The sequence below is a fragment of the Melitaea cinxia genome, chromosome 28 (genome assembly GCF_905220565.1).
Source record: "Melitaea cinxia chromosome 28, ilMelCinx1.1, whole genome shotgun sequence".
NCBI lineage: Eukaryota > Metazoa > Arthropoda > Insecta > Lepidoptera > Nymphalidae > Melitaea > Melitaea cinxia.
In genome coordinates this window covers 6,218,468-6,362,646 of record NC_059421.1, presented here as the reverse complement: position 1 = coordinate 6,362,646, position 144,179 = coordinate 6,218,468, and the positions used below count along the sequence as shown (strand labels likewise).

Here is a 144,179-nt window from a genome sequence, read left to right as displayed (position 1 = left end):
CTGGATATTTTTGGAAACTATTTGAAACTAGATTTTAAGATACGTCAAAGTATTACAAAGTGTTTAGTTACAAATAGTTTTTAAGCTACAGAAAAGGCTTAAATAAGTCACACATTTCTTCTTATAAACTTAATATTTCAGACATTTCTGGCAACATAGTGCCTATGAGTATAAAAAAATTTATAAAAAAATGAGTGCTTTAGACCACACGAGTGAAGAAAAACTTGACTAACGTAGCCCTCTCTTTCTATCTTCACTAACTTATATCTCCCTATCAACTTCCTTTCACCTCGCCCCATCACACTTTTAATAATGCTCTCGTCGGGCATTCACCAGCTTACTCCCCAAGTCAAGCGTCCAATAAGAGGTTTAACTTCAAAAATAAACTTTTTTACACTATCAGGTTCGTAGTTACGGCGGATCAGCATCAATCAAGAACGTTGACGAGTCAGACGGCGATCTCGACAAGAAGTATTCGACATCTTACAACACTCTGGCCGAGTACAAGCCGCGTCCGCGCCTTACCGCCAAGTACGCGACATTGTACGCTGACAGCTTGAACAATTACACACCGCCTCAGCCAACTGTTACTAGTACTGGTAGGTATGATTTAGTTTACGAAATAGAACTGCTACATATGTCAGTGACAATACTAAAATTGTGCGTACGTACTCTTCCACTTTTTTCTGAATCGCTGTCAATAAAGAGTACCTGTAACTAGTACTGGTACTGGTACCTGTACTAGTACTGGTAGGTATGATTTTACTTTTCGTCGCGGATATTCTGTATTATTACATACCGTTGTGGGTAGTACTGTTACATTCCGGCACTTTTACCTGAAGTTGAAGTTGAAGTTGAAGGTTGTAGACAATATAGTGGCTTAATTTTATTTTTCGCTGTGTGGCTACGGCAGTAAAAAATAAAGCCACCTCATCTTTTCCCGTGGGTGTCGTAAGAGGCAACTAAGGGATAACACAGTTAAACTACCATCTTGGAACTTATAAATCAGACCGATGGCGGGATAACCATCCAACTGCTGTCTTTGAAATACACAGGCCGAAGACGTAGCCGCGTCTTCGGTGCGACAAAGCCAGCCCTGCGGTCACCAACCCGCCTGCCCAGCGGCACACACATGATGCATATGGGCAACACACATGAGCCCATACCATTTTTGGCGTGCACTTATGAAGGCCTATGTCCAGCAGTGAACTGCGATAGGCTGAAGTGATCATGATGATATTGAATTTTATTTTTAAGGTATATCTTAGCGGTAGTGCCGCTTAGATAATCATTAATACAATAACTATGTGTCGAGTTTTATAGAAGTCACTTACGATTGGGTATATATTCTAGCACCCCAAGTACCTGGTGACCTGACCGGTGGAACAAATCCTGATGTTGTAAATTTCATACAGAAACAAGAGGAGTATATTGAACAACTAGAACGAGAGAGCCAATATTGTAGAGTAAGTGTTTGCATGGAGGTAAACTAATAAAAATAGCCCACTGTTTAGCAAATTTCTCTTCTATTCTCTTCTAAAAAAAGGTTTAGGTGATCTACTACGTTACCCTATTATGTATACGCGTAATACATATGTCTTAGAATTTCTCTACAGACACACAACAAAAACACAATACGTAAATAGAATACATCTTGAGAAATAGGTCGTATTTATAAATCCGATCACCCATCTATTGAAGTAAAATTGTGATGGCTTACTATTAGTGAACTTTGTAATTGTTTTCCGTTTCTTAAACTATGCTCTTTTATTGCATTAGCTACAATAAAAATATAATAGTTGTTTATTTTTTCGTTGTTGATTTAGAACTGGGACATTCTTTGTTAAATTCTTAATCCTTTATCTTTAAATGAAAATTCACAATATGTCTATAATAATATTCTAGGATGAATTAAACAACCTGCTCGGGAAGGTAAAAGAGGTGATATCAGAAAATGAACACTTACACGAGGCTCAGAAGAACAAGCTTATTTCTCGGATGTTCCACAATTATAACGCTGGCTCTGAAACTGATGAACTCGACGATGTGGGAGACAGTACTGGTTTGGATAGTGATGATAAGGTAAATGGAATAATTACGATCAAATATTTACATGCTAATTTATTTGTTTTAGTTTCCCATTTTTCGTTAATTAATCTATAAGCCAAAATTGCTCAGAGATAACAGAAAGAAGAGAGAGAAAAAATTTCGGATGAAATATAGATGAATAAAAAATTTATTTTAGTTTTTCACTCCGAATTTATAAGTTGAAAATATATTTATTTTAGCACGGCAAAGCCTTATTTGTATTATAAACTTACATTTAATAATAACAACATTTTAGATATCGCTATCAAAGACTCGTAGGCCAAAGTCTCGGTCTGTAAAACTCGAAGGACCAAATATCGTCTTCGAGTCTCGTATTGCGGAACTGGAGGCACAACTGACACAAGCTAAAATTGATCTTAAGAAGGTTCAGGTGAGTTGATATTAGATTGTATAATAATGAGTATTTTATTTTGTGGGTCTAAAATCCTATCAGAAATTCTAAACGATTTTTTTTCAGGATGAAAACAACGAAAACAAACGTAAGCTTGCTAACGGTCTTGTAGACTCCACATGTCTTGATGGTTTTAAAAGACAAATTGATAATTTGCAAAGGTATAATTTTTAATTAGTTTTAAAAAGATTAAAGCTATTTTTGTTGATATTTCCTTGATATTGTTTGGAGTTAATGTGAAATGTTATTTTATTTTAGGGATAAGTCAACTTTAGAAGCTCAAATAGCTAAACTGAAACTAAACTTGGAACAGAAGGAAGGAGACATGGATGCTCGTTATAAGAAAGGATCAGATGTTGTCGAACAACAACTCAGAGAAGAGAGAAACAATTTAGAAATAGAAATACGCAGACTTAAGGTTTGATTACTTATATTTAGTGTACTGAGCCTTTAATAAGCAATTTAATTTTCATTACTGTATAACACCCGGTGTTGACAGGTCAAAACGACGGATGCAACAAGGGTTGTAAATAAAAAAAAACCTTGTGCACCAACGGTATAATTTAAAGGTATACAAATTTTACATTCCACCAAATTTAATAAGACTTGTTACATATGGCATAATGTAAGCGCGATGTAAAAGACAGACATCACTATCTATTAATAAATCTTAGAACTAACATTAACTTTAAGCTATAATAATGTAAGCGCGACTAAAAACACCGATAACGCCATCTATTAAAACCTCAGAACTTAAGTTGGAGTTTGTACAATTACAAATTAACTTCAATCGCTTTTGCGAAAAAAAATATTCTGCAAGATTTAAGTTTACTAGAGGTCACCTAGTAGTCGAAATTCAACCATAATCTACTCGTAATCACAGACTTTTACAATAAACAAAAGAGTATATGTACACGTATGTGTGTCAAATACATGGTAGTGTGAATAGTGTTTTTTTATTGATTTTATGTATTTTTTATGCATAATTTTGAAAAAATATTAGCATTCTGCACTCCTACTCTATATAATAAACTTTATGTGTGCGAAATTTCATTCTCCTTCGTCTTAATAAGAGGTACAAAGTTTTTGCTTGACGTGTTAATATATAGATGGACAGAAGCTATATTTTAGTTTTTTACGTAGTATTTTATGTCTTTTTCAAAAATTAATGAGTATTTTCGAAGAAAAAAAACATGTTTTTAACCGACTTCCAAAAAAGGAGGAGGTTTTCAATTCGACTGTATTTTTTTTTTTTTTTTTTTTATGTATGTTACATCAGAACTTTTGACCGTGTGGACCGATTTCGACAAATTTTGTTTTAATCGAAAAGTGGTGTGTGCCAATTGGTCCCATTTAAATTTATTTGAGATCTAACAACTACTTTTCGAGTTATATCTAATAATGCGTTTTTACTTGACGCTTTTTTCGTCGACCTACGTTGTATTATACCGCATAACTTTCTACTGGATGTACCGATTTTGATAATTCTTTTTTTGTTAGAAAGGGGATATTCCTAGTTTGGTACCGTGATAAGGAAACCAGGATCTGATGATGGGATCCTAGAGAAATCGAGGGAAACTCTCGAAAATCCGTAATAACTTTTTACTGGGTGTACCGATTTTGATAATTTTTAATTTAATCGAAAGCTGATGTTTATCATGTGGTCACATATAAATTTTATCGAGACCTAATAAGTACTTTTTGAGTAATCTTTGATAACGCGTAGTTGCTTGACTATTTTATCGTCGATCTACGTTGTATTACTTGTCGATGTAATTGAAGTCGGTTTTTTTTTCGTTTGTGAGCAAACACAATTATTAATTGCGTTTTGGACGTCTAAATTCTACTTTTGTTGCAAACACTTTGATACAGCAAGTACTTTGCTTGTAAAATGCTAACACTTCATCAATAAGATCAATGAAATATGACCTCCTACTCACGACCTTGCATAGGACGCTACGACAAATAATAACGTGCTGACTTTCCATTTATAAGAGTAATGTGAGCAGGACCTAGGTCGTGAGTACACTCGATCACAAGCAATATTATACGACAGTGCATCGAACGGACCTATGAAGCGTGCACTTCCACTCCCTACTGCGTGCAGGAGGAGCTGGGTCTGGAACGCGCCAAGGCGCGGTCGCAGGCGGGCGAGGGCGCGCGGCGCTGCCTGGCGCGCTGCGACCAGCTGCAGCTCGAGCTCGCCGCGCAGCGCGACGGCGCCGCGCGCCTGCAGGTACCGCACCGCCCCCACGGGGAGGACCGCCGCGCGCCTGCAGGTACCGCACCGCCCCCACGGGGAGGACCGCCGCGCGCCTGCAGGTACCGCACCGCCCCCACGGGGAGGACCGCCGCGCGCCTGCAGGTACCGCACCGCCCCCACGGGGAGGACCGCCGCGCGCCTGCAGGTACCGCACCGCCCCCACGGGGAGGACCGCCGCGCGCCTGCAGGTACCGCACCGCCCCCACGGGGAGGACCGCCGCGCGCCTGCAGGTACCGCACCGCCCCCACGGGGAGGACCGCCGCGCGCCTGCAGGTACCGCACCGCCCCCACGGGGAGGACCGCCGCGCGCCTGCAGGTACCGCACCGCCCCCACGGGGAGGACCGCCGCGCGCCTGCAGGTACCGCACCGCCCCCACGGGGAGGACCGCCGCGCGCCTGCAGGTACCGCACCGCCCCCACGGGGAGGACCGCCGCGCGCCTGCAGGTACCGCACCGCCCCCACGGGGAGGACCGCCGCGCGCCTGCAGGTACCGCACCGCCCCCACGGGGAGGACCGCCGCGCGCCTGCAGGTACCGCACCGCCCCCACGGGGAGGACCGCCGCGCGCCTGCAGGTACCGCACCGCCCCCACGGGGAGGACCGCCGCGCGCCTGCAGGTACCGCACCGCCCCCACGGGGAGGACCGCCGCGCGCCTGCAGGTACCGCACCGCCCCCACGGGGAGGACCGCCGCGCGCCTGCAGGTACCGCACCGCCCCCACGGGGAGGACCGCCGCGCGCCTGCAGGTACCGCACCGCCCCCACGGGGAGGACCGCCGCGCGCCTGCAGGTACCGCACCGCCCCCACGGGGAGGACCGCCGCGCGCCTGCAGGTACCGCACCGCCCCCACGGGGAGGACCGCCGCGCGCCTGCAGGTACCGCACCGCCCCCACGGGGAGGACCGCCGCGCGCCTGCAGGTACCGCACCGCCCCCACGGGGAGGACCGCCGCGCGCCTGCAGGTACCGCACCGCCCCCACGGGGAGGACCGCCGCGCGCCTGCAGGTACGGGCGCCGCCGAGCGCACCGCCCGCCACCACGGGGAGGACCGCCGCGCTGCTCCGGTGCGAGCCGGTGGACATATTGTCTACTGTGTCTAACGATCGCTATCAGACCCGCAAGGAGTGCACAGACACTCAGACCACGGCAAACATTTGTATGGCCAATACGAACGTTTGTCATGTGCGGGAATCGAGCCCGCAACCTTCAGCGCAACGGCCACAAACCAGTGCTATGACCGTTACGCCAACGCGTTGTCTATTTCCATAGAGCGATTAAAAAGATATGTGGTAATGAAGAATACTACATGCATTCATACAAGATACGCGCGAAAAATATAACCGTTCTTGGCAGTCAAGTAAGGTTCATCGCTGAAGTGCTAGTAAAAGTGTAGTCATCATTTCAGCTTAATACAGTCCACTGCTGGACACAGGCCTCCACAAGTTCACGCCAAAAATGACGTGAGCTCATGTGTTTTGCCCACAGTCACCACGCTGGGCAGGCGGGTTGGTGACTGGCTTTGTCGCACCGAAGACGCGGCTACCCGTTTTCGGCCTGTGTATCAAAGCCAGCAGTTGGATGGTAATCCCGCCACCGGTCGGCTTTTTAAGTTCCAAGGTGGTAGTGGAACTATGTTATCCCTTAGTCGCCTCTTACGACACCCAAGACAAAAGTGTAGTAAAATAATACAATTCTTACCAAATTGTACTTGGAGTTCCTCTAGGGTCTATTTTAGAACATTTTTTTTTAATTTCACAATTAGAATTGTGTATATAATTTTATTAGTTGTGATTATATTTATATACAAATAAAAAATATTATATTTATAAAAATTATGTTACAATAGTTGGAATTGGAACGTCAGCGCCGTGAAGAAAACGACATAAAGAGAGAGTTGTCAATGAAAAATGCTGCTATTGAAGAATTGAAGATGGAACTCAAAAATAAATCTGGTATGTATTAGAAACATACTATCACTATGTTAAATAATTACTTAGAAAAAGTCTACGTAACAAAAGTGCAAGTACATATACAAATTAACATTTTAATAATACTTACGGTAAATTTATCCACAACATATTTCAGCTTCCCTTCAAGCAGACTTAGCTCAAGCACACGCTGAGAAAGCGTCTCTAGAAGAAGAACTGGCAAGCGCTAGGCTTACTATCGAGAGACAACAGCGCCAGTCCAAACATGAAGTTAATCGTCTTAATTCTGAAGTAAGTTATGCTTTAGTCAAACCGGAATTGAACTTTAAGTATAGTTAAAATTATTATCGTATAATTTCAAAACTTTGGACTATGGTGCTATTGCTGTAGTAATTGCAAGCGAACATAACCGGGTTGATAGGAGTAAGTAATGTTTAGATTTTCAAAAGGAAATCGATTTTACGAAAACGTTAGAATAAGGCAATAAAATATTATAACCATCATCATACATAGTAGAATCTGATACAGATATGCTAAACTACTAAAAAAATTACTGTTAAGTTACTGTGCAATTTTAAAAACATGTGACTATTAAAATAACATGTATTGCTTCTCATTTTAAAGATTCAATCGCTCCGCCATCGTTTGGATAGAGCTGATGCAGACTTGGTACATTCACGCCGCGAGAATTTGCGACTCTCAGAACAGATATCCAATCTTGAAAAAGAGGTAAAATAATACTAACAACGATCAATGTAATAAAAACACTATGACAAATAACTAAATCATGTTTTATCATTATATTGAATTTCCTCAGATTAATATGAAAAATTTGACCCCAATATCTCCAGAGAAAAACAAGAAGGAATTGTCGTCAATGCTGGAGTCCATGGAGAACAAGCATGGTAAGCCAAACTATTATTATTAAATGTTAGATTATCTATGCCTTAAACTCGCCTAACGCTATTAAAGTATTCATTTTGTTAACTTTTTTTTATCTATCTCAACATTTGTTGTCTCACAATTTCTTCATTTCATGGGTAAACTATTGATGTTTTGAAAGACAATAGTTTGTCATCGCCATTAGATTTCAATTCGACACTTCAAAACATTTATATTTTACCCCTTTCTGTATTGCGCTTGTATGAATCATATAGTCGGGAAAGGGCTTCTTTCTTAACTTCAATAGTTTATTCATCAGATTGTTTATAACATCAAGTTTTATATGAAATTATGTGAATAAGTTTAGGATGTCATTTGAATTATATATACAATATTCTTGTACACATTTCCATTTGACTTTTCGAATTTTTTATTTCACTTTATAATTTATAAAGTGCTTAGTGAATAAATTTGGTTCTGCAGCTAAGACCGTGGCTGAGTTGGAGTCCATGATTCATTCACAAAACAGTCTGATGGAGAAACTCACCAGCGAATGTCGTTTGCTTACAGACAAGCTCGACGACGCAAATCGTAGGCACAAGTACGACCTGTTTTCAACTATAATTGCATGATATTAAATTAAAACTTTCTTAATTTCTTAAATGCTTTTAAAATCATTTAATATTTATAATTTGTCGTCATTACCCATTAATTCTAATTCTAAAACCGAACATTGTGTCTAACGCTGCATCGACTAAGCAATGAAATAGAAGTGTACGCGTTGGCTCAATGTGAGGTAGAACTTGATAATATCCTAACGTCGTGCTGTGTTTTTATTGGTAGCAGGCAGAGCGCAGAGTCGCGGCCGTGCAGACGAACCAATCAGAACACAGTGCGACCGTTCAAGATCACGAGATTCGCAACAAGCGAGCCACCGAACCCAGCGCCGCGTAAAAGAGTCCGATTCGTCGAATAATTACCCTGTCATTGTTGGCCCATTAACGACAAATCAGGATCTCTCTAGCGTCCATGGCGAGAAGATATACAATTTACCACTAATGATTCAACAGCCCTTTTTACGGGAGAAAAAGGAGCCTATAAAAGTTGATATCAGTGTCAAGTTGATACCAAAGCCGAGAAAAAAGGAAAGAAAGAGGCGAGAAGTGCAGGTCGAGGAACTAGTTTCTCCTAATAGAAATAATGGTGTTAAAAATTGTATAAGTATGGAAGTCACTGATAATAATGTTAATGTTATAAATAAATCTGTAGAAGTTATTGAGAATACGGATAAAGAAGGTACAAGTAAAAATAATAACATGGAGCAGGAAAGCGTAAAAGAGGAACGAATTGAAACGGATACAGATGATGTTGAACACTTAGTATTAGATGATATTGCTTCCAGTGATGAACATAGTAATGTTGCAAATAACAGTGGTGAAGGAAATATCAATGAAGCTGTTGCCTTAGGAAACAACAACGTTAATGATTTAAAACATGAAACTGCTTCCTCTGAAGCAGTTAATTTACCGGCAGAAACTCAAGAAGTTAATTTAGATACTGTCGAATAGGAGAAATGAATAGACATATTCGTTGTGGTATAAATGTAGTTTGGACCTTTTGTACTTTGTCTGTTATAATAAGCATGCATGCATTCTTATCGCATTTTAAGGAAAAAATACTTTATATATGTTTAGATATTCTGTGTGCAATAGACTCTATTAGTTAGTACCTTAAAATAGTAAATGTTTTTAACATTTGTTAACAATATTTTGTAAACTAGCTATTATGTCTCGTTTGTTACGTTTTAATTCATTATTTGAAGGCATTTCAGTTTTTGTATGCTCACGTTTTCTATTCAGTGTTAAAGTTTTAGATTAAATGGGTAATGACAACAACTATCAATAAATCGCAATAAATCATTATAGCCAAATATTGAGTTGTTTTTAATAATTTAGCTTAAATAGAATTAGACAACAATTGATAATTAAATGAATTGGTTCAGTTTTCTAATATACTGTTATTTTCAGAACTTATCAATTTGTGATTAATATTTACTTGACCTATGGACGTTGTCTAATTTAAAAAACCAACGCATAAAAATAGTCTAAACACTCGTTCACCCGAATCACTCTATTTCAGAATGGAAAAAACACAGCTGCTTTGCAGAAACTCTGAGCTTATGAGAAAACTTAGAAATTTGTGGTCTTCTCATAAGAAATACTGCACGACCACCATAGCACCGTATCGGAGTTACACTCCATTGAGTGGATATCCCAGTAGCTCATCATTTGACTTAGATCGCACTTATTTAACCTCAACGCCTTATACGAATAGAAATAGATTTAGAGGAACTAATGGATTTAGTTATACGGGTACTGCAAACGATGAAATTAATAACCTTAGCAATAATTTTAGCGATCTTTCAATCGACAAAATTATTGATTCTGATGATGAACCTACTAAGGTAAGCAGACAAAAATAATTGAAATGTTTTGGTGATAAAGTATTTGAAAATATTGTTTGTTTCATACGCATGATGTGGCAATCATATTAAATAGTGTTGCACTAAGCTTTTCGTAACAGCATCGCACAACAGTATTTAGTGTTTTTAAAACATTTAATTAATTTATATATTCAATATCATTTCAAAACCAGATTTTTTTAGTTTTAAAACAATATTGTTGAAAAAAAATTTAACTTATGAACTATACAAATAAGTTTATTCATTTATTATATGTTTTGACGTTTTGCTTGTATTTGTTGCACTTAAGCGTGTTGTGTTACCACGAGTGTGTGTGTATTCAGGAAAGAACTGGCAACTTTGCAGCGTCAAGTAGAGCATCTCGGACAATCCCTGCAGTCAGCATACTCGCACCCACCTAGTAATAACCAAGGTATGAACGTATGGTCAAATTATGGTAGCCAAATTGAAAGGTATATGGACAAAAACTCATCTGTATTCTATAGAAACCTTTAATTTAGGTCGTTCGTACCAAACAAGATGTTCGTTCCTTTTTTGGGGTAACTTTCTATTATAATTTATCTTTATACTGATTATTGGATACAAAATCGAAAGATTAAGTCTGTAAATTTTATGAACAATATTTGTTTTTTATTTACATATTTACATACGGTAAATACAATAAACAATAAAGCTAATTTCAGTTTCCTGTCAAAACTTTGTAAATTTAAAAGATAACATCATGCATATTACACTACGTGACTTTTTGTTATTACACAATAACTTTATAAATTAGTATGTACTCGTACTGTGTGTTTGACTCCTAACTACGTTCTTTCAAATTGGGAGTTTTGAAGGTGTAAATAGATCAAAATCCGTCTAAAAAAATCCTAGCCTATTTTTAAATTTAACTTTGTTTAAATTGACGAGTAACTTTGATAGACTCGTTTCACATGATACCTTTCGGGAGCGCGTAAACACAACTATAATAATTTACAATGAAAAAGTACTACAAGAAAAATAATTCGTTTCCATAGGCAGTTGTCTAGTTGCATGCGGCAGTTAGTATTAATAAAATAATTGAAAAATAGCATTGGAAAGCTATGCAGAAATACGTTGCTAGAGTAGCTCGCATATTAAGACAAAGATTAAAATTAAGAAAATACTATGAACTTTTTTTCACATAGAACGTCTATCTATAACACCTACTGAATCCCGTATTTGAAGGAACGCAGTTAGGAGTCAAACACCCTATATAAGAATCCTACGACTTAACATATAGATTGTTTACATTAAAAATGTTCAAACATTTTCAGCACCTTCCTCGCACACAACCGAAGCCAACAGAATATCTCGCTTCCCTCCCGGAGCCGGATCAAACTATACCAGAACTGAGCCCACCGGAGACGCCACGGTCTCAGAAAGCGGTGACGTCAGAAACATTGCTAGAGACTACGAAACAACAGGAAATATAAACATACAAGATCACTCGAACAATGATAATATAAATAACTCGTCAAAGGCACAAACCTCGCCGAAACAAATTATAGTAACTAATGAACAAAATGGTAAACATACGAATGTTGAAAGAAAGATGTCAAAACAAAATTCGCGTGATTCAAATAACCAAGATGAGAAAGTTTTAGGAAAACAATTATCAAAAGAAAACACTCAACCTGAAGATCGTATGGAAAATGATAGAACACAAGCTACATCGCAAATCGAAAGTAATGAAAAGTTTGACACAGATCATAGAGAAAATATTATTTCAGATACAACACAGCCAGTTGAGTATCAAACTGGTAACGATCAGCCAAGACAACAATCAGAAGAATATGCAAATCAAAATTATAGTGATGAAAATTATCCAAATCAAGGACAAAATTACGACCAACCACAATTTGAAAATTACGAACAGTATCCTGAGCAATACACCGATCCTAATGCTCAGCAATATGCTGATCCTAATGCTCAGCAATATGCTGATCCTAATGCTCAGCAATATGCTGATCCTAATATTCAACAATATGCTGATCCTAATGTTCAGCAATATGCTGATCCTAATATTCAGCAATATGCTGATCCTAATGTTCAGCAATACGTTGATCCTAACGTTCAGGAATATACTGATCCAAATGCTCAATACGAAGGCCAATATGAAAATTATACGACAGATGAAAATTACACTGAACAAGTATATGATAACACACAATATAACCAAGAATATGCAACTGAAGCTGAATATCCTGACACGGCTACAGAACAAACAATTGAGACAAATGAGAACACGCCCAAGGAAAATATAATTAGCCAAAGTTAGCATAGTGTTAAATAAATTATTTTACGTGCAATATCTGTTATTTTAGCTTCTATTTAGTTATGGTTTATCAAAGTTTTTGGTTTTAGACCTAAAAAATGTTTAATAGGTGTATTTTAAATAACGCATTTTTTTAGATATCGTTATTTATTTCGTTATATTCACAATAATAATAATACATTTTAGATGGATGATGAAATAAATCTTATCATGTAAAAGGAATAACCGTATAATATGTTTAAAATTAATCTCAGTTCGAATATTTATAGAAGATATTATAGTTGTATCATTAAAAAAAATTTGGAAGATCCAGTAATAAAAATTATAGCCAACAAAAGTTGTATCATTACGTAAAAGTAACACTATAATTAAGGTTAAATTTAAATCCTTTTCCATTCCAATTTAATTCCATTAATTTTAGAAAAAAAGATATTGCTCTTTTTCAGTTTTTTTTTTTTTTTTTTTTTTTTTTTTTTATGAAGAACAAAGGTAATTATAACATTATTATTTAATAACCAACTGTGCATCTTAGCATTTTTCTCGAGTCATGTACAAGGTTCATCACAACATTACTCAGACGGGGTGAATTTTAAATCTTAGAATTTTAAACTCGACAGTGTAAGCCTAGTCTATCTATTTGGGCACATCAGAAAGAAAAACATTTTCTAAAACTAAAACATCAAAAAGTCACGAGAACATTTTACCTCAAAAAGCTAAAATCCTAACTCAATAACCCTCAGAGATCTACTAGTGAAATAGTACAATATGGGAACACAAGGTCACGAAAAAAAGGGCTCTGTACCTTTGACCAGACCCATTTAGAGCTATGTATTTCGATGCGCTGAATTCGAGTTTGAGGTTCGTTTGGTCCCTATACCCCCTAATTTTTAGTAAAATCCAAAAAACCGCTAAAAATGGCTAAACATCTCAAAAAATGCATTTGCATTTCAATGTCCTGATCTCAAGTCTGAAATAGTTTGTCCTGTCAGCTCACTAAATTTATATTTTAAAATTAGATATGCAAACAAAACAATTTCTCGAACTAAACCTTTTTGTTAATAAAATTCTAAGTTTCTTTTGTAATTCGATGCGCTGAACCTGCTCAATTTTTCCTAGGATTGATCTTTTAGTACTGATTTACATATCTTTTTACGATTCTGCATAACACATACACTGTATTTGAATATGATATTATGATATTTTACTTGTTACCTTTATTTAATTTTTACTCTTCTAATTCTGTATATGCAATGTGGAATTGTGAATAAAGTTTTTATCTATCTGTCTAACTATCTGAATCTAAATTTCAAGTTGTACCTAAATGGGTAGAACTTCCAAAACAAATTAACTGCGAAAAATCGCTTCTGATAACTAAAAATCACGAGAAATTGAAATTATGTCAACGTAAATTGTTTTCTTAAACTAGACATACTTGATCTATATCAGGTCAGTACAAGACACCACAAACACTCAGATACGTCCTGATCTGTATTGCCAAACCACTATGCCAAAAGTTATCAAATACCAAAACAAACAACTACAAATAATAATTATGCTAAGACTACACTACGAAATTTTATTGGTTATAAATAATATACAGGTTTTTTTGAAGTAATGCATAATTAAATACATGTGAAATATTGATTAGGCACCCGACAAAAGAACAATAATTAACACATTGTCGATTTAATCAAGATAAATTTACCTTGAAATATGATTTAGGTATATTTTGTCATTCGTAAAGAAAAAGTGATTAAAAATGATTTTTTTGATCATTTTAATCGCATTAAATATGAAAAATTGTATAAATGCAGCGGTAAGTTCTATTTTTTTAAGAAAATTATTCGAATAGTTACATCTAGTATACCATAATTTGCAAATGTCTGTCTGTCTAGTCATGCCTATTAAAGAAAAAGATTGGATCCTATTTTGTCACCAGGCACTGCAGATTAAAGAATTTCTTTAGATTCCCAGCTACCTCACTAATCATCCATCCATCAGCCTTTAGAAGTCCACTGCTGAACGTAGGCCTCCCCCAATGTTCGCCACTCCGTCCGATTCTGTGTCCTCTAAATCCAGAGGCTTCCCGCTGTCCCTTTAGGTTGTCAGTTCTCTACATTAAGTTATAATTAATACTTTTAGGAAACCACGACATATGAAAAAGTTAAGGTGAGTGAGTACATTACTTCTACGTATATAGTTTAGTAATTTCTTTGACACAATTTTTTTTTTATTAATAATGTTTTAATGAAACAACTTTTTTCCAACCATGGTTGCTGTAAAGTATCCGAAACGTCGGGAATCAAATGTTAATAATAAACCGCGATAAAATCCGAAAAAAGTTGTTTCATTAAATGTGTAAAATTCGCGTAAACATTAGAAAACAATAATGTTTTAAATGTGCAATAGAATTAAATATAGTCGCAACGAAAACTGTAATTTATTTTTTATTTTATTTTTAATTTCTATTATTTTATATTAATTAATGATTAACTTAAGCAATAATTATAGATGCAAAAATGAAATATAGATTAATTACATTGAAATAATTGGATGTATAAAATTTATGTTCTCTTTGTACTTTCATAGATATTGTCTTATATATAAAATTCTCGTGTCACAATGTCAGTTACAATACTCCTCCGAAACGGCTGGACCGATTTTTAGGAAATTTCGTGTGAATATCGGGTAGGTCTGAGAATCGGCCAACATCTATTTTTCACACCCCTGAGTTATAAGGAGAGGGGGCATTAAGGGGTTAATAATATATATGGCAAAACAACGTTTGCGGGGTCAGCTAGTTTTATTTATTTTGTACCTTATTTACACAATATAATATATACTCGTATTGAATGTAGGTGTTAACATTTTCACCATCACTATCAATTATAGTTATATACGACATACCGGGATTGTCATTTTGAAACTTCCGGTATTTCGGTGACAACAATGCTGTTGGTTAGACTGCTCGGTCGACACATCATGTGTCAAGTCATGGTGAGTCAACACATCGGGAGACTGAACTAACGGAAAATGACAATCGCGATAGCTCGCTTATAAATAAAATTACAAAAAGTAGGACTATATTTAATGATAATATGTATTTATATTAAAAGTGTATTTTAGGTTCAACCTTTATCAACCCTAGCTTCCATCTCTCCAAGTGTAAGTAAAAAACCTCTGCTATCTATAGGGCTTTCGACTCCTAGCTGCATTACTTCAGATGGGAGGTTCTGTAGGTGTTAGAGATCGCGTTCGGCTTAAAAAAGGGAAACCCTCGAAAATCGTAGTGACGACTAATGCGTTTGTTAATTTTTTTCGTCTACTTACGTTGTATTACTTGTCGATGTAATTGAAGTCGGTTTTTTCGTTTGCGAGCAAACACAATTACTGCATAGCCGTCCAATACTTAGCCACAGAAAACGTCGATAAAGTGAAAAATAAATTTGTTAATTTAAAGTGTCAATTTTGAAGGGAAGGTATTTCTTTTATACATTCGTGAAACTGTTACCCCAACAGAACACTTCATTTGAAGGAACACAGTTACGAGTCGAATACCTACCTATATTTACAACAATGAATCATAGGCCGTAAATCGATTCTTAAGGAGTAAACTCCAAAAACACAGAAAATTATCTTTTAAGTTGAGACTTGTGAGCAGTGAGCTGCTGAATCTATCGCAACCTGCGTCTAGCCATGTAGGTCTGTTTATTATTGAACGAAGTTAATCTTAAGAGTTTAAATCAAGTTCTTCTATTCTTATTTTAACACACGAAAACTAGTAATTTATTAAGCATCTTATATTAGACAAATTTTCTGCTATATGGTTACGGCAGTAAAGAATATCGCCACCTCCTCTCTTCTCGTGGGTATTGTAAGAGACGACTAAAGGATAATACAGTTCTACTACCACCTTGGAACTTCAAATACACAGGCCGAAGATGGGCAGCAGCGTCTTCGGTGCGGCAGAGCCAGCCCTGCGGCCACCAACTCGTCTGCCCAGTGTGATGACTGGGCAAAACACATGAGTTCACGCCATTTGTGGCGTGAATTCGTGGAGGTCTATGTCCAGCAGTAGACTGCGATAGGCTGAAGTGAAGTGATTAGACAAATTAATTAACTAATTATGATACTTAACAAGGATTTCAAATAAAATCCATTTTCTTACAGCTAAAAACTTTAGGAACACTGTCTACAGTATCATCAAGTGTATGTATTATTATTTCTTGGATATTTTTATTTTAGCCATATTTATCGACATGGATATTGAGCGCTGAAATGCTGACAACTTTATACTCATAACTCGGCATGAGAATTTGTGTCTGTATATGAGAGATATTTGAGTAAAAAGTGAAAAATTTATGAGTGTTCATAGGGCTACCAGTAACTAAAAATATTATTTTTAGAATTTTGTCTTTCCGTCTATTTGTTTGTTTACTCATCACGCTAAAACTACTGCATGAAATTGAAGCTGATTTCGCAGTGTTATTCTTAATACGCCGCTTAGAACATGACATATTGAAATTTTACACGTGAATGAAGGCGCGGGCGGCAACTAGCAATCACTTTATGAGTACATTTTTACAGGTCAAACCATTAGCCACCTCATCGTATGCCGCCACAAATGTAAGTCTACTGCTGATTTTAGTTTAGCGCTGAGCGCACGATATATGAACTTCTAGGAAGAGTATCTGAATAACGAGTAGTTGTCAGCGTCAACGGTGGTCGACGCTGGCGGTTCAGCAGTAGTCAGTAGTACGCGTCGAGCGTTGGTACTACGTAGCTCTCAGCGTTGACACCGTTAATGACACCGTAAATAATACATGCATCTCATGCTCCATATAATTTGTATCTACATTCCACGGTGACTAAAACGTCTCGTTCTGACCGTCAGTGCCGACGGTCTGCATGAGCTTAGCAAGCGTAACTCTAAAACGACACAAGTGCTTATAGAGCGTGTTTTCTGACCATCGACACATTCGTATATTCTAATGGAAGCCGAACAAAAGGAGGTGTTCATTAATTAATACATTTTATAAGTATTTCTATTGCTACTCAAACTAAATATCTAATAAGTAGTTGCATATAATTTAAAAATATATGATGGTTACATTTTATAGGCTAAGATTTCAACGACTTCATCACCGGTCATCATAAGTGTGAGTTATTGATAAAATCCCGGTTCCTGTATACAGAAAAGGATTAGTTTTTGTTCATAAAGCATCGAGTTTTTTATTGTACATCACAAATACATTAAAATAAAGCTTAAAGATTATACAATGCGTGGACTTATTGCTAATTAGCCATTTCATCCAGACAACCCAAAAATCAGAATATAATAAGCAAAATGGGTCGCTTTTTTAATTTACGAACCTTGCTTAAGTAAAAATATGAAGATGGGAGCACTTTTCACATGCAAATTTCTTATAATTTTACTTTAGCTAATTTATTAAAACGGTATCAATCATGTATACTTTTTACAGATAAAACCCTTGGCGATCTCGTCAACTATGACCCCAATTGTAAGTAAATTATAATTACTTCAAGTCTCAAAACATATGCATAATCTTTATCCTAAAATTAGCGAAATTAAAAAAAAACCTATAATTTAATTTTACAGCTATCAACAACCACGGACAATATTTTACAATCGAAAAGTCAAGAACGACTACACACGAATAATATAAATTTGATCAGTCTTAAGCCTACAAAACTTCAAGATATAAAAAACCGCGGCTATGACATTGATTATGAAGAACTAGACAAACTGTTTGACAAATTTAAGAAACCAAATTCATACAAATTGTCTAATAAAGAGCTACTTGACAAAATATTTCAAATGATATTAAAGAATAAGCACGTTGATGTAGACTGTGGTAGCTACCACTGTTTGTCAAGTCTACACGAACAAAGGAATAAAAAATCAAAAGAAAAAATTATTCCAAAACCCTATGGTGGATTTTATGAACCCATAACTGGACCGAATGGGCAACGGTATGAAAAACCAAAACAGAATTATATTCCAAAACCCTATGACGGATTTGAAGAACCAATTAATGATGGATTCCTTAATTTTATGATCTGGCCAAAGATTTAATTTTAAAATTTAAAAATGAAAAATTTAATGATAAAAATTATAATTTTGACAACGTAAGATGTTTTGGCTAACATGTACAATATAGGTAGATTTTTTTTATCGGAGGTTAAATTTTTGTTATTTCTGACTCTACCTTAATTCCGGTGCTGCGGTAAGTGTACTCATGCTCCGTACTGCGACTATCACGGTTATTTTCGAACAAATTTACATAAAAACGATCTTTACTGCAAGATAAAAATACGATACGAACTGACCTTTAACGACTAACAAATAGACACTTTTAAACAAAATAACGCGTCAGACATAATATTCTAATAAAATTAGTAACATTGCGTGCTAGAATATAGGTTTAGAAATTCGAAAAATACCCAAAACCGAATCGGAGCACCCCACTGTCCACGTGGTCTTGGTCTGCCCTACCCCTAGAGTGTTTTTTTTAAGCCGGAGGCGCGAAGGGGGGGCAGCCCTCGCCCGCCGTGCTTTCGCACGCAAGGGCGGAAGGGCTGCACTTCCCGCAGCGCCTAAGCTAAGCGTTACTCTAACCTTAAAGCTTCAACCACGATATCTCTGTAACAGCGGGGTTTACACGAAAATAGTTGTCCGGGGTGATGAAAAACCCACACTACCTCCCACACCCCATAAATTTCTCGCCGGGATTGTACAAAATTACCGAATTTTTAATTAAACTTTGTATTTTCTTTATAAGTACGATACATTTTGATTTTATTTTATTTAATGTGGAATCTGTATTTATTATTCATCATCATCATCATCATTGATTATCTATTTTATATAAATTTTATAATTAAATCACATAAATATCTTTGAATATAATAAATAAGACTCCAATTAGTTTTTTTATGTTACACAATGAGTATAGAATATGGTTATTATATAAAGTTCTTCAAATTAATTATAATATTATATTCAGTTTTTAAATTATTATGATTTCGTGACATTGTTTGAATATTATCATCACAAACTCATTGAAATAACCTATAGCGAATTTTTCAACTAATATTCTTTTTTTCTTTTTAAGCGTATTATGTTGCCAATCAGGGTAAAATATTATTTTCTTTTTTAACAAAATATTTAAAAGTTAGGGCTAAGAACTTAATCTAATACTGAGATTTGATTTTTGAATTAACTTACTAATTTTTTTTCAAACACCAAATAAAAACATGGAAAGGGTAATATTTAGTGATTAACATTAATTCTTTATTTTTAGTATGAAATATATATACCCTTGTATTCTAGACAACAATAGAGCCTTGGACTTTTCTAACCAAATTACAATAATATACTTTGGAAGGGTATAGTGTAGAATATAGCATTATACTCTCATAGGTATCTCCATTAATCACGTTATGTTTTAAGCAATTTTTAGACCCCTTCATACCCAAAACCACATGAATTTTTTGGTGCAAAGTTTATATATTCACCACATTCGTTTTATTTTTATTTTTTTCAGTTTCCGTTTGTAACCACGGATCCTTGGAATAAACGTATATGGCATGACTAAAAAAATTAAAAGACACGATATACCTAGCATTTGTATTCAAGCATTTTAATCTTTTGTGAAATTTTACACAACCTGCTAATAGACGCAATTAATTATTTTTCAAATTTTATTAAAAAAACATACAAAGAAATCACAAATATAAACCTGTTGGCTAGAAGTGTTAACGGTACCAATTAGGTAATTCTAGTAAGTATTACTATGCTCTGTGTTTTAATGTTGATCAACAAAATGGTGGCCGCACAAATTAGCTAGTACCTATTAATTAGCCGTTGTATCAAAATATTAAAGACAGAAAAGATAACTTTTTAATACTGAACAAATAGCTACCATTGCATTAGAACACCTTTTTAAAAAGTAATAAAATGCGAACCAAGCATAACCATCAAATAAGCTTACAACTTACTCTTTACTGTGTAATAATTTTATTTAGCGTTTTGCACAGATATAATTCAATATAAAATGTAATGGAAATAAAAAATGCACACATATAGTGTTAGATAATATACATAATTTTATCTTTTGTTTTAATAAAAGGTGTATAAAAAAATAATTAGTTTTATTTTGCGTCGCATTCCATTAAACATTTTTTCGTTAAACTAAGAATAGACGGACCCCCTCCCCTCCTTGTTTAAAATTACGTAAGAATCTAAAGGCAAAACTTAGTATACGTTTGGTTTGTATCAATGTTTATTTTTCAAATTAACAATTTTTTTTTTACTTACAAACGTACTAATAATTTTTATTTTTGGTAGTAATAAACTTTGGTTTTAATTATTCATTTTTACTTACATAAGATTTTCAGTCCAGGGGCTCAAAATCCACTCGGAAATGATGACAATGTTTTGTTACACAGACTTAGAAATACTTGCTTTAGCAAAAAACTGAGCTTGAGCTTTTTTTTTCGCCTAATCTTCATTTAAAAAACTTTTATAATAGGTTTATACCTATACTACTACCTAATGAGTACGAATAACGAGAGTTGTTTACGCAAACAAGTGACGACTAAAACCACAAGCGGGGAGTTCCCGCGGAAGGCGCAGAGGGAGTGGCGTGGGTCCGTTGCCATGGAAATAAACGTTTTGGCTCGCGCGTTTGCTCGCGTTTTTTCAAAGTATAATTTTAAGTTTTGCGTATTTCTGTTATCTTACGTAAGAACTATCGAGACTCCCTCCCTCCCCCTTGTAAGAAAAAAATAGGACATGGTTGGACCCCTTCCCCTACATAAACTTACGTAATAAATGGCACAACAGATCTGCAGCACAGCAGCACTACAGCTCTGCAGCACAGCAGCACTGCAGCACAGCAGCACTGCAGCACAGCAGCATAGCAGCAAATCAGCACAGCAGCACTGTAGCTCTGCAGCTCTGCAGCACAGCAGTACAGCAGAATAGCAGCACTGTAGCACTGCAGCACAGCAGCACTGTAGCACTGCAGCGCAGCAGCACTGCAGCACTGCAGCTCAATAGCACAGTAGCACAGCAGCACTGCGGCTCTGCAGCACGGCAACACAGCAGCACTGCCAGCAGAGCAGCACAGCAGCACCGCATCACTAAAGCACCGCATCACTGCAGCACCGCACCGATTCCGCAATTGTCGCCTGGATTTTGGTCTAAGTAATAAATCTAATAAATATATTTCATACTTGTTTCTCTCAGGATTCATGACGTTTATTGTTGACGCACATGTATTTTTACGCGTTTTCATTAATACTATTTCTTTTATTTCTAAGTCTGCACAAAATTGCTAGTTCTTTCAATACATCGTCTCGAGAGTTTATTGATAAAGAAGATTGGCTTGCAAATATAGTATTCTTACTCTTACAATAACATAAATTTCTTTTAGTTGAAATAAGCAAGCTTTCGTCTCGATTTTTTAATATACTACGCAGTTTCTGGTCAGGTAAAATAATAAACTCTACATCTGAATCGCATTTCTTAAGTACTTTCGCAATTTTAGGTTGATCAGTCCTATAATCACTGGAAGTAGAAGAATTAAATAGTCTTGCTCTCATTATTTCTCGCTTGTGCTCGAGTTAACACACACACGCACTATCTTACTATTCATTTCTTTTAACTCGTCTGATGTTATAATTATCCTAGATAAGGCGTCTGCCACCATATTATCTCTACCACTAACATACTCTACTTTAAAGTCATACTCCTCTGATAAAAGTCTAAACTTTGTCAAACGACTAGATGGATTAGTCATATTAAATAAGTATAACAACGGTTTGTGATCGGTTCGAATAACAAAACTTTTGCCACACAAATAAGGTATAAAATATTTAATCGACCATACAATGGCTAATAGCTCCTTTTCAATTGTCGCATAATTCAATTCAGCTTTATTCAAACCCGGACTCGTGAATGCAGTTACCATTGCATTACTATGCAATGGTAACTGCGTAACGCTACCTATAGAAATTCGTTTTTTTGATGAAAAAATCTGGATAATCCAATACAGGTGGATTAGAAAGTAATTTTTAAGGCGCTCAAATGCGTTGTTACATTCCGGTGTCCATTCGAATTTAACATTTTTTCGACATAATTTATTTAATGGTAAATCTATTTCACTAAAGTTACGAATATATTTACGGTAATAATTACTAAATGCAATAAAGCGCTTGACGTCATCCGCACATTCCAGTGTCGGGTAACGTTCAATTACGCGAATCTTTTCAGGATCCGGTAACATGCCTTATGCATTATTTTAAATTTACTTTTCGTAGTCTGGAAAATACATAAATAGTCATTAGGTTTTTTATTATGTTCGATTAAGTTTCTACCGAATATTATTAAATCGTCCATATAAACAATACATTTTTCATAGTTTAGGCCTGACATTGCTATAGTCATTAATCTACTAAAAGCTGAAGGGCTGATTTATAATCTCATAGGTATATGACACAATCTTTTGGGGTATATGACACAATCATAATTAACGTGTGTAGGTAAATATTTTATTACTTCACATCGCGGTCCGATTGTTAAATTATGATGATAGTAATGCATTGGTAAAGATACCTCATTTTGACCTACTCTTAAAGATAATACATCTGTATTATAATCTATGATACCTTTATTTATTTTTAAAAAATTTTGACCTAATTTACCCTATCCGTTTACATGGACCTATAGCTTTACAAGGTAAATTCCTAAATACGTAGAAATTATGATTAAAATTAAATCCTTCCCATTTTAATGTCAATAGACAAAACCTTCGGATTTTAAACTACCACCTATGCCATTTATACTAAATTCACTTTTATGTAAAGTTACGTTAGTTAAGGCTCCATCCGATACTTGAGGAGCAAAATATTATACCAGAACACCAGTTTGGATTTCGCGCGCACCATGGGATCATAGAACAGATACACCGAGTGGCTTCTACGGTCCGCCAAGCATCGGAACGAAAAGAATACTGTTCTGCTGTATTCCTCGACGTGCAACAAGCTCTCGACCGTGTGTGGCATAAGGGTCTCGAATGCAAAGCAAAACTTTGCTTTCCCAACACTACTTATATGCTCTTAAGATCCTACTTACAGGACCGCATGTTCCAAGTAAAAACAGAAGGTTCAATGTCACCTATTTGTGACATTAAAGCTGGGGTTCCCCAGGGATCTGTACTCGGTCCAGTATTGTATACAGTTTTTACAGCCGACTTACCCACTTCCAGTAACGTCTTAATTGCTACCTACGCAGATGACACGGCAATACTATCTTGCCGTAGGGATCCCTGCATACCATCGGAAAAACTCCAAAGGCACCTAGAAAAGGTTGGATCATGGTTGAGGAAATGGAGAATTAAAGCAAGTGCTGCAAAATCTACCCACGTTACTTTTACATTAAAAAGAGGTCACTGTCCACCAGCGACACTTGATCGAACTGTCCTACCTCAGAATACTACAGTTAAATACCTAGGGATGCACCTTGACAAGAGTATTACCTGGAAGGGCCACATAAAGGCCAAAAGAGATCAGGCATACTTTAAGCTACAAAACCTGTACTGCCTAATTGGAAGACAGTCCTCACTCAGTTTAGAAAACAAACTGTTGATCTATAAATGTATTATAAAACCAGTATGGATGTATGGAATTGAACTATGGGGATCGGCTAGCAACTCCAATATTGAGATTCTTCAACAGTTTCAAAATAAAGCCTTAAAAACTTTAAGTAATAAACTGTAAGTAATTGGTTTATACAAAATAAAGAAATACACAGATACTTGGAAATACCTACAATCAAGGAGGTTGATATTTTCTGTAAAGCGTACAAATATAATTTAGACCGGCACGAAAACCAACTGGCTAGAACTCTGATGGATACCGATAATAGTATATTTCGACTTAAGAGATCAAGACTAGCTTCCTTTTGAAGTTAAATTAATGAGGGACAACACATCGTAGGATGTGCTGATTCCGAAAAGTCCAAGAAAAAGTTCAACAGATTTAATTAAAGCTAAGGGGCTGATTGCAAATAGATGGAAGGTTAAAAAACATCTGTGCTCTTAAAAAAGTATCTAATTAAAATGGCGTCGCAAATGACATGGACATATGGACATGGGATTTGATAAATAAATTACTAACAGAAAACGAAAAACATGGATGCTTGTGGGATCCATACAGTGAAACTTATAAAAATCCTTAGAGATAATGCATATGTAGACATCACAGATTAAGTATTAGTTACTACGTAAGTAGACATTGAAAATGATAAATGTAATTTAATTTTCCACTCCTGTTAAAAAGCACGGAATTTATAGCAAATGTAAGCCAGCCTTATCATCGCAAATCGTGGATCACAATCGCGGATCGCAATCGTGGTCGGTTCGAAGTTCCATTGAGTGTCGTGCGGGGTTTGAACAAAAATTTTACCCTCTTGTTTCGCATTTGTTATTATTATTTGTACTTTTGAAGGTATGAAGGACGTTTTGAATAACGATAGCGCCTGGGGCCGTGAAAATAACGATAGCGCCTGGAGCCGTGAAAATAAAGATAGCGTCTGGGGCCGTGAAAATAATGATAGCGCCTGGGGCTGTGAAAATAACGATAGCGCCTGGGGCCGTGAAAATAACGATAGCGCCTGGGGCCGTGAAAATAACGATGCGCTATTTATAACGATGCGCTATTTATAACGATGCGCTATTTATAACGATGCGCTATTTATAACGATGCGCTATTTATAACGATGCGCTATTTATAACGATGCGCTATTTATAACGATGCGCGATTTATAACGGTGCGCTATTTATAACGATGCGTTATTTAGATGCGCTATTTATAACGATGCGTTATTTAGATGCGCTATTTATAACGATGCGCTATTTATAACGATGCGCTATTTATAACGATGCGTTATTTATAACGATGCGCTATTTATAACGATGCGCTATTTATAACGATAACGCTATTTATAACGATGCGCTATTTATAACGATGCGTTATTTATAACGATGCGTTATTTATAACGATGCGTTATTTATAACGATGCGCTATTTATAACGATGCGCTATTTATAACGATGCGCTATTTATAACGATGCGCGATTTATAACGGTGCGCTATTTATAACGATGCGTTATTTAGATGCGCTATTTATAACGATGCGTTATTTAGATGCGCTATTTATAACGATGCGCTATTTATAACGATGCGCTATTTATAACGATGCGCTATTTATAACGATAACGCTATTTATAACGATGCGCTATTTATAACGATGCGCTATTTATAACGATGCGTTATTTATAACGAAGCGTTATTTATAACGATAGCGCTATTTATAACGATGCGCTATTTATAACGATGCGCTATTTATAACGATGCGCGATTTATAACGGTGCGCTATTTATAACGATGCGTTATTTAGATGCGCTATTTATAACGATGCGCTATTTATAACGATACCGCTATTTATAACGATACCGCTATTTCTAACGATGCGCTATTTATAATGATGCGCTATTTAGATGCGCTATTTATAACGATGCGCGATTTATAACGATGCGCGATGTATAACTATAGCGCTATTTATAACGACGCGCGATTTATAACGATGCGCTATTTATAACGATGCGCTATTTATAACGATGCGCTATTTATAACAATGCGCTATTTATAACGATGCGCTATTTAGATGAGCTATTTATAACGATGCGCAATTTATAATGATGCGCTATTTATAACCTCAAAGCGATGTTTTGCCACCTTCTATTACAAGTGGCAGTGGGCTGGTCATCTGTGTCGCAGGACCGATGGCCGTTGGAGTAGACGGGTCCTAGAGTGGAGACCGCGTCTTGGCAAACGCAGTGTGGGACGTCCTCCGGCCCGTTGGACCGACGATCTACGTAAGATTGCCGGTGTAGGCTGGATGAGGATTGCGGAAGACCGGGATGCTTGGCGCGAACTTGGGGAGGCCTATGTCCAGCAGTGGACTGCGATAGGCTGAAGTGATATTACAAATAATTCCAAATTCTTACTGACACTTTTAAATTTAACAACTGCTTTTATGACACCTACGGGTTTAATTCTCACACCATTATATGCAATGCTGTTCGTTAGACTGCGGTCGACACATCATGTGTCATGTCATGGTGAGTCAACACATCGGGAGACTGAACTGACGAAATTAACAAATTATTAAAATATGTATTTGCAGGCTGGAACGGGGGGTCTTTATCGTTCCACATAAGGCCCGTAGTCGTCGTGAGCGATCACGTCACCGATCGCGGTGTTATAGATGACGTCCGTCACTGCTCGCGATCACATCGCGCACACTGTTTGGCTGGGGACATATATTAATTACATGAGCTATTTTTCAATCAGTTTAGACTCATAGGTGAGATTTAGTGAGATTTGCCTGGAAAATATTTTAAACCAAATTCATTTTTATTATTCGGGAAGATAAGAAACCATTCAGGTATACTATAATTAAACTAAATTAAATAAAATTCAAAGAAAAAAAGATAGAAACCCCACTTTTTTAAATTTTTTACTTAATCCATGGAGACTTGTGTACTTTTTCGTGTAATATTTTATATTTTTTGAAGTTGAGGTGGAATTTTCTATTACCCTCCCCCCTCAGTTTAAAAGGGATTCCCCTCATTCTGAGCTCACGTAATTAATGGATGTCCCCTCGTGTGCGGGGATCGAACCCGCAACCGCCAGCGCAACAGTCCCAAACCAGTGCTGCAACCGTTTCGCGAACGCGTCGTGAAATTAAATATTTATCTTATAATATTTAATTCTGCTATTACAACTCTACTACAAGTGATAACAATATTATGTAGGTGACGCTGGTATTTATGGATACCACATTTGTTTTTGTTTATTTAATGGCTATTGAGGTTGAGTTTTCTTAGGATGTATTAATATTGAAATAAAAACGGTTTAAATTATACCTTTATAACTGTTAGCTATAGCTGGTCTTTGTTAAATTAAAACTATTAGCTATTAAGTTAAAACCTTTACTGGTCTTAAATTATCTGTGATAATCTGTGACTTTATTTTGTCTGACACTAGTTTGACATTAATCTAGGGATGTGCAAATGACAAAAATATATCGAAATATGTCGTATCGATATGTTAAAAGTATATCGATGCTTACTGAGAAAAAAATCTATATTACTATTTAACGACTTTTTATTACAAATTGAAATTAACTAATTAACTAATTATATTCTTTATTGCACTTAAAAAAAAAAACAAGTTAAAATCATATTTACGAAGAAATTTGGCAAGGGCAAACTTATCTCTAGAAGAACTACTACTAACTACAAGAATTGTTCAAATATTTGAACATGAAAAAAATTAGTCACATTTGGCAATTATATTAATTTTATTTGTTGTAAAATACGCATTAAGTATAATCATTACAATTAAGACTTGAGTATTGATATTACAGTGAAGAATTATTATTACAGTTATCATAATTTAAGCAAAAATTATTTTTACAATTAAGTAAAGCTTCTTTTTCAGATAAGCAGCCAAATTAATTGTATTTCCGGATGTCTTGTACTTTTTACCACATACATTAGATGATGCGTGTTCCACACAGCAGACATTTTTAAATAAACAAATATTATTAAATAAAAACATACAAGCTACACCGGATAATGTCACTTGCCACCATTGAACCAAAGAGCCATTACACATACATACAGATGTACTGTCTGTACGTGTACACACACAGGTTTCATAGGTAATCAACACTATTAGTCTACTATGTACTTACCATATTACGTCCATGCTAGGATCAAGTAAGCATACTTCATCCTAGCGTCCATGGTACTCACAAGTACTAAAGAAACTACCCACAGACATGTTTTTTGGTTGAGTTCACAAAGTACAGAGGGATATAGACTCTTCTAATATTAAAACTCGCGAGCTCTGTTTTATATTCATTTACACATTAGAAGGGCAAAAATATTACATGAATGAGTGAAATACTAACTCGTTTAAATATTTAATAAAGTTCTTAAAAAATATTTCAAATTCGATATTCAAAAATAAGTGTCGATAATCGATATTTCGAAATTTAAAAGTATCACCGATATTTATCGATTATTTTTCGAAAAAATATCGATGTTTCAATATCGATATTTATTATTTGTTGCGCTTCCCTAGATTATTCTTTTACATTATTACTATTTACTATGCTCTGTGCATTATTTTTACAACTTGATCTATGTTTTTACAATCATTTCTTTGAATCATTTATCTTATAATATTTATCCTACTCTATGATCATTTACAAAGAGACCAAAGAGTATAATCATTTAGCTTGCGTTAGCTGACGAGTCTGCATCGTCAAGTTGTTCGTGTTTTTTGTTCTTTTAATTTAGTAGTGTTATGTTTCAGTGTTTTGTGATGGTTGGTTGTATTAACAATTTAACTCAGGTAAGTTTCTGTTTTTATAGTTTTTTAATTTAATGTTTAGATAATTTAAAATGCTTTAGACCGGACCTCCCGATTCTCTCAAATACTTTTGGTATATATTATGAAGAATAGGCAAATTTTACTTTACACCTCAATTGTTCAAAAACCTTTTTCTTTAATTCCCCAACCCTCCCTAAGCCAGCACCAACATACATTTCTATCAATATCTAACAATATTTCTATCTCTATAAATCACGTGTCTGTCCTAGTATAATGTTTAAATGTCTAACATATAACATAAATGATTTAACTTAAGTTTGTTCAGTATGTAAATATTAAATCAGAATTTAAAGATCATTAGTGGGGAAGTAATTGATTATTTCATTATTATATTGTAGATTTTAGTTTAACTTTGTTTGTGTTGTTTTAGGTTGAGGTTTGATAAAAGTCTAACCATTTTACCTGTTATCAAAATTTAACCAAGACTGTCATCTTAAATTTCTTTTATTTCTTGAACCTACAAGACATTACTGAAATCAATTTTGCTTCACTTGGAAGACAATCCGTTAAAACAAATTAGTCAAAAAATATACAAATAAACAACCTAAAATGGTTTGCGATAAATGTGAAAAGAAACTTGGTCGTGTCATAACACCAGATCCGTGGAAATCAGGAGCACGGAACACCGTTGAATCTGGTGGCAGAAAAATTGGTGAAAATAAAGCGCTTACAGCTAAGAAGGGAAGATATAACCCATACACATCGAAGTTCCACGAATGCAAGTATGTCTTGAAACTCATTTTATTGTACTAATATTTAGAATAATACTGGTGTAGTGCTTGAATGTTCCAATACACCAGTGTCTGCATGTTCGATTCTTGGTCTGGGTGGATTTGTGTTTGAACAAATAAACTCTTGTAGGTCTCACCAACTTGCCTAGGAAAGCATTTAAAAATTGATCTTGGTTATTATCATGTATACTATAGAAATAAGAATAGGATAGGAATTGTTACTCATAGTTGAAAATATACCTGCCACTCTAAAAGAAATCTGTTGTTATTCTTATTGTTTAGTTAAATTAATAGTTTCCCTTTATATAATCCATATGAAATCACTAGACAACCACTAATAAAATATAAAAAAAAAATCTATTTTTAAATACTAAAAAAAATTGATAACAATGTGTCTGCATACCTGCATACACTATTGTTTGTATAAAAAAAAGGTGTTAACTGTACTATATCCTGTTATTACCTGCACATACTATTGTAAGATATACCTTTGGCAAACTCAAAAATGTATAAACTTTTCACTGTCTACATCAAACCTCATTCTTGTTTGTATATTTGTATACAAAGAATTTTTTGATTTATAAAATGTTCTTAGAACTTTTATTATATCGAAAACATAAAAATGAATGAATTGATCACTTCTCCAATATGTTCCTGAGGGTGGTCTTTTTTTATTTTTGTGAAACCATTGCTTTCAAACAATATGGGATAAACAAAAATTCAGTTATTCTTTTTCAAAGGTATATCTTATCAATAAAAGGTAATAAAAACTTATATTACTGGGCCTTTAGTTTTAGAATATTTTTTTCTTAGAACCTTAACTGTTTACTATTATTACCTCATATTTATAAAGTTACTGCCCACCCAACATACATTATCCTGCTTTGCGAACTGACAAAAGCCTTAAAGTTAAAATAATAATCATTACATTATCTGAAATTTTTTCCAATCTCCTAATTCAATTAAGTTTATGATCTACTATACCGGGTGATTTTGAAAGCGTTTTGGAAACGAAAATTTTGAATTATTTATCAATAACAGAAGCTATATATAACGTTAATTTAAAAATATATGTAATTTTTTTTTCATCAAAGTCGATATTCATATCGTTTACAGACAAAAAGTGAGAACCAGTAGTAGCGCTACACGGTAGGTAAATTCTAAAAATAGAAATACTATACGTTTTAATATTGCGTCACAAAATCGTATTAGCCAATAAAAACAAAGCTACCGCGTTGCGCCGGAGTCGACCAATGACGGCTCACCTGTAATCGTCGGCGTCCCGCGTCCCTGGCTTTCAGTCGGTCAGTAATACCATAGCGGTACATGTGTAAATAAGGTCAAGGACGTTTAAATTATTATTCGCCGGAGTTTGAAGATGTTCTTGAGTACTTCGAGCGCGATCCCCGGCGGAGGACAAGGATGGCAGCAAGAGAATTCGATGTTAGCCAAAACTTCGTATCGAAGATATTACGTACACAAGGATTACATCCGTATCATTTTCGTAAGGCTCACGTAATAAACAACGCACCGGCAAGAATCGCCTTTTGCCAGTGGTTGTTAAATAATACAAACGACAACATACTCTGGACGGACGAGTCACTGTTTACTCAAGTGGGACTATACAATGTGCACAATGAGCATTACTCGGCTCTAATTAACCCCTACTTGATACGAGAAAACCATCACCAGGTTCGTTTCAGTGTGAACGTGTAGGCCGGTATTATTAACGACCAATTAATAGGGCCTATTTTTATTGAAGGTCATCTAACCGGCAACTCGTACTTAGAGATGTTAAGGAGAATAATATCTGAGTTAGTAGACGATGTGCCGTTAGCTTACTCGAGAGGTATGTACTACCAAGACGACGGCCGTCCCGCTCATTACGCGAGTGTAGTGCGTGCGTACCTGGACAATGAGTTTAGTGATAGGTGGATAGGTCGAGGAGGGCCTGTGTCTTGGCCACCTGGAAGTCTGGACTTAACGCCCTTGGATTTTTTCTTGTGGTCGGAAATAAAAAATTATACACGTCAATATGAAAGCTGTGATGATTTAAGCATTGCGATAGTGGACGCTTTTGATGAAGTGATAAGTGATAAAGACACATTAAGAAAATTAAAAGAATTGTATTAAACGTGTACGTTTGTGTATTGAACGCAGCGGACTCCATTTTGAGCAGTTGTTTCGATACAGAGAAGTGTAATTAGTGTAAATAAACTGTTAATAGGTACGTATGTAAGTTAATTATTCTGTAGATAGCTCCGATTTTTTAAATACGCCAGAAATTTATACCTACAGTCCGTTTATAAATTTATTTGTTCTGAAAAGAACAATCGTCGTTAATAATCGAAAAGAAGTTTAAATAAAATAGGTATTTCTGACGGTCCTAAGCCCGTGTAAAGTATGAAGGACAAACGAGTCTATCTACGTAAGTACTCGCTAGCTCGCGCCTATAGGTATACTTTTATCAACCGAAACGCGCACGGACGTGTTTCATTCATATAAAATAATGAATGAATGATCAGTGCCTTACTACTTTCCAAGTCGATCGAGTAAAAATGAATATTAAAATTGAAACTTTTTTTTAATCAACATTACAATTGATTTATCAATTTTTATAGGTACTATAGATGATTCCAAAGTAAAATATTTCGTTTCCAAAACGGTTATAAAATCACCGTGTAGTTCCATTTAATAACGTTACACCCGAACGTGAGATATTTCGATAAAAACATCATCCTGTCATATCCTACTCCTGGGCATAGGCCTGTTTCCCCATATAGGAGAAGGGTCAGAGCTTAATCCACCACGCTGCTAAAAAGCGGGTTGTCAGATATACTTCCTACTTATGAGTAACAATCTCCATCAAGTGTCCACGATAACAACCGAAACCGGCTTAAAGTGCTCTTCGAGGCACAGTGGGGAGACATACAAGGACAGCACAAACAGACTACAGCAAACATCTGTATGGCCAATACAAATGTTGCGCGAAAGCATTGACAAAAACATATATTTATCACATACTTTGGAAATGCAGTTAGTAGATACTGTAAGGTTGTCTACTTTCTCTTATGCACACAATAAATTGAGTTCTCTTCTATAAAAATAGCAGTTATTAAATGTTTTATTTTTCATATTTTAACGAGAGATGTGTTGAGTTTTTTTTTCATAATACCTATTTATTTTTATAATTTTGTTGTTGTCTTAAACTTTTGACTGATAATGTATTTATTTGTACCTGAGAAAGATTACTAATAGCTTATAAATAGTAAAGTAAAATGAATATAATACATATTATGTTACAAATTTTTTTATCACCTTTTTTTTTCAGGATATGTCGCACAAAAGTCCACCAAATGGGTTCACATTACTGCCAAGCCTGTGCCTACAAGAAAGGTATCTGTGCTATGTGCGGTAAGAAAATATTGGACACGGCAAACTATAGACAGTCTTCTACATAGTTGTAAAATATTATAATAATATTATTGATTAAGTTATTCGATAAGTTTAGTGTAAATATTTGTGCAATGTTGCATTGGTTTTTGTACTTATAAGAGTTATAGTATTTGTTTAAATATTACTTTTTCCATATAATTGTTATGTAATGTACGTTCTAGTACAAACTAGTACAATAAATACAGACAAGAGATACTCAAAATTTATTTAATAAACAATTTAATACATTGGAAACTGGATTTAAGTCATTATTATGTAGATGTTATAATTTTTTTTTACAGTAACATACTACATGTTTTATGTGCATCTAGTAAGTAAAACAAAGTTAAATGTAATACAAGAATGTATGACATTTAATTTAAAGTTTTTAATTTTTCAATTACTTTACAGTAGTTTTTAAATTGTTTGCCATTGTTAAAACATTTGTTATATCGACCATATCTCCAGAAGAGAAATTTGGTAGTCATAATGTTTCTATGAAAACAATAATTAATACTTCTGCTTTTCAAAGTTAAATAGAGATTTAAATTTCATAAAATTGTTAAAATTGTTATCTGATTGTAATATGTTAAATACAAATAAGTGTATAATGTGTATATAGTGTACATAATTGTTTTATAAATAAACTTTTTAAAGAATATAAAGTGTTTAAATTTTAAAGAAGACCTCTAATAATTTTAAGCATCTGTAACTCAGTTCTGAGCACATTAATTTAGTTTTACAAAAATAATAATCAGCTATAACGAGTTTTAAATTTTTCATATAATAATTTTAAGTAAAAATAATTTGTAAGTTTTATTACAGCAATTAGCAGTATTTAACGTTAATTTTGTAATGAATTATATATATATATATAACCTACATTTCTACTGGTCGTATAATTTTGTGATAACTATCCTGAAATTATATATTTATTTTTGTTATACTGTTCATATAATTCTTGTTACAAGTTATAAAATATCATTACTATACTATTTTATAAATACTGATTGCATAATCTTGAATAAATATTAAAACGATTATCATGATATTAATTATTACCCACCTTATTAAAATGAAGTAATTGAAAAATATTTTTTATTTCAATTGATAACAAATAACCATGTCGAACATATTTAATTAAAAATTAACTTTGAAATGATTACGATTTGTACAAAAAAGGCTGTTATAATTTTTTCCGTAGTAAGTGGATTTTTTAATGTTTTACATCTACTAAAATACTCGGTCACCAATACCGCATGCCCAGTGTGGTGACTATGGGCAAAACACATGAGTTCACGCCATTTTTGGCGCGAACTTATGGGAGGCCTACATCCAGCAGTGGACTGCGATAGGCTGATGTGATGATGATGATGATGATGACTAAAATACTAGACGAATTTTAAATAAGGTAATTAGTTTATTCCTTATATATATATTTCATATATGCAGGAATCATTTGGAGGAATTTTTCGGGTTTCATAGTCAAATAATATCAAATGGACCCTTTTATTAGCATTAAAATTTTAACTGGGGTAGAGTGTGCCTATGTAGATTGTAAGCAGGAAATAACATGCTTAAAATCTGGAGTTGCTCGACTTCGGTAGTACCTCGGCCTTGCAGAAGATCACAACTAAATAATACTGCTTTGAAGCAGTGTTTGCTCCTGTGGTGACTAAGGTGACCAGAGCTACTGGTGGAGATTTAGAGATAGGGTAGACAACGCGCTTGCGATGCTTCTGTTATTGCTGGCGTCTGTAATAGGCTACAGTAATCGCTAGGTACATTAGGTAAGCTGTACCTACATTTGTTTGTCGACCTAGTCGTATAAAAATTGTTTTATATATGTCGTAGGTAGGTTATAGGTACATAACAGAAATCCAATTAAAATTTTAAAAATGTTCTTGTGGAGACTTATACCTGGCATTTATGCATGAGTTTAAGACGAAATTTTTACAAATGATAGACTGTCTCTTACTTGTCTGATCTCTACAACCCATAAAAAAAAAACAATAGTTACAAGTTAAAGAGCATGCACATTCAGCCTGTAACAACCCACTGCTGGCATTCGTTTCTTTCTCCGTGTTGGAGAAGGATTGGAACTTAATTCACCACGCTGCTCCACTGCGGGTTGGCGGATAAAATGGCAACAAAGAGACCTGTGAAACAAAAAGGAGTAAAATTTAATTAATAGATTGATTCAGCTCGTAACATTTAACTACTGATCATAGGCCTCTTTTCTACGTAGGAGAAGGGTTGGACCTCAATCTTTGACGCTGTTCTACTACGAATTGGCGGATATATTGACTACTATAACTAACGATCGATATCAGGTGTCAGTGATAAGAACCGGGTCAGACAGCTTAACGTACTCACAAGGATGAACACCTAAACCCGAAATAAATATTTCTATAAATAAAAATATTTTATCCGAGCCGCGACGCACGATACTTCACCAGAGCAGTTGCCTTACCTAACCTACCTACTTAGTAATAATAAAAAAATAAACTTAGAATGCTTCTATTGTGATAAATTTTCTTTCTAGTGCTTAAACCTTTGCTCCAGTTTAAAGGTTCCCTACGTGCGGATTGGAGATAACATTATATTATTAAATAAATATAACAACCATGAAATTATTGCTAAAAGTGTGACATCTAATACCCTGGAAGGCTATGACAAAAACTTGGAATTAATAAAGATGGTCATAAAACTTTTAATTAAGAATGTAAGTTAAAATTCAAACACATTTTTATCCGCTTGTGTTTAATTTTTTTCAGGGAAGCTACTGAACTTTTTTGATACAAAATTGTCAATAAAATAGTATCTTACCTGCGTTTATAACAGCAAACTATTTGCTCCAAAAGTTTAAATTTAGTATTTTTTGATGACCGCTCTTGTGTAATGGTGCGTGTGCAATGTCGGCGGCGCATAAACACCGGCGGTCGCGGGTTCGATTCCCGCTCGGAGTGAAATTTTCGTATATATCAATATTTATTTCCGGTCTGGTTGTCTGTCCTTGTGGATCTCCCCACCGTGCACCGGAGATACGATAAGTTTTCCTGTGTAAGGTCACGGCCCCAGTTATGTATACACTTGACAGCGATCTTTACAAATAGTAAGGAATATATCCGCCAACCCGCAGTGGAGCAGCGTGATGGACTAAGCTTCAAACTTTCTCCTACACGGAGAAAGAGGCCTATACCCATCAGTGGGATGTAATACACATGTGTGGGCTGAATCGAGGTATCGTATTTTTTAGAGGACTTACGTATTTTAAATAATAAAAATTATCGTTTTACATTATAATTTCAAACAGCGGAACACAAAACACAACCTAATTAATCCGCCACAATTGAAACCTCAGAATGAAATACAAGACAAAAATATAAAAAATGTCGAAATGGTATTACGTGGAGATTTTGATACAGAAAATGAAAGTAATGATGATAACGGAAATAATGCAAAGAGTTCTGAAGAAATACACGAAGAAAGTACATTTGAACCAGTTAATGACGGTAATAATAAAGCAAAATGGAGATTTACAGGCTGTTACGGTAAGAGAAGTAAGTGCGTAAGAGCTTGTAAAGAGGCGTATGAAGACGCTTGCTACAAAATATATTGTCCTGGGAAGTTAAAGAATAAGCTTAGAAGATTTTGTAAACGAGAATGTATAGCATGGTTTTAGTCAAATTAAATTTTATTGAGTAAATATGTCTTTATCCCTTTATTTATTTGCCTTACACTTAATGATGATGACACAAAAGGATCGATCTACTATCTGGAAACAATGCGTAGGCACAAACGCCCAGAACTCGACAATTTGTAATTCTGTATGGTCTTAAAAAAACATATTTGCTATTTAAGGGGATCACGTGACTGCGCATTAGCCAATTTCTATTAACACTATGTTATCGAGTAGTTTTTTAAATTTCATTTTGTGAGGGTAGTTCGAAAACTTTGAAACGTAATATTTCAAACAAACGAGTTATTGTAATTTCTACAACAAGACAAATAAGACTATTATAATAAGTATTATAGGTAACAAGAATTTTCTAATTAATATTTCGTACTTATTTGTGTGAAAAAGTCAGCTCTGCGGTCACCAACCCGCCTGCCCAGAGTGGTGACTATGGGCAGCACACAAAGAGTTCACGCCATTTTTGGCGTGAACTTGTGGAGGTCTATGTCCAGCTGTAGACTGCAATAGGCTGTAGTGATGATGATGATGATGAAGACTTATTTGTATACATTTAAAATTCTTTATTTAACGAAAGAACATACGTTTCACGTTCGTTCAATGTGGGTTATTCGATTAGTTATAGAGGCTTGTAATCTATACAAATAAATAAAATTGAAGTGTCTGTTTGTAATATTAAAATAACCGCTTTTTACTAAATGCATATAATATAGATTTACATACGGTACATATACAAAAATAACATTTTTTAAAACGTTGACTAATTTCTGAAACAACTGGACCAATTTTGACGGGACTTTTACTGGCAGATAGCTGATGTAGTAGGGAGTAAACTAGGCTACTTTTATTTAAGAAATTTATTTATTTTCTAACTCTGCGAACTGAACAATAACTTTTTTTTGTTAAATTCCACATGGACGAATACAAATATATCCTTTTAATTTTATAAATTTATTATAAATAAAGCAGATAGGTACAGTCAGTACCTTCTGTTGAAAGAAAAATTTCAATTGCTATTTAGGTTGGTGCCTAACTGAAGTAGGTAGGGCACAGCAGGAAATTTCCTGCTCAAAATATGGAGCAGCCCGACTGGAGTAGGACCTCGACCTTACAGAAGATCACAGCTAAATAATACAGTTTTCAAGCAGTGTTGTGTTCTTGTTGAGTAAGGTGACTAGAGCTCGTGTGGGAGATTGGGGATAGCATCGGCAATGCGCTTGCAATGCTTCTGGTATTTGTGAGTTTTTTAAACTGGCAGATATTGCAGTTTATGGGCGCCATTGACCATCTAACTTGTGTCGCATTATCGACTGGGATTAACACTCATAAAATACAAACAATGATTATTAATTATATCACTTTTAAATTGCAATAGGTAATAACACTGTTTCAAAAAGTAAGTTTCACTCTTTAGCGATAAGGTCGACTTTTATAATTATTTGTTGTATATTTTTTTCTTTCCCCATTGTTCCTTATCTTGGTGTACAATAAAGAGTTATTATTATTTCAAAGTAATTAAAAATTAATTACTTTTCACGTTTCACATACAATAATTACAAATATAATTTTAAAAATAAGTAAAAAAATGTATATTAATGGAATTAGAAGTTGTGTTATATTATTAACTACAGTAAGTACGTTTTCTGTAAATCAGTATCTTACAATGGCCGTGTGAGTTTTGAAGGTAGAATTTTTACTGCTTAAGAAATGATACAAGTCTCGTAGTATAAAAATATAGGACGGGAAATCATGAGAAACTGTAACGCTAACCTGTCGTGAGTGTGTCGTTTTAGCGAGCAACGCCTCTTGCGAAAAATATATATATATTTCAATCACTGTATCATACTTAATGAGTAAACTCCAGTCACGTGTCGGCGCTTACGCACGTACTTAATTGCTAGCTTTTTAAATTTTTCATAAAAAATTAAAGTTCTGAAATCTTCAAATCGAAAATAGAAAATATGTGTCATGGGACACCAGGTAGTAACGAAGTTCCTTCGGATAGTATAGAAGCAAGACAATTTGAGAAAAAAATGTTGAATTTTATATATTTTTTCTAGTTCTTGATTTTTTTTAATTCTGTTGATTGGTTTTTAAATAAGTACATAAAAGTTATTAAGTATGGCGAAAGCACCACACTTCTTATCCGATTTTCGAAGGACCAAACACTATTGAGGTTGCAAAGCTTCTTAATTAAACTTCAATTGTTTCCTCGGTTCTTATTTCTTTATTTCTTATTTCTTCCTTGTTCTTGTTTGAGTGCGGCGAATGTTCGTTTGAGAGTGACTGGCTGTTGCTGGGAAACGCGTTATATAGCGTTTCCCACACCCTGGTAACAGCCGCATAACGGGAGATGGCTAGTACTTTTCCCGCGCCTTTGCAACGGGCCAATGGCGGTAGGTCTTGGTCACGCCATTTGCGTTGACCAATCACAGACCTGCTTCTAGGAGAGTGGGCAACATAACGGTACATGTTGGCGACAAGTACCAACCTAATCGGACGGTCAATAACGGTAGATCTTGGCCCCGCCCTTTGCGGAGTACCAATCTAACGGACCCGTTTGATAACGGTACATCTTGGCCCCGCCCTTTGCGGAGCACCAGCCGATCGGACCCGTTTGAGACAAGTACCAACTTCAGCCCGCGTTTGGTAGAAGGGGTGTTTTGCCTCACTTTCTGGCCCGTATGTCTATTTCATACTGTTGCCCTCTCTCTCTCTCTCGTGCCTGTTGCCATCTCCTGTTTTCTCGCATACATTCGTCTTACTCTTACATTATTTTTACAATATGATTACATAGCTTAATGTCTAAGATACAATTTACTTATATCTATGTATCTTACGTACTACTTAATACTTTATTTTATTAGCCTACTTATAACTAACAAAAACAATCAATTGTGACGTAAGCCGTCCGTAACATTCTCCCCCCGGCGTAGACTCTTCGCAGCCTCTCCCCTCAGCAGGACGGCGATCTTCGTTGCAGGTCTCCGGAACACACCTCCCTTGGTTCGCACGTCGGCCGCTCGGACGACGCCGTCTGGTCCCGGATACACTCGTACGATGATCCCCCTGGGCCATGTGTTGCGTGGCAGCGTGCCGTCGACGATCATGACGAGGTCGTTCGGCTGCAGCTGCGGTCCCTCCGTCCTCGATTGCCCTCTTGGTATGAGTGTCGGCAGGTACTCCCTGAGCCATCGTCTCCAGAACTGGTCCGCCATCGCCTGTGATCGCCGCCATGTGCTGCGATCCGCTTCGGTACACGGCCCCGTCCTAGGCAGGCCTGTCGACGACCCCATTAAGAAGTGATTTGGAGTCAAGGCTTCTTCTTCTTCGTAGTCTACTGGAACGTGCGTCAGCGGCCTCGCATTTATGCTGTACTCTGCTTCCGTGAGTAGTGTCTGAAGCACTTCCTCCTTCGGAGATTTCTCCTTCAGCGTTGTACTGAGCGCCGCTTTAACAGAGCGCACCAATCGTTCCCATGCGCCTCCCATGTGTGGCGCCCCCGGTGGTATGAATCGCCATTCTGTCTCATATTGTAGACAGTAGTTCCGGAGCTCGGGGATCCATTTTCGATAACAATCTCGTAGCTCGACATCGGCGCCTCGGAAATTCGTGGCGTTGTCGGAGTAAATAACTCGCGGCCAGCCTCTTCTGGCGGCCATTCGTCGCAACGCCATAATTGCCGAGTCCGTTGATAGAGACGGTACGATCTCTAGGTGCACTGCTCGCGTTGTTAGGCATGTGAACAGTGCACACCATCTCTTCTCGTGCCTCCTTCCAATGGTTACCGTCAAGGGACCGAAGTAGTCCACACCACAGTATGTAAATGCGCGGTGCCCCGGATCAATTCGTCCCGCAGGTAGGTCTCCCTTCGGTGGACGCCTAGGCGTCGCTTTGTACACCCGACAGAACTGACAGCTCTTTGCTATCTTTCTTACTGTCGGTCGCAGGCGAAATATAACGAACCGTTGGCGTAGGTCATTTACTACGCGCTCGTTATTCGCGTGCCCGGCGTTCCGATGTCCGTTGTCTATCAGTAACCTTGTGAAGGAGTGCCCGCCGTCTAATATCACTGGTCGGTTGGAGTGTGTTGTTACCGTTGACGCTCCAATGCGTCCTCTCGCTTTTAAGATGCCGTCTTCTATTTCCGGGTCCAACTTCGTAAGCTTGCTGTTTTTACGAAGCGGCTGTTTTGTTTTTAACCTATTTAACTCATCGCCGAATGACTCCTTTTGAGATTGTCGTATCCACCTCGCTTCGGCGTCTTTCATGTGCGCTACTTGCAACGGGATGTCTCTCTGTTTTTCTTTGAGCCTTTCGATGAATAATCGTACCATGGCCGTGGCTCTTATTAGCCTCTTATACGATGAGAACCGGCTGATATCGGGTAGCGTGACGTCATCGCTAGTACTCCCTTCTGACGTACTGTACACTACTTCGTCGCATCGCTCACCGTCCGGTATCATTGTAGGCCACTCTTCCTCAGGCGTTCTCAAAAACGAAGGTCCATTGAACCAGCGGTCCGTTCTGCTTATCCGTCTGGTTCCAATGCGCGTAGCGTCGTCTGCTACGTTGTCGTCTGTTGATATCCATCGCCAGTCGTCTCTATGTGATAACTCGGCGATTTCAGCAAGCCTGTGTGCCACGAACGGTGTGTACTTCTTGTCTTCGTTTCGGATCCAATGAAGCACCGTTTTGGAGTCGGTCCAGTAAACCATCTTGCTCGGTTTCCATGTATGTTCTTTAACTATTACACTGGCCATTTGAGCTCCAGTAACCGCCGCCTGCAGTTCTAGCCGCGGTATCGTTAACAGCTTTAACGGCGCCACCTTTGCTTTTCCCATGACATGCGCTACTTCTATGGCGCCGTCCCCGTGACGGATCCTCCAGTAGGCTGTCGTCGCAAAGGCTTGTTCACTAGCGTCGTTGAACACGTGCAGCTGTACCTCTGACCCCGGTGCTATCTCCATACTGTAGCATCGCGGCAGAGCCAGGGCGGAGATGTCTTCTAGACCGGTTACCCACTGCTGAAACTCTTCAGCTTCGTCGCTTGGGAGCTCTTCGTCCCATTGCACCTTCTTCAGCCACAGCCTTTGTAGGATTATCTTCCCTACCACGGTGTACTGGCTGATGAGTCCTAGCGGATCGTAGATAGACATGACGGCGCTTAGTGCCTCCCGCTTTGTCGGCACTCTACGTTGAGTTTTGACGGCTTCCGGGACTCTTTTGATGTCCGTATTGAAGCCGACAGTGTCCTCTCTCGGGTTCCATCTGAGCCCGAGAGTCTTCTCCATTTGGTGCGCCGTCAGTCGGACGTCTGAGTTCTTTGACCTCTTAACCTCCGGTATACTCTCGAGCACCTTTGTGCTGTTCGAGTTCCATCCCCGGAGGTTAAAGTTAGCCCTTTCATGTATTCGCATGACGTCCCGTATCGTTTCGACCGCTTTGTTTTCGTCGTCGAAGCTGTCTAAGTAGTCATCCATGTAGTGTTTCTCCTTTATGGCTCGCGCTGGCTCGGGGTACTCGTCTTCAAATTCGGAAGCGTTGTAGTTTCTCACGCTGTGAGCGAGAAACGGTGAACACGACGCTCCGAATATCATTGACGTCATTTTAAATATGCGCGGTTTCTCATTGGGACCGTCTCGCCACAGGAACATCTGTGCCGGTTGATCTTCGGGGCGGATCTTCACTCTTAGGAACATTTCCTCGATGTCCGCCGTGACCGCAATCTTCTTCTCGCGGAACCCGAATAATATACCGGTCAATGATGCTAGCAAATCCGGTCCCTCCAGAAGGCAGTCGTTCAAGCTCACGCCGTCAACTCTGGCCGCTGCGTCGAACACCATCCGTACCCGTTCTGGCTTGTTTATGTTGACGACGGCGAAGTGCGGCAGGTACCACTTGACGCTGCTTCCTTGTTCGCTACCGTCGCATTCCTTTGCGTAGCCCTTACCGATGAGATTCGCGACTTGCTTCCCGTATTCCCTTTTGAATGCGGGCTCTTTGCTCATTTTCTTTTCGAGAGTGCGAAGTCTCTTGAGCGCGTATTCGTAGCTGTCGGGTAGTACTAGGTTGTCGGTTTTCCATGGTAACCCGACCTCGAACTGATCGCCTTTTCGTTTGATCGTCTCCTTTAGGATCCGTTCCGCTCTCTTGTCGTTCTCACTGACTCGAGTTTTGTTCGTTATTCCTAGTGAGTCGACGTCGAAGTGTTTCTCGACGAGCCTTTGCAGCTGCACATCGCTGGCTGGAGTGAACACGTGGAGCACAGATTCTTCTTTCTGCATTATAATCCTTTCGGGCACTGAACCGTGGATCACCCATCCCAGCATGGTTCTCGATGCGGCTGGTTCGTTGTGTTTACCGGTAAGCAGTTGTCTCGACACAATCAGGTGCCAGTTGTCAGCACCGATCAACATCCGAGGCTTGACGTCTTCGTTAACGGTGTGTCTCACGACGCCTCGTAGATGTTTATATCGAGTCAAATTATCCGGTACTCGCTGCCGACACAGCTGCAACCCTTTGACCGTTCTTGCTGTAATCTCATGTTTCACATCCTCGTGTACGCCTTGGATGTGGAACTTTACTGTTGCGCTGCTCACTCGTCGATCTTCATTGATACCTTTAAGCTTGAGCGGCTTCTTCGGACCCCCTTTGACGATCTCGTATGCCAGGTCTTCGTCGATCAACGTTACTGTAGACCCTTCGTCGAGGAGCGCGTCCGTGATGACCTCCCCCCGTAGACCACTTAATTTTACCTTGCAGGTCTTCAGTAACACGGTTCCTGGCATTGACTTCGTTGCGACATTCATTATTGTCGCCGGTGTGCTCTGTTCTGCACACGGTTCTTCCTCTTTAGGAACAACTTCCGCTTTTTTGTGCAAAATGGCGTGGTGTGGCATCTTGCATCCATCGACTCCGCAGGGTTTTGCCTGGCATGTGGCTCTGCTATGTTTCCGCTTCATACATCTAAAGCATAGCCGCTGTTCCTTAGCCCACTTCCACACTTCATTCGTAGTGAGTTTCTTTAGCTGCGGACACAACGGGGTATAGTGACTCGTCGACTTGCATCGGAAACACATGACCGATTGCTCTTCACGCGTAGCTTCACTGGTAGTAAATACCTTTTCTTTAACCACGGTCCTCTTCGTTGTTGGTCGCTCCCTTCTGAGAAACCCTGAAGCGCCGTGTCTACTGGTGTGCGTGAAACGTAGCAGCTTGTCTGCTTCCGCCATCAAGAACTCTGCGAGCACCGTTATCTCGTTGTCACGGGCGATTCTCTCTTCATTCACCGCCGCGTGTTCCGCCCATTTGCTTATTAAATGCGGGCTAAGCTTCTCCATGACGTCCCTTATTAATAGCGGATTCTGGAGATAACCTCTTTTGTCTACACTCTTCATTGTGTAGACGATGTTCTGGAGCTTGACGGCTAACTCGTTCAATTCCCCGCTGGAGCTGCCGACCCTCGGAAGTCTCTTTAGATCTTCCATCGCCTTATCTACGATGTATTCGGGCCGGCCATACTTCATTTCCAGCGTCTTCATAATAAGATCCGGGTGAGTTGCCGTGTATAGCTGAGAGAGCACTATCTCTCTTGCTTCCCCTCGGAGGCTATTTCTTAGTCGGAGAAGATTCTCTGTTGCGCTGAACTTATACAGTCGCGTTGAATCCTCCATAGCCGCCTTGAAGGGAAGCCACTCCATAATGCTACCGTTGAATGGCGGGAGGTCTGACGTCTGTCGCGGCGGCGGTCTGGAATGGATCATCTTCTCTAACACGTTTGCCAGCTGTTCGATCCCTTCCCCTCTTTGTTGCATCCGCTCCTCCCCCCGCACTTCTGTTGCGATGGGAGGTTGTACGTCTGGCTCCTGTGGTTGGTTGGTAGCTTGACTCTTATCGATCCATTCGCAGACTATTTCATTTTCGTCTATGGTCGCCGCTTCATCCGCTTCTATCGCCGAGATGTTCGCTTCTAATCGCCTTTTGATTAGATTTTTCTGTATGTTCAGGCGCCTTTCTTCGAGCTCCGCTAGTTGCTTTTCAGCCTCGTACTCGGCCAATCTAATGCGGGCTATAGCGCTGTTTGTCGAGCGCCGAGAGCGCACAGTAGCTGTAGGCGATGGAGGCCTACAAGACTGTGTCGTCTCTGTCCGCTGTGACGTCGACGGTTGTGCGCTATCTCCTTCTAGCGGGGCGAGGGGCGCCGGGGGTGCCATAGAAATTCGCACTAGCGATTTTTCTATTGCTCTTCCTTGTGATATTGTTTCTACGGCTGTTGATGGTGATCTCGGAGATTCTTCGTGGATCTGTTGAAAGGTGGCAGAATTTGCTTGTAAGGCGCGTTCCGATTCACCGATTCCCGATTCTGATCTGTTCTTGCGGCTTCTTGTGTAATTTGCCATGACACTGATTTTTTCTTTTTTCTGTATCCGACGTTCGAAGGACCAAACACTATTAAGTATGGCGAAAGCACCACACTTCTTATCCGATTTTCGAAGGACCAAACACTATTGAGGTTGCAAAGCTTCTTAATTAAACTTCAATTGTTTCCTCGGTTCTTATTTCTTTATTTCTTATTTCTTCCTTGTTCTTGTTTGAGTGCGGCGAATGTTCGTTTGAGAGTGACTGGCTGTTGCTGGGAAACGCGTTATATAGCGTTTCCCACACCCTGGTAACAGCCGCATAACGGGAGATGGCTAGTACTTTTCCCGCGCCTTTGCAACGGGCCAATGGCGGTAGGTCTTGGTCACGCCATTTGCGTTGACCAATCACAGACCTGCTTCTAGGAGAGTGGGCAACATAACGGTACATGTTGGCGACAAGTACCAACCTAATCGGACGGTCAATAACGGTAGATCTTGGCCCCGCCCTTTGCGGAGTACCAATCTAACGGACCCGTTTGATAACGGTACATCTTGGCCCCGCCCTTTGCGGAGCACCAGCCGATCGGACCCGTTTGAGACAAGTACCAACTTCAGCCCGCGTTTGGTAGAAGGGGTGTTTTGCCTCACTTTCTGGCCCGTATGTCTATTTCATACTGTTGCCCTCTCTCTCTCTCTCGTGCCTGTTGCCATCTCCTGTTTTCTCGCATACATTCGTCTTACTCTTACATTATTTTTACAATATGATTACATAGCTTAATGTCTAAGATACAATTTACTTATATCTATGTATCTTACGTACTACTTAATACTTTATTTTATTAGCCTACTTATAACTAACAAAAACAATCAATTGTGACGTAAGCCGTCCGTAACAAAAGTATTTAGGAAAAGTATTTTAGAAAATAACAAATACCGTAAAACAAAATAAATCGAACAAAATACTAATAATAATATTTTAGTTTTACAAGAGTCATATTATACAGTCGCGTGACTGATATTACGTCACTTCCGTTATATATTTTTCTTACGGTTTTAGTATCACATTTTTTTTAGTTCGGTCGCCCAGCCAAATGTCAAGCCTGCCGTAAGGAACTTCGTTCCAATAGTTTTCTTATTCCGTGAGGGAGGTATTATTCTCTATTGAAACAAAAATCTTTTTTCAGGTCTTTTTAAATGCAGTGGTATCCTTCTATTATGATCCAGAAGCTACAAATGGAAACCATACAAAAATTATGTTCGCTAAAATGTTAAAATCATTAGTAAAATTGAACGAGGAAAGAATAGCGAATTTACATAATCTTTATCAGTTAAATAATTACGATTATGGAAAGGGTTCGTTGAGAAGTTTCTACAATGTTGAAAATTATGATGACTTGATAAACAATATGCGTGTTATTTTAAGCGAATTACGTAACAATGTAAGTATAGGCTAATACTTATAAACTGTAAAATATAAAACACACTTCTATATAAGTGACACAAAGTGACGTGACCAACATTTTGTGTCTTTAAAGCAACAACTTGACCAAGGTTTCTCAAGGTATGGTTCTTAAGGCTGTGACTTTTTATCTCACCATATTATCACTCCCTTGCATTCCCTTTGCATCACATTTATTTGGCCCGATAAACCTTAATGACAATAACATTTATTAGTAGTTGTAGTGTATTAAATGGTTGGCCGTGTGCTGCCGGCAGAGTAGAATAGCACCACCCCCTTTCTTCCCGTGGGGGTCGTAAAAGGCGACCGAGGGATTAACCTGGCTCAAAATTATCAGAAACGACCTCCTGTCATCCATAGAAACACCACACGGTGTGTCGGAGCGTGTTATGGTGTTGCGTCTAAATACCAAGTGCGGTTTTATTACAATCATCTCCGCCTACGCTCCAACGTTGATGGCAACCGATGAAGCCAAAAGTCAGTTCTACGACCAACTTGAATCTGTGATACAGAAAGTAAAACCCCGAGACCGCCTTTACATCTTGGGTGATTTAAATGCTCGCGTCGGCCAAAATCACAGTGCGTGGCCAGAATGTATTGGCACCCATGGCGTTGGTAAGATCAACGAGAACGGGCAACGCTTGCTCGAATTCTCTTCAAGACACTCACTTTGCGTTACCAATACCTACTTCAAGGGAAAGCCATCAAGTAAGGTTTCCTGGAGACATCCACGCTCTGGTCATTGGCATCAACTTGACCTAATACTCACTAGAAAGAGCGACCTGGGCGAAACACTTCACACACGTACCTTTCACAGCGCCGAATGCGAAACAGACCACTCCCTCGTCGTGGCGTGTATTGCCGTCGTAAAAAAAAAGATCCACTCATCCAGGCCGTTCGGTAGAAGACGAATTGCTCTTTAAAATACCAGAGACGATGAGATGGTCCAAAAATATGAGACTTCGGTTCGCAGCGAAACCGCTTCCTGGGATGCTTCTATGTCTGTAGATGAAGAGTGGAGTAAAGTCAAACGACTCCTAACAACAACAGCTTGTGAAGTGTTTGGCCACCAGGATACTAAATCACAGGACTGGTTTATTGACAACATCCAGCAACTTCAACCTCTGCTGGATTCCAAACGTAAGGCAGCTCTAAACTACCGAAAAAACCCCTGTCCGAAATCATCCGATGAGCTTAGAATTGCTAAAGCAAATTTGCAACGTAGTACGCGGCACTTTGTTAATGCTAATGTAAATGCTACCCTAACTTTCTTTTATTATTGTCGAGTTTTTTTAAAAATAAATTTGTATTATTATTTTTGTTTTAATTAGTTTTATTTAGTTTACATTATTTTGACTTTCGTTAAGTGTGTATATCGCCTTATGACGAAATAAATGTTTTTTCGTTTCATTTCAACACACATTAAAATACGGCAGAATTGAGGATCTCTTCCTTCATTGACGTCGAATTATTAACAAAATGAAAATTATACTTGCCATGATTGCGTTAAATTCATCTCATCAATTAATAATATTATTATTCTCAATAATTAAACTCATCAAAAATGAATTGGTAAGGACAACAAATTTTCAGTGGGCCCCGGGCGGCAAAAATCCGCTACGCCATTGCTACTAATGAACCTACAGGAACCTATATAATATTTTGGACATTTAATTTTATCACTTAATGTGAAATACTCTTGTAGAAGTGTTTTTATATTTAATTACGAGTGTAATGGTGTAGTATTCTCTACCAGCTAACATTGGTATGTTTGTTGGTTGATTCTGCGTGAATCATCCTATTGATGGGTATATGTCTCGTTGCGGCTTAAAGTTGGTATGTGCAAGAAAGCAAAATGTGTGTAGGGTGCAGGTATAGAGTAGTATAGACTATTTACAATAGAATAAGAAGAAAAGGTAAGTATAGATACAATAGAAAATTAATATTTTGTATGTGTTTTTAAGTGCAATAAAGAATAAAGATTATAATTATATAGAAGACAACTTTATACTTTAAATCCTCCCTATGGAAAACAACTATTACACAAGCATAATTATGTGGTGTCATATATATACAGTATAGAAGCAAAAAAAAAATGTTGAATTTTATATATATAAAATTCAACATTTTTTTTTCTAGTTCTTGACTTTTTTTTAATTTTGTTGATTCGTTTTTAATTAAGTACATAAAAGTATTTAGGAAATGTAGTATTTTAGAAAATAACAAATAGCGTAAAATAAAATAAATCAAACAAAATAATAATAACAATAATTCAAACTATTAAGTGAAATATGTAATGTGTGTAATGTCTTTATTTATTTTTGTCGACGGTATAAAATAACATAAATAATTTTAAAAAAGCTCACTAGTAATATTTTAGTTTTACAAAGTACAGAGAGATATAGGTGTAACGAGGTTTTCCTAAATCGCATATACAGTCGTGTGACTGATATTACGTCACTTCCGTTATATATTTTTCTTACGGTTTTAGTATCACATTTTTTTCATTTCGGTCGCCCAGTCAAAATGTCAAGCCTGCCGTAAGGAACTTCGTTCCAAAATCTCATAAAAACATGGACAAATGCAGACCAAATTTTCATACCGAGTTATGAGAGGCTATGATCTCAATCTATGAGAATTTTATATTTTATGATGTTTATGAGACTTTTACCATAGGGTTGTATTTCTGTTAAAGATAAATTAGAAGGTACAAAAGTTCAAGGTGCAAAATTAGCATATAGAGAATATATGTATTACTATTAAATCAGAAACGTACAAGTAGGACCACATGAGGTAGTTACTCTACTAACTTTATCTAACACTGCTATACTATAACAACACATGGATATCCGGGGTAACAGTCGATACGAGTATAGAGATATAGGTGTAACGAGGTTTTCCTAAATCTTTGGTTTTATTCGAGAAAATAAAATTATTATTTGAGAAAGCGATAGTTAACTTTGGTCATTCGTCACAATGAAGTCAATTCTTTATTACTTTATCGTCAACATAAAACTGTAATTATAATTTAAAAAATAAAAATCATTATTGAAATGCAGATATAAAACACTCGCACAAAAACAATTATTATTAAAATATGTTTTATTAGTTTCTTACAAATGTCTATCAATAGTTTTATATTTTTGTTTTTCTTTTTATATCTCGATAAATTGTGTTTAGCGAACATACACATTCAACCGAGACATGGTTTAAATATTGAAGAGTCTTTTGATTCAAATGATAGAGTTGTAATTTTCATTATTCCTCCAGTAAGTACGATGTTATTTAAATTAGTAGGTACATTTAATTGAAATACCTCGCCAAAACCTTGAACAGCCCTAGTGGGGAAGTATAAACTAATACTGCTCCTAAGTAGTATTGGTGTTCCTATGGTGAGCGAGATGATAATTTGATTCCCAATCAAGGAACGTCAAAACAAATAAGTCTCCGAATAATAAGACATGAAATTTTAACTTCTAGCGCAGTTAATAGGATATCGAATGCATTTTCTAATGCAATGTAGAAACCTTAGCATTGAATTGTTTATTTGTATTTGAAAACTTATAGTAACCATTATATATTAACCACTAGCTTCTGCCTTCGACTTCGTTCGCGTGGTATAGTTACTTTGGGCTAACGCTAACTTTAACCCGCACTTAGCCTGTTTACGCAGCGCACGCAGCGGAAGCTCTCAAAAGGAAAAAATACCAGATTTTGAAATATTCTTCTTTGGTGCTCCTCTCCTACTGTCCTAGCGTGATGATACATAGCTATAGTCTTCCTCGATAAATGGGCTATCTAACATTGAAAGAATTTTTCAAATAGGACCAGTAGTTCCTGAGATTAGCGCGTTCAAACAAACAAACAAACTCTTCAGCTTAATAATATTAGTATAGATATTAGTTCAAAGTTTTAGCTTTTACTTTTTACAAATCAATTTAACTTTTCAGAATAATCTACGAACGAAGACATTGAGCATAGAACCATTTAATTCGAAAACATTAAAAAAAGAAAAAGATGAATTACCTTTAGCCAATTTAAATTTAAACGACCGTGAAAAGGAACTTCTGAGAAAAAGTTGGAATTATTCATGTAACAGGAAAGCAGCAAAGGTTTGTAGGAGGGCTTGTATCACCACATACAAAACTGTGTGTGACTCACACAAATGTAGCAGCAGTATGAAGAGGAAATTTAAAAGAAAATGCAGATCGAATTGCAATGATCGTTTCAATTCTAATAATAAAAAAGATGACACTGACTCTGAATAGAACAATTACAAAGTTCTATGAATATTAATAAAAGTATTTTAGCATGACATAAATTATTCAAATTTCATCATTAGCAGTTTGTGTTGGTCGTTAATATGTCAGCTGTTACATGGCTTTTATACAAATATTAGAATTCAGATGGATAAAATGGGTATATAATCATAAAAAAATAAAAACAACAAAAAACATTAAAATTTGTCTTTATTATATAATACATCGATAAAATACAATTTGTATAATTGTGATAATAACACATTAATGCGATATACAAAGTAACATTTCATACAATATAATAAAAAACACGATCACATGGATACCAGTATTACATATTAATCATAAAACATTTTATGAATAAAAAAAGTCAAATATGCGACTTTTACAATCTGTATTTAATTTATTGATTTTTCACAATTGATTTTTTAAATTCGTGCATTTATAACCTGTGCTCAATTATTTAATTTGTAGAGTAATAATTGTAATTTAATTATATAATTATTAATCGATGACACAAAACGTGAAGCATCTCAATATTTTTGTATAGTTTTACAGTGTATGTATAAATTAAGTATAACCAGATTTTGAAAATATTTTTTCTATAATTTAATTTTTTTTATAACTTAGATACAGATTGAATACCATACTTCCATTCAACCAACTTATAATAAAATTGTGAAAATTGGAAGACTTTCTACCTTCACATCGGTAAAATAAATTTGTAATTGGTTAATAAATATACTTATTGGAATGTTATTTCCTGTCTTAATAAACGTATTATACCTACATTAAAAATATATATTACACGGTAATACTTCTCGGACGGAACTGTAAGATTGTAATAAAAACTTTTATTATCTTCCATTTTGTTTATCTGTAATTTTATTATTCGAATTGTGACGCGTATTCTAAGTCTAACAATAAGTAAATATATTTTATTTCACAACCGAAAACAATAATTCCACACGTACAAATGAGAAAAATATAAGAAATTTTAAAATTTATAAGGCACATTATTTCGTTTCGTAAGCAAATAATTTATATTTTTTTTTCTGGCACTTACTTTTTTTTATTAAAAAAATCTCAATGACTAAAACTAATTTCATAATATAACTTATATTAACCCCGATGGTGTTGTACCTACTTTATGATCAAAGTTTTCCGAAATTTAACGATAGTACTAAGTTTATAATCTACCCCCGCTTGGACTTCTAGAACTGGTCTTAATGGACGTGATCGATATATTGCCAGAACTACTGCTTAGGGATGGAGGCGGAGAGCGAGGCAAAGAAAAACTCTTATCGGACAAATTCTCTTGACTTAGCGACTTTTGCGTTGCAAATACCGGTATTTTAGACGTAACGAATCCCCCCGAAGGTTTTTTGTCTATCGTTTTAACGGGAATGTTGCTCGGTTTAGCTGAAATAACAGGTTTTTCGCTTGTGACTGGCTGATCACTAGATGATCGAAGCTGCATTTGATCCAGTTGGGATAACCGCCTGTTCTCTAAATCAGTGCTGGTGACGATAGTACCCTTTGGTGATTCGTAAGTAGCTGTGCGGAATTTAATAGTAGTGTTCCTCGGTAGGTCGAAATCTGAGTGTCGTTTCTTTGGTTCGCTTGATTGACTCAATCGTTTTCGTACATCGACTTGTTGCTTCGCTGAATGGTATCGTTCATTCGACATAAAATCGTTTAGTAGATCAATATCCAATTCGTAAGACAGAATCGGTTCTTCAAACTTTTTGACAGCTGGAGGTGCTCTTTGTCTACTTGAAATCTTGTCTTTTGTTTCTGACCTTTCGGTTGTGTTATTTTCATTTCTTGGTGTTGTCACTTGTATTTCCGTTACGTGGTCCTTTTGTGATTCCCTTTCCTTCGGTTCGATGCTTACAGTTTGTTTGGTCGATAACGTTGTGGGGTTTATGGTGTATCTAGTTTTTGTTACTTCTACATGGTCTTGGGTTGCAGTTTTTGTGTCTTCTAAATCTTGAATTACTTTTATACCCATGCGAGATAGTTCTTCAGATGATTTTTGTGCCATAAAGCTTGGATCGTTCTGCAGTTTTGCCATTAACGCTTTCGCATCTTCTTCACTTAAATCTGTCGTATTTAAGATTATAGTTTCTGTTCTAGTGTACGATGGTTCCGTTGATGTAAAATGTAAGTTTGGATTTTGTCGTTTTATATCTTCAAGCACCTTTTCATTAATGTCTCTTACATTGCCTTCTTCTAACTCCAACTCTTTAATGTTTCCTGAACCTTTCATAATACCAAACGTCATTTGTTCAACTTGTAAAGGAGCTTCGACTTTAGAAGTTATATATTGGGATGACACTTTTTCAACATTCTGAGTTATAACTTTATTTCCATATTCGTCTTCAGTTACATTTACAGTAACTGTTTTCTGAACTGGCTCTTGTTTCATGGTTAAAGAAACGTTTGCTGGTTCCATGTATAATGTTCTCGTTTCTTTATCTTCTGTACGAGTCTTTGTGCCTTCAACTAAATCTGGTATCAATCGCAAGCTAGTTTCGCCAATCTCTATCGATTTAGTATAAGAATTAGGTTTGTCTGTCGGTAAATTTTTATCATCAGTCGATATTGTAACAATATTTCCGCTTTGAATTTCCTGCCTGTTCTTAGACTCAGACCAGTCAGTTGTGAATGATTCTTGAGGCTTTTTGTTGTGTTTCAAGCTATTATTGTTTGAACCGACTCTGATATTACTCACAAAATCGTCGTAATCTCGGTTTTTAGGTACAACGGTTGATGTTTTCAGATCGAAGTTAACAATGTCGGGTTGATGCATGGTTGATTTGAAAGAGTCAGTAAGTGCAGGTGTTTCTTTACTCGTTGACGCCTCATATTTTTGTGCGGTTTGATCAACGTGTACATTGAAAATCGGGTTCTTTGCAAGAAGTTTCTTCATCATTTCAGATTTTGGTCTTTCTAAACTATTGACGTATGAACTGCGAGATACTTTCATATCGTCTGGAATGTTTGTGTCATAAGACATTGTCAGTTTTTCTTCATATTTAACCGGCTTGTTATCTGTGACTGTATTTTTTGTAACTGTAGTTGTTGTTACTGACTCTTGACTATTGTCAGCTGAACTAGCATTACTATCATCAGATGTCGATTTAGCGAATTCAGAAACAAGTTTCAAATGAACTTTCATATTTTCATCCATAATTCTACGCGCCAAATGATCAGATGTCTCGTGACCTTCACTCTCTTGAGATAAATCTAAATTGGTTTGAGATTTTCGTACAACAATTTCTTGTGATCCATGTTGACTGGATTCCACTGAGCTGTTTGAACCCTTTACGATTGCATCCTCTAAATTTCCAAATTCCGATGCTTTCTTTAGTCGGTTTCTTTGGAACGTGTTAAGTCCTTCCATCGCGGAAGTTTTGGCGATATTTAAACTGAGTCGAGGCTCTTTTTGTTTTAGAACCACACCTTTATCAGCATCTATCATTTCTGGTAACATGTCTTCGTTACCAGATTCAAAGAACGTTGTTTCAACGACAGACATTGCTTTTCTTTTCTTGGGCGACAACGTACTTTCTTGTATTTCAGCGTCATCTGCAGAGATATCTAAACTCTGAGCCCTTTCTAAAGTACCTGTAGACGGTTTACTAGTTTTAGCTCTTAATTCGAATCTAGAAAGATCACCAAGAGATGCTGCTTTACGCTCATTCTCATCTAAAAGTGAAGTATCATCCGAAGTTGAACGACCAGTGTCGTTTAACGGAGAACTGTGTATAGTAATATCACTGTTGTTTAATTCGATAGTTGTAGAACCTTTATCACTTTTGTCACTATTATTCAAAGATACCACTGAATGAACATCTTGATTTGAGGACAGGTTGGACTTTGAATCTTCAAAAAAGTTGTTAAGAGAATCGCTTTCTCTTTTGAATGGCTTTGAAACGATATCATCGATATCGTCTTGACTAAAGTTAATGGATTCTTCAAGACGTGATTTTGTCTTATTTACTTTTGGTGTAGACGTATTATATGACGTCATCGAATTATTAGATATTATCGAATCGTGCAAGAGACTCGAATGATGCTTCTCATTCTTTAAGAAGTCATGCACGTTTTTCATTTGCTCCAATATGCTATCATCGCTTTTATTTTTTTCCGGTTCAGGAGGCGACGGTGCTTTTCCTTTAGATTTCTTTACGGGTTTTGGAGCTTCTTCTTTTTTGTGTTCAAGTTTCTCTTTTTCTTGCACTAGATCTGCTGAACTTTTCCTGTTACTCCTCGCTGCTTTGGCCGCGTCGAACATATGCTGAGGTAATTCTTGAGGTATTCCATTTTCATCTCTCTTTATTCCACTTGAATTTAGATCACTTCGGTTAAATGATGATGAAACTGAGGATATTTCAGACATTTTGGAAGTTTCATGGCTCGTATTTGTGTCTGATTCGGAAGGTTTTACTCTCGCGTTCGGTATTGGCGGCGCGATTTTTTCTCTCCGTTTAGCGACAACTGGTTTCTTTTGTTCAACTTCATTTTCGTGTTTGATTTGTGTAATCGGTGCTTGTTTTAGCAGTTCTGGCTTATCGGGTTCATCGACTGATTTCTTTTCAGGGACGACTGTACCATTTTCAACACTTTTCTGTTTTAGGACTCCATCATCTGGTACATTGGGCGGGAGAACTCTGATACCAAACTTCATTCCTCTTTTAGGGTCGTATTCTCTTTTTTGAACTTCTGCATGTTCATAGTGTGTGATCCCATTTTCAGGTTGAATTATTTGAATATCGCTTCCAGTTGAATTTCTACTTTTGTTTCTTTCTGGTTTACTTAAACCAGATGGAATATCAGAATGTCGAGCTTTACTTGCAAGTTTCAAATTCTTTTCGTTTTCTCGCTCTAGCGTACTGGGGGGATCCTTTCTCTCTTTCTTACTTCTCTCCAATGATGTAGGAATGATTTTCTCTGTTATTATCTTTTTGATTCCTCCTTTGCTGTGCTTTGTTTCCAGAGTCGAGTTGTTTGAATGGGATGTGTCAGGCGAGTGCGGGGGATGGAGCAGTTTCCCTTCTTTTTCGAGCTGTAAAATAAAAATAATAGTAATTAGATATTATAACATAATTAAAATTGACGTATTGTATACGCTGCAACTATATAAAAAATATTTTATTGTTCAATCATTTAAGACTTTCTTCAATTGAATTTCAAACAATAGCTACATCGCATTCCATGGCGTAGGCGACATGAATGTATTCCAAACATTAAAGCGATGCAGAAACATCATAACTTAAATCTATTGCCAAGGTATAAACAACCTTATTGTTGTCTACCAAGTCTCATAATACAATGAAGTGCCTTGACACAAAATATATTTTAGTACCGAGCTGAGCAGTAAAACCAAATACGATAGATACATAACATAATGACAATTACAAATAATTATGGATCAAACGAGACTGGTGATGAAGTATGATTAATATTATAATTTGTATGGGAAATTATAAGTTGTTTTGAGTTATGCATGCTTTATGTCAGTGAGTCGTCTATTGTTTTATTCATTTTCAACGTGAGTTACTTGAAGCTTGAATACAATTATGTAAGTATGGGAGTGGCGTGGATAGAACTATTTGCAAAAGAGCATTCTGCTTGTTGGATGAAATTGTAAAGCAAATATTTTTTGTACAGTCATCGCCTACGCTGTCTGGTGCGTGTTTTTTAAGGATTTAGTATGCTGGCAATAATTTCAGCTCTAATGTGGCTACTTGTTGTTTTACTATCAATGTAATTGTTTGACAATTTCATATAAAATTTTTTTTTCGATAATTTCTATCAATTTACACACAGCAAGATGTTGCTGTATGATTGTATTGAAAAAGGTGCTTATGTTTTTTTTTTCGTTTTCTAAATGCATAATATATTACTCAGTAGTTTTTTATAAGCTACCTAAGGATTAGATATACTTCTTTGGGTGGGGTAAGATAGAAACACATGAAATATAAACAAAAAATTTGTGAGGGTAGATGAATTATAATAGACGTTGTCACGCAAAAACCAACTTGATCATATGCTTTCTACGTGACATATCATTATTAATAACTGTAGAAGATCAAATGATCATGCGCAAAATTTCTAAGGGTTCATAGCTTCAGCGGGTAAAAAGTCACTGGACATTTAGTTATATAAACCTAAACCAATTCTCACCGTATTAACATCGCCCGTGGAACCTGCCCTCTTCATCAAGGGGTGGTGGACCTTCCACCCCTCCCCGCTGACTCTACCCCCCTCAACGACTTCCAACTCCACCGGGTAAGGAGACGCTAGAGATAATATCGACACAGCGTCCTCTAGCGGTGTACCGGTGAACTCGATCTTGATGCTTTTGATTTTGTCGCCTGGAATTTTTAAAATAATAATATTATTCACATCAATTACAATCTTTGTTCATATATTAAGTCATATTTCACCGCTTGCTAATAAAGTTTATCTAACACTTAAGTTACTCATAGTTGTATCAGCACGAGTTCAAAAAAGCCCCTGTTTCGCCTCAACAAATGAATACATAACAGCTTTTAGACTCACAGACTGCCAATACATGTATGAGACAGACAAAGTGGAATTTGACATCAAAAGAAAAAAAAGTATCAAAAACTATTGTTACATGCTGTTCTATGGGAGATTGTTTTATGACCACTTAGTGATATAGGTTTCTTAACCTCCTTGCTCTTATAACACTGTAAGGCTACTTTTAAAGATTTTAAATTGAATTCGAATATTCAAATGTTTAAACGCTACGAATTAACTTTGAATATGTATTATTATTTCATTTTCTCTTCTCCTTTTTATCCTTATCTCGTGGTTATCATAGCAAATGCAAATAAAATTTATTATAGATTATACAATAAACGCGGTAAATAAGCTTACGGTTCGTCAGATACCAAGAAAATTGCAAGCGCGGTGCCGAATCTAACGCCGTCAATCCCTAGGAGCTCTGGCTACGTTACTAGGTTGAAGTACCTTCCCGATCGGTCTGTTTCAGATTTTAGTAAATATTTCCTGCTGTACCCTACCTCAAATTAAAGTTACGTCACTTATTACAGTGTTACATATTACAGTTACACTTACCAGGCTGCAGTTTAGCGGCAGCGGCTGGACCGCTTCTCAGTACGGAGTGAACACACACACCGTCGCGGGCGCCTCCGCCGCACGTCAGACCTAAACCGGTGAAGTCCCGCGCCCATAACTTTACGCGGCGAATGCGGGCACGCTGAAATTTAAAAAAAAAATTGTTAAGCTTAATATTGTTACGTGTTAGGGTTCGAAGGATTTGGAGAGAAAGACCTGCTGACTCTTTTCAAGACTTTATTCACTAGCACTAGGTCCAACACTAAGCACTAAGTTCAAACACTAAGCACTCACGATGTCCTCAGTCGTAGCCAATGTCGTAGGTTTCGCTAGTATCACTCTTGATCACTAGTTTTCACTCTTGAAGTCGCCTCGAAGATCGCTCGCCTACCTGCGGCTATTTATATCGGCCGACACAAGGTCCAGACCATTCTGGAAAGTTCGCGCATGTACCCGGCTTTCGAGACTATACTTCTATATAGTTCCACAGTAGTACCTCTAACGCCATCTAGTATTGAGTAGAGAGTTTCATGCGGTCTCTGTATTTGCGTGGTTTCAATGGTTGCCGCTAGATGGCGCTAGTTTCTTTGTGTGTCCTTAACACTACTCCCCTCTTAGAGATGCTCGTCCCGAGCATCGTTGTTACTGCCATGGTAACGCGCCAGACGGTCTATGTGTACCACTTTGAATGTCCCTCTTGGTTGCTTTTGAATCCTGTAAGTCACATCATTCAGTCGGTTAACCACTTTGTATGGACCGTCCCACTTGGTCTGCAACTTTGGCGATTTCCCTTTCCGGCGGGTTGGGTTAAGCAGCCATACCAGTGACCCTTCCTTGAAGCCGCTCGTGTTCGATTTCCGGTCGTATCTGGTTTTCATGTTCTCGCTTGACTGTAAACCATTTTCCCGAACCAAGGCGTGTATATAGCGCATTTTTTCCCTTAAATCGCTGACATAGTCTTGTACGGTATTTGGTTCCTCCGGTGACCCTCCAGTCAATAGGTCTACTGGTATTCGTAGTTCTCTACCGTAATTGACGTACGCCGGGGTAGCTTTTATGCTCTCATGCTCGGCGGTTCGGTACGACAGAAGGAAGAGCGGTATATACTTGTCCCAATCTTTTTGTTTGTCGTCTACCAATTTCGCCAAATGCCTCTCAAGGGTCTGGTTAAATCTCTCAACCATTCCATCAGACTGTGGATGGTACGCGGTGGTCCTCGTCTTATGCATGCCCAAAATTCTGCATACTTCCTGGAATACTTGCGATTCGAAGTTCCTGCCCTGATCGGAATGGATTTCTAGAGGCAAGCCAAAGCGACATATCACTTCTTCGACTAACTTAGAAGCGACTGTTGTAGCTTCTTGGTTTGGTATGGCGAACACTTCGGGCCATTTGGTGAAGTAGTCCATGACGACCATAAAATACTTGTTTCCCGATTCCGTTACAGGAAATGGCCCCGCTACGTCAACTGCAATTCGTTCCCACGGTGCACCGACGTTATACAACCGCAGATTTCCACGGCTCCTGGTCTGTGGTCCTTTTACAGCAGCGCAAGTAGTACATTTGCGGCACCAATCCTGTACATCATCTCGACAATGCAACCAGTAGAATCGTTCTCGCACTTTTGTTAACGTCCTCTTGACACCTAGATGACCTCCTGATACGCCATCATGTATTTCACGGAGAACATCTGGTACTCTCGTTCTTGGGACAATTATCTGAAGGTGGAACTCTCTGCCGTTAGTCTTCTCCCATTTCCGGTAGAGTATTCCGTTTTGAAGTATCAGACTGTCCCATTGAGCCCAGTACGCCTTAGTGACAGTGCCAGTGGGTGCAACCTCACTCCAGATTGGTTTTACATCACCCCGTTTCTTCCACGTGAGGATGTGCCGAAGGTCGTCATCTTTTTCTTGAGCTTCCCTCATAGCATCATTCTCCCATATACCCAAAGGACTTGTTCTTGTTAGCTTTAATGTTACTTCATTAGAATCCTGCTTAACACAATGTTTGCAGACTTCCGAACACTGCCTTCGTGAGAGTGCGTCGGCATTCCCATACAACTTTCCGCTGCGGTGTTTCGTCTTGAAGTCATACTCCTGATCCCGGGCAGGAGGCGAAGCCCTTTGCTTCTTCAGCTCCTCTATTTGTTCCTCTATCCTTTTCATCCGTGCTATCTGGGTCTTCTTCTGCGGACAGTTGAGCTGAAGATGGCCCCTCTCGCCACACTTGTAGCACATGACTCCAGAACTTTTCTTCGTAGGAGCCTTAACTACCTTGACTTCCTCAGAAACCTCGCGGATCTTATGCCGTATGTCATGGCGAACAGCCTCGACCTCCAAAGCATGCGCCAATGCTTCCTTTAACGAGGTATGGTGACGAAGCCTCACTGCAGCTCTGACCTCCAGGTCTTTGATTCCGTCGACAAATGCTTGAACAATATTCGTGTCTACCATCTTGGTGTCAGCTCCTGGGTGTGCCTTCCTGACGAGTTTTTCAATTTCCAACGCCCATTGTTGTAGTCCTTCTCCTGAGCGTTGGACTCTGTCACGCAGTTGGGCACGGAACACATGTTCCAGGTGTCGATCCCCGTATCGGGATTCAAGTGCCTTCATCAAGTCTTGGAACCAATTTCCTGTATGTGGCAGTGCTTCCAGAACCGACAAAGCTATCCCTCTGAGCGCAACAGTGAGAGCGGTCAGGCATTGTTCTTCCGTCCATCCGTTGGCAGTAGCAACAGCCTGGAATTGTCGACGATAAGCATTCCACGAAGTAGTGCCGTCGTATGGAGGCACTTTCACTTTTGGTCCTTGTGCCACTACGGTAGTTCCACTAGACATCGCAATTCCCATGGTTTCAAGGCGTACTACTCTCTTCTGTAGTTCTGTGAGGCCGGATTTCACATTTTCAAGATCCAATCCTAACCCGGTAACTCGTTCTTCCACTGCGTCGACATCTTTTCGAAGCTTAGTCACCGCATCACTAACATCTTTTATAGCCCAAAGCGTTTTTTCTTGGAGCTCTTTTTGTTGCTCTTGTAATTCTTGCAATTTGAAACTTGTTTGCTCTTGTAATTCTTGCAATTTGAAACTTGTTTGCTCTTGTAATTCTTGCAAAGCACCACGAATTTCAGCCTTTTGTTGCTCCATTAATTTAATTAAACTTCCTAACTGAAGAGCCACTTGAGAGTCTGTAGAAGCTACGGTGTCGCCGGTGGACGTGGTAAGGTGGGCGGAGCTTGAGACAATGTGGGCGGGGCCTGAGTCTGAGTAGGCGGGGCCTGAGTCCGAGTAGGCGGGGCCTGAGTCCGAGTGGGCGGGGCCTGAGCCCGAGTGGGCGGGCCTGAGCCCGGGTGGGCGGGGCCTGAGCCCGGGTGGGCGGGGCCTGAGCCCGGGTGGGCGGGGCCTGGTGGGCGTGGTCAGTGGGCGGGGCATGATAGGCGGGGTCAGTGGGCGGGGCTTGGTCCACGGTTGGCGGAGCGTGGTCCCCAGTAGGTGTGGCCTCCGCAGCTCGTTGCGCCCTTGTCCTGACGCCCTTGACGTCCTTAAAGTCTTCTCTCGGAGTCAATGGCATCTCCAAATCCCACTTCTGACACCAGTTGTTACGTGTTAGGGTTCGAAGGATTTGGAGAGAAAGACCTGCTGACTCTTTTCAAGACTTTATTCACTAGCACTAGGTCCAACACTAAGCACTAAGTTCAAACACTAAGCACTCACGATGTCCTCAGTCGTAGCCAATGTCGTAGGTTTCGCTGGTATCACTCTTGATCACTAGTTTTCACTCTTGAAGTCGCCTCGAAGATCGCTCGCCTACCTGCGGCTATTTATATCGGCCGACACAAGGCCCAGACCATTCTGGAAAGTTCGCGCATGTACCCGGCTTTCGAGACTATACTTCTATATAGTTACATAGTAGTACCTCTAACGCCATCTAGTATTGAGTAGAGAGTTTCATGCGGTCTCTGTATTTGCGTGGTTTCAATGGTTGCCGCTAGATGGCGCTAGTTTCTTTGTGTGTCCTTAACAATATGTACTTAATGTAGTATTAAAATCTGTGGGATTTTGATTTCAACCTGTAACATCCTACTGCTGGTCATAGGCCTCTTAACACTATATCGCTATCCGGGACCGACAGCTTTTCGTGCTCTTCGAAGCACGGTAGAGCAACCCACAATAGACATACAGGAGAGAAATATTTGTACAAACAAAAATATAGTTAATAAAAGATCAGAAGTGTTTGTTGATTAACGCACTTGCGGTCTAGTATCAATGGGAGATATCAACTATTTTTTTAACACAAACTTACGCGGGACATACAAGGGACTATTAGGCGCGGTTGTCATTTGTAAACTCCCGATGGATGGTCACGAGCAACATTTCAAAATTACAATCGCGGAAAGTCATACAAGTCAATAATTCATAGTATCCGTGAAATATTAAAAACTTATATTGTTTTTATAAATATAAATAAATAAATAAACATAAATATCATATAACATACACACACTGTCGTCTGTTCCTATGGTAAGCAACTTAATGCTTATGTTACAGGTAACAGCCGACTGTTATAAAGATTTTTGTTTGATAAACATACATAGAAATAATACATATAAAAATACAAATATTATATTATACCCAGACTCAGGCGGGAATCGAACCCGCAACCCTCAGAATAGAAAGCAGGGCTACTACAAACTGCGCCAACGTGCTAGTATAAGGACTAGTTCGAACAGAAGTACTATACCTAGACCTTAGTACTTAGTTAATGGTATGTACTAATGTAGGATTTGTGGTTTGATGTAATGCCTCTCGCTTATCTGTACAAATGCAATAACGTAGTATATGCGTCGTAGACTATGAAATCATGTTTAAAATATTCGGTAAATGATCCTAGCTGTGGCCAATGATATCATAGATTTACCCTCTATTAGAGGTCACAGAGTTTTCAGATCCGCTGATATTTCTAAGAATACTTAGTATTAGTAACATCATTCGTCATTTTTATATTTTATTATGATAACTTTTATATAATTTTAATATGATACTAATAAGTTGTAAATAGAATACATTCTTATTAAAATGTAATGCTAATAGCTCAATACAACATACATGTACTATACACACTATTACATACATACATACACAAATATTACATACATACAGATCAAGTGGTTATAAAAAAGTAGTAAGTAATAAATATTTTTGTTAAAACTTGATGAGCAATACGCTCATACGTCAAGGCAACACATACTTTTTAACCGAGTTCCAAAAAAGGAGGTTCTCAATTCGATTGTTTTTTTTTTGTTATATGTATGTTAGCTCAGAGCTTTTGACTGGGTGGACCGATTTCATTTTTTTTGAAGGTGGCGCGAGTCATGTGGTCCCATTTAAATTTAATTGTGATCTAGCAAGTACTTTTCGAGTTATATCTAACAATGCGTATTTACTCGACTACTTTTTCGTCGAACTACGTTGTATCATCCGCATAACTTTTCATTCGGTGTACTGATTTTGATGATTCTTATTTTACGCGAAAACTGATGCTTGTAATGTGGTCCCATTTAAACTTGATCGAGGTTTGAAGACTACTTTTTGAGTAATTTTGATAACGCGTATTTACGTGATTATTTTTTCGTATCCCTACTAATTCTTGACGATATAATTGAAGTGGGTGTTTTCCTTTGCGAGCAAACACAATTATACTATGCGCATATTCTACTTGTAAACAAAGTCTATACCTAATATTAAAAAATATTTTCTTCATACTACATTGCTTGGAATACAAAAATATTTACAAAGATATATTGACATAAGCAATAAACTTGCTCGTAAATGTCAGCAGAACAATTTCGTAATAAGTACAAAAAGGTGACGTTTCTAATAATAGGATTTTTTATTTATTTAATGCTTCATACCCACCTAATTTTTTAATATTTTTTAACCTATTGCTTTGGAAAAATAGTAAGGCTTTAATTTACACAGCCCAATTACTTTATACATAATCAAACAAATAAAAAAAATTGCATCATTATTATCTTTTAAACAAACAGTCCTCGTTCCCATTAACGATACATAGATAAATGATTTCATTTGTTTATCATTAAAATTTCCTACGAGATAACTACGAAGGTATGACATCATCACATAAAACCTCCTTGCTTAACTACATCCGTGTGAACTAAGCTTTTAATCCTCGGTTAATATTTGAGGTTCTTTTTTACTCTATAGATAATATATAAAAAAGAGTCTAGACTTATAGGAATAAAATAGATAAAATTATGTCTCAATATTTTAGTGTTGTTAAAAATAGTCAAATTATAATATTTTTTTACTCGATTACGACGCAGGAGGGTTATGATATTGATTGGTATTTATGTCAATCTTATTTATTATCATATTATTACTAGCTGGTACCCGCGACTTCGTCTGCGTAGGATTAGTAAGTACCTCGAGTAGCTTATTATCTTCTAAATATCTATCTTATACCAAAATTCATCAAAATTGGTTCTGCGATATAAAAACCAATTTGTTTCTACCCAATGTGCACATATACTATCAATTTTTATTGTATTTATGGTTCATTGTTTTGGCGATAGATATATGCTGTTGCGGACTTTTTTGTAGGACTAATTAAGAAAAACACTTCTCTTATACATTATATACGTGTAAACTCCACCGTTTTTGCAGCGTACGCCAGAATAGCTCGCAGATGGCAGATTTTTTTCCGACTTACTTGACAATTGTCGTTATATTGTAGACAGTTTATACACTATCTTTAAAAAGTATAGCTTATGTGTTATTCTAATGTATAAGCTATATTATTGTAAACTTTCATTTAAATCCATTCGCTAGTTTTTGCGTGAAAGAGGTCAAATATTCATACATCCATATATCTATACATCCATACATACTTTTGCGTTTACAATATTAGTAGGATTAACTTACAACTTCTACAATGTATATTGTAATTTGACAAATATAACGTTGGATGTGTCTTGATCGTCCGGTGGATGCGACGTCACATTAAATTGAATACAGCGAACTCTAGAGGACACGTAGTCTTGAACTTAAAAATACAACTAAATTTAGATAATTATACCCATTCTTAGAAAAGAAGTATAACGTTATTGGAAAGGTATCTTGAGCCTTGGTCTTGTCCAGTTGTAGGCTTTGTGATGTCACATTTAAAGACTTGACTAAATTAATTATTGATTGTCAGGTTTTTAAAAAGAGGACTTCGATTCTTACTACGATTCTTTTTCTCTTCTGAATCTATATTCCAAATTAGCGGTAGCTTCATATAAAACATAATCAACACAACAACACAGAATTACCTATCATTCTGTTTGACGAGTTTCAATTGTAAATTTATTTATTTATATTGACATTAAGAAACATATTTTAAATAAATAAATAAATAATAATAAGACGATAAATATTATAGTTTATATTATCTTGTAGCTTTGTACTAATTTGTCTATTCTTAATTTCTGCAAAACCTAATTGACTTATGAATATAAATCAACTTTAACAAATCGATCAATAAAACTAACGAGGTAAATTTTGTATTATAATATGAGATTAGAGAGAACTAGCCGAAGACGGGCAGCAGCGTCTTCGGTGCAACAAAGTCAGCCTGCGGTCACCAATTCGTCTGCCCAGCGTGGTGACTATGGGCAAAACACATGGGTTCACTTTATTTTCAGCGTGAACTTGTGGAGGCCTATGTCCAGCAGTGGACTGTATAGGCTGTAATGAAGTCGAAGTATGCGGTTTCACTCAGGAGTCGATATTTATATGATTGTTATGGTATTTTTGTTGTTATTGGTATGTGTGAACAAATCTCTTTCTTGTTTGGCACCTTAGTTGCATGAAAAACATTTATTGAGGGCAAATATTCATCATTACATAGTATAAAACAAAATCGCTTCCTGCTGTCTGTATGTTTAGATCTTTAAAATTACGCAACGGATTTTGATGCGGTTTTCTTTAGTAAATAATGTGATTCCAGAGGAAGGTTTATATGTATAATACACGCATAATATAGTAGAGGAACATTGATAGTTTTTACAACCATGCGAAGCCGGGGCGGGTCGCTAGTATAAACTAATGAGTTTTGATTGATTGATGATGTCATAATAATGGGCCCTTCTTCTTCTTCTTTAGGGTTAATGGTTTTCAATAGTGCCAAATGAGCACAGATGATTTCGCCAATGTCACGTAGAAAATAATGGGTCCTACTAGTTTAGCATTTACATCATTATACCAAACCAATTGACCCAGCGAATTTTGTACTGCCATATTTTTTTTTCGTAAATATCGTTTTTTTGGAACGAAGTTTCTTACGGCAGGCTTGACATTTGGCTGGGCGACCGAACTGAAAAAAATGTGATACTAAAACCGTAAGAAAAATATATAAGGGAAGTGACGAACTTATACGAATATCAGTCACACGACTGTATAATATGACGTTTGTAAAACTAAAATATTACTAGTAAACTTTTTTTAAATTATTTATGTAATTTTATACTGTCGACAAAAATTAATATAAATAAAGCCAAATGATTTTTTATTTCTCTTAATAGTTTGAATTATTATTATTATTATTGTGTTTGATTTATTTTATTTTACGGTATTTGTTATTTTCTAAAATACTAAATTTCCTAAATACTTTTATGTACTTAATTAAAAACCAATCAACAAAATTAAAAAAAGTCAAGAACTAGAAAATATATATAAAATTCAACATTTTTTTTTCAAATTGTGTTGCTTCTATACTATCCGAAGGAACTTCGTTCCTACCTGATCTCCCATGATACCACATAATTTCTTTTTTTAATTTTCTGTTATAGAAACTTGTGCAAAAATCAACTCCAAAAAAATATCCAATTCAATGTCAAAAATACATTTCGGTACATACAATTCATTTTTATCTAGGTATATACATATTTTGTACACCTGACCGAAATAACAATTTCAATCTATTGTTTCGTGTATAAGGAAAACGAGCCATTGCGATCATGAAATGCGATTAACAAAGTCTAGATGGTGAAAATTTGGCATCGATCCCAGATTTAGTGTCCATTAAAGACTAACTTAGGTCTACTTATTGTTATATGCTCATATACAAGTAATTCCAGGCTTAAAATATAAAGTACTAATGCTGTCTTATTGCTACTCTATCATCCCACTTCTATTTCATTTAAGAATTTATTCTGTTTTTTTAATGATCTAATGATGAAAGTTATTTTTAAAGCGTAACTGCAGAGTTTCTCGGATTCTTTTCTGCAGAACCTACATCCTGTATTGGTGGTAGCTTTACTTTATTAACTTACTAATTAATTACAATTGTATTTGTTTCCAACGAAAAAAAAACGACTTGATTACATACACTAGTAATACAACGAGACGAAAAAGTTCTTAAGTAAATCGCCATTATTAGAAATAACTCAAAAAGCACTCGTCAGATCTCAATCAAATTTGAATGGGATCACATGACAAGTACCAGCTTTCGATTTAATAAAAAAAAAAAAAAACATAGAAATCGGTCCATCCAGTCAAAAGTTCTGAGGTGACAAAACAGTGATTGAAAGTGAAACAGTATGAATATAGTAAAAAATACAGTTGAATTGGAGAGCCTCCTCCTGTTTTGAAGTCGGTTAAAAAACAAATATAATTTTAATTTGTAAAATGAAAATTCAAGAAAGTTTTTGAAGCCTATTTGAACAAAGCAATTTTTTATTTGGCCTATGCAACTCCGTTACAGATTAGTGTATGAAGTAACGTTAGAAAAATGTATTAATTGATAAGTCTATTCATAGAATAAAATTGTAACCCCTTGATGTTTTTACATAGATATAGGAAAACAAGTTTTGGGTGATTTTATGAATAATGTACACACATATTAAGAAAATCAAATAAATTAACAAACCTGACTATTGAAATGTTTTAATCATTTTCGTAAATGATTGCTGGTCGACGAATGATTTTGCTAAACGTCAAAGAATTTCAGAGCAAATCGTGTACATGACGTGTACAAATTTATCGAAATGGGTATGAGACGAGCACGTTTATGAGCTGGGTTTGATATCATTTTTTATTTCAAAAGTATTTAATAAGCACTATTGCCTTTGATTTTGCGTGGAAGTTTTTTGGTTAATATATAAATTGGTCAAGAGAAACATCACAAAAATTGATTCACGAACTTCATTCAAGCTCCTTATAAAACTCGGTTGAGTAACGAATTATTACTAATCTATTCAAACAGTTATATTATTTGTAATAATCGTAAGAAGTAAGGTGAGTTGTTATATATATAGTTTCTTTTTTATAATTAAAAATAAATAAATATATATATAAATATATACTTATATGCGATTGACAACCCTAAAGTACTATTTTAATGTAGAATCATGCATTTACATTCACTTGAATTACACAATATCCCGCCATAATTCCGTCGACTAGACTCTACAAAAACTGGTATGTGATCAACATGCCAACGCAACACGTAGCGAATCGATCTCGAAGCATTCGAGACTGATGGCAACATTGACAGGCGAATTATTATAGATTAATATAAATAGTTATTTGCCTTCTTTTGTAGTCTCCATTTTATGTGATATTGGCGAAATTATCTGTGCTCATTTGGTGCCTTTGGAAGCCAAAAAGTTGAAGTCAATTTACTTTTAACATTTTGTTAACTAGTGGTCGCTCAGTGGTCGAAATTCAACCATAATTAAAAATATAAATTAAAAAAAAACCTAATAAATAATGAAAATAAAGAACCTTTTTTTAAATTTTGAATGTGACTACAGACTTTAACAATCAACAAAAGAGTATAATATGCATGTGTGTGTCAAATACACGGTAGTGTGTGTAATGTTTCTTTTGTTGATTTTATGCATAATTTAAAAAAAATCTATTTCTCTATATAAACTAAGTATACGCATACTCCTCCGTGAACGCAATTTTCGTAAAAAGGGGTACAAAGTTTTTGCTTCACGTATTAATATATAGAGATATTAGCCGAAGAGATTGTTTGTTTGCTTAAACGCACTAATTTAAGAAACTACTAGATCAAATTGAAAAATTCTTTTTGTGTTGGATAGCCCATTTATCGAAGAAGGATATATATATATATATATATATATATAGTTTAATATTTTATAGCGCGGGTGAAACCGCGGGGCACAGCCAATTAAATTACTAAAAATGTAACGTTATTATTTTTTAAGATAAATAATTAAAAAAATTATTCATATTTATGCCTTAATATAAAATATATAAAATAGTGTTTTTATTGACTTCTTATATCATAAATGCGAAAGTTTGTAAAGAATGGGTAGCTTATGGTAATATTTAGTCACTATTAATGAACCGAATACAGAAAAAGGAGGATGTCCTCTATTCGACCGGGTTTTTCTCAGTGAGATCTCAAGAGTTCCTTTTGAGTTATCCCTTTATTATTATTATTTGTCAATATAAAATGAATTTGTTTTTATTATTAACTGATAACAAATAGCCCTGCGGTCACCAACCCGCCTGCCCCGCATGGTGACCATGGGCAAAACACACGAGTTTGCGCCATTTTTGGCGCTAACTTGTGGAGGCCTATGTCCAGCAGTAGACTGCCATAGGCTGAGCTGATAACAAACAATTATGTCATAATTTTTTATTATTTAATTACGATGAAACTTGGTTTGTAAAGACTACAAGAATTAGAATACTACACAGAATATTTAGAAACTAATTCTGAATTGGGAAATAAAGCATACGAGTAATTACATGTCTTACACACAATTTTTTTGTAAATAATTTAAAAAAGTACAAACGTATACCTATTTGAAATTAAATTTAATGATTGTATAGAAATAGCATTTTTTCTATACACATGTTATAGAAACAAAAAGCGTTGTACTTCGACTGTCCAAGCAGTTGCTTGCACAGAAATGTAATTTACTCGTTCGAAGTACTTTTTACCAATTTACTCGAGAATGTCCTTTTTGTATACGCTCGGTTTAATGGATTTTAATAAACTATGTGGCGTTATTCTCAAAGAGATATTGTATTACTATTTGTCCCTAGGAGTCAGGTTTTTTTTTTTAATCAAAGGACTGGTTCTTAGAGCTGGAAAATAGTTTTCAAGAAAAAGTTTTTAGTCAACTGAAGAAAAATTAGTTATTCTAATAAGTATTTGCTTGTAACACGGAAGCTTGGTAACAAGGACATGATGACTAAAATGGTGCTATTATATCATTTTTAATAGTTAATAGTACTAAGTAGAATAACCGTAATCGTCATAACTAATTACTATTATTTATATTTCTAAAATTTGCACAAATAATACTATTTAGAATTAATTTACAATAATTTTAAATATAGGTCGCTCACCAAATACGGTCGCAAATAAAGGATAAATGTTGGTTCTTTGCTTGACGTGATGTAAAATGACAAGGGAGAGGAAAAGAATGTGACATTCGTAGTTCTTTTTTTAAATTATTTACATAACTTTGAAGTTCTTAAATTTTTTTAAGGCGTTGGAAAGTCCTTCTCACATAAGCCTATTTATTAGAATAGTATATTTATTTACGAATGATTGATTATTTATATATTCATAGGTCTCTTTCTCCATGTGGAAGAAAGGCCAGAGCTTAATCCACCACGGTGTTTCCCTGTGGGTAGGCGAATAACAATTTGTGTTTTACTAACCTGTAAATATGAATCATCTTTGCTTTGTTCTGGTTTTGTAAATTCAGCGTGCAGGGCGTGATTCTTCCCGCCCAGAGGCAGGGTTGGTGCCTCATGCTGCCAGTTCTTCTCTTCTTGTCTGAACCCTGGGTTGTCGAAGGCGAACTCATCTTTGACCGACTCTGGGTCAGTTGAGAAGACTAGATGCTTGCCTGTGGACAAAGTTAAGTTATATATTAATTTTTTTATTATTTAATGTTTGGTAAAGTGATTGCAGGTTTGTATTCAAGTTAATGAAGATTATTGAGTAACAGTATTACAACTAGTTCAAAACCGGTAAACTGATAATATCTAATATTATCAATAGAATAACACTCATTTTGTAAGCCATAAGTAAACAATCCAAAATAAAAATAATAATGAGGTTGTTGTAGTCATTGGGTTAACATAACTTACTTCAACAATTATTTAATAGTATAATGAATGCTTAAATCCGCATTACCACCATGCCATGTTTGAAATAATGTCTGTGGGATAGGTTCTCATAATTTATTCATATATATGTAGATACTAGCGTCATATATTACAGAAATGTTATCGTTAGATTACTTATCTTTAACTTAAATTAAATCAAACATTTATTTGTTTTAAATCAGCTTTAAAGGCACTTTTTAATCGTCATTTTACAAAAGATATAGAATTGTTATAAATATACTTTAATCTATAAAAGAAACGTTTACTTTTTAGAAGGAAACTTCGGACTGGAGGGTTACAATTCTTCCTTCTCTTGTTACGTTTACAACTGTTTATTACAGAACTTACGAGTGTAACAAGTATTGGAACGTGGATGAAACCGCTACTTTAAGTAATCTAAATAACGTGCAAGACATATTTTTATAAAGCTAGGCCGGGAAAAAAGAGTACGACTTATTGATGGTAAGCGATTAACGTAACTTATAGACGCCTGCAACACTACAAGCATAGTAAGCGCATGGCCGACCCCGAAAAAAAAATCCAATTTGTTGCAGCCGTTTGGAAGATAACTTGCTGCACGTACATACACTAGCGATTCATCATTATATAGATTCATTGAATACCGTTCTAAGTTATTTAATTAACCAAACGCGATGTTACGTAAAAGTGACAAACATGCGCATGTCAACATGTTATTCGACGTGAAATATTTGGATGCTTGCGTTAGAAATCGTCAGCTATTTCCGTTAGTGCATGTTAGGTGGCTAGAGCTCGTAAATGTGTCAGCTGTATGATATGCAAACTCTGTTTTAAACTTTAAGGTGTTTAATTTTACGAATTAAAATAGAGGTTTTATTATGTGATGCGTCTAAAAAATCTTTTGACGTAATCGAATAATTTAAGCGCCAAAAGTTTGAAGTATTTTTATTGACTGCAGATAAGAAAAAACGTTTTAATTTTTTTTAAACACTTTTTTTTATATATATCACATAATTGTTAAAAAAATTTGAAAGAAATTAAAATATTTTTTCTATTATATAACCTTAGTACAGTTTTTTATTATACTATCTAATATATGTAAATAAGAATAAATCGCAATCGGATACTTTTTTCTTTGTTTGACTGGATTTTTACAAATGAAAATTAAGAGCATATGTCAGTACGAAGATCGTCATTTTAGCTTATTTTCATTCCACGCGAACATGATTTGTACCATAACTATCTACTACATAATATTTCAAAAAAAAAAAAAAAATTGATATTCATTAAAATACATTAAAGAAGGAATATATAATTACAAAAAATTCGACTTAATTTTAAGGTACATTATTCCACTATCACTGCAAAGGCAAGTAAGGTAGTAAGGTACATATATTATTTAGCTTAATACCAAGAATACAACAGGTTCTATTTTATATTAAACGCCTATCTTTTGCCTAGCATATTACAATAGAAGGCAAGCCTTAAAGCGTGAATTTAGTGAAAGCTGATCGATTAACGTATTACGATATGACGGTAATTAAATATATATTGTAAATGAAAAAAATATTTATTTTTTAACTCAGTAGTTAAAAGAAAGTTTTAATTGAGTTTTATTACGGTGAAGCGATTTTTTTTTATCATGTTGTTTTATGTTTAAGTTTCGAATATGACGGTTACTTTTTACTTTTTTGATGTTTTCTTTTTAATATTACATTTTAGAAAAATCATAGGCTTAAATTTAATTAATAAATAATTACGCAAGAAGGTTGGAACATTTATGATCTGATATTCTATATAACTGCCACGTTTTCACTTCTAGTTAACTTTTTCGTTTCCTTTATATTTTTTGCGTAAGGTAATCTCATAATTTTACTTAAACGACTTTAGTCAATCTCAAATCAATGTTATTCAATTACATATAAATAAATAGTTTATCTTTTACATTACTTATTATTTTGTTGGTAGTTAAATTAGTAGTCAAATTTTTCAAAGCTGTTGAAACCAGTTTGAACTAGAATCAATAATTTTTTTTTTATTTATTTTAGAAAAAATACATGGGATGTCTAATCATAAATAGTTTTTTCATTAAAAACTTTTTAAGCCGACTCTTGCAACGAGGCCTAGTTTTCACTAAGTGAAAAGATTAGGCCTCATTCACACGGTGCTATTGACAATGAGCACTGATTGCGTTCGTGTTATGTTGTTATTTTGTAATTATATAGTAGGAAATTATAACTACCCGCTTTAATGAACGGGAAACTATTTCTATTACTTCGTGGTAGAAATATCTAAATATTTTAACGGTATTGTCTTGTATGACTTTCGCGTGATACTAGAAAATAATGTAAAAAACATTTCTTTTTTTTTTAATAAACAAAAATATTTATTTAATACTTTTGATTAATTCTACTCAATAAGTTTACTTAAAAATAACTATGTTATATCGTTTACGGCATTGTCTTTTGGTAAATGGTTTATATGTACAAAAAATTCAATAGTAAAGTTCTAATTAAAAGATAAAAACCAGGTAGGAACGAAGTTCCTTCGGATAGTATAGAATCAACATAATTTGAAAAAAAAAATGTTGAATTTTATACATATTTTCTAGTTCTTGATTTTTTTTTAATTTTGTTGATTGGTTTTTAATTAAGTACATAAAAGTATTTAGGAAATTTAGTATTTTAGAAAATAAATACCGTAAAATAAAATAAATCAAACAAAATAATAATAATAATAATTCAAACTATTAAGTGAAATAAGAAAACATAATTGTCTGTATTTATTTTTGTCGATAGTATAAAATTACATAAATAATTTAAAAAAAAAGTTCACTACACTAGTATTTTAGTTTTACAAACGTCATATCGCACCTTTAATAAAACAAAGATGTAACTCAAAATTTGTGGATTTGGAGATTTTACAAGAAAACCCGTCTTCGTCGCGTAAAGAATAGGTAGACTTCGACTCCGGCGTTTTAACTATAAGATACAGAGAGATACGCGACTGTTGCTCTCTTTTCTATGAACTGGAACTGACAAATCAGTTCTTATAAAGTGGCGTGATTCAGAGATGCACCGGCAGTGAGCGGAGATTAAAGTGCTGCCGTTTTGAGTAACATCAAATAATTCGATATTAGATTAAAAGGGATTTAAAATAAAAAGATGATTTTTGTTATACTTCATTCTCTCAGAAAACGTATTTGATAATGATGTGTAACATTTGGATTTACTTCGGTTTTGTTTTAAAAATTGATAAATTTTACAAAGTTAACGCCTAACACTTCAGTTTTATATTGAAATATATGCCTTAGTTGTTGGAGTAATTGGTTAAGTATCACTTTATTGTAATAAATAAGGCTATTTATAAAAGTCTCTTTTGTTTACTTCTTTTTATTATTTAGAATGACGAAAGATAAGTAAAAACTTTCAACATTAATTCCCATTTCGTGTAAAAGTTAAGAATAACTTGTAACTGTTGTGCTTATTTGTATAGGTTTTGAAAACGGAGTCGTCTTAGAGCTCACAATTTTTGTTAAGTTTCAGCGTATCGAGCGTAAAAGTTATAAGATAAACATAATAGTGTATCATTACAACCTATACAGTCCACTGCTGGACATAGGCCTCCATAAGCTTTCCCCAAAAATAGCGTGAACTTATGTGTTTTGCCCATAGTCACCACGCTGGGCAGGCGGGTTGGTGACCGCAGGGCTGGCTTTGTCGCTCCGAAGACGCTGCTGCCCGTCTTCGGCCTGTGTATTTCAAAGCCAGCAGTTGGATGGTTATCCCGCCACCGGTCGGCTTTTTAAGTAATATAATAATAGTGTAATAAGTTATAATTTTTTTTCATCTGATTACTGTAATAAATGTGAAAGTTTATGAGGATGACGTATGGATGGATGATTGTTACTCTTTTATGGCAAAACGACTGAATAGATCATTGTCATTCAACAATCCCGCTACTTTGACGTTAAATCATTATGATTATTATTCACCCTTAAAATATACTACAGTATTATCAATTATTGTTATTTTAGACTAAAGAAGTTATGCAGGTTGAAGAGGAAAATCAACAAAATACATATATCTCCAGAGGCCAAAAATGTAACTGCAGAGCTGACCAAAATGATGACACCGACTCAATATTTTACTGTCACTTATGAGTTGACGAGAAAAATGACACCTAAATAATACTAGCCATTTACAGTCCTCTAGTTCGTCTTCAAGATCATCTTAATCTAGTTCCGATTCATCTAGCTCATCATCGTCAAGCTCTTCTAGCTCATCTTTATCCAGTTTTTCAAGCTCCAATAGTTCAATGCCTACCCAAAACCCTGCCCCACAAAACATTACAACGGATTGTGAAGAAAAGACGTCTTACACCAATTCACCACAAAATACTGAGCAAAATATGAGCAAATTCAGCTGAGAGAGCGACGAAATTACAATAGTGTGGCCAGTTACAATATTTCTCCAGTATAATACACAGATCTAAGTGACGTCGACCTGAGTGACGACGATGCACTGTATTAGTATAGATTTTAATACGTTGTTTAATAAGCCTGTCAACAGAAGAAATTTTATGTTTGAAAATCAAAGTTCTTCTGACTCTGACTGCAATAATAAACCAAATATTTGTCAGTCAGTTCAGCCTATTGCAATGCACTGCTGGACATAGGCCTCCCCAAGTTCGCGCTAGACATCCCGGTTTTCCGCAATCCTCATCCAGCTTACACCGGCAATCTTAGGTAGATCGTCGGTCCAACGGGCCAGAGGACGTCACACACTGTGTTTGCCAAGACGCGATCTCTTCTCCAGGACGCGTCTGCTCCAACAGCCACCGGTCCTGCGCCACAGATGACCAGCCCACTGCCACTTCAACTTGCTAATTCTGTGGGCTATATCGGTTACTTTCGTTCTCTCGCGGTAGTCTCGTTTCTAATCCTATCTTTGAGGGAAACCCCAAGCATGGCCAGTTCCATTGCACGTTGAGGGACTTTATATTTGTGGACCAGTCCCTTCGTCAGTGTCCATGTCTCGGCTCGGTAATGTTAACACAGGCAGGACGTATTGCTCGAAGATTTTTGTCTTCAAGCATTGCGGAATCTTCGAAGTGAAGACTCGACGAAGCCTGCCAAATGCCGCCCAGCCCCACCGAATTCTCCTATCGGCCTCCTTCTCAAAGTTGTTGCGGCCTAGTTGGATAGTATGGCCTAAGTAAATATAATCCTGAACAACTTAGAGAAGGGTACCATCGACCGATACCTGTCTTGGTATGACTTGGTTGTTAGACATAACTTTCGTTTTGTCCAAGTTCATACAGAGAACGACACGTCGGGAGGACTCGTTTAGACCAGCTAGCATTTGGCCTAACTCATCTAACGTGTCCGCAAAGATGACGATATCGTCGGCGAAATGAAGGTGAGATGTATTCACCGTTGACATTGATGCCTTGTTCAAGGTCTTAAAGATATCCTCCAGCGCAGTGGTAAACAGTTTCGGTGATATTACATCTTACTGTCTTACCACACGCCGCAGGGAAATAGGTCTTGTTCTCTGGTCCTGGACATGAACGGTCATCGTCGTTGCGTCGTACATACATCTCAGTACCACGATATATCGCCAGTCGATATGACATCTCTGCAGAGAGTCCAGGACAGCCCAGGTCTCGACACAGTTGAAGGCTTTCTCGCAGTCCACAAATTCCATACACAGCGGCTGATTATATGTCTCTGTCTTTTGAATAATCTGTCGAACAGTATGGATGTGGTCTACGGTGTTGTAGTCATTTCGAAACCCAACCTGCTCTGGTGGTTGGAATTCGTCGAGTCTTATGGCGAGACGATTCAAATGTGCAGAAAATATTGATTCCGACGGTATTTAACTTAGGGTTTCACCAACCAAAAAAAGGTCAGTGTGATATATGTGTATCATAATTATGATAATTCAAACAATGAGCAAAAACAAGATGATAGACAATATAAGAAAGAAGAGACTGCTGATTTTTATACTATTTACTAGCTGACCCCGCAAACGTTGTTTTGCCATATATGATAACTTAGGGGTATGAAAAATAGATGTTGTTCGATTCTCAGACCTACCCGATATGCACACAAAATTTCGTGTGAATCGGTCTAGCCGTTTCGGAGGAGTTTAACTACAAACACCGCGACACGAGAATTTTATATATTAGATTATTTGTGGTTAGTAATTATTTGTGATTTTAGGAGATATTTACTAGAGACTCATCATCATCATTACAGCCTATACAGTCCACTGCTGGACATAGGCCTCCACAAGTTTACGCCAAAAATAGCGTGAACTCATGTGTTTTGCCCATAGTCACCACGCTGGGCAGGCAGGTTGGTGACCGCAGTACTGGCTTTGTCGCACCGAAGACGCTGCTGCCCGTCTTCGGCCTGTGTATTTCAAAGCCAGCAGTTGGGTGGTTATCCCGCCACCGGTCGGCTTTTTAAGTTCCAAGGTGGTAGTGGAACTGTGTTATCCCTTAGTCGCCTCTTACGACACCCACGGGTAGAGAGGGGGTGGCTATATTCTTTGGTACCGTAGCCACACAGTACCCATAGCCACACAGTACTAGAGACTAATTGTACCTAATTCTTATAATAGTGTATAGTTTTTGTTTTGTTTAAAAAACAATATTTGTAGCCATAAAGAGATATATAAATATCGGATGATTAATAAAAATTTGTTTAATTTAAAAAAAAAGTGATAAATTTCAGTTTTCGTTTTATAAAAAAATGATGCATTAGTACATACAACATCATAATTACAATTAAATAATCATAAAACGAAACATTGTGATTTATTTTTAAAACTTTTTGTTATGTTTTAATACTAAAGAGAATTTTTTTGAAATACTACCTAAAATATTAAGTAATTTTTGGCATAAAGAGATTTAAGTCGGAACTTTTTTTTCATCTCCATTTTACAGCTATTATAGATTTTAACACAGTTGTTTTTCTATTATTCTATTAATCTCTGTACTTTAAACTACTGATATCAATAATAAAAGTCATTAAAAGCATTACAAATAATTGGTAATTTTTAATCAAACACAATGCGGAAAAAGTGCTAAACTTCAATCGCCGATTCCCACAAATTGCGATTTTTGAGTTACATCTTTGTTTTATTAAGGGTGCGATATTATACAGTCGTGTGACTGATATTACGTCACTTCCCTTATATATTTTTCTTACGGTTTTAGTATCACATTTTTTTCTGTTCGGTCGCCCAGCCAAATGTCAAGCCTGCCGTAAGAAACTTCGTTCCAAAAACAGTTTTTTTTTTGTTATTGTTTTTTTAATAATAATATTTATTTAAGGCTTTAATTAATCCAATTTTAAACGAAATTTTCTTTTAATAAATCAATCAAACTAACAAACTAAAACAAGACATTTGTGCACGTGTATATGTTTGTATTTATGTATGTATGAATAAATATGTATGTATTTATGTTTATGTCTGATAATACATATTTTGCGCTTCTCTCCCCACTAACAATTCTAGTCCTTTGCAATGCAACTTTATTATTTTCGTTTACTTGATAACATTTTTGTTACTTTTGTGCTGGTGTGCAAAAAAGTGTAAATAAATACAATAAATTTAAAAGTACATTAAATGTATTAGTTACGAGTTAAGTGCGAACATAAGAAACGTCGAAGGGTAAGAAAAAGACGAGTGTCGTGAAAGTGTCCCACTTGCATCCGATCTCTATTGAAAGCGATAGTTAGAGAGCATTGCTTAGTCTGAGTTGTCACCCGACTGTGAAGAGGGGTGTTATGATATTGACGAGTTTTTATATTCATCTGTTCCCTCATAAATACCATACCGTTAATAACCAAGTTTTATGATTTTAGTAATATAGAATTTTATTTAAAGAAAAGAAAATAAAGTTAGCTATAACATATATTATAAATTTGTTTGTCACCGCTTTTTAAGTTATTTAGGGTTATTTCACGGAAACAGTTGAAGCCCTATTTATAAAACCAGTATTGAAGTCCCTAGTAGTCCTCATTGAATAATAAAAAAAAGTGTCATAATTATTACCGGTGTATGTTAAAAATGTGTGTGTCAGCTTAGACACGTGACAGAAGTTTACTCATTATCACGTGATTGAATCAAATTATCATAAATAACAAAAAAAAACCTAAAAACAAAACATTAATTACCGCCTATTATTCGTATCGAAACAGTAAATGCTGGTAAACTATTATCTGGTGTAATAATGCTGGTATCTATATTGCTGGTAATATTATTATTAATCTAAATCTTGCTACAGCTAACAGTGCTGTAAGCGCTGTGTGTCATTACTCTCAGCGTAACTGCTGCTTCGTTATTTGACCCGATTTGACTACCCAAATTTTTTTATACCGCGCACAGGTTATCGTTTCTCCAAAAAGGGTCGGTGAAGCGATATAATGAGGTTCTAGTTGTACGAATATATTGTTACAGATAATATACATAGCACACCCATATTATTTGAGTGTTCATTTATTTATTTAATACTATATTTCACTTTTAAAATTACACTAAATATGGTAACAATATTCTAATTTACAAAAATGCATAGACGGTCTTATCACCAAAAGCGATCTCTTATAACACCTATCAATAGAATAAATATTAGTTTCGAACAGTGTGTTTTTCACTCTTGGCATTCAGGTATTTTAGTTGGCTCGAGCTCTTTAACGAACCATGGTGAAATCACGGCGACAATTGATTCGTAATGCTTTTGAAGTTAAGATAACTGTCCAAAAAAACTATAAATTAATTATACAGTCAATCAATATCGTTTTTATAAATTTACTAAATAAAAAAATATTCTTTAGCTTATGTTAATACATTTTATACCGAAGCCTATGGACATCTGCTATATCAGAAGCGTTGCGTTGTCGACCTTACCCCTGACCCTCCCCAGGAGTTCTGTCTACCTCACCCACCACGGGAATACAACATTACTTGAGATAAGTGTTATTTGTCTTCTTGGTTGAGATACTTTCCCAAACAGGTTGATCCAGATATTAAGAAGAATTTATCTTGCTGTAACGTACCCTGTCTCAATATTATCTATAATATAAAAATGAGTCGCTGAATGTGTTGCTCAGCGCAAAACTCGAGAACGGTTGGACCGATTCCGCTAATTATTTTTTTAAAATATTCCTCGAAGTACGAGGATGGTTCTTACGGAAAGAAAAATTCTAAAAAAAAAATTTAAATTTCCTGAAAAAGTCTAAAAACAACACTTTTCTATACTCCCATACAAAAGATTTGTGATAATACTTAAAAGTCAATTTGAACTTTAATACCATACGATAAAGTTTGTGTTAGGCGATACGAAGTTCGCCGGGTCAGCTAGTTATAAATACAATACACATTCCGGATGGGCCTGTTTGGAGTACATTTTGAGCAAGATGTTTCTTGTTGTGCACTTCCTCAATAAAAATATATACCCACAAAAAGAAGCTAATACGAATATGTAAATAATTAAGGCTTTATAATACAACAATGAAAAACTTGGAACATTTTAACAATACAAATTTTAAAGTGCAATAATGACTTACTGAATTGCAAATGAAGCGACCATTTTGACTTGTCATTCATATTCAATTTATAATTACAGGTTTTATTAAGAAGAGTATTAGTACCTACTTTATTATTTAACCTCTTGTTTATTATTTACTAGTAGATGCGGCGAATTACGTACTGCAATTTTGTTTTATTAGACTTTTTTATTTTTCTTTTATACAAAGTTTGTTCTTATAACAATTAACAAAAAAGCGTATGGAAGTTAGGCGCGTTATATTCATTTCATTTTACGAGTACCTACGTCAGAATAGCTGAAATAATCTGAACGAAAGTAAGAACAGAGATGAGCTATAACTCTATAAGCTGGATAGCACAAGGCTCCTTTTACTCTAGTGATAATGTAGGGTATATACTTCTGACTTACGGTTTCCGTTCGACTTTCGAGCGAAGTCCAGAATCATAGCTAGTCTATAAAAAGAGTTATTATTTTAAGAAAAAGACTATAAATTATTACGATATTGATCATACAGGCTGAGAATAACTAGGAGCAAAAAATGTAGTCAAGAACAAATTGAAAGCGAAATACAGAAAATCGGTTATAATCGCCATAGCCAAGTGTCACTCATTGGAACAATAATACTACGTACTAAGATTGACAGGTGTTCTGTGTGTCTGTATTGTGATCTTGCTTGACCGCGTGTATAGTTTAATCTTCACAGAACTGTAGCATCTGTTGTGCTTCACTTACAAACGCGCGAAGTTAAAATGTGAAAAAATATCTGGATAGGGATATATATAGATATAATATATGATGAGATGATACACTTTAATCACCTATAGCAGTATGAAATATACTTTGCAACCAATACCTATATTCTATCTAATACTTAGTAAATGTACACAAATATTCCATAAAAATCGGTCGAGCCATTTTGGAGGAGCGAAACCACAAACACTGTGACACAAGATTTTATTTTTTTAATAATAAATTATATGAAGCCAGTCCACTTCATCAACGTCCTTTCTAAATGCAAATACTTTGTATATTTTATTTTATTTTTATTATTTGTTTACCTACTTATACAATCTGTGTAGGTATACAGTTTCTACATTCTTTCATAAGCGGAAAAAAATAAAAAAAATATATTATTCAAAACTATATTAGAGAATGTGTAAATCAAATATCATACAAACTATTAATTTATATTATTTATATTAAAATAGACATTGTAAACATATTTTTAATAACTTAAAAGTATTTTTAATACAGCCTACCCTTAAAGACGATTTCGTCAACTGACACGAATCGACGAGGGTCAACGACTGCGTAGGCGTTTCTACCGTAACAGCCTTAATATCAATTTAATAGTATGCAAGATTAATAAAAAAAAAATACAATCGAATTGAGAATCCTCCTTTTTTGTTAGTCTATTAAAAAGAACATCAACAGAGTTTTTTCTCAACCGGCCACATTTTTTTTTTCTGCTGTTCTATGGAAGTTGTAATTATCCCGTTATTTATGTGTGTATAATAAATGTACGAAAAAAAATCGTCAATGCATAGACAACAAAAATTAGACATATAATCTAAAACTTAGTTCAACTTGAGTTAACTCAATAAATTAATTTTTAAAGTAAATACATATAACCACAGAGTACCGATATTTTAATTACAAAAATAACTATCAAAAAATCAAAACTACGTTCGGTGTTATTTTAGCAACACTGTAATTTATGTTAACATTCAGTTCAATTAACATATTACTGTATTAATACATAATAGTTACAATTATACATACCTGACTCTCATTAATATTTAGTTATATAATGTTTTGCAATGATTTTGTATTGTTCGGAAGGTCGTGATCGTATTGCGTTGCTCTTAGTTACAAAATCTTTTGTTAATTTTTAATTTTTTAAGCGTCATGAGAATCAATTATTATGTGTTTTTGTGGATACTAGTTTTGTAACGCGGTTTTGTCTATGTTAGGTACTTGTGCGAGCATTTGCAAAATATTTACCTAATAAATTTTATGGTTCAATATTTAAAAAAAGAAATGTTCTTTTAGTTAGAAAAGTCAAAATCATCGAAATACATTTTTTACACATTAAACTGTCCGCAAAAGGGTTAGGTTATAAGGCAAAGTACTTTACCTAAATATATTGACCCTTTTCTCTTTTCTTCTGTAACCTTTTAAAAAGTCAAATGAGCGGTGATAGTTTAGCAGAATGTCAATGTTTTATCTAAAACGGTATATTTGGCATGTTTGTTGATAGCATTTGAGTTCCCAATATTAAATTTATTTAAAAAAATTTTTTTTTGTACGAGTCAAAAATTTTGCATAATATTTTTTCAATTCACAATTATGTGTTATTTTTTTTTTAATTGTGAATGCATGTTTGATATAATCTCGTGTAATATTTAATAATAATTTTAGTATTCACAGTATTACAGTTAATTATCGACGTTTAACGTTCTTAAATAGGATCAACAGATAATAACAGAAAGTACTTATACATTGCTTCTAATAGGATTATGAATACTATTGATTGTTGCCTACTTTCGAGAGACACTACGAAAACAATTGTTTTGTTTGTAAATATAGCTGAAGACCGTGACATCGTCTGCGTTTTTATTTATACCGTACACAGGAACACAACACTGCTTGGAAGCATTATTATTTAGCTGTGATCTTCTGTAAGGTCGAGATTCTTCTCCAGTCGGGCTGCTCCTGATTTGAACAGGAACATTTCCTGCTGTGCCCTACTACAGTTAAAACTACTTATAAATATTGATATCGATTTTGATTGATTTTGATTTTAGTGTTATTTTTATTGATTTTTGATTTGGTATAATTTCTTTGGTCACAATTGTTGAAACTAACATAGTTTAGGAAAAAAAAATGTAACTAACAAAAATATGGACATATGTCTGAATTAAATTATTATTATTATTATTTATAAATTCTTAACTCTTAATCTCAAATTCATACTACGGCTATGGGCTGACTACACACGTAAATTTTATTAAGATTACTTATGTAATGTAGTAATTGAGTTGATTTCTTGGAGGTGTCGATGTGTACACGGTTTTGTTACAATGTTATTTTAAAATACGTTCATACCGATGTTTTTATAATAAAATATAATTACTCTTCAGCATTTGTAGGAATAATTACTGAAATAAATTAAATAATTATTATTCTCATTACTGGAACGGCACGAAGGTTGTTTACTGTGAGATTAACACAAAAGATTTTTCATGTAAATTAAAATAAAATAAACAGTATAATTACAGACAAGTTTATTTCTTACAATTTTTATGACTTTTTTTTTCAAGAAATAAAAAATAAACTGGTTGTTTATCCATTAAGAAGTTTTAATCTTAAGAAAAACTAAAAATAAAAAATTTGTTACATCACCTTTTCATACGTAAATTGAAAACGAAAACAATACTATTTTTTTTTTCCTTCCTTATTGTTTCCAAAATAGCACAAATGATGCTAATGTAACGTGAAATGGAGAAGACATTAATGAAACCGGTAGGTGCGGTCGAGATTACATTAGAATTTTAAAAACCGTAAAATAGTAGGTATTTTTTATCTGTTCTCATAATATAGAATATTTTTTCCATGCTCACTAAACCTATAAGGTTGTTATAAATTGATTTTAATCTTGAAATGTTAGTAAGGTTAAATAAAACAACGAAAAACAAATTAGTAAAGTCCGCAATAAAAAAGTATATTGTAACGCACGAGAGGTTTACAGAAAGCGATTATGACATTCACCGAAATGATTGAAGTAAATTTATCATTATGTAATTTCATGGTGTAAATACGGTTTATTGATTACCGAAATTACGGGAATTATGTAAGGTATATTATAAACATAACTCAACTGACGATATCAGCATTTCCTATTTCCTTTTAAGTTGGTTTACATAAACCTCAAAAATCTAAATCTAAGCTAAATCTCTCTAGAGACAGAGAGATGGTTTATGTACATACAAATTTGTTATAGGAAAAATATGTACATACGAGAGCTTTTTTTAAGTTTTATTTAATACCGGTTTTATATTCGGGTTTATAAAGAACTACTACTTATTTACAGAAGAGGGATTAAAGCTTGAGATTATTTTTTTTTATTTTATAATATTGGAAACCAACTCAAAAAATTTACATTATAAAAATTTTTCGTTATACACAGCAAATTGCAATTGTAGACTAATGCAACACATCTTTGGAAATATATATTATAAAGAATAGAAAGAAAAAATAAACAACACGTCTTAGATAAGAAAATTAAATAAATAAAGTATTCTAATTATCCTGTAAACATAAATTAATAACGAAAGAGAATAAAATCTAAATTTAAATTAGCATTAAATAAAAATTAACTCGAACAGACTATTAATATAATCATAATATAATATAATGGATTTATTTAAATTATGATAGTATTTTTTTACGCTGATATATTGTCACTAAATAAATCAATATCATCTTCTCTATATATTACTTATACGTTTTTAAGACCCTATTCAAAAGAGCGATTATCCCTAAATTTGTTTGTTTTTCTTTAGAAAAAAATAACTTTATTTTAAGTCAGTAGTTCGGAACAATCCGTCACGTCCGTCGTGTAAAAGACATAATTCCATCATATTTCTGCGACTTTCAAGTGTTTTACCTGGTGTTGTCTGGAAGTGATTAATGCTTAAAGCAATAAGACCGCCTTTACATGCTGTCAGCTACCTTTTGTTTACTTTTATTTTTGTACCACTGTTTTTTTTTCTCCTTTTTTACTATGTAAAAGTGTGTGACTATATTTATGCAAGAAAGTAATAATAAAAAAAAATCTAACAATTAATTAACCATATTCATTCAAACTATTTCGATTATTGAGTTTATAATTTTAAACTTACAAATCTTTTCCTGTACTCTATTTAATTTGCCACCCTACTAGAAACTGAAACCTAAGCTGTCAACTCTATTAAGTGATAGTAAAAATTACTACTTAAATGTGATACCATTTACAATATTACGGGGGGGAAAAGAATGTTTCATATATACCCTCTTTAATTCCTGAAGATAGCGATATTTTTCCTTCCGGATTACCTTCGATTTGCCCTAGTTTTAACTAAGGAGTGTTTGGGCGTGGAGCTCTTAATAGCGTTCTTTAGAAATTCCATTTTGTATTATCAAACCTTAATTTATAGGTATTAAAAATTCAATCACCAAAATGAGCACGCGTAAATTCTGTACATTACCATTAAATTTAATAATACTTTTTTTTTGATCGTTATTGTCAGGATAACTTAAGAAATGCAAAAGAAGCATTTGGTATTTCTCTTTGAAAATTAAGTAAAGAATTGTTACAACTCCAGAACATTTTTTTTTTTTGACTAGATCGGCAACACAAGAAGCATCACAAGTACGTCGCGATCCTACCCCAGACCCTTCCCAGGAGTTCCAGCTACCTCACTCACCACAGGGAGACAACACTACTTAAGACCAATCTTATTAAGCTGTGGTCTTCTGTAAGAATGAGGTACTTTCCCAGACCGGCTGTTCCAGATATTGAGAAGATTTTATCCTGCTGTGCTCGACCTCAATTATATTTCTTTTGTCTCTCAATCAAAGGGAAAAAAATCGCAAGTACCAAATAACCAATAAATATGAAAGTACATTGGCTAAGCTATCACAGCCTGTATTAGTCGGTTATCTGTAACGTGCGGTTAGTGTTAGGCAACTAGACGGTTTAATGGTCATTCAGCTTCGGACCGGTTGTACAAATCTCACGGTCGCCATCTTGTGTGACAAGGAATTCAGATAGTGGTAAGCGTGAAAATTATTTACTATTTATCGACCTTCAACGGTTGTCAAATAGTGTTAGCATTTTTGAGTTTGACATTTGTATGTCATGCTTTACATTTATTTGTTAGCTAACAAGAAGTTTTCAGCCAACCCGTTCATGTTTTATCTAAAAGCAGATGGGTCAAGGTCGTTTCTAGTTCGGAACTAAGATTACGTCATCAGTCAGTCAGTCAGTTCAGCCTATTACAGTCCACTGCTGGACATAGGCCTCCCCAAGTTCGCGCCAGACATCTCGGGTTTCCGTAATCCTCATTCAGCCTACACCAGCAATCTTACGTAGATCGTCGGTCCAACGGGTCGGAGGACGTCCCACACTGCGTTTGCTAAGAAGCGGTCTCCACTCCAGTTTATTTAACTACAACTACATTTTAATATTATAACACCAATTAAATGCATACAAAAATAATTGTGTTCCCTTTCAAACGAAAAAAAAAAAACCGTAATTTTTATAGACAAGCAATACAACATATCTAGTTGAATAAATAAGTTATGAGTTAACAGACATAAAAATACAATCGCATTGAGAATCTCCTCCTTTTTTAAAGTAGGTTAATTAAATGTTACAATCTCTTACATGTAAACTTATTTTTCATAATGACACTTACTACCTATGAGTGCGTTCGAACAGTATTTGTTAAGATACCCATACTTACAGAAAATAACCTCTTGAAACAGTAACAAGACGTATTGACCACTGATCAGCATCTATAACTGGATTTTCTTTATATTTAACAGTTATATTTAACTGTTTTCTAATGCTTATGACGAGCGCCCGATGCAACACTTCGAAAAGATTTACTAGAAATACATATACTCTATTTGTTTTATAATCTCCTAGTATTTTTATTTTTGTATAGTAGATATAAGCGTTAGGCATGTGTTTGTTTAATAAATATTTATAATGTAGGTTTATTGTTTTTTACTCTTTTTTATATTCTTGTCTCTTGTAAAAGTGTATTTCATTATTTCATTTAATTTCCACTTCGAGTTTTGTTCCTAGGTATGTATATTTTTCATCCTTTTGCTTTGGAGGCTACAGAAAGGCCGCAAGGGTTGGCTTCGACCTATTATTTAGGGAGACCTTTAGTTGACATTTTATAATACTTTCGTGAAAAACTTTATTAATACGATTCAAAATATTATTTTGTTCACAAAAGAAGTTTTAGAGTTCACTTCAATAATGATAATATAAATTTAATTGATTTTACTTCAGAGGACCTTTAATGCGCTTATGGATCGTCATTATACAATAATATCCTATGTTAAATATGTTACAACTAATTGGGAATGTGGATTCTTTTCAGAATAATTAAGAAACTCAAGGCGTATTCTCCTTTAAATGCGTCAATATGTCATTGACGCATATTATTGTTTTTTAGCACCATAAGGTTGACAAATAGTCGGACGGTCCACCTGATGGTAAGCGAAATCCGTAGCCTATGGACGCCTGTAAAACCAGGAGTATTTAGCACAAGCACATTGTTGACTCTACATCTTGACATGTTGAACCAGAGAGGCCCCAGACAAGCGAAATATACAGAACAAACACTTGCCAACCGTTAAAAACTAAAAAAAAAATGTTATTATATTTATCATTATAGATTATCACATTGATCATTAACTAATTGAGTTTCAATTAAGGTTAATTTTACTTAAATTACTTTTAAAGATTTATTTTATTAAAATGATATTATACGCAAATTTAATATATGTAAATTGTATTTATTTTTTTGTAAACATTCAAATCCGACAGCAGTATTACGGTTTTATAATTATTATTGTATTTGTGTAACTATCTTAGTTAATATTAAAAAAAAAAGAAAAAACTTATCTGATCCATGAAAATTCTGTTTGCTCGCGAATGAAAATAACTGACTTTATATTACATCGAGTAATACAACCTAAACCGACGAAAAAATAGTCAAGTAAATAAGCATTATTAGATAAGTATAACTCAAAAGTGCTGTGTGGCTACGGCACTAAAGATTTTAGCCACCCCCTCTCTTCCCGTGGGTGTCGTATGAGGCGACTAAGGGATAACAAGGTTCCACAACCACCTTGGAACTTAAGAAGCCGACCGATGGCGGGATAACCATCCAACTGCTGGCTTTGAAATACACAGGCCGAAGACGGGCAGCAGCGTCTTCGGTGCGACAAAGCCAGTACTGCGGTCACCAACCCGCCTGCCCAGCGTGGTGACTATGGGCAAAACACATGAGTTCACGTTATTTTTGGCGTCAACTTGTGGAGGCCTGTGTCCAGCAGTGGACTGTATAGGCTGTAATGATGATGATAATGATGAAAAGTGCTATACGTCACCTTTCGATCAAAAAAAGACTCATTAAAATCGGTCCATCGCGTAAAAAGTTCTGACGTAACACATACAAAATTATAAAGCCGGTAACACCGTTTACCATTTCAAAAGTAACATATAACTGAATATATTTTCTATACAGTTAAGTACAAAAAAAAAAACATTCAGTGGACTTGAGGAACTCGTTTCTCTCGTTTTATTTGAAGTAGGTTACAATCACTATTATTTAAATAACTAGATAAAATACTCATCGAATCATATAAATAAATAATAATATTCGAATAAAAACATCTAACGACTGTAATTAATATTTGATTGGTAATTAATTCAGAATTATTAATATTTTTATTTACTAACAACTTTGACAGACTAGATGATTTTTGCGGTTTTGATCGCTTTGACATTTATAGTTAGTTACTTACTATAAGACTTTTTATGCGACTAGGTCGTCAAGAAGCGAACGGTCCACATGACGTTAAGCGGTTACCGTAGCCTATGGACTATCCTTGTCCCTCCCCAGGAGTTTTGGTCACCTTACCACAGGAACACGACACTACATGTGCAGTATTATTTAGCTCTGATCTTCTGTAAGGTTGAAGTACATTGCTAGACGGGCTGCTCCAGATCACTGCTCAGATCTATCACTATTTATACTTGATGATGATGACTGATGATTATCAGTTTTAAACTGATGATTTCACTTTGATGATTTTACTTTTTGAGCAGGATATATCCGGCTGTGCCCAGATAGGGCAATAGAAACTTGTCCTTAACTAAACATCATCTGTCCTCACAAAGTATCGCATTTGTGTTAGTAGGATAAGATATCAGTTTGTGTGCTACTTCTCTAATTGTGTTTTGTAAGTCACAACAGACTCAATACCCTTGACACTTCACGCTTATTCCGCGAGGCCGATAGGTATAAACAATTCAATCAGCGACTAATTACATCGTAATTACACTGAAGTTGTGACAAATTGAGGTTTTTATTCACTTATATTCAATATTAATACGATTTGGCTGTACATGTCATTGAAATATGATTGACTATTTAGTGCATCGCGGTACTACACGTGTGACTGTTATCTATATTATAAATATCTATAATGAATAGGAAATAGGACACTTAATTATTTAAATAAAATACAAAGCATAACTATTACAAGACTAATCAGCAAATAAATAAAATAAACATACTAAATGTTTAGAATTCCTAATGTGTGGGTAACACAAAAATAAAATCGTAGATATTAAATAAACATACTTCCGAATTTGTATTATAATATTCGTTGGCACTCTAGTCACCTATTGAAATTGCAAAGATGTTGTTTCAATTAATATTTAACATTTTTGAGATAAATCTTTCACTAATTATTGTTGATGCTTGATGATTAGCACTTTTAAGCTGATGATTTCACTTTGATGATTTTACTTTTTTACTTTACGTAATAAAAACGTCAAGACGGCCAGAATTAAAATACAATATTCTAGAATAGTATACATATAATAAAAATAAATAAATATTCTTTATCGTAAGCCAGAACAAAAATTTTAAATAAATACAAAACCAAGAAAAATTACAATCGCATTAAAACATTCCTACTTCCGAGAAACCTTTAGATGGAAACTGAAAAATAAGACTAGTGGGTATTTATTATTTTTTAGGTATTTTACTATTTTTTTTAATTATTTTTAATTATTTTACATTCACATTTACATGTATTAGTTCAGTTAGTGTAATTATATTATATTGAGGTGAGGTTGAACTTAAGGACATTAGGTGCATTTAAATATATTAAGGAAACTGCAATTTCAAAGTCACAGTTTTTATTTAATTTGAAATCAAAAGTCATAGTTCATACTGCATCCGGATAAACTTAATTAAAATAAATTATTAACAAAAACGTCAATAATAATTAGTTATCATGTTTTGTATTATTTGATATGCATTTTATTCTAATAAATAATAATATTTAATATAATAAAATATTTAATTTAAAAATTCTTATGTAGTTATTTTTAGAGACACAAAGCTGAGCGGTATTCATCCTACTTGTAAGATCTCTACCAATTAAAATAATTGTGTTTGCTCGCGAACGAAAAAAGAAACCACCTTCAATTATATTGACAAGTAATACAACATACGTAGACGAAAAGTCAAGTATAGACGCGTTATTAAAGATTGTTCAAAAAGTAGTCGTCAGATCTCAATAAAATTTGAATGAGACTACAAGACAAGACAAGAGTTCAATTAAAAAAATTATGTGGTGTCATGGGACACCAGGTAGGAACGAAGTTCCTTCGGATAGTATAGAAGCACCACAATTTGAAAAAAAAAATGTTGAATTTATATATATTTTCTAGCTCTTGATTTTTTTTTTTAATTTTGTTGATTGGTTTTTAATTAAGTACATAAAAGTATTTAGGAAATTTAGTATTTTAGAAAATAACAAATACCGTAAAATAAAATAAATCAAGCAAAATAGAAATAATAATAATAATAATAATTCAAACTATTAAGTGAAATAAAAAATCATATGGCTTTATTTATTTTTGTCGACAGTATAAAATTACATAAAAAAATTAAAAAAAGTTTACTAGTAATATTTTAGTTTTACAACCGTCATATTATACAGTCGTGTGACTGATATTACGTCACTTCCGTTATATATTTTTCTTACGGTTTTAGTATCACATTTTTTTCAGTTCGCTCGCCCAGCCAAATGTCAAGCCTGCCGTAAAGAACTTCGTTCCAATAAGAATCGTGAAAATTGTTACACTCAGTGAAAAGTTATGCGATATAATACGTAATCGTAGGCCGATAGTTATTAGATATTGCTCGTAAATGACTAGTCGTATCTCTAAATACATTTAAATGGGACCACATGACACACACCAACTTTTGACTGAAAAAAATGAAACCATTTTGATCGAAATCGATCCACCCAGTCTAAAGTTCTGTGGTAACATACATTTAAAAAATAATACAGTCGAATCGAGATCCACCTCCTTTTTTGGAAGTCGTTTAAAAAAAGACAAAGAATGATTATATATAGACAGTCAGCTTTTCCAAGAAGTTAAGAAAGACGTCATTTACATTCATAAGTCGAATGCATTAAGGATATTATTTTTTTGTCATATAGTAGGAGATCCGAGCTAAACGAACTTCACCCATCTGGTTAGCGGATGAAAATTATTTTATATTTGGTTAAGTTATTAGAAAGAAAAATCACGAAAGGGTTGGCTGATAATTTTCTGGTCAGGCTATATTTATTTCAAAATTATTCAAAATATTTTTATTAAAAACTGATTACGAGCTTAAAGAATAAATGTAATACCTACCGACAGTATAAAGCCTGTAGAAAATGCAAATGCTGGGTTGTCTATTATTTTCTTGCCATAACTACTGGGTGGTAGATATAGATACTTATAGATGATGATGATAGTTAGATACTTTCACCTACATCTATAATATAAAAATGAGTCGCTGAATGTGTTGCTAAGCGCAAAACTCGAGAACGGTTGGACCGATTTCGCTAATTCTTTTTTTAAAATGTTCCTTGAAGTACGAGGATGGTTTTTACGGAGAGAAAATTCTAAAAAAAAAAAAAAAAAATTAAAGAATCGACTGTTAGGCGATACGAAGTTCGCCGGGTCAGCTAGTATTAAATAAATAAATCATACCTACATCAAAATGAGCACTGTTTCATTGCGAATATAATATAGCATAGCCAGGAATTTTCTTTTCAACTCTTTCACGATTTATCTTAAACATACTAAAGTAGATATAAAATATTTTTTATCCATTAACCAGATTGGTGGAGAACATATCTAGTTCGGATCTTAGAGTAACAGCCAGGCATCATCATCATCATCATCATTACAGCCTATACAGTCCACTGCTGGACATAGGCCTCCACAAGTTTACGCCAAAAATAACGTGAACTCATGTGTTTTTTTTTTTTTTTTTTTTTGTTTGTGTTTTTTTTTTTTTTTTTGTTTTTTTTTTTTTTCAGTCAGGCATACTTACGTTTAAAAAAAATTGTGGTTAATTCAACTTGCAAGCCCTTCCTAGAATCCGTATTTACTCTTATGTTTATAACATATTACTCATAAAAATGTAATTTTGTTTAACCATATTATCAGTTAAAAGAAGAATGTAGGAATTATATTATTATCTATTTGTGTAACGTCATATCTATTGCTTTCCGCCATAGATATAGTAAAAAAAAGTAGATAATGCGCGGCCTTTGTTGTTAGTGAAGCCACAAAACTCGGCTCCTTCAAGTAAATACACGCGCTCACGCACAATATGCATCAAACTACGCTCATTTTCGTTAGTATGTCACGAGGCTTCATACAGTAACTTTGCTTATAAAATGCCGTCTTGTGTGATTAAATGGTGCAAAAACAATACCAAAGTAAACTAAAATCTGAAGGAATATCGTTTTACACGTAAGTACATATAAAACTTTATATTTCTTGTTATTCCAAAATAATATTGAGGTTATTCGGAACTTATAATTTCAATGTCACGAAATGACGTACCACGGGAGTGTTGCCAGTAGTTCGTTTTTTCAATACCCCAAAATGTGGGTAAGTAAATTGTACGCAATCAGAAAAATAATTAAGTAAAAAGTAGACATAGTTATTGTTTTTTTTTCTCGTGTTATTTTATGTTACATAAATTGAAAATAAAAAAATCAAAATATATTTATGAATTATTAACTCGTTTGTTTTATGTTTTAACTTTTTACAATTTTTGAGTAAACTAGGTACCCATATTTTACTATCAAATTTCATGGTTTTAGGTTTCCAACGAATATTTTAATAAGAGGTGAATGGGTAGCGGCTGTAAGACTGAGCCGAAATGAACCACAATGGCAGCCATCCTCATCAAGTGTGGTTTGTTCAGACCATTTTGATAAGGCTGACATGTATGATACAAAACATGGACTTCGCAGAGTCCATAGAACAGGATATCCAAAAAAGGTATATTTAACCGACTTCAAATAAAAAGTTCACCCTTTTCTTCCTGTATAATTATGTTATATTAAAATTATATAGGACGCCGCGTTGGCGTAACGGTCACAACACTGGTTTGTGGCTGTTGCGCTGGCGGTTGCGGGTTCGATCCCCGCACATGACAAATATTTGTATTGGCCATACAGACGTTTGCTGTGTTTGTGCAGTCCTTGTGGGTCTTCCTACCGTGCCTCAGAGAGCACGTTAAGCCGTTGGTCCCGCTTGTTATCATGTACACCTGCGATTTCTATGATCGTTACTCATAGAATATATCCGCCGATCCGCATTAGAGCAGCATGGTAGATTAAGCTCTGATCTTTCTTCCATCCATCTTTCTTTCATTCCATTCCATCTCGAATTAAAATGCTTATCCACTGGGAACTGTGTCCCGTTAGAAGAAGTAGCCATTTTAAATTGTGCATCTACAACTGTTTCAACTATTAATTCAACCAGGACATCTTATAGACATGAAGAACAGGAGTATCCAATAGAACACGAATTAGCTTCACTAGACTTTCTCCGTAAAATACAACAAGATACGGCAGAACTCGCAAGCACTCTGAATGTTGCGGAATACGATGATTTTAAAAAAATAATAATTGGTTATATCGCTGGTAGCACTGTACACTACATTTCAAAAATACTAAAATGTGAAAAGTGTCTCAATAGTTTAATGTCTGAAGAAGAACACGACTTCCAAGAAATCAACTTTCAGCTTTGTCAGTTCCTGATTCTCCCATTTTCTTTCTTGATCAGCTTTCTGAATGTGATGTTAAGAAGAATATATTAGCAATAACTTCAAATTCCGTTGGTTCTGATAGCATTAGTCGGAAAATGATCATTCCTCTCCTTGATATACTAACACCGGTAATTACATCCATTTTTAATACTTCCATCTCTACCTGCACTTTCCCATCGATGTGGAAAGATGCTGAAATTGTACCTCTCCCAAAAAAAACTAATCCGACGTCCTTATCCGAATATCGTCCTATTTCCATCCTCCCTTTTCTGTCCAAAGCACTCGAACGGCTTGTGCATCAACAGCTCAGCAGTTTCCTTTTAAAACACCGTCTGTTGAATCCCATGCAATCCAATTTTCGTCCTGGTCACAGTACGACTACTGCGCTTGTAAAAATAACTGATGATATACGATCAAATATGGAAAACCAACAGGTCACGGTATTAACGTTACTCGATTTTAGTAACGCCTTTAATACCGTGGACTTTGATATACTATGTGATATTTTACGTTCTCTTAACATATCTCCTGAAGTTGCTGATTGGTTTCTTAGTTACTTGCAGGGTCGCCGGCAGCGAGTTAAATTGAATGACTCATACTCCAATTGGTCAATGGTCAATACCGGTGTCCCGCAAGGTGGCGTGCTCTCCCCTCTTTTGTTTTCAATATTTATAAACTCTATCTGTAATGTAATATCTTCTTTCTACCACCTCTATGCAGATGATCTCCAGATATACTCTCACTCCACTGTTCATAACCTATCTTAGTGTGTATCGCGTATAAAAAATGACCTTTTAGCCATTGGTAAATGGAGTAAAGCCTATGGCCTAAATATAAATCCAAATAAAACGAAAGCTATTATTATAGGAAGCTCCAGACTGCTCAGCCGCATTGATAAATCTGAGCTATCTCCTGTTACATTTAATGGATTCACCATTCCATATAGCGAAAGCGTGAGAAATTTAGGTGTTATCTTTGACCAACATCTCTCTTGGGGTCCTCAAATATGTGAAATTAGTCGCAGACTGTTCGCTTCGGTTGGGTCTCTCCGCAGATTGCGTAATCTTCTGCCCATTCCTACTAAAATTGCTCTTGCACATAGTCTCCTATTACCAATTCTTGATTATGCTGATACTTGCTATCTTGACATTACAGAGGAGCAGCTTAATAAGCTTGAGCGCATTCAGAATGTATGTATAAGATTTATCTTTGGACTACGCAAATATGACCATATTTCGGAATTTCGCAAAAAACTCAAGTGGCTCCCAATTCGCCTTCGCAGGAATACTCATATCCTTACCCTACTTTACTCCATTTTATTTAATCCCTTTACCCCTTCCTATCTGAAAGAACGTTTCAAATTCCTTGGTGATTCTCACGAACGCTGTCTTCGTTCTGACAGTAATTTTCTTCTTGAAATTCCTTCTCACTCCTCTTCCTTTTATGACAAATCTTTTACAGTTCAAGCCTCTCGCTTATGGAATACCTTGCCCTTGAATATCAGACGTGTACAAACACCTGCACTTTTTAAAAAGACTGTTTGGAAGCATTTTCTTCAAACTCAACAATAAACAAGTAATTCATAATTATAATGTATACATATATGTATTTATATGTATGTATGCATGTACGTGGGTATATATGTATATATGTATGTATGTATTTATGTATCTATTTATGTATGTATGTATATGTTTAATTATTTGAATAGTTATAATAAATTTTTTTGTAACTTGTACACCTATGCTGACGCTAGACCATTTCCTTTGCCCTAAGGCTACCTGGAAGAGATCGCTTTTTAGCGATAAGGCCGCCCTTTGTACCTAATGAATATATTGTCAATATTTTCTTTCTTTCTTTGATATGTATTATTTCTGTTTTTGGTGTACAATAAAGTGTATTATTATTATTATTATTACTTCCACAAATTAATCCTGGCTCGAAATAAAGGTGGACTGTGTTTTCCTTCCCAAGATGTTTTTGACATATGCGCAACTTGCGAACTCATAATAAGAAAACTGTCCATGGAGAATATAAATTTGGTGAGAGAAAGCCAGCATACCTATATAGTCACGCAGATTTTAGGTTCTTTTACAGGTAATAACAGAACTTTTCATTACTTGGAAAATGACCACGATTATGCTGGCCATGCGCATAAAGTCAATTTAATACGATTAGTGATTGAAAAATATTTGAACATAAGACTACATCATATCAGTAAAATGCAAACAATGACGATGACTCTTTTTATTTTCACATACCCATTTTACCTATATTAAATTAATTGTTTAATAAAAATTTTAGGGACTTTTTTTAAAAGGTGTCAACACTTCACTCACTCACACATCTTTAAAAAAGTGGCTTCACTTTTCTGTTCTAGGTGCGTTATCTACCTTTTTTTACTTGATCTATGCTTTCCGCATATTTATAAGGAATTATGATGGTAATCATTGTTGTAGAAATATTGTAGATTTGAGAATATTTAAAATTCATTGACAGTAACGATTAACAATACGTCAACCTCCATGGCCCAAAACCATGTAAGACGCAATAAAAAAGTAGATGAAACGAAACCTATTTAAAAAATAAATGCTAAACGTCACACGGTCTTAGTGCATTGATATTTAAGGATTTAAATAGTCATTAATTTAAATGTATGAAATGAATGGACGAATGAATGACATTTATGAGAACTGTTTTGCTACTATGAGTCATAAATTTACGTCTTAGATATCCTACACGACTACCTACGCGTTGGCGCAATACATTTGTATTGGCCATATAGATGTTTGTCGTGGTCTGGGCATTTGTGCTCGTGTATTGTGTGTTTCCGGACCCCCAACACAGAAGAAAATCTTACTGGGGGCCGTTTAGTGTGAAGTGTTTATTATTTATATTATTATACAAACTATACATATATGATCTTTATTAAAGAATAACAAGGAAATCATATGGGTCGCTTAAATTAATAACATATTTTTTCATTCATTTAGAAAACATTTTAGATAGTAAAATCATTACATAGTATAAAACAAACTCGCTTCCTTTCCTTGTATGCTTAGACCTTTAAAACTACGCAACGGATTTTGATGCAGTTTTCTTTAGTAAATAGTAATTGATCACAGAGGAAGTTTTATTTGAATAATACTTACATGCAAAATATAGTAGAGGAACACTGATAGTTTTACAGGTTTCTAATTTAGAGTCGTAAATAAACACATTTTTGCGCTTACATTGCATATATTTATTTTATATTTTATATTTAGTATCAGTAGTGCGGAGCCGGGGCAGGTCGCTTCTAAATGTATCATCACTTCCCCCTTCTAAATGTATAATGCAGTGATGATACATTTATTTTTAAACATTGAAAACATTTAAAAATTTAAGTTGGTTTTGATAACAGGAAATTTAGTCTACATCTACAATTTATTGACACTATGACAAAATGGCGAAATGTTGTCATCAAAATAGCTGATTCTTTTTGTAATGCACATTGAATTTAATAATGAATTACGAAACTAATTTGATTCAATATTTCTTGCCATCATTCTACACAGACATCATATACATATACTCGTATTTTATACCATAACTAATATATAAATGATTTACTTGTAAGTTTGTCATTATAAAATATACAAGTGTCTAATATAAACTTAGAATTTTACTAAGTCAATTACAACTAAGGTCAGTTAAATTAAAAAGGGTTATTTTACTAGTTATAAAAATATTATGCAAACTTGACTGGAAGAATAACGACTGGAAATTTGAACAAGATAAATAACATTAACAATTATTATATCAACAACATTCAACCACTGATAAATTATTGGAAAGACGCTACTTTGCAATGGAAACGAAAACATGAAGTTTTATTTTTCTAGACACGCGATGTCTATGCATTTTCATTATTATTCAATGAATGGCAGCGTACAGTCCAGCGCTCTTTGCTTTTTTGTTTATTGTTTTTAACCTCTTTTCAAATTTAGTTGAATACTTGATAGATTGCTTGGTTATACAAAAGCATTAATATACTAGTTTCGGTCTGTTACTTTACTTATTTCATTGTTAATTGACGTTTTACGTAATCAACGTAACAATGTTAACAATACATTGTCAATCAACTTTTACTGTAAGAATTAAAAATATGTAAGTAGCTACGGGTTCTGTGGTCTTCGAAATTTTATTGAGGTCGTAATCTAGACAGCACCGATTAATCTCTTTCGTGTCTTCTCGATTCTTTGACATTGGCAAAATCATCTGTACCTTTTGGTACTTTTTAACGCCATTACTTAAAATAAATTAAATGATAAACGGTTTTCAATAATGATTTATTTGTAAACATTCATATTCCACTGTATAAATAGTACATTCTTGCTTGTATGATTTTGTTATAAAAACTTTTTTGTTATTGAACTAATTACTTATATTTTTACGTTCGCGTGGTTGAAACGTTTGTTACGGGAGATACAAAGATTGTTTTATTACAAACGGACATTGACTAATTACTGGTTTCAATAACAGTAATTGATTTGGTCTTGAGAACAGAATTCGCTTCAAGTTTTTTTTTTGTTTGTATACACTTTTAAAACCTACTTTTTGGAAGATTAATGATTAGCGAGAGCTTATAAGCAAACGTCTGTGGGGTTATAATTATATTTGTTTTGGATATTTTTTTACATTATAGTGTACGTTATTTATTTCTTCATTCTCTTGTATGGAAATTAAAAAAAATTGAACAAAAGTCGAACCTAAAGGTATACAACTATACAGCCTTCACGATTCAACCTATAACATCCCTTTGTTGGACATATGTCTCTTCATGAAAGAGAAGGGTTAGAGGTTAATCCACCACGCTACTCCACTGCGCATTGACGGACACAACCTTAACCCGGCAAGCGCAAGGTTGCGGGTGGTACACCCAGACAAAGATAAATCGACCAATATCTTAATACCGAATTGTTATTATGCTCTGTGCGTCTAACTAGCTGCGCGAAGGAAGCATAGATTGCCATTTAAATTTATAGTCAGCACAAAATCTGTAACATTTTTTGAGTGAATAAATAAAAAATTAAATAAAAAAAATAAACTACTATTATTTAAATAACAAAAAGAAACAAACGTAACCGGTAACATATTTTTCCGATCCGAAGTGTTGTATAATAACTTCTAAGCTACGAGTATCAATAAATATAATCGCGTAAAAGTATTTAAAATATTTACTACTAATAACTTGATAAACAGATTTGATAATATGTTTCATTACTGAACGATTTTCGTAGATGTTACGAATTATATTTTTGTAATTATATTTTTATATAACAACGTTAACTAGACTACTCCCGTGGTTTTTCTTGCGTTTCGTTACAATTTGTAATATTGGTTTATCTTTATATATAAAAATGAATCTCTGAAATGTATATTCGTGCACCTTGAACGGCAATTCCAAATTGGATGTATTTTTTATTCGTGTAATTTTTTTATTTATTTTCGTATTCGTTATTATAAGGACAAGATTAGCATATAAAGAAATTTGAAAAAAACTTATATAATCACTAAAAATAAAGTTATACGATGTTCGACGGGTCAGCAATAATTACTTAAGAAGTTGTGTTTTCGCGAGGTGTCTTACATTTCATACACCAGACAAGCAAAAAATTTAGTATATTATTATATTCAGTACGGACATATTTCCCACAACAATCGACGTCATAAAAAATCTAGAAATCAAATTGAATGTCTTTATCCTACCCACAAATGATGTCTTTATATACAATAGTTAAATATATTATTTTCTTGTACTACTAAAGTGGTAAACAAGTGTACAACCTCATAAAAACATGGACAAATGCAGACCAAAATCTCATAGATCTCACAGCCTCTCATAGCTTGATATGAGAAATTGGTCTGCATTATTATGAGTTTTTATGAGGTTTATGAGATTTTTTCCATAGGAATGCGGCTATCATAGCGCATTGTCTAATCCCGCTGTCAATAAAGCGTATTCCCAGGAACTCTAGCCAACTTACCCACCACAGGAACACAACTATTTGTGAGCATTATTATTTGGCTGAGAACGTTCGTGAGGCATTTCCTGGTGGGAATGCACCAAGTATTTAGCAAGGTATTGGCTTCTGTTCAGGTTTGGAAGCCCTACCTCCATTACATTAATAATGGAACCGCTGGATAAGCTGAGATTATTCTAAACAAATAATTTTGCTATATTAGGTATAAATAAATATAATGCATTATTTCTTCAATATATCAAACAATCAGTAAACAAAAACTGTTGCTATTCTTCCACCAGACGAATTTGAAATTGAGATAAATCTACCCGATATAACTTAAGATTACATATAAATCAATATGTGTATGTCATTTGTGATGTAAAGTTTTACGATTATGAAATAGAGATATTTGAATTTTTATTTTAAACTAGCGAACGGTGAACTTCGTATTGCCATTGTTTTTTTTTTCGTAAAATTATAATTTAATTTTTTATTTTTTTAAATACAAACTTTTTTTTGTCAATAATAAAGATAACAGAAAAGAATTATCCTATTGAGTGAGCAGTCGTTAGGGAGTTGCGTGTATGCATTTCGGAGATTATTTTTTGAAGTTATACTTCTTTTGACGTATTAGGATAAATGATGTGAATAAATTTTTACGATGCGCGCGCACACTGTCACAAAAAAAATCTTTTTTATAGATATATGATAACAAACAATTATATTTTAAAAATTAACTAGAAGATTTCGTCACATATTGCTCAAACACAAGCAAATCTTCAGCACTGTAAAATTAAATTAACACGTAACAGAAAGAGATTAAAACATTATGCCGTCTCACTCGACAGATATAAAATAAACACAATAGTTTTAGTTCGTAGTAAATGCCATTTGACTTATAATCACGTTTCTCACATCCTCAAACAATGGTACGAGATCACCATGATGTCATGCGGTTATGGCGTATACCATACACAGACATCGATGATTATTTATATGTTAATCTTAAAGAAATGTCTACATAATTATGATCGGTATTAGTCATGGTGTTTTATTATTTTTGTATTACGAATATGTTTTTCAAATATTTTTGCAAATCTAAACTTGTTGAAGAACTAGATATTTTTAGACTAAAAGATTGTATTCTTTCCTAAAAACAACTAAAATGCATTTATTGTTTTAAAGAAGCAATGTAACAGTACATAACAGCCATTTACTGTTTGTACTCGTACAATTCTGTATACAAATAAATAAAATTGGAGTGTCTGTTTGTAATATTAAAATAACCGCTTTTTACTAAATGCATTTGGATGTATACCTACACGGTACATAAACTAAAATAACATTTTTTACAATTTTTATCTGTCTGTCTGTTTGTTCCTGTTAATGTCTGAAACGGCTGGACCTATTTTGACGGGACTTTCACTGGCAGATAGCTGATGTAGTAAGGAGTATTTTAGGCTACTCTTATTTTAGAGTTTATTTATTTTATAACTCTGCGAACTGAACAATAAGTTTTTTGTTAAATTCCACGCGGACGAAGTCGCGAACACAGCTAGTCTAATATATAGATACATATTTAGTATGATCCACGTAGGAAGGAAGGATCAATATATTATTTATTATATTATATTCTTCAAAATACGTATATCTAAATTAACAAATGATCCTAACTTGTTTATAAATACGTAAAATATTAATAAAATGTTTGCGTTGCGTAGTTAAAACTCAAATACGATAAAATTTCTTGTCAATGGATTAATCTCAAAATTTATTTATTCAAACAGGCTTCAACGACAGTTTTTAAATGTCATTAAAAACATAGTAGGTACATGTTTTATTTATGTTTGTAATACACACATGGTCGTCTGTTCCTAATATAGTAAATTAATTCCTGATTTAGGTAGCAATTAAAAAAAAAGGTAGCATCGGCTGATATAGTAAGACATTTTTAAAAATAATCATAGATAAAGTCAAACCTATATCAAAATAAACTGTAGGTATTTTTGTCTGCAATTATTTTTAAAGAGGTACTGGGGGCCTCTACAAGGCTATAACTTTAGAGTTTAGCGCCTTATTCAATTGATACGCTTGATATAGTAACTGTACTTGCTAATATTACAAGTGTTCGGTTTGCAGTATCTATTTACTAAAACCAAATTAGTTGAAGTAGAATTATAAAATATTATGGTGGCCATTAGTTTGGAAACATAGTTACGTCGTTTCACAAATATTTCATTAATTTTTTACGTATTTATAAACAAATTTGGATCATTAGTAAATTTAGATAGAGGTACGTCTTTGAAGAATATTTTAATATTCACGAAATTATAATCCAAGTTTGCTCTGAATATATATTTGAAAAAACAATTTTAAAAACCGCCAATTAATTATAAATGAACGCATCTAAACATTAAATGCAACAGTAAAAGTGGCATTGACCTTAAAAATCAGGCTTTCTCAACGAAGTACGATAAAACGTAGATTGTTCAAGTAATCGTAAACATTAAGCGAGTAAAGGTACGGTGTAGGAACGCACGACCTTGCGGTGTTCATGTCCAATCGCGCATGCGCGTCGCGTAGTAAAAACTCAAGCTATGCCAATCGCTGAACTCAAACCTTGAGTTATTTGATATTTGACGCGAGAATACAAATAATCGAGGACTTGACAAAATAAAATCAATTGAACAGATAAACACGGCATAATTGAAATGAGATAGGTATTTTAAAGAATATAGGTACTTTTACATTTTTTAAATGTTCCCGTTAAAATTTAAAAATATTTTAAAATGTTTAGAAGTAATAAATTACTTCTGACAGCTCATCCTGAAGCAGACATTCTTTATCGTATTTGATGAGAGTCCTTGATAGAAATTTTTTATTTACAATATTGTTTGGCTATCGCTTTTGTTTCGCAAATAAACAGCAATATTTGTACAATTCGAACCATCTCACCGCTACTGCAAGTTACGTAACAGCTAGTTGCAAAATATTGCTGTAAGTTGTTTGTTTACTGTCGCAGTGTGTAGTTATTTAGCAGTAAACTAAGCAGTAGAATGTTGCAAGTGGGTGTATTATACCTATGTCGAATAGGTATTACTAGAAATGAAAATACATTACCCAGTTTGTTTATTAGTACTATCGGCAACAATTTCGATCACTTTGGTATTCTAATAGATTTTTCTTAATTCAGTAGCCTACGCGTGTAAACGTCTTACTTCTCGACAAGAACCTCCACTTTATATAAGGAAACAGACTAGACAGATTTAGACAAGATTACATTTCTGTGAATTACGATCGTAAAGATTCCTCCCAAATTCTATTCGTTAAGCTCAAAGTATGGAATAAATTTTTGTTTTATTTCATTGAAATCTTCTTAGACCTTTCTAGGCTTATTCTGTCTACAAGTATCACCAATTTTATTTCAGAAAGATTTGTTTTTCATTGCAGTTTATCGACACACACTGTGCTCTAGTTTTGTGGTTTGACTTTAACATCGAGTATGTATATCAGGCGGCTGTTACAATAAGTTGAAAGTGAACATACAGTGTTAACATATGTAGGCATGTGTTGCCCCTGTGCCCATGTCGGGCCGGGATGGGAACCCGGTCCTGCTAGACACGGCGTCGTCGGGATTGTTCAGAGATGAGCCGGACAGTCCCCATGGAGGAGAAGCCTGATCTTTTCGCCGAGGCCAGCCTGTCGCTGGAGGGATCCTGTTGCCTGCAGATCCGGGATCCTACAATTAAAGCGGCTGAAGGCTCCCGCAGGGGTTTTGGTCGGATGTAGGCATGTGATTTGTTAATAGTGTGAATGAACAGAAGTGTAATCAGAATGTAAGAATTATCTCCTTAGATATCGATACAATATACCGCTTTGCTCACATCTCGTACGTGGAATAATTGAGATCATTATTTTACTTAAAGTGACAAACACGTTTCGTCCTCAAACGTGTTGTTTGCATCGATATATTTTGCAATTGATTTTTGTATACGGTTTGCATAATTTACGTTTCTGAATGTACTTTTATTCTAAAGTAAACATTACATTAAAGTCTGGAATTTCAAGAAAAGATTCAACTAATAACATTTAGTATAGGCCAGTTAATGTCGCGTTAAGTCTACTTTATTATTTCCTGAAATTCCGTCATGTGAGGGTATCCACTGCAGTATTAACATTTTTATTTTATCCAACCATTTCATCCATAAATTGAATGATAGTTAAGCTATCCAAAATCAGTCCGTGAGTGATAGTCGAGGCGCACCGAGGCACATGTTGTAACGTGGGGGAGTCCCCAAGTGTTTATAGCTACGTCCTCGTCGTCTCCCCTGGACCCTGTCCTGACCCCGGTAACGCAGGTGGCAGGCAGGTGACTGAACGCTGTAAGCTGTACTTGGCTGTGGTTTGTTCTGTCCGTGTGACTACGATTGTGAAACGATGCTTCCTCTACGCGAGAGCAGAGGTGGAGCTACCAAGGGCCCTTCTCAGGGCCAACCCAACGGCCCTTCTCAGGGCCAACCCAACGGCCCTTCTCAGGGCCAACCCAACGGCCCTTCTCAGGGCCAACCCAACGGCCCTTCTCAGGGCCAACCCAACGGCCCTTCTCAGGGCCAACCCAACGGCCCTTCTCAGGGCCAACCCAACGGCCCTTCTCAGGGCCAACCCAACGGCCCTTCTCAGGGCCAACCCAAAGGCCCTTCTCAGGGCCAGTCGCAAGGAGATATCGAGGTCTTGGAGGACATCTCCATCACCTCGTTGTCTGAGTCGGAGCTGGGGCGAAAGCGCCTTTACTCGGGAGGCTCAGAAAACTCCGGCACGGAGATAGAGATGGGAGCGAGTGTGGGGGCTAGGTCCCGGCCAGCGGCCAAGAGGGGCAAGGCACCCACACTTACGGGCGCCAGAGCAGCTCTGAGAGAGCGTGTGGAGAAAGACCGGGAGAACGAGTTCGAGACGTCCCTCCTCAAGAGAGTATACAGGAAGGAGAAGGTGGTGGGGGGTCACATGGAGGAGACCCCTATCGAGTTGGACGATATCGAGAACCGGGGGGCTGAGGAGCTGAGGGTGGCTTCTGAGGCCAACCTCAATTTAATCCTCGGCCTGACTGGGAAGTCGGTCAACCTGAAGGGGGGTTATGCCGCCAAAATTAGAAGGGCCGCCGGCGCCATTAGGGACATGCTGGAGTCCCTAATGGTCCGCAACGAGACGGACGAAGTCCGAAGACTGAAGGCGGACATCTGTCGGCTCACTCGGGAGCTGGAACTGAGCCGTGAGGAGGTGCGGGCTTACAGACGGGAGTTCGAGGACAGCCGCAAAAAGGTGGCTGAATCCACGAGTGCAAAGGAGCCTGCCGACTTAATGCAGGACATAGCTGTTATGGTCGGCAACATTGTGGACGATCGCATGGCGGCTCTTCAGCTCCCGGCTGCCCCTCCTTGCGGCCCCGCAAGGACTGGGGACAGCAGACCGCTGGCGCGAGCCACGAGGGCCTCCGGTGTGGACAATGACAGAATGACGGCGGCCTCTAGCGCAAGAGCGGGTGCGCAATTAAACTCGGAGGAACTCCCCACCCTCCCCAAAGCATTGAGAAAAGGAAAGGGGAAGGGAAAGGGTAAGGGGAAGGGAACGGTTAAGGAGGTGGAATGGACCGCGTACGGTCCCTCCTCCTCAAAGGATGCTGCCCCTCAAGGGAAGGAGGGAGAGGGGGCGAAACCCCAGGAGGAACCGTCGACTAGCTGGACGGAAGTCGTCCGTCGCAAAACGGCGGCGAAAAAACGGACGGATTCAGCGCCGCTGGCGAATAACCCAGCGAGCAAGAAAACGGCGGCGTCAACGCCGCCCGCCAAGAAGGAGGCCCCAAAGCCCAAGCTGGCGCTCCCCCGCTCAGCGGCCGTAATAGTAAAGTTACGGCCGGAGGCAGCAGCCAGGGGGGCCACGTACGGGTCGATATTGCTCAAGGCCGAGAGCAGTATCGACCTCGAGGAGATGGGAATCGGCCCGCTCCGGATCCGCCAATCGGCGACCGGGGCGCGCCTCATCGAAGTGCCCGGCTCCACGAGCGGTGAGAAAGCCGATGCCCTCGCCGCTCGGTTAAAGGAGGCCTTGGCTGAGGAGGCGGAGGTGCTCAGGCCTGAGAAGACGGCGGAGATAAGAATCTCAGGCCTGAGCGACGCTGTCACTGCGGAGCGCCTGGCTACCGTGGTGGCGAAGGAGGGGGGCTGTTCCCCGGGGCAAGTCCACGTGAGAAATATCCGCGTAGGACAAATAGGCTCGGGGACAGCCCACATTGAGCTCCCGGCGGTGGCAGGGAAAAAACTGCTGCAGGCCGGGAGCATAGCGGTGGGGTGGAGCAGGGGAGTCATCCACCTCCTGCAGGCACGTCCTAGGCACTGTTTCCGCTGCCTGGGACTAGGGCACGTTGGTGCCACGTGCCCAGCTGGCACTGATCGCAGCACACTGTGCTATCGCTGTGGTCAGGCTGGCCACAAAGCCGCCGGGTGCTCGGCCGCCGCTCGTTGCGCGGTGTGCGCGGACGCCGGTAGGCCAGCGGGCCACGTGATGGGGGGCATAGCGTGTAAGCCCCCATCAACTCGTGGGAAGTTCCCCCCGCAAATATCCCAAGGGGGGAACCGCGTGGTGTCGGCAGATGCTGAGATGACTGAATAATGCCCGGGCATCTCAGCGTCCTCCAGGCGAACGTCAACCACTCCGCTGGGGCCCAGGACCTTTTCCTGCAGTCCATGGCGGAGTGGTGTGTTGACGTCGGAATCGTTGCCGAGCCATATGCCGTGCCTCTTTGCCCACAATGGGCGGGAGACACCGAGGGTTTGGTGGCGATCGTGGTGAGGCCTGGAGCCGGACCCCCACTCGTCATCAAGGCGAGGGGCCACGGGTATGTGGCGGCGGTTCGGGGAGGGGTGGCTTTCGTCGGAGTCTACTTCTCCCCGAACCGTGACCTGGCGGCTCTGGAACGGTTTCTCGACGTTCTGGGGCCGCTGGTGGGGCAGCTAGCTCCACTTCATGTGTTCGTAGCCGGCGACCTCAACGCCAAGTCCACGGCTTGGGGTAACCCGGTTACGAACCCAAAAGGGAGGGAGGTGGAGGAGTGTTGACGTCACGTTCGCCACGCCAGCCATCGCACGCAGAGTGGAGGGGTGGAGGGTGGAGACGGAGGTGGAGACTCTCTCGGACCATCGATATATAAGGTTCGAGGTGTCTCCAACTCCCGTACGTCCGGCGTTGTTGTCGTCATCAACGTCGTCCATTGGGCGTAGTCAGTTTCCGCGTTGGGCTCTCTCCAAGCTCAACCGGGAACTGGCTGAGGAGGCCGCAATCATCGGCCGCTGGAGTCTTCCGCCGCTTATGGAGTTTGGGGTGGATGAGGCGGCTAACCGGCTCTGCGACGTATTTACTGCTGTCAGCAGAGCGGCCATGCCACTCGCAAAGCGTCCACCCCTGCGGCGGGCGCTCTACTGGTGGTCGGCCGAGATAGCCGGTCTCCGGGCCGCCTGCAACGGAGCCAGGAGGCAATATACGCGGAGCAGGCGGAGACGCCCCCAGGACGTGGACAGGGACGACAGGCTGCGCAGGATCTACGTGGAGAAAAGGAAGATCCTGCAGCAGGCCATATGCCGAGCCAAGGAAGAGGCCTGGCTGGAGCTAGTTGGGGGTCTGGAGAGAGACCCCTGGGGCCGACCGTATATTTGGGCGCGAAACAAGCTCCGCGCCCATTCGGCCCCCATCAGCGAAACGCTCCAGCCGGAGCAACTCGGGAGGATCGTCGGGGAACTCTTTCCCGACGAACCCGAGGGCTTCGTGCCACCCAGGATGGCTCGGCAGACGCCGGACGAGGAGGAGGGTGTTCCCCCACCCGTCACAGAGGCTGAAATGGAGGCGGCGTTGTCCCGCCTTCGGAGTAAGAAGAGGGCGCCGGGTCCAGACGGGGTGCACGGGAGAGTACTTGCGATCGCTCTCGGGCACCTCGGCAACAGCCTCCGGGAACTTTTTGACCGCTGCCTGCGGTCTGGTCAGTTCCCGGGGGCCTGGAAGGAGGGTCGGCTCTGCCTACTTCCTAAGGCAGGGCGGACCCCGGACTCGGCTTCGTCGGTGCGACCGGTGGTGTTGCTGAACGAAGCTGGGAAACTCTTGGAGAGAATAGTGGCTTCCCGGCTCGTTCAGCACCTGGAGGAGGGCTCGGGACCCGGACTCTCGGAATCCCAATTCGGGTTTCGAGCGCGCCGGTCGACCATCGACGCCCTCAAACGCCTGCGGGCGGTGACGGGTGAGGCGGAACAAGGGAGGGAGGTGGTGGTCGCGGTGTCGTTGGACATCGCGAACGCCTTCAACAGCCTCCCGCACGCAGTGATACGGGAGGCACTGAAATTCTTCGGAGTGCCCCCGTATCTAGGGAGGCTGTTGGAGGCGTACCTCTCCGATCGGAAAGTGGGCCTCGAGAATCGGTCGGGGTCCGTGGAGTGGCGGCGAGTCGGCTGTGGTGTCCCGCAAGGATCGGTGCTGGGCCCGATCTTGTGGGACATTGGTTACGACTGGGTCCTGCGAGGCCGTCTCCTCCCCGGGATGGGTGTCATCTGCTACGCGGATGACACCCTCGTTTACTCTCGGGGACGAGACTACAAGGAGGCGGCGCGGCTGGCCGAGGTCGGACTCGACCTCGTGATCAGCCGCATAAAGAGTTTGGGGCTTCGGGTCAGAATTGACAAGACCGAAGCCCTCCTCTTCCGCGGGACCGGACGTAAGGGACCCCCACCGGGGGCTACCCTACAGATCGGAGAGGGGAGGGTCAGGATGAGCTCCCAAATCAAATATCTGGGGCTCATCCTTGACGGAGGGTGGACCTTCGGCCCACACTTCGCTGTGGTGGGACCGAAGGTCGTGAAGGTGGCGAGTGCACTGGGCAGACTCCTCCCGAACCTCGGAGGACCCAGCGCCGCCTGCAGGCAGCTATATTCCGGAGTCTGCCGGAGTATGGCGACGTACGGTGCCCCGGTTTGGGCGGATCGCCTCACTGCGAGGAATAAGGCCGCGCTGCGGTCTGCGCAGAGGATCATCGCGGTGAGGGTGATCCGGGGGTACCGTACGGTATCGTGGGCTGCAGCTACTGCTCTAGCCGGCGATCCCCCGTGGGAACTCGTGGCGGAGGTCCTTGCCGAGACCTACTCATACGTCTCGGGTAGGAGGGCTCTCGGTGAGAACCCCACGTTGGACGGGATCCTACGGGTGCGCCGGATGGGGCAAGAAGCACTAATGCGGAGGTGGGGGGAGGACCTGGCGGAGCAGCCGTATGGCACACGCGTAACGGCTGCCTTGCGCCCGGTCCTTGAGCGGTGGATGCGCCGTAAGCGCAAACCCCTCACCTTCCGTCTGACGCAGGTTCTCACCGGGCACGGTTGCTTTGGTGAATACTTGTGTCGGACGGCCCAAAGGGAGCCGACGACTGAATGTCACGATTGTGGCGCGGCGGTGGACTCTGCCCAGCACACCCTCGAGGTGTGCCCGAGATGGGCGGCGCTACGTCGCGATCTGACGACAGTCCTCGGAGGGGACTTGTCACTGCCGAGCGTTATCACCGCGATGCTCGGCGACGACGAGTCCTGGAAGGCGATGGTCTCCTTCTGCGAGACAGTAATGTCCCAGAAGGAGAACGACGAGCGGATGAGAGAGGGGGCCGCCGACGAGGCCTCCGTCCGCAGGCGACGAACGGGGGTGCGTAGGAGGCGCTACTTAATGCGTTTCCAGTAACGCCCCTGTGCCCGTGTCGGGCCGGGATGGGAACCCGGTCCTGCTAGACATGGCGTCGTCGGGATTGTTCAGAGGTGAGCCGGACAGTCCCATGGAGGAGAAGTCTGGTCTTTTCGCCGAGGCCAGCCTGTCGCTGGAGGGATCCTGTTGCCTGCAGATCCGGGACCCTCCAATTAAAGCGGCTGAAGGCTCCCGCAGGGGTTTTGGTCGGTAGTGCACCCCCAAGTGCTAAGCCGACATACGGTCTAGGAATGCCTACCCGGGCATTCTGGATATCACCCGTAAATGGGTTACCCTGCGATATCAAAAAAAAAAAAAAAAAAAAAAAAAAAAAAAAAAAAAAAAAAAAAAAAAAAAAAAAAAAAAAAAAAAAAAAAAAAAAAAAGGCACATGTTGTAACGTGCTTTTCGGATCTGACAAAAAATACATACGATAAAGCCTCTGATATGGCAATTAGTTCCGAATGCATTATGAAATATTTGACGTAATTTCGAATCAAGGTTGACTTTTACTCTGAACATCATAAAAAGCAGCACCTTATACCCAATTCATCATTGGAACATTCAGTAAAAAAATTTTAAAATTTACTATATCGGTCTTGCTTGAAATTATCACACATAACATAATACACTTTTACATAAACCTTTACTCATAGTAATGTAACGCCAGGTTTTAACTCATATTTTATAAGCACAAAATAATCCAAAATCCAATCTATCCTCGTAAAATTTTAATTTACTCAAGAAAAATATGATTCCTGTAGCTTAGTTATGAAGTAGATCGTCACATTTCACCGATTTGTCATTATAAAGTATATCTCGCACATAAGGCACTGATAAGCTTTATCAGAATGTAAACAGGCTGTTAGGGTTTGTTTAACCTCAACTAATAAACCACAACTTTAGAATATTAAAATTGCGAATAAAAATATGTGACATACGAATTTAAGTAGAGTTTAATGGTAAAAAATTGAAAGAATACCATTAGGGTAGACCGAGGCGAATCGAATCAATGCGATAACGGAAGACCTGATAATACAATGCTTACCACACTTTTGGAAGCGTTGGGCTCGTTAAAAGAAACGTGTTGGAAAGAATGGAAGGAACGTTTCGATGAATGAGCTTTAGGTAAAGGAATATGGTACAAAACCAGGAAACTTTTGGAGCTTGCTTCTTCAAGAAGTAGGGACTTCGTTTCGGGGTTTGTATAATGTGAAATACGGTCGGTGCGACAAAGCCAGCCTTGCGGTTACCAAGCCGCCTGCCCAGCGTGGTGACTATGGGCAAAACACATGAGTTCACGCCATTTTTGACTTGAGCTTGTGGAGGCCTATGTCCAGCAGTGGACTATATTAGGCTGAAGTGATGAGTGATAATTACAGCACATAGGCTTCGATCCGGACACATTACATTAAACAGCATTGGTCTCCTGATAAAAAGGGTTGACTCGCCATTGTGTACAGTATGCAATCAAGTAGAGGATATCATCATGTCTTGGTTATTAAATGTGTGCGAATCGAAGCTGAAAGAGCTGACTTTTTATGAAATACCCGGAGTATAATTTGAATTGTGGGCATATTCAACAGAATCCTGATTCACCGAATTCTGATAATGCCAGATATATTTATAATTAATTGTAATTGTATTTGAATAAACGTAGATAACTTAGCTCGTACCGATCGAAATAACGCCGTCACTGCATAACAAAACCTCCTTCTTTTTTTAATTTTTTTTTAAAAAGAAATAATAATATAAATATGAAAGATTATATATCAAGATAACACGGAATGGTGTTAAGATTATCTCCAGGACACGGTATTGTATTCAAATGACTTGCTTATCTTAACCAGTGACGTTGGCATCACCTTCTAATGTACATGATTCAATTTAAAGGGAAAATTATTATTATTCTTTAACCAGACACAGGCACAACCACATCTTGATATACACAACTATTTTATCTATATTAATATTATAAAGCTGAAGTGTTTGTTTGTTTATTTAAACGCGCTAATCTCATGATCTCCTGGTTCGAACTGAACAATTATTTTTGTATTGTATAGTCCAATTACCGAAGGCTATAAGCTATATTATAACATCTTACCACGATTTATCCTCAATGCGGGTGAAACCGCGGGGCACAGCTAGTCAACAATAAAAAATATATTAACAATTTATAATTTACAATACTATAGGTATATAATTAGAACTATATTTTTTTATTGCCTTTTATTTTTAAACGAATTGTTGTATATATGTGTGCGCCCCTCCCTACACACGAATGAAGTTAACGTACTCCTAAAGAACGATTAGGTTCCACGATATTTTTAAAAATAAAATGTCTTTAAAATATACGAGGGTGCTTTAGATTACACGACTGAAGTAAAACTTACGAAACGTAACCCTCTCTCTTTCTATCTTCACTAACTTATATCTACCTCTTAACTTCCGTTCGCCTCACCCGATCACACTTTTCGTAACAATCTCGTCACGCATTCACCAGCTTACCCTCCAAGTCAAGGGTGCGTAAGGAAGTTTTACTACAAAAAATACAACGTTTCATAAAATAAAACGTTATTTCGTGTTACAAAGATGAAATTTCAAATAAAATATAATTTACTTTGTTACTCAAATATTGATACAAGTGCGACACCTGACAGGATTCACTAACAAAGTAATTGTTCCATTGTCTTTGATTGATAGTTTCATAAACAAGTCTCATATGTTGGCATTACGGTGGCATTACCTACTCGTGTTGATATTGGGTTCGCTACTCACAGGAAAAAAGATATTAGTAATGTTATTCGTTTGTTAATTATATATATATATATATATATATATATATATATATATATATAATTAACAATTTGTAACCGAAAGAAAAAAGATCATATTACATCATCATTTGTTATAAAGTTGTTTTATTGCTGTAATTTTTATATTATTGGTAGGTATTCGTTATGTTATAGTTTATCTTCAATTATTTAAAAATAATGCAGAAAATAAATTTCACGTTTGTTCTGTAAATAGTTCCAAGTTTAATTACACTTTTATATATTCGACACAACTACGGCCGACAATGGACTAACTTGTGTTATTTACCTACAAATAAAATAAATAGACCTTATATAACAGATGCTTTATGAAAATTAAACGATGCATCATTGCATACATTAAATAATCGTCCTATAAATTGTCTCTTAACCACATTCACTCTATTCTGTTACATAATTAAATAACTTTCTTGGACATTAAAAACATCAAAATTCATCACTCATCATTTCCGTTAAAGTATCAAAATTATGCAATATACTTTTACTACACCAGTCAAACTTGATATTTCATAATACAATTAACAAGTATTTTTATGTGATTTAAAAACACTCGAATCGGTATTACGTTTTTATTTATTTATTTACTGTTGTAATTTCGTTTCGTTTTCTCATCTCTATAAATATATATAAATCTCGTGTCACGATGTTTGGCTTGGCTAATCTTTGAAACTATTGGAGACTGGGCTGAACAATTAAAAATAATATTGCGGTACAAAGTTCACCAGGTCAGCTAGTATTCTATACTTAGATAAATTAAGCTGACTTTCTCTATATTTTAGTATATTAAAATCATTTTTTTTAACAAATCTTTCTACAATAATTGTGTTTGCTCGCAAACGAAAAAAAACCTTCTTCAAAAACTTCAGTCTACATTGACAAGTAATACAATGTGGGTAGTCGAAAAAAATAATCAATTAAATATGCATTATTAGACATAACTCAAAAAGCACTCGTCAGCTCTCGGTCAAGTTTAAATGGGACGTTACAAGAAAATAGTAAAAAGTTATGAAGTAACACACATAAAAAAGTCAGTCGAATGAGATCGATTCAGCCTTTAACATTCCACTGCTGGCCATAGGCCTCTATCTCCACGTAGGAAAAGGATTGGAGCTGTGAGTTGACGGGAGCCGAATGGGAACCTCCTCGTTATTTTGAATTCAGTTAATGAGTCTCCCCTTAATTGCCTTTGATAATCTAAAGTAAATCTGTCGTTTGGTACATGCGCCGTCAATTACCTAATATAGGTTATTTACTTATTTAGCAAGCGATCCTTTCCTCAATGACTTGAATAAATTTCAGCTTATGTTAAGCAACGCTTGAAATGTTAGTACATTTGTATACAGCGCACATATTTTAGTGAGACTTCTCTTTATATGGGCACGAGAAATAAGGTCACGAAATAATAGTTCAAAATAAACCTTTGTACGTGTTCTCATGTACGTTATCTTGTATCTACTCGTATCTGTTACCAGTAAGATGAGAGTTTGTGTCCTCAAAACAAGCAAATGCCCAGACCACGGACAAACATATTTTTTTATACTACTATGGTGACAGATAATGGTACACTCCGCTTAATAATAAGCGGTTGTCTTATCATGTGGACGCCTGCAACATAAGGAGCATCACAAGCGCGTTGCCGACCCTATTCCAACCCTCCTCAGGAGCTCTGACTAACTCACTCATCTCAAAAACACAGGACTACTTTTGAACGGTATTAATTGGCTGTAATTTAAGATGCTTCCTCAGTCCGACTGCTGCAGATTTTGAGCAAGTTATGTCCATTTCCTAGCTATACCCTACATCTGTATGACCTCCTACCATTAACGCAACATTCAGTGATCACTACCACACTATCGTCTATTTATGTAAATATTACTGTATTTCCTATCTAGGATCTGCCGCTGTTGGCAAACGTAGTGTGGGACGTCCTTCAGCCCGCTGGACCGACGATCTACGTAAGATTGCCGGTGGAGGCTGGATGAAGACTGCGAAAACTGTAATGTTTGGCGCGAGCTTGGGGAGGCCTATGTCCAGCAGTGCTCTGCGATAGACTGAAGCAAGGGAGTGAGCATCGCTGTATATGTACAGCTATGTATGTAACATATATGTATGGCAACTTTTTTCTCAGAAATTTTGCCGTAATCATTTTTAACTTTTCGTACATAGATAAATGGAATCCTCAAACGTGCCGTTATGTGTTAAGATAATCGTCATTACCATATGTAGCAATGTATATATGTTTGTCACGTATACCTACGAAACTAAGTAATACCTAGATAGTTAACCTACAAGCTCGTTGGTTTTATGCTCTGAATAGTATGTATCAGTTTTCTTTCTTAATGTGATCATAGAATAGTGTTGTATAGAAGTGATATGATCTTTTGCTGTATGGCTACGGGCTACGGCATTTAAGAATATAGCCACCTCCTCTCTTCGCGTGGGTGTCGTAAGAGGCGACTAGGGGATGACACAGTTCCACTACCACCTGGAACTTATAAAGTCGACCGACGGCGGGATGACCATCCAACTGCTGGCTTTGAAATACACAGGCCGAAGACGGGCAGCAGCGTCTTCGGTGCGATAAAGTCAGCCCTGCGGTCACCAACCCGCCTACCCAGCGTGGTGACTATGGGCAACACACAAGTTTGCGTCATTTTTGGCGCGAACCTGTGAAGGCCTATGTCCAGCAGTGGACTGCAATAGGTTGAAATGATGATGATGATGATATGATCATGTAACTTTAAAGAATTTTACCGGTTTCTTAACAGAATCTACATTTTAAATTCGGTAATCGGTTTACGTTTTTTTTTTCTGGTAATATAACCGTCCAAACGTGCCTTTAAAGCTTTTTAAAATAATTTTCCAATTGTTGCAAACATTCATAATGTGACATTAATTTTTACTTATTATTATTTATTATTCAACTGCCTTATATGATTAGTTATGTGGGACATTTATACTATGAAATTAATCAAAATCTTCATTCTTATGTAATAGATGTTTATATCTCTTGTAATCCTTTAATTATTATACCTACCTACATAACTACATATAACATCTGACTTCATCGCCGAAGAAATAATAACGCAATAAGATTTATTTTTTATTAAATGCAAAACGTCAAAATATAAATCAAACAACATATTACTTAATACTTTACTACGCTATATTCATAAATTTACTTTAGTGGCTTTCAATATTGCTAAAATAACACAGATGAGCCAATGTTAAGTAGAATTGAGAAAACACGACAGGTATCAATAGGTAGAATACACGAGTAATTCGGCTTACATGTCGTTTATACCATATCCAATTATATACAATCTGTGGTAAATCAACAAATAAAAAATATAGTTCTGTCCGCTACTCCGCTCGCGTTATGAAACTGTAACGTAGTTTTTATTGTAATGGGCAATCAATGTTCGTTGACGGTCGAGTTAATTTTACCGAGATACCATCACTCACATACCAACATGGTTATCAAATCAATTTTGTGATATACCTAGTAATTTAAAGTTAAGGTTCTAAGAAAATACTAAAACCCAATTGAACTCATTCTTTTTTGCATTCGGCTAAAAAGTGTCCTATTACAAACAAGTTTATTTTCAAAAATAGGTATCTCCAAATAGTTATTATTTAAATTTTAAATTCTTAATATAAGTAACTAAACAATTACATTCAACGTTGGTATGACGTCATTTTGTAACTATAATCCACACTTAACTAATAATATAGACAAACAGACACGAAAGATAAATATCTCATCATTATTTTTAAACAATTGTAAAAGTTAAGATGTTGATATGGAACGCTGATAAAAATTACTAACTAGATTATATTCATAAAATACAGACAGGATTTTAACTCAAAATGCTAATTATAAAATTATACAATTATATAATTGAAAACATGTTGATACACAAAATAAAAATGCTTTTAAAATAGTAGGTATTTTCTTTTCAAAGGTTAAAAAAATATTACTTTACTAAGGATTTAAGCGGCAAAGTTATAATCACATTAATATTTAAATTAACTAATTATACTCGTATGTATTTGGCATTTAAGTGTCTTTTTTGAGGTAGGTTATAGGGAAAACAATTATCTCTAAAAGACTTTGTACTGCGAAGTTTAATTTTACAACTTTTCTAATTAAAAATTTAAAAGTCTAGCTCCCAATTCATTTTTAGATCAAAACAATTGTGACTGTTTTGATGAACTATAATTTTGAAAACTGTAACAACACGACTGGGAAACTTCAACAGAAGATAACAAGAGAACAGCCAAGATCACGGTCAAGTAACGTTCCTCGTAAGTAATTTATATGTTACAGTTGTGTTTAAGATAGACAAAACTCCTGGGGATACGCTGTATTGACAGCAGAGGCAGTCAGCGGTGCTTGTGATGCTCCTTGTGTTACAAGTCAATAGGCAATGGTAACAACTTAACATTAAGAGGTATAGAAAGTTAATAGAACCCTCTATTTTATTTATTTTTTAATTTTTTAACGCCTCACACTCAACGATCCTCACAAGGATTTACTCCTGTATTGGACGTCCGGACACACAATACATAATCCTAAATGCAAACATCTGTATAAAAATGTATGTCATGTGACGGGATCGAACCCGCAACCGTTGCGCTAACGCGTCGTCAAAGTCGTCGTAAAAAGTATATTCATCTATACATATAATAAAATGGTAGGAAAGTCAAAACTGTGCATTGAATATTTTTTTAAAAGAATACTTAGGGTGTAATCTACAAACGACACCGAATCCAAAAATATAGTTTTTAGAATTTTTGTCTGTTTTTCTGTATGTATGTCCGGGATTAACTCAAAAACTACTGCATGGATTTACTTCAAATTTTTCACGAATATTATTAAGAAGCCAGGTCAACATACAGGCTACATATTATCACGCTATCACCTACGGGGAACGAGCAGTAAACCTTTATTTCTTCAACGCATTCTGTAACAACGCGTTATTATGTTAATAATAACCATGCTATAAGCTAGCTTCACACTATAATTAAAGACATTCTGTAGTATATTTAGTATCAGCATTGCACCCGTGCGAAGCCGGGGCGGGTCGCTAGTTATAAATAATCAAGTGGTAAGGGAGGTCACACTCGGCCAATTTTTTAAAAATCAGCTTCAGTACAAACCGCAGTTTGTACTGAAGCTTGTTTATCCTTTAATTTATTGATATTCATTCGTAGACAAAGAGCAACACGGTGCTCTATGTTCGTAGATTATGATCAAGCAAATAGAATTTAGTATCAAAAGTTGTATAACCAAATAATTAACAGTAAGATCTGTACGTAAATAATAATTATTATACAAAGGAAGTGCTGTTTATATAAAAGAACCTTGAGCGTTATCATTGTACTGACTTTGGTTTAAAATTTCTATGACTAAAATGTACTATTTTTTACCATATTTGTTTTACGAATTCTTACGATTTAAAATGTATTGAAACATCAAATTCCTTAGACAATATAGTTAGGTGACTATAACATAGGTCTTAATAAAGAGATTGCAAAGTCAATTTCAAACTACTATAGCTGAATTATTCAAAATAAAAAATAAAAAATTGTGCCTTTCAAATTACATCACTTAAAAAAAATGTTCATATTTTTGTCAACATATAATGAAGAAACATAACAGCTTAAGCTGCAACCTAACTTGAAAAGGCCTCCCCAGTCGTGGGACGATAGAGGCTAAAGTTACTTTACATTGCATCTTAAATTAGATAGTCAAAACATATGTTAACTTTATGCTAAGTCTTACTTATGAAATTAGTCCTTCAAACGTGTTAACATAATTTCAAGCAAGCTGCTAAGTGATCACATATGAACGGGTATGTATATGTATATAAGAAAAATTACGTGACCACAGATATTTTCTTTTATCTCCTTCAATATGAGACTTACCAGTTGCAATAGCATTAAACTTATTATATAATATTAATATTAATACTATATATGTATACAAAGAAAAATAAATCGCCGAAGTGTATGTACGCACAGAAGTTCCGTACGACTGCACCAAATTGTTTTTTTTTTTATTTTTTGTATTCGTAATTGCCAGGATAAGATTCGTATAAAAGTAAATTAAATAAAAATCACGAGAAATATGGCGGTAAGAAGTTCGCCAAGTAAACTATTATTTAATCGAACATTAAAATGACAAGGATTCATTAAATCACGAAACTACTTAATCTCCGTAAATGGTGTTCCAATACACAAACGAACTTTTTAATTATTATATAAACAATTAAACGCACCGCGATTATTTCAGCAATTATAACTTTTATACATACCTATTAGGCACAACAGACTTTTTAAAAGGTAACTTTTAAGTAAATGGAGAAATTCTGGTAATTTTTTCTCAACATAATTTATAATATATTGCATTAATAATTATATTATATTTATTTAATTGTTCATTCCACAATAATGTGTATGTATTGCAAAAACAGGCATCTACAAAGATGACAATTAAAAAGGCTTTTAAAAATGAACTGATTAAATTTAATTTTTAATTTTGATTTATCTCGTAAAAAAACTGTATAAAAACTTGTAAAATCATGTCGATTAAAAATAGTTTCCAAAATCAAATTAAATTAAATAATGATTTTTATTTCATTTGAAACAAAGAAACATGTAACTTCTTACCTTTTTATATGTTCAGATATTCCACGTCTTTATACGTAGTTTTAATATATCTATATAGATAGACATTTATACAAATCATGTTGCGTGTACCCAATCACAAATCGATACGGAAATAGATATAGATGCTTTCCAATCATTCTAGATCATTCGGTCGGGCCTAGGTAATCGTTTACTGGATATGAGTCAAGAAAGCAATGAAAGTTTATTATAGTGCAGACAAATGACTACGTTATCTGCGGGTTGTATTGAATTACTATATATTTTTATTTATTTAAATGTTAATGTGAATAGGTTTTAAGATTTTATTGATTTTGCTTCCTATGATCTTTAAGAGTAATTGTTAATTTTCTTGCTGATTATTCCCAGTAGAATCTTTTATTTTATTGCTGTTTGTGTAGTTTTTATTTTCTGATTTTAGGTACTTTAATTTAATTTCAAAGACGCTCTTCTTTTTAACCGACTTCAAAAAAGGAGTTGAGTCGATATATATATATATATTAAATGTATGTTCGGGGATAACTTCGTCCTTTATGCACCGATTGTGGTAATTCTTTTTTTTTTGTTGGAAAGGAGATATCCTGTGTGTGGTACCATGATAAGGAAACGTCTGACGATGGGATTCTATTATTCTACTATTTTTTCGTCTACCTACGTTGTATTACATGTCGATGTAATTGAAGTCGGGTTTTTTCGTTTTTATTGTAGGCATACTGTGTTCGAATTTTTGTGACAGAACATAGCTATTGATTTAATGTTTTTCTTTTTTTTAACGCAATTGATAGTACGTCCAACTGTGGTGATTTTTATGAATAAATAAATAGCTTCGCTTCAGCATGTAATATCCCACTACTGGGCATAGGCCTCATTCCCCATGTAGGAGAAGGATCAGAGCTTAATCCACCACGCAGCTCCAATGCGGATTGGCGGATATATTTCCTACTACGAGTAACGATCGCTATCAAGTGTACATGATAACAACCGGGACCGACGGCTTAACGTGTTCTCCGAGGCACGGTGGGGAGACCCACAAGGACTGCACAAACACCCAGATCACGGCAAACACCTGTATAGCCAATACAAATGTTTGTCATGTGCGGGGATCGAACCCGCAACCGCCAACAACAGGTACAATCCATAGCTGTGACCGATGCGCTAACGCGTCGTAAAATTAATTAAGAAATAATTAAAATAAGAAATATTAATAAATTTCTTTAATAAATGTATATAAACGTATTATGATTTCTCACACGGTACTGTGATGTACGTATGGACAATACTCTTACATTTATTACATAAACATTACATATTTTACACGTAGTTGCTTGTTAGTTCCCTTCGGTTGAGAAATTAATCAGTCTTTGTTGACATTTCAAGGTTAGAAATGTATGATTTGCAATTAATGAATTTGCGTGTGTATGTGTTACATTGAAGTCATATAAAAATACATGTAAGCCCTATTTATAATCTTAACTATATAAATATCTTAATAACTACCTATTAAGTTCTCCGTACATTAAAAACAAATCGATAATCACGCGAAATTGTAATAAGAATTCATAGTATCATTTCATCGTTATGTAAACGGGATAAAATCTGGTTTTTAATATTAAAATTAATGTTAAAAAAATAATCAACATAATCGTAATCTCGTAATGTAAACGGGTGTTCGTCTGCAGGTGGGGCCGGGCCGGTAGAACGGCATTCTTTAGTTGACCCACATAGCTATAACGCGTATTGGCCCTTTATGGCATAAGAGGCTTTTTTATATTTTATGTTTAATATATGTAAACAAATGCTGCTTTCAGTTTATAATGGGTGGTTTAAAAATAACAGGTACATATAGAAATATAAAAACTTTTTACTCTTCTTTTTTCAAAACGATTAAAAAAAGTCAATCTGTCAAACAGAATACTGGTCAATTTTAGTAGTTGAATGGTAGGTATCTGATAGACTACACTTATATACTTAGTTGACACATAAAGATTTAAATTTTAACTTTCTCTTTACGTGAAAATTTGACACAAAAACTTTTTTACGAAAAAATTCAAACACTACATACTAACATACGAAAACGTAACCAAATTTTTGAATTTAAAATACATCCATATTTATTTTTAATAAAAGGAATAACATTTTAAAAAATGACAGCTATAAATATAATCGCAGATAAAAAAAATTGTCCGATCTAATACGTGTCTACACGTATGACCTTTGACAGATTCTTCTGACACTCGAATCAAACCCGTTCCTCGAAAGTATACTTTTATGGAGGATGTAAAAGTTTTAACGTTGTTAAAACCTGTTCTTTGAAACGTTGAAACGTTCATATGCAAAACAATAAGATGTAAATGTAGAAAAATTCTTTAAATCGTTTGTTAAAAGTTGTACGAGTTTGTTAAAAATTTTAAATGGCGCCGAATTTAAAATATTTTATACTGTCTTGTAGATCTTCCGTAGAATTTAAGACATATTGTATATTTAGTATTTTTATAACAATTAAATTCAAAAACCAAAATTTCTCTATTCAAGTAGACCTTAAAACAATTTTGACTAGTCCTTTTAAAAATGATACAATGTTTTTAAATTATATTACTGTAAGTTAAGGTAATACATATTCTGCGCAAGAATAATTTTATTATTATCTTTGCAAAATATTCACTGTAGCAAAAGTTCAGTTTTTTGTCGATGACTCGACATACAACCTACAACTACACAATAACAAGAAAAAAAACATTGAAGGTTCTTCAATATTTTTATTTATTTTTTTTATTAATAATCTACACGATAAAAAAGACCTCATTATCTATAAGTATTATTTTTCATTTTTTTTAACCACGTTTTTTTACCACAAATTAAACAAAATGAAAAAGATTATTTTGACAACTTTTTTTTATTTTGAGCATTCGTAAAGTGAGGAATATTCCAGACCATTATACGGACCCTTTTAAAGGCTGAACCTTAAAAATGGCCACAAAACCATACGTTTATCGATACCGACGCGTTGACGGCACCGTCCTTCGGATGCCAATGTTTTTTACCCAAAAATAATTGAGCCATTTGTTTTTGTTCTTGCCAACATTGTTGCTACATTCCTTTGAGTTTTTTTTATTCACTAAAATAAATGCTTCAAGTGAGTGGGTGTTTGGTTTCCTCTTTTTTAATTTAAGACTAACTTTAGGCATGTGAGTTTACTCTAGATAGATGTGGGTACAAAACGACTTCGTTACATCTACGATTTTATTTTTGTGTTACTCACACATTAGGAATTCTAAACATTTTTGAATATCATATCAAAAATCACATGACAGGGTCAGTCGGAGACGCGGGTTCGAACCCCGCTGGAGCGGTCAATTTTTGATATGATATTCAAAAATGTTTAGACTTCGTTACACTTTACTGATTTCACTACAATCGTACAGTATTAAGTTCAATTCGAGCCGGTGTATCAAAATGAAAACTACACGAGATTTTAACATATACCTCCAGAAACACAATAACGACAACTGAATCGAATTACATGCTGCATATTTTGCACGATAGGAATAAATGTACAGATAGATTCTAAATTCTATGGAGAAAGAGCAAGAGCTGGCTTTCTTTATAAAGGTTTAACGGAAGCGAAATTGATCTGGATTAATTTTCTCTAGGCCTAGGTCTCGCTTCTGAGTAAATTAGGTCTAGGTCTAAGGTAAGTCTCATTTCTGAAATAAATTAATGCAATCCTATCCTCGACAATTTTAACAAATATTGAGACATGCTTTGAATGTTGTTTGACAAACTTCGGTGAGAGAGATACTTACGTCGAGCAATAGAGTCTTTCAAAAAACAAGGCAAACCCTTTCCATGTATACAAATTACTTTACAAAATCTTTTTCTTCCAAATGTAAGCGAGATTATATACACATAATAAAAAAAAGCATCGTCAATCTACCATCATCTTCTAATCTATTTCTACAATTATCGAATATCTTTTAAAAAAAATCTGCAAATTACTTTATATTTATACAAATAATATAAAAATACTCGAATAGTTTTGTGACTAATAATTATTATTATACAAAAACAAGTTTTCCACGCTAATCGCAATTCTTTTGTATACAGCTGAATTATGTATTTATACATAATTTTATAGAAATATAAAACAAATTGTTATCTTGATATGATAAACTTGGTATTTGCGACATAATTACCGCATTAGCAAACAAACTGATTCATTTTTAAAACTATCTGTATTTTATGGTTTTGCCCGTGTAGCTTAGTGTCCCACAGATAATAGTTTAAGATGTATTTTATTGTCGATATCGAATTCCAATTATTTAAGAACTGATATTTCTATTTGCTATTATGAAGTAATGGCCTATTCTTCCTGCTATGGACTATTCAAAAGGAAATGGACTTAGTGTTGTGATATGGTAAAAAATTAAAGACTCACTCTGTCGATTCCTTATTTTTCTAGCTGGTGGTATTGGTATATCACTACTTGACATAATATTATAAAACTAGGTAACACGAGTGACACGCGTAAATCCTTTCGCAGACTGAGAATTACCATAGATTATGTTATCAACTTTTATATGATACGTTATCGATTTGAGATTTTCTGACATTTTTTATGCGATAACTTTAATGTCACGAAACAAAGTTTTAAATGTTAGTAAACAAATAAAATATTTATACAACTATTGTTAATTCGAGTTTCACATTGACTGGCTCTTTAGAGGAACTGGCTGTGACCTCGCTCTTCGATTAAAAATTAAAATTACTTTATTTAACTAAGCTTTAAAAGCACATTTGAATCGTATAAATTAAAATAACATTAGTCTTCTAGCTAACACCGTTTCGAAAGAGAATAATTGACTATAAGCTTAGCAGTTACACTTTAAAAAAAGATTCCTATCTCGAATTTACTATATATTTGTTTATATGTTTTATATATAATAAATATGTGGCTATGTCTAGTCGCCTGTTACCTATAAGGTAGGTAAGAAGTTACCTTAGAAACAGACGACCGTGTTTGTATGTCTCATATATTTATTTAATTTAAGTACGAGCTGCGTCGTGTAACGTGTTCTATGAGCCTAACTTTTTATCCTTAAGAAACGCCTATACAGACCGACGGCTTGACGTGCTCTCCTAGGCATGGTGGGGAAACCCACTAGGATAGAAATGGATGTCCGCAATGAAATATTCATCATCATCATCATCATCATTCCAGCCTATTGCAGTCCACTGCTGGACATAGGCCTCCACAAGTTCGCGCCAAAAATGCATGAACTCATGTGTGTTGCCCATAGTCACCACGCTGGGCAGGCGGGTTGGTGACCGCAGGGCTGGCTTTGTCGCACCGAAGACGCTGCTGCCCGTCTTCGGCCTGTGTGTTTCTAAGCCAGCGGTTAGATGGTTATCCCGCCATCGGTCGGCTTCTTAAGTTCCAAGGTGGTAGTGGAAACTTGGAATCCCTTAGTCGCCTCTTACGACACCCACGGGAAGAGAGGGGGTGGCTAAATTCTTTGGTGCCGTAGCCCACACAGCACTGAAGATTGAAAGAATCGTGAAATATTAGTACAACTAAAAATATCCATCACGAGCTGGAATCGAATTCACAAACCATCGGCGTTTTGGGTGACTATACTCGCACCACTACAATGAATTGTAAGACAGGTTCACCATTTGCAATTTGATTATGTTCAATGTGACCACCAGTGTTGAGTTTGCAATAACTTAAATTGTAATACTTACATTTAATGTAGTTAATGTCTATTGTAAACTTGTTTGTGATTACAATAAAAAAAAAAGCGGTTGGTTATGTCATTAAGTAACAAACATACATCCAACTTTCGCATTTATAATATTCGATGTAAGAAAGACAAATTTATAAATATAATTTTTTTTAAATCTTTGTAACAGCTGATACCTTTATATAATATTTAAAAAAATCTACAATTTGTTATTCCAAAGGTATAAGAAACGATTTAATTTCACTTTTATTAAATTGGCGTTATTAATTTTATGACTAGACTTTCAGTTTCCTTATAAACACTACCTAATTAAAATCTCAATGTTTTTACTTCGTAATAATTATAGACGTCCGGTTTTTGTAAGAACCTTAATAACATACTTTGTTATAACATTTACTTTTTATGCACAAGTAGTGTATGCAGTGAGTGGGATACGATTCAGCCTGTTACATCCCACAGCTGGGCACCGAGGCACGGTGCGGAGACTCACAAGGACAGACAACCAGACCGGAAAAAAATATTTGTATAAACACAGTAGTTAAAACTTATTTTTAAATAATTACAATTGTGTATACACACAAACGAAAAAAAAAGAATTTTAATTACATAAATAAATTATACATCGACCAGTAAATACTTAAACGTAGATGGTCGAAAAAATAATCAATTAAATACGCATTATTTGGAATATCTCAAAAATGACTCGATCTCGATCAAATTTAAATAGGACATGACAATCACAAACTTACGATTAAAAAAAGAATTGTCAATGCAATACTTTTTGTTATAAGGTAACCAAAAAAAAAAAAAAAAAAATACAATCGAATTGAGAACCTACTCCATTTTTAAAGTCAGTAAATAAAATCATTTTATCTCATGTCGTTAGTTTAGAAATTACAATTATATTACTCTTTAATAAATTAACTATACGTAATATAAGTACCGTTTTGGAATAAATTAATGCTTACTTATTAACTTTACAACTTTAGATACAAAGCACACCATAACTTATCGACATATATATATGGTCAACAGTGCTTTTTATATCCGCTATCTTGTTCAACTGTTTTACCAGTTATATTTACTTCGAAACAAGTTTTTTATATTCAGTCGATATTATAAGTAGTTGACAACCTGCCACTGCTATTTAGAAATAGTTTTCCGACAGAATAAACTAATATATTTCATGTTGCTAGAATATTATTAATTGTTATTAATATGTGATAAATTTTAATTTAAAGAAAAGTGGTAATGAAACACTTTTATTGCGGGTTATTAGGTTTTTTAGAGGCCCGACGCTTCAGATAGTTTAAACTGATATATGTAGGTATTTTTTACTACGTTTTACATCAAAGTAACACTCAATATTACACCAATGCAACCTCTTTGAAACAGCGACCGCCTGGTATGACGTGTTTTAGGTAATATAATAAGATTTTTCGTCTCAATAATATAACTATTAATTTTAAATAATGATTTAGTTATTATAAATCAAGGTTAAGAAACTAGTCTACCGCTATGGCGGCATTCCATTATAATATAGAGTAATGAATAATTCTAAAAATTCATTAATACATAGACAACTCACATTTACATTTTAATTAAAAAGTTAACATTAAAAACTATTTGTATGAACTTTCCTTTGACGTACGCTGTTTGTTAACCTTGATAGCACTGTGAAAAATAGAACATTAAAAGTACAATTAAACAAAAATACCTAATCATTGATTTGGATTAATGTTTTTCTATAAAGGCAAAATAGCACAAATGATTTGAGCGAAATCACGTAGAATGGAGATTAATTAGTGCGGTCCAGATTTTAATAATAAATAATTATGACGATTCAGTCTGGTTGACGTACTTCGGTCGGTTCGGTAGTCGGGTCGCTTCAGATTTTGAACAGAATTTATCCACTAAATATATAAAATTATAAAACAGGTACGATAAAAAGTCGAAGTGTCAATATCGTTGTAATATACCCGCGCTTTTAACAACCATAGATTATAAAACACGAGTCTCATATACACTCGCGAATCAACGTTTACATAACAAAAGAAAGATGATCACGGATATTCGAAAGTGAAAACATTGCACTAACGATGACATATTTACGTCGGATAAGCATTTCCTGTCATTGATCGATTGGAATGCATATTATCATTGTTTAGTTGTTTATGTTTATTTATTAGGAATTTAAAATGGCAGTAATTTTTTTTTAATTTTTGACATGATATTAGTTAAGTAAATTTTTATTTGTTTACTATTTTAAAAGCGCAGCAAACACTTTTTTTTTAATTTTGGTAAAGGGGCATCCATAAATTACGTGAGGTGTTGCAATGCGTGATATTTGCCGAGGCCCCCCTCTCCAACGTAAGATTAGATGAGATTTGAGTCGACCCCCTCCCCTCCTTAAACATCTCACGTATTTTATGAACGCCCCCTAACCAGATAAAAAATTTAATTCCTTTTTTATAATTATTTAAAAAAAAAAATCCTTTTTAAAGTATTCGTATGTTACGTCAAAATAATTTTATCTCGTTACTGATTACTAGAATGCACTGAAATATTATATTTATTTTACCAATTATGAAATAACACACTAGAATGAATTATGTACTTATTTATATAATATTTAGAAAGTTGTCATTTAAACTTATATTAAAATTTTATATCAATTTTATTACAGTGAATCAAAATTCCATTTCCGTGAAATTAATCATTTTTGTTTGCATTTTAATTAATGATTTGGACGTAACATAACATAACCGTTTCTAAAGTACCACAATATTTTTTTTCATTATTTATTATTAAAATAATTTTTTTATTGATAGCAAGATATTTATTTGTCATATAAGATAAATAAGATTTATTGTGATAAATGCGTCCGTTTAAATGAATGTTCGTCAATCACGAAGAACGTTTGCGCAGATTTTAATAAAATTTTGAACAGAGATACAGGTAGGTTGTAGTTTATAGTCTGGACAAGGTTTTCTATCACGAAAACTATATATATTATATTTCGTATGACCATTGTCATTTTTTGTAAAGAAGGAATCGAGGTAAGTTGAACCGAATGAAACTAAAGTTTAATGAATAAACGAATGTAAACTGCAAGGTTTTAATTGTCGCCTACAATATTATAGATTAATAGATAACAAAAAAAAAAAAAAACAAAGCGAAGGAAGTCGCGGACAACAGCTTGCATGTCAAAGCTAGAGTTTTTATTTTAATTTTAAGCTTAATAGTTAAATGAATGCTGACATACAATCTGCGTTTATGTAGTTAATTAATGTTAATATAAATACAAATTAATGCACTGGGTCAGGCTAACACTCGTAACGTCTTACTCAATCTGTTAAAAACAAACTATGATCTAACAATACCAACAAGACTGTACCTACATATAATATTTTTTGGTTTTAGTCAACACATTGCTTGTTATCGAAATCGTATGATGTTCATTATAAAACGAACGTTAAAATTGTCAATAATACGATAATCGAAACTATAATAAAAACTCAGGAGGATAACTCAACAAATATTCGTCTGATCTCGATCATATTTAAATGGGACCACATGACAAGCATAAACCTTCGATTAAAAAAAAAAAAAAAAAAAAAAAATACATGAAAATCATTTCACCCGGTAAACATTTTTGAGATGTAACCACATAGGGAGAACCTTCTCATTTTTTGATGCTGCTGAGTAACAATAAATTGACTACGGGTAGAATCATTTGGTAGATGAATTTATTGAATAAGTAAAGGTCAATGACATTTATAAGAACTTTCTAGTTATTAATCAGTCATATATTATCTGTGATATAGGAACCTGTTATTTATATCAGTATGATATAAACGAATTTATACATTTTTTGAGATAAATTATATTTAACTTGCTTTGATATTTTCGTACATTGCGGTTTTAATAGCTTTAAATTTTAATATTTGTAAGATAATTTGGTATTAGGATTCAAGAGTTAAAAAAGACACGTTTTTTTTTATAAATATAAAGGAAAATAAGTAAGAAGATGATTTTTTAATAATCATTTAGTAGTAAGTTTTTACCACTGTAAAAGTTGTAATCTCCCGACACAGGAGATAATCCTTCCGCCGTTGAGTGTGAAGTGTTTCTTATTCCTTTATTTATAATCTGGAGTTGGCGGTGTTGGTGTCACATTTAATAATGTTTGTATTACAAGTCGGTATTTTATGTAAACTTTATTGTGAATACTGAGTGTTTGTCAACTTAAATAAATAAAAAACAAAAAAAGTGTTGACCATACTTATATACTCTTTGGTGACCATACTTATATACTCTTTGGTGTCGACGTTTCATCAAAAAAATAACTTTTGGGTTTCTTCGGATTTCTGCTCAGAAAAATCTTCCTACAAAGGATTCAAATTAACTATACCTAATTAATGATAAAATATTGTATGATTTGTACGATTCGCTGATTGACGATTCCAAAGTGCTTTTAAAATCTATAGAAAATAAGTTTTTTTTTGTTTGTTTCTTCCAATATTAGATAAGACACATTTTAAAATTAAATTAACAGCTATAAAACAAATTGATGCGTGCACCTACATCGAAGCAGGCGAAAACGTGAGGGAAGTCTAACTTTATATAAAATATATTTTTATTACTAAAATGTTCATAAAAATGATATACTTTTTACATAAAATCCGTTATTTCCTTGTCACGGAGAATTGCATGTTTTAAGTTATTGCGTAACGGTTAAATACCTAGTTACAAAATGCGTAGAAACTATACCTACTTTCGTTATTTTACTTGTATTAACTTCACTTTAAATACAATTAATTCATTAAAAACAAATATAATTTTAATTAGTACAATTACGAAAATAGTGCTTTTCAAGCCTACTTGATTCAAGAAATATTGGATTTTATTTTTGAGTTTTGTGAAATTTAAGTTGGCAGGAGCTGCGATGTTATTATTAATATGAAATTTAAAGGCTTTTTGTGGATGAAGTTGATTCTGCACATAAGTTACGAATATACTTTAACAGCAGGAGGTAGAATATAGGTATAACTGGTGAAGCAGGCTCTTAGAAAACCCAAAACCACAGACAGTAAATAATAAATAACTTAAAAACGAAGCACTAATACTGTCTAACAGATATCAAGTGTTACTACACCTCTAAGTATTTGGAAGAAAAAAAAAAAAACTGGAATTTTATCAAGGGTCATTTCGATCGACAAAAATTAATTAGACTTCCAATCATGTTTTAATATGCTAATTATTTTAACAATTTGTTACTCAATTAGGCACGAAATTACGTTATACTTAATGATAGAATTATATAGTTTAAAAAAGTTTAGAATTCGTTTTAAATCGATTCAATTGATAATATTGATTTGGTGTAAATATGGTCACAATTTAATTACCCACAAAATCCCAAACCTCAAAAATCTATCATACGGACACCGTACAATTTTTAGGGATAAAAATGTAGTCTTGTGCTATTCCAGGTTATAACCTATCTTTCTGTCAAGTTATATTCAGATCTTACGTAAAAACTTATAATTGTCGTGTGACTAGCTGCACTTAATGGTTTCTCACACGTAATTTCCGATCCTATGAAAAAATCGAGATAATAAGTAGCCCACGTGTTATTCTGGATCTCCAGCTATCTGCGTATCAAGTTACATTAAAATCGGTACAGTAGTTTCGGCGAGAATCCGAGAGAAACATCGTGACACGAGATTTTTATACAAATCGATTTAATACATACTGTTAATGCAATGTAAACCGTAACTGGATGCAATAGCGGTTCGATTGTCGCTCAAGGCAAAGAGTGTTTATTACATATATTTTTTTAACCGACTTCCAAAAAAGGAGGAGGTTCTCAATTCGACTGTTTTTTTTTTATGTATGTTACATCAGAACTTTTGAGCGGGTAGACCGATTTCGACAAATTTTGTTTTAATCGAAAGGTGGTGTGTGCCAATTGGTCCCATTTAAATTTATTTGAGATCTAACAACTACTTTTCGAGTTATATCTAATAATGCGTTTTTACTTGACGCTTTTTTCGTCGACCTACGTTATATTATACCGCATAACTTTCTACTGGATGTGCCGATTTTGATAATTCTTTTTTTGTTGGAAAGGGGATATCCCTAGTTTGGTACCGTGATAAGGAAACCAAAATCTGATGATGGGATCCCAGAGAAATCGAGGGAAACTCTCGAAAATCCGCAATAACTTTTTACTGGGTTTACCGATTTTGATAATTTTTAATTTAATCGAAAGCTGATGTTTATAATGTGGTCACATATAAATTTTATCGAGATCTGATAACTACTTTTTGAGTAATCTTTGATAACGCGTAGTTGGTTGACTATTTTCTCGTCGATCTGCGTTGTATTACTTGTCGATGTAATTGAAGTCGGTTTTTTTTTCGTTTGCGAGCAAACACAATTATTTACAATAGACATACCTACTTCTCACGGTTTGGGAGTTTGTGTTTATTTTGTCTGTGTTTTGGGTGATGATGTTTATGTCTTGATGATGAAACTTTCTGTGACCTCATGTACCTCATTACCTAGTATCACCTTATCTTATCACAAATCTTAGTACTTATCTTCGAGTAATATAGGATAGGTATTATAAATATAAACACTAGTGAAGTAGGCTAGTACACACTAGAATAATCAGATGTTTTTAATATTTTAATTATGTTATAACATACATTTTAAACGAGTTGTCTCACTTGTCAGTACTTGCTTTTTTAAGGTTATTTCTTTTTGTTTTTAATAAAATTTGAATAAATTGCTTTTTTCCTAATTAAAAAAAAAAAAACAAATTTCCTTAACCCGGCGTCAATGACGCTGGGTCATATTGACCCGAGGCAATTTTAAACCGATATATTTTATTTTTGCTTTGGTTGTATGGATCGAAAGTTTGTGTAGCTGGAGATATGGCCCCCTTCTACCCGCTCCATTGGTATACTCAGTGTGATGCTACGTGCGCTGGGAAATACAAGTGCGTCAAGTGAAAACGGGTCATTATGACACAGCGTCATCGTTGGCGTAGTCATTTCGTGGCTTACGTTTATTTGCTTATTTAGTGTTTAATGTTGATTAACTTTGATTTTTTAAAGATTTTTTGTGACAATTACATGACAAATGACCCAGTCGGAATTGTGGCGTTATTAGAAAAGTCTGATAACAACAATGAAGACTCCCAAGGTGCTTCAGACGTGGATATTAAAGACCATTTATCTGAATGCAGTAATGACACTGAAAATGAACAAGAAGCTGAGATTGTGTAAATTAATAATTACGTTTAGTCGCAAACGAAAAAAAAACTGAATTAAATTATATCTACAAGTAATACAACGTAAATAGACGAAAAAATAATCAAGTAATCATGCGCGTTATCAAATATTACTCAAAAAGTAGTCATCAGATCTCAATATGGGGTTATACGACAAATATCAGCTTTCGATTAAAATAAGAATCATCAAAATCGGTTCAACCAGTAAAAAAATCTGAAATACCTATACCTAATACAACGCAGGTCGGCAAAAAAAAAAAAATAGTCAAGTAAATAATAATACGCTTTATTAGATATAACTCGAAAAGTACTTTTTAAATCTCAATTAAATTTAGATGGGACCACATGACACGTAGATACCACTTTTCGACTAAAACTAACATCATCTAAATCGGACCAGTTCTAAGGTATATACATACATAAAATATATAATCGAATTGAGAACATTCTCCTTTTTTTGGAAGACGGTTAAAAGACAATTTAGTTCTTGTAAAGTGTGTTGTTGTGTGTGTGTTGTGTGTTGTAGTCGTTAGTGATGCATCGACAGTCTCCTTTCACCCCATCACTAAATTATTTAAAAAAAAACAAATGACTAAAAAAAAACTTCGATTTTGTTTAAAAAAAAAAAAAAAAAAAAAACTTGTTTTACCAACGTTTATAATTTAAATAACTAGTAAAACCGGAACCATGCCCTTGACAAATTACAAAGGTTAAACATGCACAAGTAAAAACATCGTAAAAATAGGTAAACATAAAAGTTTTTTATTTTAGCAAACATCTGCAATGTTTGCTTGATACTTACTATAGGTAATTTAAATACTAAATTATAATATACATGTACCTACTTGAAAAGTGCTTTCGAAGGGGTTCGAAGGGGTCTACTTACTTTACTTATGACAATAGAAACAAATAGTTTTAAGAAAAAAATTGCTTCGTGATTTTACCGCGTAAATCGTGTTTCTTTTTCAAAATACTACGTTTTATATTTCAAGGCTTAGGGGTTTTAGAATCAGTAGCATCAGTTGATTAGTGTTGCTTCTCTTCAATTCTCTTCTTACGAACTTGCAACGATCTTGAGTCCACAACCTAACTTAAGTACCTAATTCGTAAGTAAGACAAGAGTTCACAAATATACGTATCTAATCTTTCAAATGTTTTCAATTAGTCTACCACTAGTTAAAAGAATTTTAAAGGTTATACGAAAAAATAAAAACTTTTATAGTTATAATACTATATTATTATTTTTACTATATCTATTGTCCATCTGTAGCAACTACAACCTTTTTCGAAGTTAAGCATTAAAATAAACTATGGTTTGTTATTTGTCCACAAAATAACTAAAGTGATAATTGTCAAAGAGAAATCTTAGAAAGTTTTGTTTTATTATCTATCGCAAATGTGCAAATATAACCGTTGGCATGTTATTGTCAACCCAATTTTAAAATTAAAAACGGTAAAAACGACTTTATTGCAGTGATATTAAATCGTAAATTGCTTCAAACATGGTCGTTTTGAATCGCTTCAAAGCATAGTATATCGTATAGAGATAATAGTTTTCTGCTATTTTGTAGTGTGTAAAGGCTTTGAATGTAAATTTTAACGCATGGTTTGATTATTGTACTTAATTTGCATTAAATGTAAGGTTTTAAATATCGTGAGAAATTTATTAAAAACAGGTATTGTTAAATATTCTAATTTTTATAAGATGATACTTTAATGGTTATTTAAAAATAATAATTGTTGATTGTAGATAAAATATATTATACAAATTTTTCGTTCTAAAACTTAGAATTTAAAAGCAGAAATACCATAGATAAAATGTATTATTTTTAATGTATTTTTTTTTTGCCAATAGTTCTGTTGGAAGTTACGTTTATCTCATCTGTTTACAATGTTTTAAAGTCTACAACTCTACAATTCACACGTAGCGAGGAATGTAAAAATTATTAAAAAGTTCATTACATCTCAACATTTGAGTTTGTGGTACGTGAGGAACTCGCTTCTTCGAAGCGTACACGCCGCAGGCGTTTCGAGCAAAAAATATTCAATAATAACATAATAACAGACATCTTACCTTTGCGGGATTTCCAATATAATTTTCTCAAGTAATACGCTGCACCCATTAAAATAAATGCAGCTATAAAAGCGCCTATCGCAGCCCCGGCGACGCTGCCCGCGCCGAAACATTCCTCTTGTGCTTGCCCGAAAACACACGGCAAGACGGCGATCACAAGAATAAACTTTAGAAGAACACCCATATTTTTTCCTTAAATAACACAGTGGAACATCACTATTATGGCACGGAAAGTCTTAAAATTAAAGAAACAATCACATTACTAAGATGTAAACTTCGAATTTTGAAAGTTAACGTTAAGTTTTTTGCGCCGTAATAAATACGTGTGCCGCGTCTGCCCGCGCGGTCGACTGTGGCTTTGACTGTGGCCTGTGGCGTTCGTTCGTTATTACGTAGTGGTTCGCTTCGTGAATAGACTGTGATTGTGGGACAGACGAAGCGTGTGTGGAAAACATGTTTGGGCTTTGGTATGGTGGCCGTTGTGACGGCTACACTAGCTATGAAATACTTTTGTAAAACACAAATATTATAATGAAACTAATCGTAAGATAAAGAACTTATATAGGTACAGCTTAAGTTTTAAATGATAAAATAAAATTCTTACGATTTATTTTTGTGCTACCCACAAATTTGGGAATTCTAAACAATTTTTAAGAACTATTTAATTATTTAATAAAACCTTATTTAAACCTTATTATTATCGGTCGCTTAAAACCGAACATAAAATCATTATATCCATACATTGTTCCATAACTTAATTGGTTAAAGCACCGACACGGTCAGTTGGAGATGCAGGACTGCAGGTTCGATCCCCGTTGGGATGGTAGATTTTTGATATGATATTAAATATTGATAAAATAAAATGTTACAAACAAAGATTAAAAAAACGAATACAGCCTAAAGCTTATGACAGCTAAACAAAATGTGCGAAATAAATAAACCTATCATAAGTATTAGTTTTAAAATCTGCTTACCACATAAATACATATAATGCGCATATCCATCAATTTCTTGTTAAACTATTTAAAATTTATAACTTTCAAAATGGCATTAAAATATCTTAAACAGCAAATTTAAACCCAAATACAGCAAAAACAATTACAGCTTTTGTTCGTTTTCGCTCACTTCCGTTTTCTTTGTTTAATTCAGCGTTGTCTTTTTCCTGCAATTTTATTCTTCCGTAACGATAGCCATGGCAAATGCTTAATCCAACAATACATTCAATCTATTACTTATTTCTGTTATTAACAAAATGTTCTTTTGCATATTAAAGTTTTTTTTTTACTACAATGGTGTTCAGTGGCGTATGGTCTACGTAATGATAAGCGGATATCAAAACCTTTAAATTGGTGTACATGCAATACCAGAAGCGTTGCAAGCGTGTTGCCTACCCTACCCTCACTCCATGATTAACTCTATACCGTAAGTACCACAGATACATAACTTGACAGCAGTATTATTAAGCTTTGATTCTCTGAAAGGTAAAATGTGATATTACCCCAGTCGGGATGCTCCAAATTTTAAGTAAAAGATTACCCGTTGTGCCCCGCCTCAATAGTCAATACATATTTAAAACTTGTATGTGAGGTATCGAATGTGAGGCGTGTATTTATTTTTGAATTCAAACTTCTTTACGCTCGCTAGACTCGGGAAGCAAGCGGGTGAATGCGTACGAGAGCGTTACAAAAAGTATGATCGGGCGAGGCGAAAGGAAGTTGAAAGGGAGATGTAAGTTAGATGGAGTTGAAAAAGTTCTACTTCAGTCGTGTGGTTTAGACCACACTCGTTTCATTTATTTATTACATACAATATTAACTGATTGAATGAGTCAACTTTTACTTTAATACCCATCAAATAATCAAAGGCTTCTGTCTCCATATAGAAGAAGTATTCGTTATTAGATAACTAGTCGCTACTACTTATTCGTGTAATAACAACAAAACGTAACAACACAGACTAAACAAAACAAACTAAAATAAAATAAACCAGTTTTATTAACTACTACATCCGTCGAAACGTACAAGATCACCTGTATAATGCGCGCACGCAGGTATCTTAAACACACTCACACATTCACACATCACTACACACACATACTTGTACACTACATATTTACGTTTTGTAACTATCCACCATGTTTGTTGTGATACCATCTACATTACGTAACACTGTTTTATTTAGTTTATTTATAAAGTTCTTAAATGTTTTAGGAAATTGGATATGAATCCGGTAAAGAAAAAGAGGTAAGATAAAGAAAAGGTTTTATAAAAAAAAAATCTGAATTCTTAGCATCTACTAGGTATAATTTATGTGACGCTTTTTAACCGACTTCCAAAAAAGAAGGAGGTTCTCAATTCGACTGTATTTTTTTTTTTAATGTATGTCAGGACATTTTATGTTCATCAGGACTTTTGACCGTGTGGACCGATTTCGACATATTTTTTTTTTTAATCGAAAGGTGGTGTGTGCCAATTGGTCCCATTTAAATTTATTTGAGATCTAACATCTACTTTTTGAGTTACATCTAATAATGCGTTTTTACTTGACGCTTTTATCGTCGACTTACGTTGTATTATACCGCATAACTTTCTACTGGATGTACCGATTTTGATAATTCTTTTTTTGTTGGAAAGGGAATACCCGTAGTTTGGTACCGTGATAAGAAAACTAGGCACTGATGATGGGATCCCAGAGAAATCGAGGGAAACTCTCGAAAATCCGCAATAACTTTTTACTGGGTGTACCGATTTTGATAATTTTTAATTTAATCAAAAGCTGATGTTTATCACGTGGTCACATATAAATTTTATCGAGATCTGATAACTACTTTTTGAGTAATCTTTGATAACGCGTTGTTACTTGACTATTTTTTCGTCGATCTACGTTGTATTACTCGTCGATGTAATTGAAGTCGGTTTTTTTTCGTTTGCGAGCAAACACAATTATTATAATATGTAGTCCCTATATTTAAAAAAAAATGTTTTTTATATTTTTACATTTGTTTTGAATTCGTCATCGTCACTTAACCGAATGATCTTATGTCAGATTTTTTGTTGTACTTAAATCTCGAACAATCTCGAATTAGATTAGGGAAAAGAAAGGAAAAGGACAAAGGACGAGTATATAAAACAAAAAAGACTTTTAGTATGGTGAAATACTGTGTTGGGTCCGGAAACACAACTACATGACAGTCGTTATTTTTTGTAAATACACCAAAATATAATTACATTACAGAACTGTATTGATATATTATTGAGGTAGGGCACAGGAGGAAATATGAATATGCTCAAAATCTGGAGCTACCTGTCTGGGAAAGTATGCCAAACTCATAGAAGATCACAACTAAACAATACCTACTGCTTTAAGTTGTATATTAAGGATAGGCTATGGCAATGGCTGACTGTACGCTTGTTTCTCACCCTAATGGCGTAAACAAAGTTTACATATATGTTTTAACGACTTAACGCACATTATACGATGTTTTATTTTATTTTATCTGATAATAATATGACATTACTAATGAATAAGTTACGATACCATATTACACATTATGTGTATTAAGATGTCTACGAATATATGTTGTGTCGAATTCACGTAACTGGTAGAGCGTTCAAGAGTTTGGAATTAAATTAAAAAAAAAAAAAAAAACACTTCCAACGTTTATATACAAGGGATTGCAACGGCGTAATGACTTCGAAAACTTCCAAGTACCTAATAAAACGAGATTTTGTTTCAATTACCAACTTGACATTTTATAATCAAATAAATAACTGATAGAAAAATGAAGATTGATTCTAGGACGCTAGAATGTTTCTAGGTTTAGCTTACTAAATTTGTTGGATAGGTGGATTACCATAGGTGCAAACTCGTACAATACCTTTTGCTTACCCCTTAGTCATATAGTCGTTTACATATTTTGAGCAAAATCTAGATACGATACCTAACTACTGTCGACAAGATACCGTGAAATTAACACCATAAAAAAATCAAATCTTTGAATAAAATAATTGAATAACAGAATATAAAACCTTGAAACAACTGCACGGAACAGAAATCGTTATAGTGAGATAAAAAAAAATAAAAAAAATAAATAAAAAATAAACAAAAAAAAATAAACTTCGAAGTATCATTAAAACACAAAAGAAATTAACAAGAATTGATAATATTCTACACTAAAAGGGGGTTTAACTTTTTCATCTAGTTTATCATTTACCCGTATTATTTATCTGAGGTAAGGCACAGCAGGAATTTCCTGCTCAAAATATCGAGCAGCCCGACTGGGGTAGTACCTCGACCTTACAGAAGATCATAGCTAAATCATACTGTTTTCAAGCAGTATTGTGTTCCTGTTGGTGAGTAAGGTGGCCAGAGCTCCTGGAGGGATTGGATTTGGGTCGGCAACGCGCTTGCGATGCTTCTGGTATTGCAGGCGTCTATAAGCTACGGTAATCGCTTACCATCAGGTGAGCCGTATGCTTGTTTGCCGACCTAGTGACATAAAAAAAAAATACTCAATCACAAGTAGAGCCTATCGTGTCATTGTCACTTATATTTTAACCGGCATCAAAAAAAAAAAAAAAAAAAAAACGAGACGGTTCTCAATTCGACTGTATTTTTTATGTATGTTACTTCAGAACTTCTTAGTGGGTGAACTGATTTCGATGATCTTTTTGTAATCGAAAGGTAGAGCTTGTCATGTGGTTCTATTTAAATTTAAATGAGATGTGACAATTATTTTTTGAGCTATCTTCTAATAATGCATTTGACAAATTTTTCGTCAACCTACGTTGTAACACATAATTGTATGCACATACTTTTCTTTTTTTTCTTCATCTTCTTCACCTTTTTCTTCACCTTCTTCTTCACCTTCTTCTTCACCTTCTTCTTCACCTTCTTCTTCACCTTCTTCTTCATCTTCTTCTTCATCTTCTTCTTCATCTTCTTCTTCATCTTCTTCTTCATCTTCTTCTTCATCTTTTTCTTCATCTTCATCTACTTCTTCTTCTTCTTCTTCACGATCTGACAACAGTCATCGGAGGAGACTTGTCACTGCCGAGCGTCATCACCGTGATGTTCGGCGACGACGAGTCCTGGATGGTGATGGTCTCCTTCTGCGAGACAGTAATGTCCCAGAACGAACGAACGACGAGCGGATGAGTGAGGAGGCCACCGACAAGGCCTCAGTCCGCAGGCGACGAACAGGGGTGCGTAGGAGGCGCTACTTAATGCGCCTCCAGAAACGCCCTTGTGCTCGTGTCAGCCCGGGATGGGAACCTGGTCCTGCTAGACATGGCGTCGTTGGGATTGTCCAGAGGTGAGCCGGACAGTCCCCATGGAGGAGAAGTCTGGCCTTTTCGCCGAGGCCAGCCGGTTGCTGGACGGATCCTGTTGCCTGCAGATCCGGGACCCTTCGATGGATTCACCGCGTGGGTACCGGAACAATCGTGTGGTAGAGGGAGGAACTCAGAGCAGTTCCTGGGACCTTCGACCGAGGTTTAAAGATACCTTTGAGATACGCATCAACACTTACCTTCACTGCTCGAGTTGCCCGCCCTGCCTAGTCAAATTGTAGATCGTTATATAACATGTAACAATTAATTGGTTTGCACAAATTAATTATTGAAAGAGTCTAGGTTAAGCTTCTAGCAGGTTACAATAAGTGCAACGTGCCAAGCCAGAGCCAAGACTGCCTTAGCCGCGGTTATTCCGGACGTTTTATACACGTCAGAATGACTCGAGTAATAGGATGAGTGAGGGTAGGTGAGTATCAAACGATGTGCTAAGTGGCGTGATCAGTGAATTGTTGTTTGTAAATCTTTTACTAAATACCTACGACAGCACAGGTGCCGAAATATACAAAAAAAAAAATCTATTTATACTATTATTATAGTTTAGTATTACTATTTTTTTAGATACTACATAAGTTTTATCCTGATGATAAGTGGTTATCATAGCCTATATCTTGAAACATTAAGAATAACAAGACCATTATGCCGGCCTTACTCACCACAGGAACACATGACAAACACTACTTGAGGTTAATTTATTTCTTTTTTTCATCTACAGATATATAAAATTCTCGAACACAAACTAATCAAACCAAACAGTGCCAAGGCCGGTTATACTCAAAGTCTTCGAACATTTACAAGAATTAGCAATAATAATGCCAGGAAAAAACACCAACTCCCTATACAATACAGATACAACAACCGGTCGGGTACAGAAAGAATAAAGGTTATTTAATTTAGCGGTCTCGGTTAAAAAATATTAATCAATTGTTTCGATATTAATCAAAATTTTAATCAATTGTTCAAAATTATTAATTATTAAAAAAATTATCTGACTAGCTTTGACATGTGGATGCTGTGTCAACTACAACGGTGCACACATCAGAATTAATTAGCATCATCTATTACAAAAGTGTTATCATGTGTGTACTACTGGTGTCCTATTTAAATAAAATAAAAATATGAAGGAACCAATGAAAGGGTTTAAGGTTCTGCCGACTGAAATCAATCATTGGTTCAATAATTCTGTTTTGTAAATAAATTTTTGTTTGCTATTTGTGCTTTTTTTGAGAGAACATTGTCATAAAAGATGATGGTGTATAGAGAAAGAGATGAGTAAGTGATAGCAAATAGAAAGAAAAAATATGAAGAGTAGATAGTGAATGAACTGAGAAAGTGGATACAAGGAATTCTATTTCGCGAGTTTTTGGGTAATTAACCCTTTAACCGGCAACACCGTAATTATTACGAGTACATTTAGCTTATCACTACATAGTATAAAACAAAGTCGTTTTCTCTGTCCCTATGTCCCTATGTATGCTTACATCTTTAAAACTGCGCAACGGATTTTGATGCGGTTTTTTTAATAGATAGAGTGATTGAAGAGGAAGATTTATATGTATAATAGCATCCATTAAATAGTGGAGAAATACTGTTATTTTTGAGGTTTCTAATGTGATGTCGTAAATAATTACATTTTTTCCGCTTACATTGCAAACGCAGCCTGAACCCTACGAGATTTATAAAAATAATGTACTAAGTATTGTACAAATTGAAAAGGTCTACAGAAAAATCCACTATGGTATAAGTCTATCTCTTATGGATATTCCACAATAACATTTTCTTGTCATTTACTTTTTACGACAAATAATGGCTAATTTTCAAAGCGATTTTAACCAATACAGCATTAATTCTTATCTAATTAAATACCTTAAATACATTTTTGATTTAATATAGATTTATATAGCAGCTTGCAGCCCTTTACAGCATATGATTTAAATGAATATTTTCGAAGATATTACAAATTTAAAAATTGCGGTACGTAGCGTTTGCAGCGGTTCCGGCCGGCTTTTACTCTAAAGTTAACGCGTGCGGGCCACGGGCAGTAATGAATACATCAAAATTACTGGATTGATTTTAATCATTTTTTCACTGAATGACATAGGCTATAATTATATTTTATACCCGTGCAAAGCCGGAGCAGGTCGCTAGTCTTTTTATATATAAAAATGAATCCTAAAATGTGTTTGTAAGCGTATAACTCAACAACACCTGGATCAATTTTATCAATTCTTTTTTTTAAATGTTTGTCCAAGGATGGTTTTTACGGCGAGAAAAATTCCAATAATTTTCGTGAAAACCCTAAAAAGAGTCCTGTTTTTTCCCCATACAAACGTTTTCTAACCAAAATGTAGAGTCAATTTGAACTTTATTGCTATTCAATAAAGTTCATGTTAAATAATATATTAGGACGCATTTTACGTAAGTTATTAATGATTAAATTGATCTTACTCGTAGACCGCATTTTAATTTAATTTGCATATAGTAAACATGGTATTAACCCTTTCGGACCTGTTGGTATGTATATGTCCCATACTTCAAATGACTGTTGGGACATAACATCCCATGGATATGCAACTGAGGACTGAGATTCTAAATTTACTTTATAAATGGGATTATACATCCCATATCGTGAATGGATCTTCACTTTATATATTGACAATGGTAGTTTTTATCTGGCAACATTATTTTTCAGACTGTGGTAATTTATAAAGGTCACGGAAAAGACGTTACATTTTTAATAAAAAATTTAAGTGGTTTTAAAGCTGTTTTCAGGTAAGTTTTTTTATTTATTACGTTCTATAAACCAACTTATATACGTTAAAGATATTTTCTTTGCAAAATATTGGGATTTTGATAAATAATTTTGGTTTTGGGACACTGGATCCCATCAGTCTTTTTTAAACTTACTTAACCTTAGATTGAAGGAGATTTCATTGCATTATGCTGATTTATAGTTTATATGGAAATAACGCTTTTCATTCCTTTCTTTTACTACTTAATACTGCTTTTCGCTGCTTTTGCATGATTGTGTACTTGTTTCAGAATGTCTTCAAAACGCAAAATTATATGTTGTACGCAATATTAAATTTATACGCGCAAAAGATTTCATGATTGATTTGGCTGAGAATATGGTAGAATACGGAAAAGATATAACGGAAAACAAAAGAAGACCTGTGAATCCAATGCCACCTACTGAAGGTGTGGTGGGTAACCATTTACCCATCCAAACCGATAATAGGAGACGTTGCATTTCGTGCACAAAAAAAAAAGTAGTGCGTGTAATAGCTTTTTATGTAAAAACTGTTTTGCATCATTTCACCTTTCCTGATGCCCATTTCTTCTCTAAGTATTTTGCCCTCTGCTCTCGTTTTATTTTTTCATTTATATAATTTTTTATTGCCTTAAAATACTAAGCAGACATGATGTTTTTTGATAACATTCAATAAATAGTAAATATAGCATTATTGTTTTATTTATAAAATTCAATTTATAATTTTTCCAAAAAATGTATGAAAAACCTACTCAAATACAATAGGTTTCAAGACTGATGGGACATATTGTCCCATGGTTAAAAGTCTAGATTTCAGCCATTAGAAAAAGTCTAGATAGTTTTTATAGCAATCTTATTTCAGTATAAGTATTTTACAACGTTCTAACGCGTGAAGATTCATATTTTAAGTTTCAGTCTAAGAACTGTATCCCTAGGCCGAACCGAAAGGGTTAACTAGCTATTTTACGTTACTTATTATATTGTTGCGGGGAACAATGGTAAATTCCCGTTTTTAAACTATCGACTCCAAATTTGGTACGATTCTCCTATATGTGATTTAGAAATTTGGTAGC

General features: G+C 35.6%; 5 protein-coding genes and 1 long non-coding RNA gene across 6 annotated transcripts in view; 4 read left to right on the top strand and 2 right to left on the bottom strand.

The window, feature by feature from the left end:
* Positions 1 to 12,688, top strand: part of LOC123667442 (protein Daple) — a 16,287-nt gene extending 3,599 nt beyond the window's left edge. The window contains exons 3-17 of the mRNA XM_045601339.1: positions 404 to 599; positions 1,354 to 1,466; positions 1,906 to 2,082; positions 2,345 to 2,479; positions 2,567 to 2,661; positions 2,759 to 2,918; positions 4,608 to 4,736; positions 6,610 to 6,715; positions 6,849 to 6,982; positions 7,316 to 7,420; positions 7,509 to 7,596; positions 8,057 to 8,174; positions 9,713 to 9,837; positions 10,384 to 10,467; positions 11,351 to 12,688. Of these exons, the coding sequence (XP_045457295.1) occupies positions 404 to 599; positions 1,354 to 1,466; positions 1,906 to 2,082; positions 2,345 to 2,479; positions 2,567 to 2,661; positions 2,759 to 2,918; positions 4,608 to 4,736; positions 6,610 to 6,715; positions 6,849 to 6,982; positions 7,316 to 7,420; positions 7,509 to 7,596; positions 8,057 to 8,174; positions 9,713 to 9,837; positions 10,384 to 10,467; positions 11,351 to 12,354 (2,769 nt within the window). The 3' untranslated portion in view covers positions 12,355 to 12,688. The remainder of the gene's footprint in view (positions 1 to 403; positions 600 to 1,353; positions 1,467 to 1,905; positions 2,083 to 2,344; positions 2,480 to 2,566; positions 2,662 to 2,758; positions 2,919 to 4,607; positions 4,737 to 6,609; positions 6,716 to 6,848; positions 6,983 to 7,315; positions 7,421 to 7,508; positions 7,597 to 8,056; positions 8,175 to 9,712; positions 9,838 to 10,383; positions 10,468 to 11,350) is intronic.
* A 15,890-nt stretch (positions 12,689 to 28,578) lies between these two features.
* LOC123667560 (cysteine-rich PDZ-binding protein) lies at positions 28,579 to 33,731 on the top strand. The gene is made up of 3 exons (XM_045601443.1): positions 28,579 to 28,865; positions 29,275 to 29,626; positions 32,967 to 33,731. The coding sequence occupies exons 2-3, from the start codon at positions 29,454 to 29,456 to the stop codon at positions 33,094 to 33,096; spliced, it is 303 nt and encodes a 100-aa protein (XP_045457399.1). The 5' UTR covers positions 28,579 to 28,865; positions 29,275 to 29,453; the 3' UTR covers positions 33,097 to 33,731.
* Positions 33,732 to 39,658: 5,927 nt separating this feature from the next.
* On the bottom strand, positions 39,659 to 45,169 carry LOC123667441. Its single transcript, XM_045601338.1, has one exon. It carries the CDS (start codon positions 45,167 to 45,169, stop codon positions 39,659 to 39,661), a length of 5,511 nt encoding a protein of 1,836 aa, XP_045457294.1.
* A 1,036-nt stretch (positions 45,170 to 46,205) lies between these two features.
* On the top strand, positions 46,206 to 51,051 carry LOC123667559. Its single transcript, XM_045601442.1, has 3 exons — positions 46,206 to 46,235; positions 46,315 to 46,569; positions 50,540 to 51,051. Exons 2-3 carry the CDS (start codon positions 46,384 to 46,386, stop codon positions 50,855 to 50,857), a joined length of 504 nt encoding a protein of 167 aa, XP_045457398.1. The 5' UTR covers positions 46,206 to 46,235; positions 46,315 to 46,383; the 3' UTR covers positions 50,858 to 51,051.
* Positions 51,052 to 51,433: 382 nt separating this feature from the next.
* Positions 51,434 to 135,410, bottom strand: LOC123667557. Its single transcript, XM_045601440.1, has 5 exons — positions 134,986 to 135,410; positions 70,672 to 70,862; positions 57,965 to 58,106; positions 57,044 to 57,234; positions 51,434 to 55,922 (listed from the first exon to the last, which is right to left on the bottom strand). The coding sequence occupies exons 1-5, from the start codon at positions 135,167 to 135,169 to the stop codon at positions 52,038 to 52,040; spliced, it is 4,593 nt and encodes a 1,530-aa protein (XP_045457396.1). The 5' UTR covers positions 135,170 to 135,410; the 3' UTR covers positions 51,434 to 52,037.
* A 7,606-nt stretch (positions 135,411 to 143,016) lies between these two features.
* Positions 143,017 to 143,795, top strand: LOC123667561. The gene is made up of 2 exons (XR_006745444.1): positions 143,017 to 143,108; positions 143,379 to 143,795. It is a non-coding gene; the product is annotated as an uncharacterized LOC123667561 (long non-coding RNA).
* The last annotated feature ends 384 nt before the right edge of the window (positions 143,796 to 144,179 follow it).

Bases quoted from the DNA above. Each gene is read 5' to 3' on its own strand.
- LOC123667560 (XM_045601443.1), top strand. From the start codon at position 29,454: ATGGTTTGCGATAAATGTGAAAAGAAACTTGGTCGTGTCATAACACCA. The intron at 29,627-32,966 runs GTATGTCTTGAA...TTTTTTTTTCAG, and splicing joins TCGAAGTTCCACGAATGCAA to GATATGTCGCACAAAAGTCC.
- LOC123667441 (XM_045601338.1), bottom strand. From the start codon at position 45,169: ATGGCAAATTACACAAGAAGCCGCAAGAACAGATCAGAATCGGGAATC.
- LOC123667559 (XM_045601442.1), top strand. From the start codon at position 46,384: ATGTTCGCTAAAATGTTAAAATCATTAGTAAAATTGAACGAGGAAAGA. The intron at 46,570-50,539 runs GTAAGTATAGGC...TTAACTTTTCAG, and splicing joins TAAGCGAATTACGTAACAAT to AATAATCTACGAACGAAGAC.
- LOC123667557 (XM_045601440.1), bottom strand. From the start codon at position 135,169: ATGGGTGTTCTTCTAAAGTTTATTCTTGTGATCGCCGTCTTGCCGTGT. The intron at 70,863-134,985 runs GTAAGATGTCTG...CTTTGTCCACAG, and splicing joins ATATTGGAAATCCCGCAAAG to GCAAGCATCTAGTCTTCTCA. The intron at 58,107-70,671 runs GTTAGTAAAACA...TTTAAATTTCAG, and splicing joins AAGATGATTCATATTTACAG to CGTGCCCGCATTCGCCGCGT.